Below are 144,179 nucleotides of genomic sequence, written 5' to 3' on the forward strand. Positions count from 1 at the left end.
GTTGGAACTATGATTGAATGATGGAAATTCTCTTCTCACAAGGAACTGAACCTGAGAACAGACACCACTTAATATTTTTAAGCAAAAAAATTATGTTTCTACAGGGTGGATAAGGAAGAAAAGCCCTTACATAGTCATTCACAAGGCTGATGACTATTCTTTGTTCTGGAATTTTCCTTTGCTTTGGACATTTCTTATCTCAGTACAATTAATAATAGTGTCTTTTCTTAAAATGTCTGATATAGACAGTAGTTTCTGTTGTCACATCAGTTTGATGGCAAATAACAGCAGCCCAACTTGAAGAGCAGCTGTCTCATTCTGGGTCTTTACATACAAGTCAAGAGGCTCAGAGTTCAAGTATCTCTAAGACGATGGGAAGCATTGACCTCTATGAAGGAGCAAGTGCATTATAACTCTGAAGGCTCCTATCTCTCAACATTAATAAGGAGAAACTGAGGCCTCCCATATGTGTTACTGGATATGTCTTTGCTCTTACTGTTGATATAAAGAAGAGCCAAACCCGTCATACTGATCATGGTTGACAATGGCCAAGATCAATGAAACAAATGACAACTCATACTGGTGAGGATGTGGAGCAAGACCAGCACATATCTATTGCTGGTGAGAGTGCAAACTTGTACAACTACTATGGGAATCAGTGTGGCAGTTCCTCAGGAAGATGGAATCCTTCTACCTCAAGGTCCAGCTACACCACTCTACGGTATATACCTAAAGGATGTTCCATCCCTATATAGAGATAATTGCTCAACCATGTTCATTACTGTTCTATCCATTATTCAAGAAATTGGAAACAGCCTAGATGTCTGTCAGTCAATGAATAGATAATGAAAATGCAAAACATTTACATGATGAAATAATATTCAGCTGTTAAAAATGAAATTGTGAAACTCACAAGTAAATTAATGGAGCTAGACAAAAATCATCCTGAGTGAGATCAGTGCCCCCTCAGCCATCATGAGAAGCTTCTTGCTGTAGATGGGAGCTAACACAGAGACCCACAACAGGACAATGTGCAGAGAGCGAGAGACTAGAGAATTCAGTCTAAAACGTATGTCCTCTTTTCATTGACCACCACCTCCTAGGGCTCAAGGATCTACGCAGAAGAGGAGGCAGAAAGATGGTCAGAGCCAGAGGTAATTGTTGACTCTAAGGAAACAGTGTCTTCCAGAAACAACAGGATTAAAGCACATTCGAACTTAGACTGACAGCATGTACTGGACCTGCAGAGGTTGCCAGTACTGAGAGGGGGAAATTTGAGGCCCTACCCCTTAAAAAGAAACTATCTGAAACTGACACTTGCTTGCAAAGGAAAAATTAAGTTTTATTTTCCTATGGAGTCTCACTGTGTGTTAACCACACTTCAGGCTCCATGCTGAGGAGTAGTTGGCCAAAACAGAACAAACTCAATGGTGTTTTTGTAGACTTTATGTCTCACGTTGTTTTGTGTGAGCATTGTCTCATTGATTTTTTTTTTTTTGCTTGTATATTTTGGTTTCTATTTTTGTGTTTGTGGGGTGTGTGTGTTCGTTTTTGTTTATTTGTTTGCTTTTGAGAGAGAGAGAGAGAGAGAGAGAGAGAGAGAGAGAGAGAGAGAGAGAGAGAAAGGGTGTAGAGTTGGGGAGCTTGGGAGGATCTGAGAGGAGCTGGAGAGAGAAAAAGCATGTTAAAAAATATAATGTATGAAAAAGTTCAGTTACAATTTTAAAAAAAATTAAAAAGGGAGAAAGAAGAATGAATGGGGCACACTTGGTGGCAGAGCAGAGTACAGAGGCTGAGTTTCTTCTGGCTGAGGCCCAGTTCACGATGCTCCTGGGGTATACAACACCATTACCTTACACTCATTATAAATGTATAGTTAAGTTCTCTCCCAGAAACTCCCATGATTTTAAGTCTTCAATGTCTTTGCCCAAGTTCGAATCCAAACTCAAAATTATCAGATTCAAATGTCTTTTGTGATTAGATCAGCAAATGGAGTTCATTCATCTTTTATAAAATGGAGTTTTATTCATCATAAATATTAATAGCTTAAAATGTATATAGGACAACGAAGGCTTCTGGGTACATAGTAAGCAAGATATGTATAGTTCTTAATCTCTGGAACTGTCAAATAGTAACTACAGAGGTCTTTCTATATTGCTTCAAAAGACTAATGAAATAGCTTTCTGGAATTTTTTTTTGAAAGATCACTTGTTTTAGGAATCCTGGGCATATCTGCTTGGGCATATCTGCTTTGGGGCAGTAGCCTGTGAAGAAGTCATTGAAATAAAAATTTTCTGCCCAAGAATGGTTTTCACTCTAAAAAGGCAGGTTTGGAAACTGGAGAGTATTAATGTTAACCAATGTTGTAAATTGTATTTGTGTGTTCATGTCCATGCATGATGTAAAGTTATTGTGAGGACAGAGTGGCTACTTTTAGAAAAAGTATACCTTAACTGTATGTAACTGTTACATCCTGAAGTGGACAAGTCATTGAGGAGAATTCCATGTGGTCTCTGGGTAAGCTCTCACAAAATACACACATCTATGATGTTAGGGAAACTTCCATGGAGATAGCATTTTCTTTCCTCAAAAGTTCAGGGAAATTATTGTTGCAAGCCCCAGGACAAATGGAGGTCTGTCTGTGGACATTTTCCCAGGTTAGTAACATTAATAAGGAACTAGACTAAAAATTTTAGCATTCTCTTCTTCAGAAAATAAAATATTGTGTTTTAGATGTTTATTTATTTGTCTTCACTAAGTACAATTTTGGTAACTTTAAGTGTAGTGGTCTAGAGGCTCCCTAAAGTGTGCACAGTGTCAATGTAAGGAGCATAGTGAGAGTAGAGTAGAGTAAGGAGCACCTCTCGGGTCCATGGGTCCCATGAAAACATCAGGATATAACAGCGGTCCTCAATCTCAGGCTCTCGATCCTCATGTCAATCACATATCAGATGTCCTGCATGCCAGATATTTGCATTACAATTCATAACATTAGCCAAATTACAGTTATGAATTAGAAGCAAAATAATTTTATGGTTGAGGGTCACCACAACATGAGGAACTGTATTAAAGGGTCCAAAAATTATGAAAGTTGAGAACTACTAAGATATAGATCAGAGCTTCTTAGGAATGTTAAGGGAAAATCAAGTTTGTCAAGGAGTTTTGGTAATTGTAACACAGTCTTGGTGGTTCTATATAATGTCATATTATGATATTAGCAAGTTTGTGTAGTGGGTAGCCATTTCAGCTTTGATCTGGAAGTTCCAACCTCCATTGAGGCCTCGGTAACTGTCACACCTACAAGGCAGGGCCAAGAGAGGGCCCTGAAGACCCGAGATCCAGATGCGCCATGCTCTCTTGGTTCCTGGACCCCGGACACTAGAGGTAGACCGAGCAGAGTTCTCCAGAGAACACCGCCGGACTGTGCTTCGTCTTCCCCAGACCCTGCAACCTACCTATCCCTTCATTTGTAAGTCACGCCACTAATAAACCTCCCTTTTAACTATGTGGAGTGGCCTTAATAATTTCACCAATAAGTTTGCTCTTTTATATTCTGTCCAGATAGAATCTTGATGGATCTATTCTACATCCTTTCCACCTTCAGACCCTTAGAAGACAAGACATAGCTTTCTGTATTTTCTCTGGAGTTGTCCTCAGAGACATGAGGTCTATGTATAAGCTGACTCGTCCTTGTTAATGACACAAAAAATCATCCTGGGAGTCTGTAGAGCTACACAGTTTTCTAGGACTATTCATATGTGGTTGTGTTTATTGAATTTTCACAGACACTTGAGACAGGAACTACTTCGTGTAATGATGAGGAAGCTAAAGCAAGGAAATCTCAAGGAACCTCTCTGGGGTTGTAGCCAGAATGAAGTTGGACTAGAACTGAAACTCCGAGCCACTTGCTTGGCAGCGAATGATCTCTGTACTGTTTCTGCCTTTCCTTGCTGGTAGTTGGCTGGTGGCAGTCAGGAAGGGTGGTCCAGAATATGCAGTCATTACACATCTACTGTCTGACTGAACTTGTCAGAGGTGCTCCTTGATTGGACAAAAGGCTAAGCCCAAGATGTACAGCCAGATCTGAGTATGTAGAGGGCTGGTCCTGCACATTCCCCTTCTGTTCATATCTATGGGAGTTGCAAGCCTGCTGGCTCTTGGGAAATGTTCTTCATCTCAGAACTAAAAAGCATATTTTGTTTTCCTTTCTGGGTCACATTGCCTCATTGACAATCACATATAAACTACCAACCCTCTCTGCATGAAAATGTGCACCCAGAATTTTTTTAAAAAAATTTTTCCCTTAATGTCCATGATTATTAAGGTCGGATGACCCTTCCAAGAACAACAACAGTAAATTTAGGATGGTGTCTCTCTCTGGACTTTGAAGGTTGGTACCATTCACTTTCAAGAAATTTATGTGAATGCTTGAATCGGAGAAAACTGTGTTCACATTTGACCGAGGTGTTTGCTTTTGCTTTGCTCCTGCAGGCGAGAGTGCCATGCCAATGTCACAGTTGGCTGTGGTCACTAGCCGGCTGCCTGGTAACGGCACAGTTTGTGCATTCCAGGGCCAGGCTCCAGAGAGGCAGAAACACCGCAGGGGAGAGGAAGTGCAAGCCCCAGGTTCCTGACATGAACGTTCTTGATGTTGCAGCTGAAAGACCTCATTATTGTCCCGGAAGATACTGTAAGAACAAAGGCACCATTTTCAGGATAGAGGGCTATGTGTTGTTGTTAATTAAATATTTTTTTGACTATGGTATTCAGTTCCAAGCATGACAGCAGGAGGCTTCGGGGCATGAGCTCATCTAGGCAGCTTCTTCTAATCCATGGGATAAGGAGTGTGCATCCCCACTTGCTCACAAGACTCCTTTATTTGAATTATGACAAATAACAGGCACAGACAGCATTGAGGGAATGCTTTCCTATTCATTTCAACAAAGGAGTGATAAAGTATATAGGGCAGTGACATGATTTTGTTGTTTCTTTTCACACTTAAGATTGTCTGTCAAAGAATAATATAATGTATAAGAAAATTAAAGGGCCATGAATTTGAAAGAGGAGCAAGGAGAGGTCTATAGAAGGGTTTGGAGGGACAAAAGGGACAGGGCAGGGGGGTAAGATAAGATAATGTAATTATATTATAATCTCAAAAACTAGAAGCAGTGATGAAAACGATGTGAAAGTAATATACAGAAAACCATGGGGTATTGCTTACAGGGTTTTGCTGCAGACTGGAAGTGTATCAAGGTAGCTTCAGTACCTCTGTGTGACGATTTCACATTTTATTTTCCTGGGTGTGGTGAGGGGAGGGGGAATGAGCAGGGAAACACGGGTGAAGAGATGAAGCTGGGCTCAGCTGCACTTCTGCCAGGAACCACTGATGTGGTCATTAGCAGGAATTCACTTCCCTTTCTCGTCCTTATCTGTAAGGAAGGCGAGCCACGCTGCAAAGCCATTGAGGCTCAGAAACAGCATTCTTTTTTTTTTTTTTTTAATGAAGAAATTTTCTATTCACTTTACATACCAAACACAGATCCCCCTCTCCTCCCTCATTCTGCCCCCTAAGCCTTCCCTCCCAGCCCCCCCCCATTCCCACCTCTTCCAAGGCAAAGTCTTCCATGGGGAGTCAGCAGAGCCTGGTACATTCTTCGGTTGAGGCAGGTCCAAGCCCCTTCTCCCTGCACCAAGGCTGTACACAGTGTCCCACCACAGGCACTGGGCTCCAAAAAGCTGGCTCATGCACCAGGGATGGGTCCTGATCCCACTGTCTGGGGGCCCCCTAAACAGTTCAAGATAAACAATTAACTGTCTTGCCTATTTAGAGAGCCTAGTCCAGTAGCATGGGGGTGCTGTGGGATGGTCTGTATGTCAAATTGCTCTGATTGATCAATAAATAAAACACTGATTGGCCAGTGGCCAGACAGGAAGTATAGGCGGGACTAACAGAGAGGAGAACTGAGAGAACAGGAAGGCAGAGGGAGACACTGCCAGCCGCTGCCATGACAAGCAGCATGTGAAGATGCCGGTAAGCCACGAGCCACGTGACAAGGTATAGATTTATGGAAATGGATTGATTTAAGCTATAAGAACAGTTAGCAAGAAGCCTGCCATGGCCATACAGTTTGTAAGCAATATAAGTTTCTGTGTTTTCTTGAATGGGTCTGAGCGGCTGTGGGACTGGCGGGTGATAGAGATTTGTCCTGACTGTAGGCAAGGCAGGAAAACTCTAGTTGCATGAGGGCTCCACAGCTATTGGTCCACAGTTCATGCATTTCCACTAGTTTGGCTGGCCATCTCTGTACGTTTTTCCCATGATGATCTTGATGTCCCTTGCTTATAGAATCCTTCCTCTCTCTCATCGATTAGACTCCTTGAGCTTGGCCTTGAACCCAGCCTGGATCTTTGTATCTGTTTCCATCAGTTACCAGATGAAGGCTCTATGAAGACAGTTAGGGTACTCACTAATCTGATTACTGGAATAGGCCAGTTCAGGCTCCCTCTTGGCTCTTGCTAGTAGTCTAAAGTGGGGTCATCCTTGTGGATTCCTGGGAACTTCCCTAGCACCCTGTTTCTCCCTATTCCCATGATACCTCCCTCTATCATGGTATCTCTTTCCTTGCTCTCCCACTCTGTCCATGTTCCAGCTTGAACCTCCTGGTCCCTGATGTTCTCATATCCCCTCCCTTGCCCTCCATTACCCACCCTTCACCCCCAGTTTGCTCATGTAGATCTCATCTATTTCTCCTTCACTGGGTGATCTATGCATCCTTCTCAGGGCCCTCCTTGTTAGCTAGCTTCTCTGGAGCTGTGGGTTGTAGTCTTGTTATCCTCTGCTTTACATCTAGTATCCACTTTTGAGTGAGTACATACTGTGTTTGTCCTTCTGAGTCTGGGTTACCTCACTCAGGATGATATAGAAACAGCATTCTTTATGAAAGGACAGACTTGCTTTCACCTTCTGTCATGTGGCTATGAGTTGCTTCAGGGTATTTTAATCTAATAGCTGAACATGAAAGAAATCTGTGGTCCATGCCCAGGATGTGGGGCTTCCAAAATACGTTACAATCTCCTCAATACAACATAGGGGTCATTGCACTGAGAAATACAGCCAGAGCTTTTTCTTACTTTCTTCAGATTTTTCTCTCCAGGTCTAGAGTGGTTCATTTTGGTTTTGTAGAAATTCACATGGTGAGTCAGATCCATGTTTGTGAGATGTATCCCTTAGATTCAGTCTATTACCTTATTTTATTATTATTATTTTTTAAATAATAACTTCTAGAAATTGTTGAGAAGCACTCTACCTGAGAAGTCCTGGGGCAATGCTTAGGCCTGTTCATCATGAGAGAGCCTAAGGAAGATCACCTCCTTTGGCTGAAATACTCACTCATCATACAGGAGATACCATTTCCATGATTTTAATTTTTATTGATGTCCCGTATCATGGCCCAGAGATACTCTTGGAAGCTGATGGCCAAAGTTCTGAATGAAATATTTTACAAAAAAAAAAGAGAGAGAGAGAGACAAATATATGTTTATTGATGTTTTCAAAGGCTTGAGGTAGGGGAGCTAAGGTATGCTGATGCAAATGTAAACAGGCTAGGGAGGAGTCTGTGATGTAAGTGTAATACTTGAACACTGATGTCAGTTGCTCCAACTTTTAACATATAAGGAGTAGATTCATTTGAAAACTATATTTCAGAAATGTTTCCTTTCTTTTATCAAATTGGGGACACCTTTGTCAAAATTGTCTTTTTATTTACAGTTTCTTTCACATTCTAGTCTCCTCTAGAGGTCGATTCATGAACTCTTGAATGGCCTGGTCCAAAGGAAGCCATTTTTTGATTGATGTTTTCAAAGCTGTAATCCAGCTGCAAGAGAAAGAAAAACAGAACAGATCATTAAACCTGTCAGGCCCTGGGGAGGTAAAATATGACAGAACTCTTTAATTTATTTTCTAATTGTTTCTCTTGGTTATTTAGTTTGGAATTAATGGGAAAAACATACTCTATAGATTTCAGGTTGAATGAGAAGGCAAAATGTGGAGATGGCTCAATAATAAAAGTAAGGGGCATAAGTAGAAGAGATGAAGATGTTCAGTATAGTGATCAATGGAGCCATATCATCTGAAAAATTGTTAATAGTATTTTGTTATTTTCATTTAACCTTAAGCGTTGTTGATCAAACATGAAATAAATATTGTTATATTGGTAAAAGTATTTCTTTGTTAAATTCCAGAAACCATACATACCCTCTAATTAATCCCCCTTTTCTTTCTCTTGATTTTATATTCTTGGACAATGTTTTATGAAACATTGTTTCTAATGGCAGGAGCTGCATTACTATCCAACAAAAAATAACAACCAGAAACAGTTACCCAAGAATATTTCCAACAGGCTATTTCAGAAACACTAACAAATGAATTTGTGGGTCTCTGGGTGTGGACTGTAACTTTATCACTTTCTAAACTTACTTTAGGGGTAAGTGGAATAACATGAGCTCTAAGTTCTATCCAGTTTTTGTCTTTACACTGTTACTCTTTGAAATATTCCTCCAATGGTTCAATATTTTTGTTTGCTTGTTTGTTTTTTACTGTAAAAGAGTGCCGTATGAATCTAGCAGTCAGCCCCAACTATTGAACCTGCTGGAACAGAGAAACTAGTAGGTTTTATCAGATGGGACTTAGATCAGTTTCAGTGATTCTTGCTCTGGTGTGCTGGTTGGAGCCTTATCATGTGTATCTGCTGGCCAGATGTCCAGAAGAGAGCCAAGGCAGCATGCCCAGCAGCGACACACCTGCCTCGGACTCCTGCACCTCCTTTAAAGGTGAGGCCCAAACAACATTTACATAGTGGGAAGAGACAGATGAGGTCCTTAATCTCTTGCCTAATTGGCTATTTGAGGGCGATCCCTAAAGTCCCACTTTTGTAATTTTATTTGTGTTTAAAACATGATTTCTTATAAATGTCCCTAGAAAAGTTATAGCAGGGTCATCTACTGGCTTCAGTAAGGAATTTATTTATGGGATCCTTGTAGTTGTAATAAAAGGCCTGGGACAGGTGGGAGATTATTGTGATGCAGGTGAGGGGAGGCACGGAGTACAGAGGGCATGGGCATCTTGGGGAGGCTGGAGAGGTGGAGGAGGATGCTGAGTAACTTTTTCTCTACAGTTTGTGTCTCGTGACTTCACCTCTCTTGTATTTCAGAATCATTTGATTTCAATGTTCATTTGTGAATGACAGCCTGAGATTGAATACACCACAAATTAAATTTGTTTTATTTCCTTCACTGGCTTACGATAAAACAATCAACCAAATATAAATGGACACATCCATGCAAGTTATGTGAAGAAGTCAAATGACAGATCTATGTTTTACACAATTAAGATGTGCTAATAAATAAATTTAAAAATCTATGGAGTATTTACAAATTGTAAATGGTGGTGGTGTGTTTGTTTCTTTGTTTTTTCCTTAATATTGAAGCCTGAGGTACCCACTGTCCTGGCAGGAATTCTGGTTACTCTATCTTCATTTGGGGAAAAAAGTATCTCTAGAGAAGTCACTGAAAAAGGGATGAAAGAAAAATAATCTTGGAGAATAGTCAGTATGAAACCTACAGAGAAAGGATGGATTTCCCTTAAGGAGTGGAATTGGAAAACGAGGGGGTGAGTTTACGAAGGAGACCTTGTCAAGGTTGACACAGAGGGAGGGTGGGGAGGTCTTGGCTGACCACTTGTGGAGACTAACACACACAGGGGAGGACAGGAGGTCTTGGCTGACCACTTTTGGAGACTAAGACACACAGAGGGAGGAAGGGGAGGTCTTGGCTGACCACTTGTGGGGACTAAGACACACAGAGGGAGGATGGCAGGTCTTGGCTTACCGCTGATTTTCTGTTTTATTTTCTGCACAGAAATAGAAAGTCCTGAACTCTTCTGATGGAGGTTTGAGTTCAATTACTGATTGTTCGAAGCCATGGGTCTGTTCAGTCACCCTATATCCTTGGAGATACAGGCCGCCTACACAGGGTGAAATCAAAGATGTGGGGTGGGGTGGGCAAGAGAGAACAGGGAAAGCAAGGATGAGAGAGCATCAGAAAAGGTGTTAAAATTCTGTGTATGAAAGGACTGCTTTTCTAGCTCTGTCATCACAGGTGAGGAAAGTAACTTCAAAAGAGGCCACACACTGAGTAGTGCCCAGTAGCAAGAGTGGCAGCAGAATTTGAACTTCTCGGTTCCATTTGCAAGTGATCGGTATTTATCTTTTCAAACTCTGTGCATGGATAAGCTTCTTTACCAGGAGGACATAGTTTTGAAATAAAGTTTCCACTGTCAAAGAGGAATAGCTGGAATGCCATATTAGAAGAAAATTAAATAGTATTTAAATAGTATTTCTTGGGGGCGGAGTCCTTAAAACATACTCCCTGAAGTGTGATAAAGGCTGCAGGCAGTTTCTACAACCAGCACAGATTCTCACCCTCTTTGTGCACTGCAAATCCCACCTAAAATATGTCTCCACAGGGTGATACTAAAATGCCAACTTGAATTGGCAATGAGAATAGATAGGTTTACTCACCAGTGATAAAAAGTAATTTTCCTCTCATGGTCATTTAAATCTAAGAGTATTCCTTGGTGTGAATTTTGTTCCCTTTTTGAGGTTTGTAAGGATCGTGGTCTAGGAGAAGATTCTGAAGGGTCAAAACTCTTGTCTGTTTCTTCTGCTCTGAGGTAGCCCAAATCTCTTGCAGAGACCCAGGCATTATTAGTAATAGTAATGCTAGGATGTTTAGAGATTCACCACTCCCATGTCACCTTGCTGTCATCCCCTAGCACCTCCAACAGTGACCACAGTGCACTTCATTACAAATGCAAACAAAAAAAATGCTACAGTCTACTTGATAGCCTCAGCCATGATGATGTGGAAGTATGAAAGTGGAGCTTGAGTAGGGTTGACTCTGGCTTCCTTTAAGTCACTCACTGTCAGCTTACTGTGCGAGGAAGACAGGCATTTTCATGTTACGCAGAATGAAGGGTTTTATACTTTAGAAGTTAGGAGGGGTTGCTTATTTTTATGGGGGATGCAAAAGGTGATATTAAATTCCCTTTTTAAATTTTCAGTTGAAAAGAGTCCATTTTGGAACTCTTGGTTTCTGCTCTAGCCACGTGTCAGTCTGCTCTTCCCAACCGTGATGGGTCATAACCCTCTGGAACCCAAAGCCCTAAACTCTTAGTTCTATGAGTGGCCTTGGTCATGCACTTTATCACAGAGCTAGAATAACAACAAATACATGGTTCCATCCTCTCATACCCTCCTCCCTGCACACCAACCTGTCCACTTTTCCTCCAAGTCTTGGGAAAACATTGACTTCAGAAGTGGATAGATATTTTCTTCTACCTTAGTTGACCTCAGGGGTATGGTGCTCACCCAATAGGGTGATACCATTCTCTGAGATAGGCTGAGAGATGAGGAGTAGACGGGATGGAAAAACTTATTGCAATATCACTGAGTCTTCATATGGAGGGTACAGATCAAAGGTCTTAGTTTACTTACAGCATTTGTATGATCATCAGCATAACTTTCCTCATGTCAGACAGAAACATCACCCATAAACAGTCACTCCTTATCTGAGGTGCCACCCCAGCTGTTGATAATCTCTACCTACTCTCCTCTCTACGTAGTTGCTCGTTTTCCTGCAGAACCGAATAGAAAAGCCATCTCACAGGACACACTCTTCTGTGTTTGCTTTCTTTCACTTAGCAGAGTGTTTCCAGGGTTCACCCGTGTTAGACATCAGTTCTTGATTTCATTGTAGCATGATGCTCCATTGTGTGGACATAGCACATCTTTTATCTCTGTGTTCACTAATTGTTGGCAGCTGAGACTTGCTCAGAGAGGTGAAGTCACTGTCTTCGGTGGTATAACTACTTGTGCTCCAGTGGATGGCTCCACACCTGGGCTGATGGGGACATCAGTGGGTCACCAAAACAAAAGACAGGAAAGTGTGACAGGGATTTGGAGGGAAGGTGGACAGGTTGGTGTGCAGGGAGGAGGGTATGAGAGGATGGAACCATGTATTTGTTGTTATTCTAGCTCTGTGATAAAGTGCATGACCAAGGCCACTCATAGAACTAAGAGTTTAGGGCTTTGGGTTCCAGAGGGTTATGACCCATCACGGTTGGGGAGAGCAGACTGACACGTGGCTAGAGCAGAAAGCTAAGAGCATATAGCTTGAACCACAAGCAGGAAACAAAGACAGCTCATTGGGAATGGCAGCAGCTTCTGGAACCTCAGTGCCCACCCCCAGTGATGTAATTCCTCTAGCAAGGCACACCTCCTAACTACACTCAAACAGAGCCAGTAACTAGAAACCGAGGATTCAAATTCCCGAGACACGGGGGAGATACCTCATCCAGACCACCACAAAGTGTATGACCAGAATGTATTATATTCATGTATGAAATAGTAAAAACCAATAGATATTAATAAATGAAAGAATTAAAAAAATTGTTGCTACAAACAACAAAGCCTTGCAGACGTCTTCCTAGTCACTTGCAGGGCTTACATGACGGTGAAGCTTGAGCTGTAAACCCCAGAAGCTCACTTAAGGACGTTTCTCTGGGTCTAAGCTGCTTCATTAGTAACAGTAATTATCAGTCCAGTCCCATGTTAGCCGAAAGAACTGTGTGAGCATGATTTGCCCTGTTTACTGTAACAGGGTAAAATAATCTTTCTGAGAACTGCACCCAGACCTTGATGTGATTTAGTGACAAACAACAGCCGACCGTCATGATTTGCTACTTCTAGCTCTTGCTGGAGAGAGATAAAAGGGAATGTGGGCACAGCTTTATGTGAAGGCCCTTGACGAAGGGACTTTTGAAATAGTCTTAATATTAGCAGGCACATGAGGGCCAGCAGTACATTTTGCTAAAGGACAAATAACTCTTTTGAGACTTAAGCAAAGAAAGCCTTCCGGGAACTGAATTCTCTCCAATTCACCCACTGTCCCCTAGAGGCATATATACCTAGCTGAAAGAGAAAATGTGGGTTTAGTGCCTAATATAGTTCTTACAGGAAGCCAGGGCTACACTGTTTTCCACAGCTCATTCCCTCCCCCCTCCTTTCTACTTTTATTTTTTTTCCTCTCACTTCTTATTATCCTCAGTATTTTCTCAGCACTACAGATAAAAAGAAATAGCATGCCAATATAACTACAGCTACATTCAGGAAGAGGTAGTATTATATGAGGTTTCCCAGCTCTGCAGAAGGGTCAGTGGACTAAAATGAAAACTATTTAGAATATAGAAAACAGTGAAGAAACTCAGAGGGACAGGATGTGACCACAGGAGTCTAGTGTCAATCTGGAAGCAACAAATGGCAGGTGCATTACAGTGAAATCCAAAAGCAATGACTAGCTTTATATTTCTTCTTCTAAGATTCTGACATAAAACTCACCATTGGAGCTCAGTGGTGGTGGTATACACACACACACACACACACACACACACACACACACACACACTTAATCCCAGCACTCAGGAGGCAGAGGCAGGTGGATCTCTGTGAGTTCGAGGCCAGCCTGGTCTACAGTGTGAGTACCAGGACAGGCTCCAAAGCTACACAAAGAAATCCTGTCTCGAAACAAACAAACAAACAAACAAACAAAAACATTACCCATTGGAGTAGGCATGTACTCAGAGACTAAAGGCTTTTGCGTATCAGTATTTTTCTAATTATTTTGGTTGTGATCCAAAGGTCTTACAAATGAATATTATTGTATGTTTTAATATAATTGACTAAAAGTCTTGAGAGGCACTACAATATACCATGTTTTTTTCATTTAAAAAGAATTTTATTTATTAATTAGTGTATGTGTGTGAGTATTTGTGTGTGTGTTTGTGTGTGTGTGAGAGAGAGAGAAAGAGATAGATAGACAGGAAAGAGAGAGAATACCAGGCATGTAAAGGTCAGAGGATAACTGTCACGAGTGTTTTCTCTTCTTCTATCAGGGTTTCTGGGGGTAGAACTCAGAGCATCAGGCTCCAGTCTTATTCACTGAGCCACCTCATTGGTGTGTCCCATGTTTCTAATTCAGTTGTTTTAAAAATAACCACAACTGACCACACTGTTTCTATGACTTAGAAACTGACCGAGAGCGCTCAGTGTGAGAAGCCCTGTAGTAAACAGTAATCAAGGTCTGGTTCAGGGTTACGACTGCCTGGGGAACGAAGATACAGAGAGTTGTAACTTGTATTAGAGCTATTCAGAGCTCTTTGTGAGCACAGCCAAAGCTAGAATTATAGATTAGAGCATGTCAAGTGTTACTTCTTTAGCATCTCTGGCAAGAATTAAAGATGAGTACTAGAACTCTGGTGTGTGTGTGTGTGTGTGTGTGTGTGTGTGTGTGTGTGTGTGTGTGTGTGTGTGTGAGAGAGAGAGAGAGAGAGAGAGAGAGAGAGAGAGAGAGAGAGAGAGAGAGAGAGAGAGAGAGTTCATATTGCCAACTTGAAGGACCCATTCATGAGCCAAGCCTTTGGGCATACCTGTGAAAGGTTATCTAGATTAGGTTAGGATTTTCTTAATTAGGGCTGAGCAGAGAAGACCCCTGCATATATGGGAGCCACTTTCTGGCAATAGCCCAGATATGAGTAAGCCCAAGGGAAGGTTTCTGCCTTTGTGTCTGCTTGCTGTCACCTCTTGGTGATGAGTTGTTGCTGCTGCTACTGCCGCTTCTGTGGCAGCCATCTTCATCGACATCGAAACACAGTTTCTTCAGCTTTCCAGTGTGGACTGAAGACTAGTGGCCTTCAGAAATCTTCCAGGCCTCCAGCAGCTGACCGGGGCTGAGAAGGGATCCAGTCTTGTTGCCTGAGCAGCTGCTGGGATCTCAGCCTCCCCAGTAAGAAACAGCCACCGTTGGACTCTTCAGACTCTACTGTGCAAGCCAGTCTAATAAATCCCTTTTGATATATATTCATTATATATATATATGAATGAATCGGTCCCCCAGGATAAGAAGCAAGACCTGCTGAAGTGCTTGCTGGGGGTGGAGGAAGTACGGAATGAGTAGTAGAAGAAGGTAATTATAAATGCCAGCCAATGCCATATGACCAAGTGAAGAAATGAAGACTATAACTGACATGAGTGTTTCTGTCATATTTTGTTAAGAATATGTTTGTACAAATATTTGTGTTTTCTTTCCTGTTTATATATTGTAACATCAATTATGAGAATATCAGTGGTTATTATATTTAAGTTTTGAGATACTAACAAAATGTCCCTCAAGGGAAATTTTCACCTAAAAAATTATAATTCATTCATTGATGAAAGGGCTGCTTCACCTATGATACCTTGACAATATGGCTGCCTAAATAGGACCTGCCTGGTGATAACACCTATAGACATGCTAACATGGAAGGGGGACTCTCACTGCTAGACAAAGAACTAGAGACTAAACAAAACTAAACTAAAACAACTAAAGACTCATGAGAGAGGGAGAATTAGTCTTCACCATTCAGTCTTCACCATGGATGAAATCCTAATTGGTTATTCAATACCAAGTGGTCAGCCCTGATATCACACACACACACACACACACACACACACACACACACACACACACACACACACACAAACAGAGAGAGAGAGAGAGAGAGAGGGAGATGAGCACTAGACAAGCTTAGCTTATACATGTGCTTATATCTATGTAAAAATAGCAATTAAAGAAAAAAAGGCCATTAGTTTGAGAGAACACAACAGGGTCATGGGAGAGGTTGAAGGAAAGAAAAGGAAGCAGGGGACTGATATAATTGAATTTCAATTAAAATTTTGAAATAAATAACTTAGATAATAATTTTTTAAAATGCGAGAGAGCTCTTTTGTAGATTTCAGGTATATTTATTTTATTATTCCCATGATATTTTTGTATCTATATCTTCTAAATACACATATTCTATATGTATATTCTATTTCAAATATGTGTATATGCTGTGGGATATTTGTACATTATGTGAGGGTGTATTGCTGTGATGGGAGTAATAAAAAGCTGAATGGCCAATAGCTAGGCAGAAGGTATAGGTGGAATTTCCAGGGAAAAAAAAGAGGAGGAGGAATCTAGGCATGCAAGAGATGCCAAGAGATTCAGAGAGGAAACAAGAAGTACAAGATAGGAGAGCGGTAATGACACGTGATATAATGCAGATTAGTATAAATGGGCTAATTTAAGTTATAAGAGCTAGTTAGCAAGAAGCCTAAGCTATAGGCTGAGCTTTCATAATTAATGAGAAGTCTCTTTGTCATTATTTGTAAGCTGGGGGCCCAAAGAAAAATCCAACTACATATTAACTTCATAAGAATGTAAAGTAATTCTATGATAAATGAATGTAATATATATGGGAATAGCTTTCTATATTCAGACCACTAAATGCAGAACTAATGCTATTTCAATAACAATGGCTCAGTCTTCACAGCATTCTTATACAATAGACAGCTGCTGTTTCCATTATTTCCATTTTATAAGTAAGGAAAGTAAGTTGTGGGAAGTTGAGCAAACTGACCACAAAAAACAAAAAACAAAAAACAACAACAAGAACAAAACACAACCACTAGACTGCCAGCATCCAAGTTAGGAATACTTTGGGGAAAAGATGATGTTTCTACCTAAAAAAAAATGACTAGCATTCCCTTTGAAGGTCATCAGTGACCAAAGGAATGAGGAGCTGGTCTTTTAACTTCTAAACATCAAACATGAGGCATTAAGGCTCCAGGCTCCAGGGCTAGCCTGGCTGTTAAGATCTCAGTAGATTGCTTACAGTAGCAGCGCAAGGGTGCCTCCTCTGTGGAGTATCGATGGGCTGTCTTAGGTGAAGCAGTTGTACTGGGCATTCCAAAGGTTCGTTAAAGCTAAGGTGTCCTTCTAAGTACTGTAATTACAATAATTTCAAGTGACGTTGATTCCTTACCCGATGTCTGAGTGGAGCGAATGCTAGCATAGAAGTACAAGCAGCCATCCTTCAGAATGCAGTAGTGCTGGAGCCACTCTCCTGTGCTTCTCTCCAGCTGGTGCAGAAGGCCCAGGCATTCAGGATTTTTGATAGCAAGAGGTGGGAGCCTACTGTTGTGCAGCGTAACATCTTCCCAGACATGGTTCTGCAGGCGTAGTACAGTGATACATAAGTAAGTCGTCTTGCACCAGATGCCTTTGACCCACAGAGCAGTGACCTGGGGAGAAGTCTATTTGACTTTAGGGAGCCACTGCTCTGAAAAATTCTATTGCTAATATAATCTCACTGCTTGAGTCACAGTTAAATTATCCTTTGCCTGTAGAGAACTCCCCCTTCTTTTTGGTTTCTATTGTATTCTAAAGAAATCAAGAGTATCCACCAAAACCAAAAACCAAACAAAACAACAACAACAACAACAACAAAAAACCAGGAGTTTGGGAATAGAGAGCCAATGGGGATAGGTACCTCAGCAAAGAGTTGCTGATGCTCCTGTTTGTAAAGCGCTGGCCTGATATGGGGCTTCTCACGCCACACTACCCTCCAAGGCTGGATCCTGGTATGTCCACTATGAATAATAGCAGCCCCCGGCTCATGCCTTTCTCTAGCTGAACCCCCACTTGTGCAAATTAAATGCTCCAGGCCAGCCCCAGCCTGGGGCTCTCACGGTCACTGATGTGGAAGGCTGATGATAAATGGAGGCCCTCTAACCTGGAGGGCAGCCCTCAGTCCACAGGCCTGGGAAACAGGCTCGTTCTGAGAACTCTGACCCGCGGCCAGGAGCCCTGCGCTTTATTTCTTCATCAGGACTGGCCTGCGCTTGCCAGTTTCTCTTTGTTCCGTTTTGGTTTTGCCCTTTAGTTTTATTTAGTAAGGCGGTGAAAAGATATCAGAATGCAGAGCTTGCTGTATTCTGTGCTGTGAAGTGGGAGCCTGCTGGGAGTTTGGCTGTTCATTTTTTTTCACTTGCTGCCGACACTCTGAGTGCATTAGCAGAATGGATAGCTCTTAAAAGTATTCAGGCTCATTAGGGTGGTGCACTGGAGAGATGGGTGAGTGTACTGAGTGCTGTGTTCCAGGTAAAAGGAAACAAAAGCCCTGCTGTTCATTATATGACAATGCTTATGATTGTTCTGAATGGACAGTTACAAGGCAAGGACATCCAAACTCCACCCTGAACTTCTGCCAGAGCATAAACTCCAAGTGCGTACAGACAGTACTAAGTGAATGCCATCTTATGAAGGAATGATCTTATTAAATGCAATTAATAACTTCGTTACAAACCATATCCATAGTGTAAAAATGAAACAGCTGGGCTTTAGGCAGTGGTCCACAAAATCATTATGGGACAAACTCAGAAAGAAGGGTACCCAGTGCTTTAGGCTCTCAAGTGATGACTTACCTGATGATGTAATTAAATCACTTGACATTTTGTAGGTATAAATATAACAGAATGACATTGTTCTAAAGTTGGAGACCATGGGTGTGGAAGAATAGTGCAAGGTGACCAACATGTCTATAGAACAGAGATGAACATGGCCCCACTGGCACTGAGAATCTGAATACAGTGCACACTCTCTCACAAGCTGCTCAGACAGCTGCAGCAGCCCAAGACATCCTGGAGATCTTGAGAGCACAAAGAACCAGCAGCACCGTGATGGACTACTACTGTAAGGCTCTGTGTGCCTCAGTAATTACACTTCACTTTGTGACTCCATCCTGATACTTCCTGCAAGGGATGTCATACAAACTTTAGAAAATGAAAAGAGCAGCAGGACGGAAAGCTCCCTTCTCGGATCTGAGCAGAACCCCTGTTGACTCCGAGTCCCTTCCCCAGCATTTAGAACAGACCTAAGATGTCCCAGAATGGGCAGCACAACATCTACCTTCCTCCCTTCTGTAAAGAAACACAAACTGGAAACAGAGACCAGGGCTGAGGAGGAAACCTTACCTGGCGGACAGGATGGGCTGCTTTGTGCATTGCTTCAAGCCACCTGAAAGACAGTAAGATGAGAGGGACTACCCATGGGGACTGTGTAGTGTCCCAAAGAGGAGCTTGTTCTTGCTTAACCTGTCCTTCAGGTAGAGCAGTCTGGAGCCTCTGAGCCTCTGATGTGTTTCCTCACTCCTGGGTGAAGGCAACATTCTTGCAAATGTAAGGTTACCTTGAGGCAAAGCCTTACACCGTTATGCATATCTAAAGCAAAATTCATGGTATCCCCCACTACTATCATTTAATCAGCGCCTAAGAGAGAATTCATTCACTATTTCTGAGGTTTGGAATTTATTTACAACAGCATAAATGTTAATAATTGCTGTACTAACCATAAGGCACAGCCTCCTAAAATATGGAAATACTGGTGAACGGCTAGTGCCTGCCGTCCTTTCTTAAGTGTTCTTCAAACATAGTGGCTTTGTTGGTATGCCTTAGTGGTGTTCCGTCTGGAGGTCTGAGCTCTTCCAGCCTTGCATCTTAACCTAGGATTGGCAGATGGACCCTACCCCACCTGCCAACCTTTTTCACTTTTGTTTCAAACTTTCCAACTTCCAATCAAAGCACATTGCTCGCTGATATCCCCACAGTCCAGTGTATTTCCCCGGACCCCCTCTGCTCCATGTCTCCTTCCGTATGTGCATCTCTTCCATAAATAACTCCTTCATTCCCACATTCACAAGCTCCTACTTCCTGTTCTCAGTGGGTATGTCATATATCTTCTCTTAGGATACTTCTCAACTTTTATTTTGTATCCCAAAGAACAAATGCCCTACCATTTTAGATCTGACTTGGCATTTTGTTTTGTTTATTTACTTTTTTTTCCCATTTTTGAGGTTACAATTTAATTACATTACAACATTTCTCCCTTTCCTTTCTTCCTGCCAAGCTCTCCTTTATACCACCCTCTGTTCTCTTTCAAATTCATGGCCTCTTTTTTTCCCACTAATTATTATTATAGGCACTATATATACATACATATATATTCCTAAATCTAACATGTTCAGGCCATATACTGTTACTTGTATGTGTGTTTTCAGCACTTACTGTTGGACACTGGATGACCAATGGGTGTGATCGTCCCTGGGGAAGACTATTTCCACCACTCTCGGCACTCCTTAGCTGCCTATAGTGTTTTTGGGTAGAGCTGAGACCTCTTGGTCCTTCCTCTGTCTGCTTTGGCATATCTATGATGTCTTCCCTGTTCAGCTTATGTTTAGGCAGTCACATTGGTGAGATTTCATGGGTGTAACCTCTGATGTTACTAGGAGACACAATCTCACAGCCAACTCCCTGATCTGCTGGCTCTGACAACCTTTCCACTTCTTCTTCCACAATTTTCCCCATTTATTTACTTTTGGGGCCAAGGATGGGCTCTTCATTATACAGATAATCCACAGAATCTTTAAAATGGGGTCTTAGGCATGTTTGGTGTGCACAAATACTGTGCACTCATTGAGATAGAACAAAGTTGTTATCGTATTATCCTGGTTGTCCTTTACCATATATTTATTCAAATATGCAATATTCCACAAATACGAACAAAATACTTTTGCCCAAGATGTTTCTGATCTAGTACCCCCTTTAACGTTGGAAGGAGGTATTTGTTAAGACTAGACACATTGATGCTATACTCTTCCCATTCACTTTCTGTTCTGTAGCCTGTTCACCCTTTACCTTAGCTTGTCAGTTCCTTCCTTACAGTTTTCACTTGGTTCACTGAAATGGCCAATGAGCTGCATTCCCTCAGGAGAATGGGTACATATCTAATGGCTAGAACTTTTGCCACATTTTTGAATTCCAAAACATTCTCTCTCTTTGTGGAATATATGTTTATACAATGTCAGTGGAGTCTCTATTTATTTACCTCATCTCACTCAACTGTATTGTTCCATATCATGCTTCATTATTTTTATACTGATAACTATCCATCTTATAGTGTATGCATCTAGTAATTTGTTAGGAATGAGAGATATAAACAGGGAGCTGCAGCATTATTGAGCTTTTGTCTTTTAAAGAAAATAAGGAGAGTTACAGTAGTAATGTTAACAGAGTATGCTCATGTTCTTTGGAAATTCTGTTTTAAAAAATGAAATAATGACATCCTAAACTTCTTGAATTTAATAAAACATATGCTACCATGTTTTGTTCTCTGTTTATTTCTGCTTCCAAGAATATGCAAGTCTACTACTCAGGAAATATTCTTCTGACTGAAAGTAAAACCGGAGAGCCAGGAGATTAATGTATTACCTTTTCATCTCTTGGTTTGAAGTTGCACAGAGGCAAAATATTCTACTTCCAGACTGAGGCATACAGTTAAACACAAATGGTTTTCCCAAGCTATTGTCAACATCAATTTCTGCTCCTTCTAATTTTATTATGTCTAGAGGTGGCCACTTCTCTTCATCCTGTAATTTATAAAGAAGATGTTCAGTTAGTGGAGAAAATGAAAAAATCAAGGAAGACTGTGATGATGATTTTTTTCCTTAACATGAAAGTAAAGTGAAACACACTTTGCAAATTATATTTTCCTTAGCATATATTACAATATTCCAAATTATGTTTGTAATTCTTAAATACCTTTGAATAGCTGTTATGAATATGAGCTTTATTTATGCTCATTTGGGAAAGTGTTATCAATGCCAGCTTTCCCATCACCAAAAAAGGCAACAAAAGACTTCTGTATCACGTGATATACATTGTAATGATGTGATACCTCTACACAGCACCTACACTATGAGTTCCATGCTTATTGTATGTCAGACCCCCTTCTAAATCATTTCCATCAACCAATTGGCTTGACAAATTTTCATAAGATTTATGAATCTCCAAGATCAAAGACAGTCATACAAAATAACAAAGAATATTTTTCCATAAAGGACAACATTTTAACATACAATGATATTCATATAAAAATAATCTTACAGGTAAATGGTCTTTATTTTGGTTTATTTTATAGTTATTTTTCAAAATTTCCACTTCATTATTAATATCTGTTGTTACCACCTCTGCATTGAGCTTACTTACTGCATTGAACTTACTTAGCATGAAGTCACTCACTGCACAGTTACATATCATTGATGTTTACTAAATTTATGGAGTTAAGACACTACCACTGCAATCTAGTTTGGGAATGTGTCCATTAACTTCTAAATTTACTCTGAGTACATTTACAGTCAATTGCTACCATTTCCCAAATCACAGATGAACAGGCGCATTTTTGTGTCCTTATGCATTTGGCATTCTTGGATGCTTAATATAGTGGAACCATATAACTTGTGGTCTCTTTACTTAGTGTGATGTCTTTAAACTTCTAAGTTGCAGCAGGAATTAGCACTTCATTCTTTTTTAAGACAGAGTGATATTCTATTGTAGGAGATGTGACAACTTGTTTCTCCACGTGTAAGCTGACAGACATTTTTTTTTTCTGGTGTAGTGCTATTTTGAGTAATACCTCTATGAATATTTGTGTACATGTCTTAGGCACATAGGTGAATGGAGGCAAGGAGATTCTTCAACTATAAGTAGTATCTTATATGTTTTCATGAACTATATCTTAATATTCACCTTTTTAGAGGAAGACTATTAGATCCAGTGGTGTGCTGCAGTGCCACACAGATGACACAGAAGCAGAACGTGAACCCTGTCTTCCAGAAGTGTCTTTTCACACTGCATCTATCAAATGTCGGGCTTCTTGGATCACTGGGATACAAGGACTGTTGGTTTTTGGAATCAGTGATAAATGCTTATGTTATTCAACATTTTGGTTACTTAGTTACATTTTCAGGGGCATCTTAAAGATGAATTAGAAATAGAAATAAAACCCAATGAACTTATTCCATTGGTAAGCAACTGATGTGTTCACTGAAAGCAAATACCCACTGAGTCTGCCTTGTGAGGGCCCATTATACAGATTAGGTGACGCTGGCCTGAGTGTCAGTACTGTTTGGTCACTCACGGAATGTCAGGGTCTTTCCACATTCTTGGGTGTAGGCGAATTCAGCAAAGTTTAGTCGTGGCACACTCTACAACCAGGAATAGGGCCTTTAGTCATTTAAGAGGCTCTTCCCTAAAGTTACGTGTGTGTGTGTGTGTGTGTGTGTGTGTGTGTGTGTGTATGAGAGAGAGAGAGAGAGAGAGAGAGAGAGAGAGAGAGAGAGAGAGAGAGAGAGAGAACAATGGGTTCAATTTAAAAGGGATACTTTCTCTTCCAAACTCTGCACCATGGCCAAGATGGTATTTTCACTAACCCCAGCTGCTGCCTCATGTTCCCCGATGACAAGCCTTCTGTGGCCCTAGTGGCAGCTGCAGTGACAGGTTGGTCACGGGGCATTGCAGCATGTGTGGATTCCCCTGCAGCTGTGCTTTCTGGTGTATTCTTTTATCTAGGTTTCCCTGGTACAAGGACCTTGGTGAGATCCAGATGTTGAAAAAAAAAGACTCCACTTGATCTCATCCTAATACTGCTGGCACTGTGGTGCCATGCTCATCAATCAATGTTTTCTAGAGATAAAGGACAATTAAAACCCAGCTTCTATTTACTGTCATGCCTTAAAAATAAAATAAAAAACAAAACAAAACAATAACAACAACAACAACAAAAAAAAAAACCCTACTTCCTTAAGAAAAATTCAGTTATTTAGCTTGGCAATGATCATAAAATTGGCTCTGTTTGATCCCTTCCCTAATGTGCTGCCAAAAGTCTTTCTTTGCTGTGATGGAACAATGAAAATTTCTTCAAGGCTGCATTCCCCACAACTTTATATTCTTTTGTCCAAGGCACAGAATTCCTCTGGCATTGCTGTCTATTCTGGAGCCAGTTCACAGGTCCAGCTGCTGCCTGTGTGCAGGACTGATTAACATAGCATGGATGCTGAGGGGATTGAACTAGGAATTGTTTCGTGCTGTCCAGAAGCTATAGACTGAGAATAAAGGAACCCGGGCTGCTTGTGCCGGAAGACCTTGGGTGAGGTTGGGGTTGTCTATCATGGAAACGATATTTTTTGCAGAATGAATTCCAAAGGTCAGAGTGTTCCGAGACGGGAAACATCAAGCAATAATGAGGACAAAAACCCAACCTAGAGTGAATGCACTTCTAAAATAGATTGTCTTTATGGAGAAGAAGAAAGACAAGGGCTTGTGTGTGTTTGTGAGGCTTTCCGTTAAAATAAAACTACCTATGGATGCCTTTGAATTTTTGCTTCAGTCAAAATTTTGGTTTGAACATGATAGAAATTTGTTGTTGCCACGTCTCCTAGTCTTTGAAAAGGAGAAAAAAAAACTGAGAACACTGTGTGTATGTTTCACTTTATCTGGGAGTACAACCCTGAAAATCCACAGACTTTTAAGGAGGCAGGGAAAGATATCTGTACCATGAGAAAGAGATCATTCTGAGTGAAGTAAAGCAGAGACAAGACAAATCTAGATAGAAAAAGACTGTCTTAAAGGGGAGCATCCCATGAAAAGATGAATACAATGCAGAACTGAGAAGCTATAAAAATGGGAGGGTTGGAGCAAAACTGAGAAGTGTCCATCAGAGCTTTGTTAATGACACTGGGCACCTTTTATCTCTAGGTAGCCGTTTGGGGCACCTTCTCCCTGCCAGCAACTAAAACCACCATTCTTTGGTGGTCATGAGAAGAAGCTTATGACTGACCATGCCCTAGGATCACAGGAGAAGTAAAGGGCATGGGTGAGAAGGAAGGAGAGAAGAGGAAGGCTTTCACTGCCTTGCCTTTTGCCCTCTTTGTATTGTGGAAAAATAGAAGTCATGACTCTTGAGGAACTACAAGCCCCTCCCTATATTATTTCATATTATTTATGTATGAATTTATTTATTTGTTTGTTTTTGTTTCATTTTTCTCCTACAAGCAGGCAAGATAGGATGAAAATGACAGAAAATAGAAAGTCAAATGAAGGCAAAAAATCACACCCTTGTTGATGAGTAATAATAGTTTCCCAGTTAAAGCTTTGTGATTTTTGACATTCCCTTTTACTTTGATAAAAAAAAAAGAGATGAAGACAATTTCATAAATTTCTAAATTTGCAACCACTCACCCTTCCAAGCAGGAGTACGCCTATAAGGTATTTCATCTTTCCATAGAGCTATGGCTCTTTCTTTGCTTTTATAAAAATCCCTGGCTACAGATGTGACATCAACAGAGGTAACTGGCTGCCAACTGAGAGTTTTGTGCTTTCTTTTTCAGTTTGCCTGAAGTGGGGAATCAGGTTTTCAGTGTGATAAATACAGGCTGACTCAATCATGTTGTTTCCTGGCAGCAGCAAGATTCCAGGCTCCAGGAGGCTCTGGGAGACCTTGCAGCTAAAGAAGCTTGTCTTCATGGGAGCCCTTGCAGCTAAAGGAGCTTGTTGTCATTGGACAAATCCTAATTTGCCAGACAAACAGGTATCTTCTTGAAAGTTAGCCAAGGGGAGGGTTTCCAATAGTATTTGAGTTTGGGCTACCCAACTCTACAGCTTTGAAGAGAAATTTATGTTCTCAATTGAATGGCTCAGTTGTTACATTTTTTTCCCTTGGCTTCTAACTTACTCTTAGATGTGTATGGACAACCATGCAATACTTATCATTACAAAAGGGGACTGAAGGACTAGATATGGTGCTATATGCCTTGAATAGCAGTACTCAGGGCATGAAGACAAGATTACCATGAGATGGAGGCCACTCTAGACTACACAGAGAGTAGAAGGAAAACCTGAGGTGTATAGCAAGACCTTGTCTCAACACTCACACTTATAGAAAAGAAAAAACTGTGAAGTAGTGAAACCGAGTTAACAGCCTGAAAGCTGTAAGTCCAACAAAGGCATTCTGTACCATGTGCCCTCTGACAAAATGCTTGTTTTAAAGTGTCCTGTCTAAATGCACAATAGGGCTCACATATCCTCAGAGGGTCTATTCCAAGGACTCCAGTGGATGTGTAAAAAGCAGAGAGTGCTGGACCCTGATTATAAACATTTTTCTTCATACCTTGAAATGTTGCCATAGTACAAGACTTGGTTGGTCCTTCTAGGTTTTGTGTCACTCATTTGGATCAATACTTCTATACATTATGAACATAATTAACTAAAGCAATAAGCACAAAACCCATGACACTAGGACAGGTGATCTGATAATCAAAAGGGCCAATAAGTGACAAATGGGGGGGGTAGTATATGGAGTGTAGATAGAATACAAAAAGTCATGCTTTATGTCAAGAGTGGGATGCAGTGGGATGATAAAATGTATCACATTACTCAGAAAGGCTTACAATACGAGATGAATTATTTGTTTCTGGACTTTTCCATTTAGATTTTTTTAAACACAGTTGACCACAGATAATGGAACCACTGAAACCTCAGAAGGTAAAATCATAGGAAAAAGGCACTACTATGTTCTCTCTCTCTCTCTCTCTCTCTCTCTCTCTCTCTCTCTCTATATATATATATATATATATATATATATATATATATATATATATATATATATATATATACATATATATTTGTAGAGGGACTCCACACCCAGAAAGGAGTTTGGATCCCCATTATACTACTTAGTGAGTCACTTAAATGATTTGCTATTGACATCATAATCACCCTGTGCCTCAATTTCTTTTCTGCAAAATAAGGTTGTTGTTTTTTTGTTTTGTTTGGTTTATTTTTTTATTTTTTATTTTTTTTTTTGGTTTTTCAAGACGATGTATCTCTGTGTAGTTTTGTGCCTTTCCTGGATCTTGCTCTGTAGATCAGGCTGGCCTTGAACTCACAAAGTTCCACCTGCCTCTGCCTCCCAAGTGCTGGAATTAAAGTTGTGTGCCACCACCGCCCACACAAAATAGGGTTGTTTTAAGAGTTAATCAGATGTAAAGTGTTTAAGATAATGCATGACATTGCATTCATGGTATATAAATGTTTGGGCTAAGATGTTTCTGCCACTCCTAGACAGGGGCCCACTCCACTACAGAGAACCAGGCTCTTATTGCTGAGTTGCCTAGAGGGGATACATTCTGGATCTTTGTCAAGCCCTGCCTCTCCCATCCCTGGGTTAACAACCTGAACATCGATGAGTTCCTTTGCCTTTTCCTTCTTCCACCATTCTGTGGTTCTTGTATCATTGGCTAGATGTTCCATTGGACATTCAAATCCTACCTAGAATCTGACTGGTTTTCTGATTAGACATCTCACTATTTTTTCTTTCTTTCTCACAATTTAGGAGACTGAACACAGGGCCTTGCAAAGGCTAGGCACGTTCTCTGCCACTGAGCTACAAGTCTTCTTACTCTCATCAACTCTTTGGCTCCTATGGTCATTTTCTCTGATGGTTGGATTTTTCCAGGTCTAATGTTTCAACTGTTTGTCGTCACTGGTTAAGCATGGTTCCCTTGCTGTGAAAGAAGTGCCTTAGTTGAGAGTTCTAGTTCACAATGGGTTCAGATTCTGTCTACAGACATGATGGCTTGCTTACCCTGCCTCCTCACGAATAGGACATATGGCTCCATGCCCTCTTTTCAGATTTTTCTCCTCCTTGTTCTGCTTTTGCTCTTTGTGACATGAGTTGATAAAGAGAAACTCTGCTTTTCTTTTGAAATCTTCACCTCAGTTTCATTATTTTCTCTTGACACTGAATTTGCTCAAATCCTTGACATTTGGTGCCAGTGTCTCAGATCATTCAGTGATTCGTGTTGACTCTTCTGCCTTTCAAAATATGAACTAATATTCCATACCCAATAGTCTCTACCACTATATCCTAGGGATCTTCATAAAGAAATCAACCACTTATATATGAAGACTGAGCTTCTCTGTGTCAGTCTATTGATAATTTAATGTAACAATCCTTCTGGATTTGGGTGTTCAAAAGAGCCTAAATAATGCTATTTCCTACTCTGGAGCCCTTGAGACTTTCTCTCTTGCTAAGTGCAGCTTGTCTAGGGCTTTCCCTGGTTCTCACCTTGGACAAAAATGACATAGTAGGGATTCCTAGGCCATTCAGACCGGGGACTAGTCCAGGTATCTGCCCTGTATGCTCTTCTGTCATCTGTGAGGATGGACATTTCAGGATCTGATTTTCCTTCACTAAGTGTTACTCAAAACACTGGACTCCTGAAGAAAAAGGTTTCACCAGCTGCCAGAGCAAATAGAACACCACCATCCCTCATATGCTTTACCGCACTGGACTTCTTCCTGTGCCCAAGCACCAGTCATGGCTTACTTAAGCGCTAAGAGTTCTGATGGCTGCCATGATGCAGGCCCCATGTTCTCCGGACTTCACACCTGCATCAGGTGTGATACCCTTCATACACCGGACCTGCTGCATTCCTGTTTAGCAGCCTTGGTTCACCTGAGCACTGTTAACTTTGCTTTTTGTTTCCTCAGAGACTATAGATTGGTTCTGACCGGGCACCTCAGCATCCAGTGAGCCCAAACAAACCTTTTCAGTGATTTCTGAACTCTCACCTCCAAACATATCCTTTTTGAGCACTTTTCTTCTGTCCTAAGATATCTTTTAGGGATCCCTGTTTACAGGTATAATTACTCTTTCATGTTCTTAGGCAACAATTTTCTGTATTAAATTTCCTGTTCATGTTACTTTGTCTGACAATTCATTTCTTTTCGTTAACTTTGTAAAAATTATTTGGTCAAACCATTCTAAATGTTCTAAGGAAGCCATCTTTCAGACAGGATTGATATTTGAATCAAGAGAATTTGAGTTAAGCAGCATAGCCTCAATAGTTTGGAAGAGTTTCATCCAGTCCATCAAAGGCCTCAAGAATACTAGAATACTGACATTCTAAAATGAAGAAATCAGTATTTTCAACCTTCCTTCCTTCCTTCCTTCCTTCCTTCCTTCCTTCCTTCCTTCCTTCCTTCCTTCCTTCCTTCCTTCCTTCCTTCTTCTTTCTTTTCTCCCTGTCTTCTGTGCCTGGAATCAGTTCCAGAGACTTGAGCATACTGCCCAACCACTAGCTACATACCAAATTCTACTATATACCATCTCTCTACTATATGAACTGATTGATATACTATGAGAACATCAGAAATATACACTTGAGGCTTTCTTGTGGTTTCCCAGCCATCCTTTTTATGAATGTCACCAATAGAAGAGTGGAGAAGTGTCACAGGATCACATCTCTCTGCCTCTTCTCAAGTTTCCCATCACTTTTTCATTTCCTATCTTCTATTCCAGTTCCAACCATCCTTCAAGGTCCCTGTTTAAATTTCTTTCTTCCTGAAATCTTGCCTTTGTAGCCCCCAGCAATCTCTGTCTTCTCACAAAGCATACCTGTGTCTCGTAACTCAGTGCTGAATTATGTAGGCTCTATGTGGATCTTCTTCCAAGGTGGGGGATACGTGGAGCTCTTATTGTAAGGATTCTGCTATGTACTTTTTTTTCATGGTGAATTTGAAGTAGGAAAAAATGATGCTGATAGTGCTAACAATAATTTCCCGAGTGTGAACTATTTGCCAGCCATTTTTACACAATCTTGTTTAATTCTGTGACTTGGTAAAATACTCTCCATATTTTATGTATGAAGAAAATGAAACACAATGTCTTGTCTGTGGGCATGAAGTTGAAAGGATCCCCAGTAGAACGAAAATTCAACTCAGGTCAGCCTGATGTTCCCTTTTCAGGAGGTCTGAACACAATCAACAGAAATGTGAAAAGTTTGTTGAGATGGACCAGTTGAGGGAGCAGAATTAAATTTTTAGTTTTAATTAATTAAGGACTATGGTAAAGATAGATATTACATAGAATTTACCACTTTAAATTTTTGAGTGAAGCTGTCACCGTCATTCTTCCTAGGAAATGCTCTTCATCCCTACAAGCTGAAGCTCTGAGTCGCCGTTACTGAGTCTCCATTTCTCATCCCATGTATTTTCTCTCTTCATGACCTTGACCACTTGAGCATCTTATGGAAGGGCAGCGTGCAATATTTGAACTTTTGTGACTAGCTTATTTCACTTAAAGCATAATGTCTTTAAGGTTCATTCATGTTACAGAAGGTGTTAGAATTCCCTTTCTTTTAAGAAAATGTGATAGGCACTATATATGTGGCTTGGCAGTAAACAGCACACATTGTTCTTTCAGAGGACCCATGCTTGCTTCTCAGCACCCATGTTAAGTGGCTCCCAACTGACTGAAATTCTAGCTCCAGGTGCAATCCAATATTCTATTCTGGCTTCCTGCACTCATGTGCATGCATGCTTACACATAGACACACATACACTTGCAAATAATTAAAAGGAAGATAAATATGTTAAAAATGTAATAATATTCTACTGAATATATATGTCACATCTATCTATCTATCATCTATCTATCTATCTATCTATCTATCTATCTATCTATCTATCTATCTATCTATCATCTATCTATCTATCTATCTATCTATCTTCTATTTATTTTACCTATCAGTCTGCCAATATATACTTAAGTTGCTTCTACCTCTTGGTAATTAAAAATAATGCTGATATATATATATGTAACTGTCTAAGTCCCTGTCCCTGATTTTATATCTTAGGCTATAATCCCAGAAGTGGAATGGCTGGGTCATATGGTAATTCTATATTTCATTGTTGAAGAACTGCAATACTTTCCCCATAGTCGTTATATCACATACCATTGACACCAGCAGGGTACAAAGGTCCCAATTACTCCTTATCCTTTCCAATACTCAATACTTGTTATTTCTTAGTTTTTAAATAATTGCTATTCTAATGGGCATGGAATTATCTATTGATCTGTTATTTATTTTTATTACTTTAATTATTAGAGATGAGACACTGAGTGCTTTCCCCCCATGCTTGTGGGCAATTTGTACATCTTTGGAGAAAATGCTACTAAATTTCTTTGATCATTTTTTAAAAATTAAGTTTTTATCAATTAATTTTAATAAGCATGTGCCACATATAAGGTATTACTATGAAAATATGTATTTATTGTAAAGTGGCTACACACACACACACACACACACACACACACACACACACACACAAACACTGTGGTGGTTTGAATAAGTATGGCCCCCATAGACTCTTGTGTTTGAATGCTTGGCCACAGGGAGGGACACTGTTGGGAGGTGTGGCCTTGTTGGAGTAGGCGTGGCCTCACTGGAGGAAGTATGTAACTGTGTGGGTGGGCTCTGAGATCTGATATGCTTAAGCTACACCCAGTAGAACACAGTTGCTTCTGATGCTTGCATATCAAGATATAGAACTCTCAGCTCCTTCTCCAGCTCTATGTCTGCCTGTATGCCACTGTGAAGATAATGGACTAAACCTCTGAAACTGTAAGCCAGCCCCAATTAAATGTTTTCCTTTATAAGAGTTGCTATGGTCAGGGTCTTTTCACAGCAATAGAAACCCTAACTAAGACACACACACACACACACACACACACACACACACACACACACACACACACACTACTTTCTGTGAAAAGAATATTTAAACTCTATTATCAGTGATTTTTATTGTTTAATCATCTCTTCTGAAACATTCTCCATCGTAACTCTATGATTGGGCCTGTGTACTCCCTTCACAACCACCATATAATTAAAGACTCTCATTTTCCCCTCTGAGGCATCAAATGAGATTAGCAAATTGGAAGTATATTTTATTGTTCTCAAGTAAGAAATCATAAGGTTAGGGTACCCCCTTATCAAAAGATAGACACATAAATATAAATAAGGCAAGAGAAAATAATTCATGCTAAATTTCTATGGGAAATCTTAGTGCATCTGAAAATTACAGTGGTCTGCGGATTGATTCAGTATCTCTAGTAATGACAGAAAATCCTTTCACAGATATCTCAGAAGAGAGATCCTATCTGTGACTTAGAGTAAAGCCCCTGTAGGGAAGTTAGAAAAAGGATCAGAGTACCTGTCTATCTTTACAGTGGTTGTTTTGTCATGGCCAAAGTCCTGGCTAGGAATTTCTACCAAATTCTTTTGTCTAATCTCAAGAAGTCACCTAAATGGCTAAGACACTATCAATTATGAAATTTTACTAGCCTGGTTATTAAAAATATTGCTAATGGTTTCTGCATGGTGTTTAGCTTTTTCACCAGTGAAAAATTAACTCTTTGGCCCAGAACCTTCTTCCTGAAATATTTGTCCTAATACTCCTTAATGATTTTGACAACATTATAAAGGAATATTATGAGCACCACATTAACTGTGTTCTACAAACAAAGAAACAGGCCAGTGGAGTTAAATCATTTGGCCAAGGAAATGCTGCTAATAGATGGAAAAATCAGGATGTGAACCAAAAATTTACTCAACCACTGTCTCCATGAAATGAGATTTCTTTTATAAATGCCTTACACGGTAAATGTCACATTCACATGAACCCTAGAGGCCAGAGATGGCATTGTCCTGATCTCTTAGCTGAGAGCACGGGTTGCATAAGCTCCTTAGGGACTCATGGCAGAGCTGGGGTTTATAGCTCAGTCTTGACAACCTAGCACTGGCTGCCTTAATCTCTTGTTAGACAACCTGCTTCTTCTGGGTCTTGTGGATCACATGTCCATGGACCCATCTGAATAGGATTGTGCTGCTCTCCCTGTACTGGAGCTAGGGCAGTGCTAGATCCTCAGGAAATGCTCCGTTAGCAATTGATGAACTGTGAAGGAGACTACACTCAAGAGACCCAGCATGCAGGTTTCTTATGAATAAGTACCTGGCTTCTTACCGTGTTACTTGGCAACAGTGTTTGTCACTCATGACAGAAATATATAGGTTTAATTCTGTTAATTTCACCTCTCCCTGAAGCTGGGTAAAGGGTACTTCTAGTAGTGCTGCCTCATTTTAATACTTAGGTCCCCAATAAGATGGAAGCTTAGCCTTGTAGGGCGTTCTGCTTAGGGCAGATTGTTGAGGATGGGAGACTTCAGAATTTGTGAAGATGTGGCAAGGGTGTTCCAATCACTGTGGGTAGACCAAGGCTTTGGGATATGTTAGAAATTTAGTGTGTATTTTGTTTAACATTTGCACAGAAGCAGAAGAATTGACTGGTTCTAATTTTCCCTTCAACGAAAAGCATATTGAACCCCAGAACTAAGTGATATTTTCTTACAAAAATATTTTTTAATTCTATGAGTTATACTTTTATTCTACTAGCAAAAAAAATTAAAAGAAAAAAATCAGGATTTCTGTGGCTGGTATCTGGGGGATATATATAGGATGGAAAAATGTGATCTGGTGAAAATACTATCAAACATATTAGCAATAAGAAGAGCTATTATTTAATTTTCTACCTATTTTCTCTCAAGAATTGTACTTTACATATGTGGACTTAGATTGTCCTAATACCTTTAGGACTCCATAGTCATCTTTTATCTCAATCTGAATTATGTAAATTTGGAACAGTATTATATAAACATCAGGTACAAAATTAGAAATTAGGTAAATAAATATTCACAAATTAGTTTTTAAAAAAATCAAGAAACTTACAAGAACTTTGTTCACTCTGTAGCCTCAGATATTATCACTTTAGTTATTTTAACTGAAGTACCTGCTATTCTTTGTGAAAATTAGTCTCAATTTTTTTTCAGCACTAAGGATTGTGTGCCATGCATAAAATGCTATCATCTCATGGAACATCAGAAGGCATGGGTAGGGCACTCCTTCTACAAGAGGGTAATAGGTAATTGATATATTTTGGTGGATGTGGACAGAGTAAAAGGAAGGGTGGCCAGGAGAAAGCTGACCAGTCATTTACTTTTGGCAAGTGCGCTCATTTGCTCTCCTTTCATTGCTTCACAGCTTCAGGACAAGGTCTCTACTTCCAGCTGAGGTCACATGATACCTCGTGATGTCCAAGTGAATACATCTGAGAGCTGTTAATTTTATCTTCTGATTCTTGCTCTTGGATTTTCTCCTTTCCTCTGTGCTTCCCTCCATCTTTTCTATCTTTTAAGAAGAATCATATATATATATATATATATATATATATAAATTATATATAACCTTAGGCTCACAGGAAGCTGGACAACACACAGTCACTCTCCATATCGGTAGAGTTATTTCATGGTCCACTTGTAGATAGAAAATTCAAAGATTATTAAGTCCATCAAAAATGATGTAGAACTTGCGTATAACTTACATAAACTCACCTGTATATTTCAAATCACCCTAAGATACCTAATACAGTGCACATGTTGTGTAGTAATCACTATGTTGTATTACTTAGGTAATAGTGAAAAGAAGAAAGTGTACAAAGTAAGTACAGACACATTTTTTTTTCAAATACTTCTGATCTTCATTGGCTCCAGACAGAGGTATGGAGGGCCAACTGTAATGTAGAGGAGCTCCAAATGTACACCCTCTACTCTGTCCCCCACAATGGTCACATTTTATTTATCTATAGCCTACTATGTTTTGGTACCTAGGAAAAAAGTCTAGACTGTGATGCAGTTTCTTTTCTTCTGACCTAAACACAAAGCCGGTGTCACGGTTTGCTAACAGTGCCACAGTACAAGGCCCAATATGCAGAATGATGCAGTCTGCCTCCTAAAATGTTTTGATAATTATAGTTTTGAGTTTGTGTTTTATAAGTAAGTTATTGTAGAGAGTAACTGGAGTGTGGTCCATTCCTATGGTCCATTACTCCATTAATGTGTGGTCCCAGCTCAAATCACCTTTCTTGCCTTTGTGGGACAGTCTTACCCTCTTGCTTCTTGGCCTCTGCCTAGTGCCAAGCTACTCTTTACTCTTGGCCATGGGTACAAGAGGGTTAAAGCATGGAGGAGGCAACAGGTATCCATGTAAGTGCAACACTAACTAATAAATATAGAACACAATAATACATCAAGACCGAGATAGTGGGTGGTAAAAAGAAAAAAGCTTTTAACCTTCACCTTAAATGGAGAGCCTGATATTTCTTATGTTGTACTAGATTGCAGAAAACATACTTTAAGCCAAACTTAGTTCTTTTATAGCCCATCTTCTTATATCAGAGTTAGACATGAAGATGGGTAGTTATCACTCAATAAGAATGCTCAGGGGCCTCCTTCTCAAAGACAGCAATAGTTCCCTCTATGGTCATGGAAATCTTCCTTAGGACTCTTTTATTTTTTTAAATAGGACTTGACAAAATTAAGTCGCAGACTGCTCTAAACGGCAGTGGTCTGTGCTTAGAGCCTGTAGCTAGCCAGAATCTGGCTTTAAGCTCCTCTCACCCCACATAAATAATATAGCCTCTGATTTTCAGGTTTCACAAGACTTTGATTCAACCTTCAGCTTTCTGCTTTGTTATTCATTCATTGTGGTTGAACTAGCATGTTGCTCATAAGACCCCTAGACTGTCACTTTGTGGCCTTCATAGTTTCTTCATTATTCTGTGTTGTTCTTTCTCTAGATTTGACTGGCTACAGCTGTCCCATCATTTATGGAGATGGTCTCTCTTCAGAGAGGTGTACCCAAATGGCTGTTCTTAGACAACATCCATCCAACACAATCCTGTTCCACTAACTGTGGTTATCTCTGTTAAAGTTAACATTCTATTTAACTTTCTACTGATGTAAAGATGATATTGCCCCATGAGAATGGGAAACTTCCTTTTCTTCATTACCTCTGTATCCTTGCTACCTTAAACTATGCCTAGCATACATTTGTTGAATTAAAGAAGACCCCTTTTTTTCTGGATGTCATGTTTTGCTCACATGCTTTCCTCTTTATTCATGCTTCCAACTTCTTGAATGAAGGATGATTCCCTTTCATCTCCCACAACATCTAGGAAGGACAGGCTTCCATAAGACTTTCTGGATGAATCTGTAATAGCAAATGGTACTGAGGCAGAAAACTCCTTTTCTTTTATAGAATAACTAGGCACAGCATTAAGCCAGATAAATAAAAATTAATAGCTGGAACAAAAATCACGTTACACTTAGCATTCACTTCATCTGAAATGTGACATCCCACATGACCTTCGTGTTCATCAGAGTCATTCCCTTTAGGCCTCTGTGGCCAATGGGATGAAGCAAACATCTCAAATTAGAAGCTAGTGATGAAGTTTTTTTTTAAGAATGATTTATCTTTAGTTTATGTATGTGTTTTGTCTGCATGTATGTAAGTGTATCATGTGAAAACAGTGCCTGAAGATGCCAAAAGAGGGAGCAGGACCCTGTAGAACTGGAGTTACCGATGGTCAGGAGCCACTATGTTGTTAGTGAGCTACCCTTCTATCCTCTAAATCCCGAGTCTCATCCCTAGCTCTGCAACATAACATCTGCTACAGCCTCCCATCCTCCCCTGCCCACATCTCCTGTGGATCCCACAGACCATCCCCTCCTAACATCCTTCCTCCCACTTAATGCTTTATGCCAGCCTCCAATGCCAGTAGGCACTCCCTACTAACCCACAGGCCACTCTTGAATTCTACCAGACTTTCAAAGAAGAGTTAATGCCAATACTCCTCAAATTATTCTACAAAATACAAACAGAAGGAATATTGCCCAAATCATTTTATGATGTCACAGCTTACCCTGATCCCCACACCATATAAACACTCAACAATGAAAGAGAATTATAGACCAATTTCCTTTATGAACATAGATGCAAAAATGCTCAATAAAATACTTACAAACTTAATTCAAGAGGCCCATGTAGCTTGCTGGTGCTGATAGAATTGGATGATACTACAAGGATGGGAACCTGGGGCACTTCAGGTAATCCTGTATGCAAGGTCCTCACAGGGCGTTTTAGGTGTAGTCTATCTGAGAAGTCCAGGTTTATTATATGGCTTGGCAGCACTGCTGGTCCCCTCTAGGGTTTCCCCTCTGTTTCTCTTCTATCTTCCAGTGGCGATTTTAAAAACAGCTGTAAGTCTCAGTGAGAGACATGTGGACAGAGACCACAGTCTGAAATCTTGCACACAGAAATGCCTCATTACACTTAGCCAGTGGCACAAAGCAAAGAATAGAACATAGTGTCTAGGGAGGTCTGAGAATTGGCACTGCATATGAAAATTATTGCTTTTCCTCTCTCTTCGACTATGAAGAATATCATGCTCACTTCATATAAAGAAGTTCTATGCACCTGGAGTTATTTGTTTTTTACCCATACAGGCATCCACATTTGTTCTAATTGCTATCCTTGGTCATGCTTTTCTACTTGTTAGGGAAGTGCAGTGCAAAGTGTGCTGTAGACTGGCAGGTTCTGGGCTATGAGCAATGTTTTTCCAGTGGCTAGATGTTTCTGGCTGGGTAAGTAAGTTTCTTATTTGTCAAATCAGTCACCTAGTAAAGCAGCACTCCCTGTTTGAAGACTGATGGCTGCAGTGTGCCAAATAGTACCCAGGGCTTCCTGCTTCTGCCAAAGCAAAGAGTGATGTAGGAGCTAAGGGGATCTGGCAAGTCCAACCAGCCTTGCTTCCAAAATCTATCTCTAAGCTGCTCTCCTTTCCTCAGTATGCATCACTGTTACTTCACAGAGGTCAACATTGTTAGGGTTGCTGGAGTCACACACCTACAGGCCTTTTAGTTTCTTTGATCCCTCTTCAAACCATCCTTACACTGGAATCTATAGGAATTTTATTAGTTTCCAGTTGCTGCTGTAATAAATATGCCACAAGACAATGGCATAAAATGACAAAGATGGATTCTCTTATGGTTCTGGAGGCAATGTCTGAAATTAGTTTTCAGTGGGCTAAAGTCAACGTACTGATGGGGGATAGTGTATCTTCTGGAGATTGTGTGGGAGAAACCACATCTTTACTTTTTCTAATGGTAGTGACTGCTTGAATGTCTAGGCTCCTGGGCTCATCAGTCAACCTCTGTGCCCCTTGTCACACTCATCTTTCAACTTCCCTCTCATAAGGACTCTTAAGGTGACATTGAGTTTGTCTGGGAAATCCAGGATAGAGTCTCCATCTTGACATTCGAAACTAAATTGATCATATTCACAGACTCCTTTTTGCCATAGTAGGTAACATACACACTCTCTAGACTAAGTTGTAGACATCCCTACTGGGCAGAGAACTGTTCTCCCATATAGACACCATATTTCTTGTTTGGTTATGATCCACTGTTGACTTACTACTGTAAAGCAAAACCCATAGTCTGTCCCATGCCTGATTCAGCCCACTTTTCCAGCAATTTCTCAAACCTGTCTTCTCCTGCCTTCCTATGCACATTTTCTTTGCTGAGGGCCTGCATCTCATGAAACCTCAGACACATTCTTGTTTAGGGTATTAAAGACAACTTCTTCCTCTGTTGAATCACTCCTCATGTGGTTGCCTGTTCACTTACTTTGGGTCTTTGGCCAAACTTCTAAAAGAACCTTCTTGAGAAATGCTGTATAAAGAAACCACTACATTGGTCATTTTAACTGCTCTGTCAGTAGGTTAGTTATGTATCTGTTATCTACTTCTCTAAAATGTAAGTTTGGTAAGTACAGGCACAATTTCTTTTATCAGTTGTATCCCCAATGCCTACCATGTTTAGAAAATACTTAGCGTCCATGAAATATCTGATTATTGAAACAGGTAGTGTTAGCATCTTAGGGAGAAGCTCAGTATAAAGCCTATTTCTCATCTTTCTATGTATTGACTTCTGCCATTCAAACCAGCTTGCCGAAGTCCTAAGTGCTAGATTAGCTGGTGAGAAACAGTGATGATTCCCAATATTTACTATAACAAATGAATCTTATGTTGGTTGAGTAGTAGCTCCTCCAATGATTCTCATAGTCAAAAAATCTGAATCCCTCTTAAAGAAGAAATCAAGGCTCACATTAACCAACTTTTCTAGATTGATGAGACTAGTGGAGTGAAATTCAAATGTAGATTTTCTGAAACCCAATCCAGTACTATTGTTTTTTTTTATAAGTCTCTACATGTAAGCCATAATACAGCCAAGAGGAAAGATCTAGGACAGTGTCTTAGACCTAAGTCCTGACCATGCCACTTAGCATTTGTGTAACTTTGAGTACTTCTATAGCACATATTATTCTTTTGAAGAACAATAAAATAAGCCAAGTGTCCAATACAATACCTCATGGTAAAGCAAATGCTTCTCATGTGTAGATCCAAGTAACCATTAATAGAAAACTATGACTCAATGGGGGGGGGGATATTTTTACTTCTTAGCTATCCTCTAATTTATAGAAAAAAATTGAGGGAGAAACTTGATAGGTATACTTGGCTAACGACTTATGATATTTTCATCATTACTTCTTGTTACATTTGTGCTCGAGCTCAAACTTACTGAAACAGGTTTCCTCATCAGTAATGAACATTTTACAACTCACTCAGAACTTACAGGAAGAGACCAAATTTACCAGCACCAAAATACTCTTGGGTAAACAGCTCATGAGGATGGCAAGGAAGGGAGGAAGGATGCTGGGGGCCTTTCTAGGAGAATGACAGGAAATTGCTTTTCATTTTCCTAAGACTGGCATCCTAGTGAGATACTTCCTTTTGGCTACACATTTTCTACCCACCTACGTCCAGAACAGTGAATGAAGCATACACCTCAGGCCCCCAGGCTAATAATGTCTTTCATGGCCAATAGTTCATGCTGCCTGGTTTAAGAGACAAATCTGTAAAAATGAGAAGCCCCAGAGTCTCCATGACTTTCAGAACAAATCTTAAACATAGTAGTGTTCCCTGACTCTCCATGCTTCCTTTCCAGCTGACCTTCAGAGCTCCATTTCTTTCTTTCTTTTTCTTTTTTTTTTTTTTTTCGGTTTTTCGAGACAGGCTTTCTCTGTGTAGCTTTGCGCCTTTCCTGGAACTCACTTGGTAGCCCAGGCTGGCCTCGAACTTACAAAGATCCTCCTGGCTCTGCCTCCCGAGTGCTGGGATTAAAGGCGTGCGCCACCACCGCCCAGCTCAGAGCTCCATTTCTTGCCTCTAGTTCCCAATTACTGTTCACTTGGTACACTTTGCTCTTCATGGAAAAGGTTCTGGTAGCAGAAATTAAGTGCACCTTACACAGAAACCTCTATGTTCACAAGAACTCCATGAACAAGAGATGTCCATTTCAGCAGGATAGAATTCTTGAGACCTAGATTCCACCAGCATATGGTATGGATCGATGGTCTATGAGTAGTAAATGCACCAGCATATGGTGTGGATTGATTATCTATGAATATTAAGAGCCTTTACAAACTGTTGGCAAGTCTAGACTCTATCTACAGAGTGTGCCAGAAAAATAAGAGAGACCTTGGCAAGTTATACTTAAAGTTTTTACTCATTAGTAAATTACCAAATACTCAAAGAAGTCTTTTTTTGTGGAAATTTCAATCATTTAAAATAGTTTTTATTTATTTTTTAAGAATTTCATATAAGATATTTTGTTTATAATTCCCCTCTTCTAACTCCTCCAAGGTCATCCCTCAACCCTATACAACCAACTTCATGTTCATTCCCTCTCTCTCTAAAACAAACAAACAAACAAACAAAACTAGAGCAAACTAAAGCACAAAGACATGGAGGAATTAAATAATTTCAATCATTTTAAAGCAGGAGTTTAAAAAAAAAATCTCAATTTCCTATGTAAAAACCATCCTGAGACCTGCCTAACTCCTGGGCGCTCACGACTCTTTCACAAACTTTCCTTTATCTAACATTTGCCAAACAACTACTGTTTGTGTAAGCATTTTCTTGAGGACAAAGGTATACAGACTAATGGGGTAGGACTAAATATGACCTGAAGATACTGAGATCTCAGGCAGGAGGCTGTGTTTTAACAACTTTAGAAACTGAAGTTGAGAAGTACCAGGCAGAAGGAAATGGCCAGGATTTTTGTGTGCTGGGGTAGCACCATATGCAGTGGATACAAATGAGAATAGAGACATGCCTAGGGCAGGTTTCAAGGTTAGGTTCAAACTGTGGACATTATAAACGCCAGATTGAAGAATTTGACTTTGTTTTATAGGTGAAAAGGTATTATTGAAACTTTTTAGGCAAAGATGTGATATAATTTTCTGTTATTTGTAAAAAATCACAGAGAGGAGCCAGTCACACCTTTAAGGTACAACAAACCACATTTATGCCCCTTAAAGACCATGTTTTAAATTTCTTTCTGAGAAGGCATTGCAAACTCAAATGAATGGGTTCCTGAGGAAATACGATTAAAGGTTTCTGCAAGGCAGAATTTTTTCTTTTGAATCTCATGGTCTAGAGCAGTGTCAATGGTTGTTCAAGATCAATTTTATGTGAGTCTGAAGAAGGGGCCAGCTGTCTTAAAGCCATAGTTGAGTTCTATTCACACAATGGGATTACAGTAATATCAACTGATTTGTAAACAGAGTGAATTCTGTATTGCATAGAGTAACAGGGCAGTCTGATTTTGCATCTAGATAGACAGAGTCTGGGTTCAGCTAAGAAGCACACAAGAGAGTGGGGGTACGACTCCCTTTCTAAGCCTTGTTGTTCCCCAAATGGGGGGACAATGTTAACTATCCTGGTAGTTATTAGAGTTAAATGTTTCTTAAATGCTTCCTGGGTTTCTATTCTGTGTATAATAAGCTCTTAACATGTTATTTTTACTATTGTATACCTCGCTCTTAATAAAATATGATGATGAAAGAAAAAAATCTTTTACATTTTTAGCTTTTTAATTTAGTACACAAAGATTCATAAGGAACAGTAGATGCTTGTTATCTAGGGATTCCATGTTTATGAATCTGCCTACTTTCTAAAACTCATTTGTAACTCTCCCAGATCAATACTCATGCCAATGTTATGGTGGCTTTGTTTCTTGTTTATTTTTTTCTGCATTTCTCTTTTTTTATTTTGTTGGCTTGATTGGTGGTTTTACTAATTTAAAATGGTCCCCAACTATGGTGCCAGTGTCCTGTCTAGTGTTCCCAAGCACAAAAAAGTAGCGCTGTTTATTATACACTGTCCATATGAGGCACGCTTGACTCAGCCGTGAGCTAGAGTACTGAAAGTTGGTGTGTTCAGTATAAGAAAACAACTACATATTTAAATGGGGGCATCTTTGAAATGACTGCCAAATAAGGCTGGATATCGATTTCATTGATGAAAAAATGTGATCAGTCCCTTGCAGGAACCCAACATTGTGCTTTCTTGAGAAGCAGTGATTCTATTTTCACAAACACTGGGTTCCTGACATTAGAGAAGCCAACTCCTGGAAAGAGTGAGAACATGGTATTTAAGACATTTTCCCTGGTCACAATGATTATAATATATGATACATCAGCATTGTAAAGAAACAAGCATTATTAAGGACATATATTTTTAGACATATAAGAACATTTCTTGAAATTTCTGGCATTTTTTTTTTTTTTTTACTTTATACAGTCCAATTACATTTATCTCATTTGATTTAGTTTGTCTGGCTATTTTTATTTAGAGGTTCCTATTTTTATACTATCAACTTCACGGTAAAAATCAAAACAAAATGTAAAAGGAGAGTGTTTTCAGTATGTCATTTCTTGTATGTTGCTTCAGACTGTTCATAAATGTCAGTAACAGTTAAATAATGCTTGTTTTTAAACTCAGTTGACTGAGTGATGATCATACACAGGCCAACAAAAAGAGGAGGCAATGGTGGCCTTGATAGCCGTCAAACCCTTGCATTTAATCAGGCCACGTAGGACTGTGTGTCTGACCCAGGAAGTGCTGTGGAGCAATTCCCCCTGTGGACACCCAGGACCCATAAGCTCGGGGCTGTGTCTTCAATGAGTCACCAGGAAAGCTGGCTCAACACTCTGTTGCAATGGTTGCTTTCTTTCATCTCCGGCAGCTAGGTATTTCAGAAAAAGATCTCTAAAAGAACTCCCCCACCCCACAACTTAACAATGCTCTCATAAAACCACAATTTTTTTTCTAGTCTTCAACTTTTGCTTTGTTTTCGATAGGATTGCAGAACTTAGGAACATACTGTCTATGAGAGTCACTGTGTCCAGGAAGAAAACTGAAAACACTAATAAATGGATCATGTCACTGACACCACTAGCCTTTAACAATCATTTAAATTTTTACACTACCCAGGTTAAGCCCACAGCATCCTTGTGATACATACCCCAAAGCCTGAGAGATAGGAAGAAAATAACACAACTTCCATTTTTTTTTACATCTAAAAGTATTTGCCTAAAACATAGTAATTCATTAAACTTTAGGAATATTTCATACATGGCCTGTCTGTGTTATCATTATATACTTTGTACTTCTGAGTCACAGTTAAATTACTGGGTGCCTGCAACTCTACTGACTGAGAGCAGGGTATGAGTTCCACAATGTGGAGGTGTGACTGTGTAGTCATAGGCAGATGTGTGCTCACTCTCCTCAGTACAGTGTTAAATTAGTTTGTGGTTAAGGATATGGATGAATTACATTTCCTTATTAAAAAAATACAATGCATTTTATGGTGTGGGGCCATGATCATAGCAATGTTTTATCTAACATAGAAGTGTTCTGTGGCATAACAGAAAGATTGTCAAACTTAAGGATGAAGCATCCATTTATCAGTTTCCTTATTAATGAGAAAAACTTAATAATAACCAATCCTCCATGTTTACTGATGCGTGTGTGTGTGTGTGTGTGTGTGTGTGTGTGTGTAATAAGTACTTATCAGTCATGTCGTACAATGAAGATATTTAGGGGAAAATGAAACTTGATCTGCCCATTGAAAGTAAAGAATATCTTTTAATTACAGATGAGAAAAGAATTGCTTTTGAAGGAAATTCATGTTATGAAGAAAATATTTTAATGTTAATTGCTAAGTTGGCTCATTCATGAAAAAAAAATTTCTGCATAATAGAGGCATTTGGATCTCTTAAAAAAGATGTTTTGTTCAAAATCATTCCAACTTCCTAGTAGTTTGTATGACATCAGGGAGGGTGGAAATTTACTACCTACATTTAACACAAAGACTATAAAACTTATGAATCATATGCATATCTCTTTCCTTACTGCTAATAAAAACACGTATAACCACCAGTCCTACACATTCCCTGATTGAGACTATAAGATGTGGACTATGATCTAGAGAAGCACTTCCTATGTTTGGATGTCTGCTACCTCTGTGAATGTTTGTTTTAGTCAAGACATTTAAACAATTATGTAGAAAAATAAACTAAACTTTGAATTTGACCTTTGAATTCCTATCTAACAAACAGTTAAGATGTTTAAAAACAATCAGGCACATTCAATAAAGTACTTTTAATTACAACATTTTAAGATGAGCAAGAACACAAGATACTTTAGTTGTGCTTTCTGGATGCTCAATAGCTACATTAGTCCTTTGAACTTCTGTCCTGTACAGATAATCATTTGTCCCTTTCCTCAGTATGAACCCCACACGTCTTCAAAGGCAAAAGTCATCGCAATGCTAACGCTATCTTAGGTGACCTGAAGCAACCTTCTATCTGTGGCTCTAATCTTCACATCAAACTTCTCTATGTATTTTCTTGGTCATGACCTATAATGGCATGTTACAGATTTTCAGAACAATGTCAGAACCAACAATGCAAGAGAATATTCAGGAAGTTTTGTGCGTAACTTTTAGCTATTTGTTCATTAGTTAGTTTATGTCTATATTTAAAAGAAAAGTAAAATGTCAAAGCAGTGAGTTCTCTAGTAAGTCCTAGAGTGTGCACAGCGTTTTCTGTCACCAATGTCATCTTACGTTTACAGGAAATGAAATTAAGATATGGGAACTTCATGAACAACAAGTCTGTTGAAATTATCTTAATTTTCAGCACAAAGTCAAAAAAGATTTATCAATTCTTTTCAATTTCTTTGGACTAAGCTGTGGCCTTTGGTAAGTTGCATAGCAGAGGCCACCAGTTTGTGTCCGTGTGTCCATATCTGCAACACACAGGTCACACAGTAGAGCAGTCAGTCTGAAAGGAAATCTGGCACAGTCCCTGCCCTTCCCCCCCGCAAACATCTTCTTCACACTTTTCTGTTATGCCCCTCTCTCTACACAGCCATCTTCTTCAATTCCTTATGAGGCCTTATTGCCAGCAGGAAATTGCCAGTTTCCACCCATAAGAAAGTCAATTAATGGGGACTTGGCATTCACCTTTGAGAGAGGTTAACTTCTGTCATGCAGCAACAACAAACGGACTTTGATCCAGGAAGAATGGAGCATATTATTTATTATGGAACAACTATCCAGAAGATAATTAGAAAGACATAGAGGTTAAGATTGCATTTAGCTACAAAGACAACAATATCCTCAACGCATTTCAAAGACATGTTCATAAAACAGGAAAACTCAAAGAAAAAAAAAAGAAGCAATGAAATTAGTAAATTGGTGGTAAGGGATACCTCTGTGGTGATGGGCAAAGGCAAGGCTGCATTCGGAAAGGGTGAGTGATGTCACAATGTTCTTCCACAAGTATAAACCTAGACATTGGTGATCTGGAATCTGAGTCCAGCCATTCCTCAAACCATGACCTAGACCCTTGAGGAACCTACAGAGTCCTGATCTTTCCCATCCTGGGGACTTCAGACACACATTCTAAAATGTGTGAGTCAAACGATGTAAGATTGCAATGCAAACCAATTGTACTGAAATACCATTATACAGACATTAGAGAGAATGTGGAAAATGATAGTATATCTACTTCATGGATAACGTACCATTGGAACTGGTTCCTTGTAGTAATCAAGGAACAATATCAGAGGGTATCTAAGTGCTAGAGATGGTTTATGACCGGAAAAAGGAACTAGAAAAGGAGGAAGAAGTTGGATGAACAGATACCTCATGAACATAAGCTTGAGTTCAGTCTTCTTGCCTGAGTTCTTAGTCCCACCACAGCAGTCAACCTCTTCTCTTTTGGATTATTTCTTGAATTCTCTTATTTGACTTAACTAGAGGGTCCCTAGATTACCCTACACCCAGGCACCCAGAGTCACTCCATAGCATTAAAGAATCACTTCACTTACGCTTCCAGAGTCACAGCCAGCACTCAAGCACAATGCAGCTCTTTAGTCTGCATTCAGCTTTGTCAGAACCTGGCTTTGGTCTGTCCACCATTATAATGTAACCAAAGGAATCCATTTATGCCTCTCTGGTTGGTCCCAATACATACCTGTCTAGCTTTTCCTCATTCTGTTCTATCTATTTATGTTTTTGTTTTTTTGGCCCATTTCCTGATACCGTTGCAAATCCTACTCACGTTAGAAGTTTAAGATCAAGTCCCACTGATTATGAGAGGACAAACTTTTATCTTATTTAACCTATTTCTAAAATAATGATTAGCTGTATCCTTCACAAATAAAAGATGACCAATAAGAACATTTAAAAAGTAATGAATGAGGAGATTAAACATGGTACTTTGGAGAAGACCTAATACCATAAATTAGTAAATTGAGGAAAGTTAAATATACTGTGTTTCAGCAGACTAAAACTCATTTTATAGGTTTGTATGTTCTTATTTATTAGCCCTTGTTACTATATCATAATTTTCCAGTTACCATTATCTCCTCACTCAGTGATGATATTCTGACAAAAAAAGAGCCAACATATTGGTCACAGTCAATTTCACAGTGGTAAAATGAATATCATTCCTTTTCATTTATATTTTTTATATTTTATTTATATATATTTTATTTCTATTTTTTAGAGTGAGGGCATTTTAAAGGTTATTACTACATAGTTTCAACTTGGGATTTTCTTTTCTAAAATATTGCCTACCTGTATCCGGCATGAGATTCTGGATTGGAATTCTCAGACTCACCAACTCTAGCTTGGCTGTTCCCATAGCACCCATTATAGAACAATGCAATCTCACGGCTGCTGATAGCATCAGATCTGATGAATTCACTGTTCCCCATAAATTATTCAAAAGCAATTTCAACTTAGCAGGAATGAATTTCCCTTTCCATGAAAAGGCAAGTTTAGGTCATTTTCACTTAAAAATAACCTAATGATATTGAAGACTAAATAGACAGCTACAGAATATTTATCAAGACATTTCTGCTTTGAAGGCTAAGCTGACCTACATTCATAACCCTTTGCCAGATTCAAATGCAACTTGATATCTAGATGAAAGAACTGGGGGAGAATTAATATTAAACTGACCTTGAGCTCCCTCTATTTCTGATAAAAAGTTTCAAATGACAGATGTTCTCCCTGTGGTTTCTGAATACAGTTTTCATGGCTAGATTAGGCACTACTTTCTGCAACCTTTTTATTTTAAGATTTCTTGAGTAGCATTTTGTGTTACTCATTCAATACTATAATTTCTCACAACATAATAAATTCATCTGACCGTCACACAAAATGGCAGAGTGTCCAAAGAGATTTAGGAGCCTCAGCCTGGTTTGCCTTGTCATTGTGTTTGGCCAAAGCAAACGAGAGATGGCAGACTGTGCCATTATGCAATATTTAGGACAAGGATGACTCAGTTGAAATGGAAATATTATCTTAGTTCTGAAGTAAAAGGGCAGATCTGCAAGCAGATACTCTTCATGTCAGCAATGAGGACAAAACCTATCCCAAAGGGGAAAACGCAAAGGACACTTGTACCTCATGGATAATTTATCTTAATAGTCCACTCCTGAATGTTTTCCCCAAGATTTTTTTTTTTTATGACAAATAAGGGCATTTCAATGGACTGATTTTCCTTCTGTTGAAGTAGCAAAAATTTTCCTCAGGTGAGAGGAGGGCATCCTCATAAGAAGTAGAGCCATAAAATACTTACTATCCTGATGACTTTTGGGGTTGAAACCTCTGAAGAAGTATGCATAGTGGTTTAATAGTCTTTGAAAAGTGGCTTTGGGGTGTCTGGACCAAGATTTGCAAAGGCACTACTGTGGCTGCTGTCAGTTATAAAACTCTAGAAAGTTCAGTCCAAGAAAGAAGCCAGGACCTTTCCCTTTATGCTTCTGAGGATATAGAAATGATAAAGAAAATAATCACAGAGTTTGTCTGATGACAACGTACGAAGCAGGCAGATAACCCTGACCTCTTCTTTGATTATTGGGGTTGGAAGGATTAGCAAACATCCCAACACTTAATTAAGAATAGGAGGTAGGTAAACAATCCAGATTTACTTTAGCTTATTTTGTTCAGAGCCCTCCTTCCAAGGCAAATATGAAGACACCAGGGCACATAGAGAATATAGCAATTTTCTTTATTGTCTTGAAAGCATCTGCTACGTCATCAGTGTTGACTACAGCCAAAGTGGACCATGCAGCTGTTCTATGCACTGTGTCACCGTCAGCAGCATCAGAACGTCTACCTCAGTGTGCCTCAAGAGCAGGCTGATGTGAGGACTCAATGCTCTGAAGATTAGGGCACGCTACATTACTGACCTCAAAGAGTGCCTAATACCCCAACCTTATTCAAGTACGGAAAGAAAACTACTCTTTTGCAGACTAGAAAACCACAAGTCACCAAGAACACCTGCCCTTTAAAACAGGAAAATTCAGTTTTTGAATTTTCTTAATATCACTGGTGTTTTTGAAGTTTTTCATGAATTTATCTCCTCTCTTCTCTCCCTCCCTCCCTCCCTCCATCTCTCACTCCCTCCTTCCCTCCCTTCCCCTCCCTCCCTCCCCACCTCTCTCTCAGAATTGTACTATGAGGAAGAAGGTGATTTTCTCTTTCCTTCTTTCCTTCCTTCCTTCCTTCCTTCCTTCCTTCCTTCCTTCCTTCCTTCCTTCCTTCCTTCCTCCCTCCCTCCCTTCCTTTTTCTTTCTTTCTTTCTTTCTTTCTTTCTTTCTTTCTTTCTTTCTTTCTTTCTTTCTTTCTTTCTTTCTTTCTTTCTTTCTTTCTTCCTTCCTTCCTTCCTTCCTTCCTTCCTTCCTTCCTTCCTTCCTTCCTTCCTTCCTTCCTTCCTTCTTTCTTTCTTTCTTTCTTTCTTTCTTTCTTTCTTTCTTTCTTTCTTTCTTTCTTTCAGCTGAAGGACTTGTAAAAACATAAGAATTCAATGGAGCTTCAGTAGTCTTTTGGCAGACCTGAAGTGACCCTTGAGATATCTGATAATCACCTGGTTGGGTCTACTTGTAACTTTCAACCAGTATTTCAAAAAATACTGAGGTAGAGAGGAGATGGAGCAGGCTGTTTTTGAAGGCTCTCTCACACATCTGAGCACCACAGTGGTTGTTGTTTTGGTGATGTCGCCCTTTCCTTCCAGTGCGTCATTATGTTTTGACACTACAAAGCTCATGTCAATTGCTTGCTTCTGCCACAGTTGGAAAAGAGATTTCGCTACTAGAGTTTCAGAAGGATGCTTCTCTCCACTTGATTTCTTTGGTTGTCTTTCTTTGCGCCAGGTGATATAACACTTGAGAAGTAACTTGATGAACTTTCAATACTTATTAAGAAAATAATGACTAAAATAGTTCCAGGTTCTACTAGTTTCTTCCAATTACATCTTTTTCTCAGATCTTTATCAGACTTACACATTCTCGTCTGAGCAGACGGCTTCTTTAATGCCTGTGGAAGCCCACTTCCAAGGTTATGCCCCACCCTCCCATGCTCTGTGTCGTATCTAATGTTCCCTTGTTTCTCTTCCGTATCCTCCTACAGAGATGGTTCGTGAGACCTGGCAGCCCTTTCTGTCATCTTTTCAGTTCTATCCCAGGTGTAAAGTAAGCTCTCGGTGAGTATTTGGTGCATAACCAAATAAATGTCAATTTCTTCAAAGAATAAATCTCTTAAATGTAAACAGGGAGTCGTGGGCTTGTTTTTGTTCCCGGAATTCCAGGCACTGGCCAGTTTGGGAAGAAAGTTGTTTGAGAAAATATCCTTCTTATAACTTTAAGCATACATTTTGTAAAAGAAATGCTGTAAAGGAAAAAGCAGAAGGTAGTGGAAGAATGTACTGAAGACCAAGAGGGAAGGTTTATTCCTAACCTGAAATGTCCCCTTGCAGGGAAGAGCCTTCTTAATATTGTATAAGTAGCTCTAAGCGAGCATCACCACAGATGTGTGCTTACCCCATCACCCACCACCTGACACCCTCTCATACCAGAACTGGCTGCCTGTGTCACTGCCAACAGGGGTATCATAGCAGAAGGTACCTGAAGCTATAAGCTAGTATCAGCTGGGAGTCTCAAACGAGCAACTGCCTAACTAACTTAATAGGTTTTTATGTAGTAAATCCTATTATCTTTAGTCTTCAGTTCCTTCGTTTGTTGGTAATTTCTCATTTTTCTTGCAGCATTTACTAGGTGTTTGTTTCTAACTGCTGTGTACTGGTAACTTCGAAAACTGTGAGTAAGCTACTCCACCTACTGGGCATCTCTTAAATTACATCAAAGGTTCTAAGGAAGGAGGATAGAGGCTTGGAGATGGTCTTTGAGATTCTGGAGCACACACATATGTCCAAATCCACTTGCTCCCTTCGTTCTGAATGCTGCAAGTTTTTCCTCCACTGTGTGTTTCTCTTGTTTATTACTGCGAGCTCAACTTTTACTTAGCAGTTTTCTAACTTCCCTTCTTGCAGCCTAACTTAAACTAACCGAAGGTGGGAACTGAAAAACCGAAGGCAGGAGGAGAAGGCTTCCAACTGCACAAAAACAAAACTTTGTAGGAAAATCAAGCATGGAATGCACCTGGGTGTCTCAAGTCGGGTCTGCCGCATCTGCAGCTTCATGGCGGTTTGGTTCTGAACATAGATGAGCACTTCGTTCTGCACATACTTTCAGGGCACCCAGTACAACGAACATTGCCCCAAACACGTTAGCCTCCGATTTGAGACTACTGTATATTTTGATGTGCAGTGTATTTACTATAAGCACAGAGTTTTCTGCTCTCACAGAAATAGAATGATTTAATTTAAAAAAATGTTATTTTTTTAACCAGGTAGAAAGTATCAAATGTTATCTTTTTATTGTGTTAGAAAGTCTGATCATTAAATTTTTTTATTTTAGTTACTGACTTGAATTTCATTTTTAAAATGTTAGCTCGGTGTTGGCTTATGATTAAGATAGAATTTCTAATAATTCTGAATGGTCCTAAATATACTTTAGCCATTTTGAACTTCTCATTTTTATGAAGCAACAACCTCTCCATTCATGATTATAAACTCAAAATATCAATCAACCCTGAAAAAAATTAAGGTGTTCTATACGCTGGAGCACCACACATTCAATTTTTCTCTCTCTCTCTCTTCCTTCCTTCCTTCCTTCCTTCCTTCCTTCCTTTCTTCCTCCCTCCTTCCTTCCCTCCCTCCCTTCCTTCCTCTTTTCTTCTTTCCTTCCCTCTTTCTTCTTTTTTTTTTTTCAGTCTCACTTTGTCAATCTGGTTGGCCTGGAACTCACAATTTAGAACAGGCTGGCTCTAACTCACAAAGATCCAGTTGCTTCTGCCTCCCAAGAGCTGAGATTAAAGGAGTGTATCACTGACCTCTGTACGATTGGAATTTTTGTGTAAAAATAAAGGATCACATCCATCTTATTGGTATTAAAATTTGCTTTCATCTTTAGTAAACAGTAAAACTATATGTATACAAGAAATGGTTTTAGAATTAATTTCTTTAAGATTTATTATCATTAAGTGTTTGGTTTGTGTATTTATTTTATATATTTCCAAATCCAGGGTCACACAAAAATTTTGGGGGGTAAAATTGAATCCTGATTGGAAAACGTTTACGAACCCCTGTTCTGAAGGATGCCGTCAGGATGTGAGAGCAGATGGGATAGGCAACCAGAGAAAGCTGAGGTCTGGACTGGAGGCATGCACAGAAGCAGGGGGATGGTAAAGCCTTGGAATGTGACCTTGGAGGGTTTCACGCCAGGGCTTGTAGTCTCCAACTACAATTTGTTTCCATGTAGGCACAAGATTGGAACAAAAGTTCTAGGCGGATGCTTGGCACTGTGAGAAGAGATTCCTAGGCCCTCTTAGAAAAGCAAATCTAAAGTTATTTCAAACTGGCATTTATTTGTGATAAAAACACAGGCCGTTTATTGAGAATGGAGTAAAATGGAAAGAGAAAATGAATTCTGGTATAGTATTTGAAATCATGCACCTCGCCCTGTAATAATTGGTTTACCTGTTAACTTAACCCACCTAGAACACTTTTCAGGTCAGTAGGATTTCCTGTTACATACGGATAGCTCACTGCTTTTCTTACTCTCCACTCTTTCTGGATAATTTGAGCATGCTGGTAACTTCAACAGCCGTCTGCCCTGCTCAAGTATTTGATTGCAGGTGTGGAAAGGCAGTAGGGAAAAAAGGTGTTAGATGGCTCTTTTGAAAGTTTTTGCCTTAGAAGAAAAGATAAATAGAAAACTAATTAATTATAAGAAATGTTTATTCAAGGGAATTTACTCCTTTCCTTGGGGGATGATAGAGATGACCATATTTTCAGACTGGAAGAAAAAAAAGAAAAAAAAAGAGAAGGCAAGGCAAGAAAAGGCCAGTTAGAAGGACAGATCCACCCCTGTGAGACACTAAGCTTGTCTCACAGACAGCTGGATCACAGCAGCGTTCTCTCTGCTGACCCGTGAACTCTAGATTGCTCCTGTTTCACTCAGAGTCTGCTGATGCAGCCTCCTCCCTTTGCCAGAGACTTCCAGCTGGGTGTGGTCTTTGGCTCTTTGCTTTGGTACCCCCCCCCCCCACACATTGTTTCTAGGTGACCTTGTGGCATATAACACCATCTACATGTTTACATGACTAACCCAACTGAATCTCTCTCTGAGCTCCATCTTCACTTTGTCACCAATGTCTAATAGTTGTATTTAAGGTGACACACAGAAAGCTTAGGTGTCTGTAGAAACCAGCTGTACTGACTCCTCCCACCGTCCAGTCAAGCCCATTATCTGGTACTGGTTTTCCTCTGATGAAATTCAGGATTGGGCCCAAGAGTTACATATTTTTCTGGTAACGGTTAATTAACCCGGTATTATGACACAAATTCTTCATTGTAAGATGGTGGGCTGCAAAGCTAGACTGACCTTTAGGGCCCACACTAATCTGTTTCTCTACTCTGCCCACGAGTAGTCTTCTAAGTTGATAGACTTGGAAAGTATCACACGGAAATGTAGTTTATGGACAGAGCACTTGCCTAGCAGACACAAGGCCCTGGATTGGATCCCCGGAACCGGAGCGATAAGCGAATTGTATCACTCCGTGATTCACTTTGCTGTGATAAAAGAAAGTACAAATGAATAACTCTTAGTTACAAGAGATATTTAAACTACACGAATGAACTGGTCCTATTTCACGATCTGAACTTTACTTCCTGTGCACAATAAACTCTCTTCTCCCTGTGTGCTGTGACACCACCCGACTACTCCGCCAACAGAGTGAATAGCACCGCTTCTGAAACATAGACCAGCATTTGAAGTAAAACAGTGCTTTTCTCTCTAAGCATCCGCAGAGCCTCATGTATGCCATGCCTCCCAGTCCTACACACACCCCCACATTCGGTTTTGCGCATAGAGATGCCTAAGACACAACAAACAGCGGCTTGTTCTGTGTAATGCGCAAGGAATGCCTCCTTTTGTTTTGAGCCTGTTTGAAAATTCAGTCATATCTTTTATGTAATCTAATCTTCTGCTGTCAGTGAGGGGCTAGCTACAACCCACTTTTTTGATAGATGGCAAATACATCTACTTGTTATCCCTCTTCTTTGGTACCTCCATTTTTTTTTTCCTCTGCTAGATTTCAGTACTCTCTGACAGCACTCCTATTTAAAGGAATATCTCACAATTTAAAACTTGTTACAAAAACAGCTCTGCCCTCATACCACCTCCCATCCCAGCTGTCACTCAAGTTCTCTTTCTAATTATGCCAGACTAGATGAAGTTCAGTTCGGCTGCTAGAAAAGAAACGTGGAAAAGCTTGAGTATATAAATACTCCTCAAATATCTCACAGAGTTAGGAAGACAATGAAGGCTAATGAAGCCAAAGTCTAGCAGGAATTAGCTTAATGTGAGGATTACTTCCATCTGAAAAGGCTAAGAAATGATTAGAACATTCAACAGACTCACAGAGTTGAGAGACTATCCAAGAGGTGGTCCTGCAGATCCTTCTACTTGGACAACACAAACAAGACTCCATGGGTTGGGGGGACTCAAAGGTGACTGGGTAGGAAGGTGAGGGGGGCTATGGGAAGACTGGATGTAAGGAGGACATTATGAAATTCTCAAAAGAATTAATACAAATATTTCTTAAAGGTAACTTTAAAAAGAGGTGGTCCTGGTAAACAAGGCTCTAATGAATGGCCCCGGAAGTAAGGGTACTGGGGCAAAGATCAATGCTCACAGGGACTGAAGGTTGACTTTTACATGCTTTCTTACTGATAAGACTGAGGGGGACAGGAATCACCAGTGCTCTTATCTGTTACAACTGGAGCAGATTTGTCAAGAATACAGAAGAAGATAGAAAGACTTCTGGAGACTCTAGATAAAGGAATGTTAGAAACAGACTTTAATATGACTATGATAAGTATGCTCAAAGAACTAAAAAGGCCAGATTGATAATTGCAGCATAAACAAGGGGCTGTAAAGGAGAATCAAATGGGGAGTGAAGTAAAAATGTAAGGTTTAAACTAAGAGCTTTGCGCAGCAAATTAGCTATTAACTATAGCTTGGAAGCAAGCCAAAGACACACAGCACATGGAGGAGGCTGCTCTTTTGGATTTCCTTGTTTCTATGGATGAGTTAGCTTCTTAGTGTCATAGAAAGAGACACATTCAAAATATTCTGGAAAGAAATAACTACCAAATCAAGGATCCTCTAACCATTCTAAAGATCAGATGGTACTAAGGAAAGATAAAGTAACTGATAGTTACTCACTAAATAGTGCTATATCAGAAGAAGAATGATCCAAGGTCAAATGTTTGATGATCCAGCAAAGAAGGAGTCATCATAGAATACAGTAAAAAAAATATAGTTAAAAATGAAGCACATATAGTGTTATAAAAGAATATTAGCAATGTCTCATAGGTTTACAATCTGTATAAAACTAAAATACATGACATTATGAACATATTACGTAAGATATGGTTAAATTAAATGCCAGAATACCCATAAAATACTATATGTAACCAGGCAGTGGTGGCACATGCCTTTAATCCCAGCACTCGGGAGGCAGAGGCAAGTGGATCACTGTGAATTCAAGGCCAGTTTGGTCTACAAAGCGAGTTCCAGGAAAGGCACAAAGCTACACAGAGAAACCCTGTCTCAGGAAAAAAAACAAAACAAAAAAATCTATATGTAGTATTACAAAACACACACACTATTTTTGTATCAGCTTTCATAGTTTAAACACTGTACAGCTATCTTTTAGATGGGCATTAAAATAATACAATGAAAACTAATTTGCTGAAAGGAAGAAAAGGAAGAGAAATACAGAGCAGAAGAGCAATATGGAAAGCAAAATGGTCATAGCATTACAAAATTCATTTGTATTGGTAATTACACTAACTGTAAATGGAATAAATATTCTCCAGTGACCCTATTATTCCTATCTCTTTCATTGTCAAAATTGTTCAAAAGTCTGGACTTTGAAGGTTGTTTTCAGCTTTTAACTCATGTTAATGAATTGCTTCCTTCCAAACTCACTTTATATTACCTAGACTACTTTTGGCAAAATGACCAATGTATGCTATGTTGTATAGTAAAATAGATGTTTTTAGATTTTCACCTAGTAGGGCCTCCTGGTAGACTGGGAACTCACCACTTTCCTTCCTAAAACTGTGATATTGTCTTATTTTAGGATACATTCCCTTTGGATTTTGCTTCTGCTTCTCTGGTTGCCTTGCCTACCCCCTTCTCTGCAGATTCTCAAAGCCCAAGTTAAAGAAATGCTACCTTAGGACCTTGATCAACTTCTATAGCTGAATATATTTATCATCTACTATATCATAGCATATTCATTGAATATATAAGTAATTTCTTCCTAGCTCTAACCTTAAATACCCTACAGAGACCTGCCAATCACAATAATACATTAATTTAAACTAAACTTCAGATCATATACTCATTCGATCTCCTGTTATTTCAGTGAATCATTAAAATTTTACCTTATCAATCATTTTTTACCAGGAAACTCCATACTACTTCACCTAGGCTATAAACTAAATACTTATGTTTCTGTATTCATATGCTAAAATCTATTCCTCAGTGCGCAGGAATTTGGAGGTAGGATTCTTGGAAGATTAGGTCACAAGAATGATCCTCAGGAAGGAGATCAGGACCTATTAAGCTACCAAGAATCTCTTTTCCCTTTCTCCATGTGAAGACACAGTAAAAAGATGGGACCCTAAAAATGCAGGAAGTGAGCCCTCACCAGCTGTTGAGTCTGTGGGTGATTTTCTCTAGGACTTAGTCCACCCCCACCCCAGCACTATGAGAAATACATGTCTTCTGCTTGTGAGATGCCCAGTTTGTGGTATTTGGTAAAATGACTTACCATATTCTGTCAATTGTAATCGGACATTTCTCTCCTTCCCACCAGTTCCCAAATACCCAGCAGCCACTTCCCAAATTACCACACAGAGGCTTAATATAAATTATAAATGCTTGGCCAATAGCTCAGGCTTATTACTAGCTCTTACATTTTAAGTTAACCTATATTTCTTATTTATGCACTGCCATGTAGCACTACCTTTATTAGCATGGTACATTCATGTCCTTCTCCCTCTGCATTTGGTTGACTCCGCCCTTCTTCCCATCATCCTTAGTTTGGTTACCCCACCTATTCTTCCTACTTGGCTACTGGCCAACCAGTGTTTAATTAAACCAATTCGAGTGACAAATCTTTACACTGCACAAGAGGATAATCCTACAGCAGTCAATGATATTGATTCTTGTCCTGAATGGAGAGCATTCTACCCAGCCAGGACCACTATAGCCTGTTGCCTCGGCTGCAGCCCTGGCTTTCTCAAAGCTGCTCCTGTCCGACTCTTGTCACCCTCTAATTCATTTTCAGCAAAATGGTCAGAATAAATTTTAGAAAATCCCGTGACCTAGGGTATTTTCTGTTTTAGTCAAAAGAACATCACAAAGCAGCTGTTTTTATCTCGGGCCCCTGTGAGGCTGCCTCCTGCTTCTTCTCCAGACAAACTTTCCTTCTCCATTCTCCCGCTTGGGCCACAGTAGATATTTTTAAGTTCCTTAAACACAATATTCCCTCCCTCCCTCCTCCCTCCCTCCCTCCCTCCCTTCCTTTCTCCCTTCTTGCTTCTTTCTTTCTTCAGCTTAGAGATTCCATATATCTTGCTTTCTTGGCCTGGATAATAACTGTTTATCCACATTTTCTGTCTAGCTCACTTCTACTAAATCTTTGGTCTCATTGAAATGTTATTATATTCTTACACACACACACACACACACACACACACACACACACACACACACACACACTCCATAGAATTAATTATATATTCACATCTCTTCCTAATTTATCCAAGCTTTTCACTCTTTTCCCAGGTGTCAACCTGGCACTCTCAGTGTGTCTCAGCTACTGATCACCCCTTACTGTCCGCTTTTGTTTCTTTTTGAATGAACTCATTTCTTGATCCAGGTCTGTAAGAGCATTGCGGTGCTAACATTTCTCAGCAGAGGGCGCTAGAGGAACACCGCAAGGGAAGGGAGGCGCTTGCTCTGCCCAGTTGCTGCAGGGTAGACCAGGAGTGTGGGTTTGTGATCAGCAGAAGGGGCTTTAATTCCGGCCATGGGCCCAGCACATGCTGTCGCTCTGTGACCCTGCTGCCTTAGCAGGGTCTGATGGTCACCTTTCTGTGACCCTTACCATATGGACAAACTGTGCGGGTCTCCGGTACACTCTGATGCCCTGCTTTTCCCCGGCTTACTTCCCTCTTACTTCCTGAGGTTTGTTTCCTACAGTTCTTCTGAAACTACTTCTTTTGACAGAGGCTTTGCGACCAGGACGTCTCATGCTCCAGGCCTTTCAGCAGCACACGCATCCTCTGCTATAACTCCGCACCAACCACCAACTGAAGGTTTCCTGCCTCGTGGGGCCCCAAAGGCTTGCTTCCTGTTTATTCCTGGACTGTAGACTCCTCGGGCCTGGGAAACCAATGAGCTGCAGGCCATCCAGTTGTTTAACCTCATCTTTCCCTTGAACTCCAGCTTTGGAAAGGGAACGGACCCCTTCTGAGTTTTTCCTTGCTGGAATATGCCTTCTTTGAAAAATACTGAGTCTTCTTATATCCTACAGTTACTCTTTTATCAAGGTTTAACAACTGGACAGCTGAGAGCGGTGTGATTGTGCTTGATTCAGGATGCTGTAACTATTCTCTCTAGATACACTTTCATTTGTGATACTAATTAAAGCTACTTGTGGGTTTACTTTCTTACATTTGTGTCCTACATGGAGCTAGAAGCACAAACAGGGCAGGCTCCATATTTGTTTGCCTTCTCTCTGGTGCTTATATAAGGCGTGGCGTAAAAAGTATCCAATAAGCATTTGTTGCATGAATGACTTCTGAATGGGTGAGTGCACTTCCTGCTAATTTATTCAGTTATGTTCTTTGTATGCCTCATTAGCTCTTCTCAGACGTTGCTATCTATTTTACAGATCAGACATGGTGGGTTCTGGAATTGGTAGCAGTAAAAGGCACCCGATTTGAGCTCTTTAAAAATGAAATAATGATATTTTATTACACTCTCCTACAGTTGCATCAAAAGCCGATGTAGCAATGATGGCCACAATTACATTCTTCATAACAGCTTTTTGTTACCTGTGTGCTGATCAGGAGGCCCAGATCCTCACCCCCAAAGAAGACTAGAGACAGATAAAAGTATTCTAAATTTAACTAAAATTACCAGTATAGTTTAAAAGCTGCCCATACCTTCCACACCACTCATACTTTCAAATGCCAAAAGTTTGGTAGGTGATAAAAATAAGTAGACGAGGCAATGAAGAATAGTGGGGATTGTGATAAAATGGGTTGCACATTCTTCATCTGAAGGCATTTAATTCAAAGATTCACAAAAACACCGCATGAACTAAATGCAGCACCAGTCCCTGACTGCCACCTAGCAGACCCTCAGTACCACCCACTGATGGCCACCTAGCAGACCCTCAGTACCACCCACTGATGGCCACCTAGCAAAGCCCCAGTACCAGCCCCTGACTGCCACCTAGCAAACCTGGCTGGACCTTCTGAATCTCAGCAATCAGAGATCTTAAAATAAGAGATGTTTGACTCAAGGATCTTTCTTATATTAGTTTGTTGAAGAAGAGCATTAAAAACTAACATCTGCTATGATCCCTATTTTATAAGAGGAAACAGAAATTTATTACCAATGCAGGGCAAGACAGACTACTTCAGGATTACAGTCTCCAGAGGACAGTATGTAAGGTCAGTTATTATTATTATTATTATTATTATTATTATTACTATTAACTTTAAGTTGGAATACACTTGACTGCAATATTTACTCAATTACAATTAGAATTATCTTAAAAAACTTAAAAAAAAAGTATCAAATTTCCAGGGCTACACTCAGGAGGTAAGGGGAAGGAGAACATGGGCATGGTTCTAGGACTCCTACAGGCTTCTGAAAATGAATGTTCATGTTTCCATCGGTTGGAAATTGGTGTCTAGTGTTTCCACAGTGCTTTCTAGATTGAAAACTTTTTGTCTGTTCCACTTTAACTCAGGAGAACAGAAACCAAGGACAGATAATAATGTCTTATCCTTTGTAGAGAAAATTATATTTTCCTGCACTGGAGGGAGACAGAGTTTCTCAATGGAGCTGTACGGTTCACTTTCCTATGAAAGGCAGAACAGTTCACAGAGCAAGTGGCTGACAATGTCGGAATAGAAAGTCCCCACAATAATTCAGTATTTCACAATGCACTCATTTCTTTACTAGATATTTTCAGGAAGAAATTAAGTTTGTTTATACATGTACCCAAGTGCCTAAACGTGCGCGCGCATACACACACACACACACACACACACACACACACACACACACACACACACACAAGGAATGTAAAATAAAGACAGAAGGAAAAAAAACAAGATTATGTCATGAATGAGGTAAATAGCCAAAATTCTTGTTTTGAACCCTGATTAGAGGTGGGTCACGAATGTCCCTGGAGGGAAGCCAGAAGATCACAAGGCTGTGGGACACAGTGCATCCTTTGTTGAGTGGGGGAGTGCATGTATTCTCTAGGACAGGGAGTCTGTTTGACTGCTGACAGCTGTTGAGAATATTTCATGAGAAATCGAAAAGTAGGGGTTCAATATGAAATCTCTGTGGTTATTTTTAAGCATGTTTGCAGTCACTTAACAGAATTAGACACCGGATTGCATCTGGCTGAAAAGACACACATTATAACAAAATGTGAACTGTGGTTTTATATTCATCTCAAGAAGGTCTCTCCAAGTGCATGGGCCCATCTCAGATTCACCCAGTCACAAACATCTGGGAGGAGGACTGCCTTAGCACACCTTTGGGGACATTCCCCATGTGCTCCAGCCTTCACCCAGAGTTAGAAATCACCATTCTCATGAAACCTGGAAAATGAAACAGGTATTCCAGGTGACTTGCTCAGTTCTCTGTCTCTGGAGCCTCAGCAACACTTTCTGCTGACCACAGTACACTGCCTGTTCTGTGGCCTGGAGAGCTACGCTTTTATGGGTCCATTTTGATTTACCCCGGTACTAGAAATTTATTTTTGGTTCCTATTTTCTTTACAGTGATAATGAAAAGAAATCTGCATAGAGGATTCCAGAAATCTGGAAACAGAAGTAAATGAGAAGAAACATGTGCCTCGATTTATGCAGCAGAAAAAACATACGTTACAATTCTTTGATTTTTGAAGGAAGAACAATTCCTGGGCAGTCAGAGGGGAAATGGCTGTTTCCAGAGTCCTGCCATATAATTCCTTGAACGACACCTCTTGGTCATGGAAGGTTTTAGTCTAAGGAGGTTTTACTTCCCAATGTTCTTTATTCTTACCCATATCAGCCATTACCTTTCTGTGTTTGTAATAGAGGAGATAGCCGTCATGCTTCAACACAAACCACCTCTTCCTCCAGCCCTTCACAAAGCCCGAGTGAGTCCTCTTATGCAGGTAGCCACGACAGGTGGGCCATGGGGTATTGGGACAGCGGCTGATGTCAGATCCCACCACTAGAGTCAAGATGTCTGGACCTAAGGTGTGAATTTAAGATATATATAGTTCAGTGGATTAACATTTTATAACCTTCTGGAGGTACTGTGACTATGCAGAAGTAATGGATGGAGAAACAGTTATAGTTTTTAAAACAGTGAAACAGAATCCTACCACTAGATTAAACCAAGTCTCTTCGGAATTCAAACCTATGTCTTTAGGAAGAACAGAAGAACTGGACCGTTATCTTGCTGTTGACTCACAGCTAAGCAGTTGAACTGATGTGGGATCCAAGTTCCCCGAACTGTATAACACTCCTTCATCATAGCCACCATGGTTCCGATGACACTCAAGTCTGCACAATGTCACTGTGTTGCTGGAGGGCTTCTCTCCAGGTTCCCCAAGTCCCACAGTCCCACAATCCACGTATAAAATAATCACTCAGACGCTTATATCACTTATAAACTGTATGGCCGTGGCAGGCTTCTTGTTAACTGTTCTTTTATCTTAAATTAACCCATTTCTATAAATCTATACCTTGCCACGTGGCTGGTGGCTTACCAGCATCTTCACATGCTGCTTGTCCTGGCAGTGGCTGCAGTGTCTCCCCCTCCTTCTTCCTGTTTCCCCAATTCTCCTCTCTCTTTGTCCCGCCTATACTTCCTGCCTGGTCACTGGCCATCAGTGTTTTATTTATATAGAGTGATATCCACAGCATCACTGGTTGTAGTATCAACCTAATTCCTTAAACATCTTGATATACTTCCTAGGAGGAGTGCATGTGGGGGTGTATGCCTCGAGATTTTCTACCTCACTTTTGTTTGCAATAATTAACCTCTTTGATCCGGTTTAGCCAGAGGGAGAGTCTGTATCACTAGTTAACTCTCTTGTTGAAACTGTAGCTTATCAAAACCCTCGAGTTTGGAAATAGCAGTGCTGGGAGGTCTTGGGTACTGACCTTTTACTGTTTCCAGGTTAAGTGTGACTTTGCCCTAAGCTCCCAGTTCCTATTTCTCTTGGAATGTCTTCTTGGCTGGTAACACAGGACTGGTATACAGTACAGCTTTGGGAAATTGTCTCTGTCCCTGTTAACATGAGGTCACTGCCTACCTACTGGGCTTTGTTGCTGCCAGCGTGGACACCACACACCTACCTTTTGATGCTTTAAGACAGCTCTCTGAATGCCATGCAGACAGACAGCAACCCTGACACACTTTGAAGCCTGCAAATGGGCTATGACTTCATTTACAATTCCTCTGGGAGGGAGGCCACATCCCCGAAGGAGGACATTTGGCCTTGGCAGCGCTGACTTCATCACGGTGGCTGACATTGAGATTACCGATCTGTTTAGAGCTGTCTATGGAAATGGGGGTCAGCAAGGAGACTCATCTTCTATAACTGACAAGCTCCAACCCAGGGGATCATTCCTGGCTGAGCCACATGGCCCTGAAAATAAAGATTTGTCCCAGAAAGGCTGACACAGTCTTAACTTTAGCAGCACGCGAAGCACCTTGGTAATTAAATAACTCTCAGTGTGTCAAGATAATTCTTCATTGCCATGTAAATACATTTTAATTTATTGAACTGCCCTTAAGCTCCTGTCAAAAACACATCCAGAAAAATTAAAAGAAATGTTCCAGATTGACCGGCAACCCACAAATGTCTTTGTCTTTGGACTGTAGTCCCCAAAGTACTGCACTCCTGGACTAATGTGCGTAGTTGACATATCTGCCAATTTATTTATGGACCGCTGCAGTGGGCTGCCCCTGAGGTCATTTTCCTCTTGCTTACACAGACTGCATGCGACTTTCTCTGATACCGATCAGACTAAGCTCGTGCTTCAGCCCGGTCAGAAACATAACTTGGTGCGCCATGAAAAATTCTCTCTGGGGCAAGGATGCAGCTGGCCCTGGTGCAGCATGGTTTCGTCGTGTGAGAAGGAAGTTTCTCATGCCCAGAGTGAGGACACGAGCCTCATGCCTGGGGAGTTCTCGGGCTCCAAGCAGCTGTCGGGAGAGGGTAGTTTTATACTCTTTACCACATGCTACTCGGGGCCCAGAGGACTTGGGCTTGACATTCACAGAAGAGCTTGAGTGAGAATTTAGAGTTTGATGTTATGTTTTGCTAAAAAAAAAAAAAAAAAAAAAAAAAAATCTGCTTCTGTAGTCATTGTAGTATGTGTACTAGAAGAACTAAAATTCTAAGTGTTAACATTTAAAACTTTTTGTGTTTATTAATTTACTAAGCCTAAAGTTAGGAAATGTCTTAATTTGGTGCTTAAAAAACCAACACACATCGGCCAGTGGTTCATTAAACACTGTGCCTTCATTCAGCAGGTTGGGCATGAGCCTTGACATTCTATGTTTGTAGCATGTTCGCAGATGATGTCCAAATACAATTTCAGTTTCAAGTCCCCCGCCCTTTTTTGTTTCCATGTGGCCCTGCTGCTTGGTTCTTGCCACCAACTACAATATTTCTTCATTTCTTCAACTATGATTTCATTTCTTTTGACCCAATTTATTTTTAACCCCAACATATCTCAGTTAAAAAAAAAAAGAAAAACAACTCTTAGTTTCCTCACCCCCATATTACTTTGGCTTATTAATTTCATGAGCCTGGGGATGGAAGTACACAACCTTCACCTTTATCTACCGGGCATCTTGCTCGCTTTGGGTGGTGGGTGGGATGAAGAACGCAGACAGGAGACTGTCCACAGCCTGAGATGAAAGAGTCAGGCCAATGGTCAGCTCCATGAGATAAAGAAGTTTTCAAACCCCATCTCTACCCACCCCAGTCCTTTAGTGACAAAGTCCTTCAAAACAAAAGCTCCCCAGAAAAAAAACAAACCTTCCCTCGCATGTTGGCCCATGTTTGGAAGTGTAGAATTCAGGGAGGTTATTTACAGCTGCAGGAAACAGAAAAAAAAAAGATTTCTTTTTCTAATTCACACTTTCTCCTTGGCTCACTGTCTTATTATGCCACCAATCTTAAACTGTGTCAGAGTCACACCTCTGCTGTCAGACAAGCTCTACCACCCTCACAAGTGCAGAAGAGAAATGTGCAAGATGTGTTCTGTCCCCCAGGGCTTGCGCCGTGTTGGCAGCTGAGAACCCGGCCTCCAGAGGCTCTTTTGTGTTTGATTTTGACTAAAGTCTGCACTTAGTGAAACAAAGTCCTGGCGGGGCAAAGACTCGCTGGCTCCTTGCGCTTTGGTGTGCTCCTTTACTTTTAACATGGGTGATTAAATCTCCTCTTTGAGTCAGCCGGGATCCAGCCCTATAAAATGCCGAAACCACTGTATCGGGGCAAGCTAAGTTAAATAAAGACTCAGCAGAGAGTGGTACTGTATACCTGTAATCCCGGCACAGGTGGCTGACAGTAAAACAAGAGGATCTCAAGTTGAGGGTCGCCCTGGGCCAAACAGTGAAAACTTGTCTCGAAAAGCAATCGAGCATACAAAGTCCCAAAGGTTGACATACAGATAGCCATTTTCAATAGGACACTGGATGCCTTTCAAAAATCAGTTCGGGTTTCTCATCAATGGAATAAAGCTCAGTTGTACAGGTGTGTGTAGTACTATGACTAATAATATCAATTACAAAGTAAGAGTTTTTGAATGGTGTCCCCCTTTTTCATGCTTCTCTGTTGAGGTAAGATTTAAAAAAAGTAAGACTTTCAGTCATAGGGCTGTAACTGTTTGGCTAAGTCTTTAAGATTCTGAGCTGAAGAAGAGGGTTCAGTGGGAGAAAGGGGGATGGAAACAGCAGGAGTCATTGTATACATGTATGAGACTGTCAAGAAACAAAAACAAAAATGGAAAGATGCTGGCTGTGTCCTGATGCCGGGCTGGTGGTGAACGATTCAACACAGAGAGTTGATCAAAACTACAGCTATGGAGGCATCACTAGACATCCCACTGAGTCCGGCACACAGCTAGACCTAGGACACAGTGTTCTCTGAAAAGTAATTGGATGTCCATAAATCTGAACCAGTGTCATGGTCAGGTATGATCTTACAGAACCAGTTTCTTGGTGACCCTGTTTGTTTTGCTCAGCTTTCCTTTACCATTATTGCTGACATATTTCAGAATGAGGTTCTAGCTGCATTTGCGTATGGTAGGATCCATTCAAGGGACATCGTTTGTTGCTGTTAAAGCAGGAACACAGTGCCCAAATTAACACTCAGATCATGCCACAGGATTGTCTTTAGAGTTGGAGTTCCTTGCTTTGTTTTTATTATTTCTTCAAGCACAACAATTTATTTTCTCTTTCACAACAGGGACTCACAAAATGGGCTCGATATAGGAATGTGACCATACTGTCTTGTGTATGTTTGTCTTCTTATGATACATGGATGATGTCATGCTGCTTTTCTGTATGCCTGCCTGATTCTCCCCCATCTCCCCTTTTGTTTATCCTTGTCTTTTCTTTTCTTTTCAACTTGAAACCATCTTTTAGAAATCTATTTATGATGCTTCAAAGTGAATAGAAATGCAGAGTATGTATGCATTACAACATAGGTTTACATATTCCCCTAGTGATGGTTACCCAGGCTGACTCTAATTCCTTTCTACCACATAAAATACTGCACAAATGCCCTTGTATTTGTCCCTTTTAAGTAGTTTTTGGGTTTATCTGTCCAGGAGTACAACTGTTAGGACATAAGATATATAGGTACTTCACTAGAAAGTGCAAATTGCTCACTGAGCATCCTATATCCCAGGAAGAGCACACGAAGATTCTCATTTTCTTACCATTATGCCCCTGTCAAAGCTGGCTATTATATGGCACTTTAAAAAAATATTATTGAATCTGAAACATCATCTTGTTGACAATTTACATTGTTTTGATTAGTGGCAAACTGGTCCATAATTTCTTTTACTGATATTGCTTTTAACTTTAAAATTGAGGTCTGATACAGATGAAGTCTACCTCTTTATATAGAATAATCTCTAAAGGACAATGTATGGCACCTTTGTCAAAGTTTGGATTTATGTTGGGGTATTTTTTTTTGAGCTTTCTAGTTCTTTGCAGATCACTAATCTCTTCTACATTCCTACAAAAGAACTCCATTCTTATCTGTTATTATGGGTTTGGAATATATCTTCAGAGCTGATATAAAATGTTCTTTTGCCATCATGTCCTATTTATCAATAGTGAATCCATTTAAAGACATTTACTCTTTTGTATGTTTGTAGGTAAGTTTTCCAAACTACCCAGACATTTAATAATTTTATTGTGATATCATTAAATTTTTATAGTGATTTTTGGAGAATTATATATATATACCTATGAATGCATAAGAACAGTGTTTATTTTCAGATCTCTAGTCCTCCTCCATCATACAGGATTGAACTCAAGGCCGTAAATGCAGCACACAGTACTCTATATTGAGCTGTATATCTATCCAGGTTCTTCTTTTACAGACCTTAAGAGAGTCATGTTTTTTCATAAGTTCTTTATTCTTTGATAGATTAGTTCTAAACATTTAGAATTTTTGTTGTTATTGTTAATCACATGTAATTTCTTCCTTTCTTTTTTCTTGTTGTTAGCATAAGTACATCCTGCTGAATTTTACAAAGTTATGTTATTTTTGAGATTATAATTACATCATTTTCCTCTTCCTTTTCACCCCTCAAAACCCTCCCATACACCCATCTTCATCTCTTTCAAATCCGTGGCATCTGTTTTCATTAATTGTCAGTACATATGTGTGAACATATACATCCCTAAACATAACCTGCTCAGCCTGCATAGTGTTATCATATATATGTTTTTAGGGTGGTCCGTATCATATTGGACAACCAATTTGTATAGAAGATCTTAGTTCAATAAGTCATTCTCTTTTAGTTGTAAGTTTCTGTCCCTTGTAATCTCATAATCTTCAGTAAGAATGGTAGCTTCTTTTTTTCTCAGAGTGTATACTACTGTTTCTCTTGCAGGTATTATATTGGCTTGGCCAGGCCTTTTGTTATTATGATGAGCAGGTCTGTTATAATCAGCATTATTCTTGTCAGTTGTCCAAGATTTCTCTGTTAACTATTTTTGTTCATATGTATATGCCTTTCTGTTTTAATGGTTGGGAGTTTGGTTATGTAATGGTTTAGAACTTAAATGTTCTTCAAATTCCTATATGCTCAGAGATTAGTTGTTGCTCTGTGCCACTGTTTGTAGATGGACAATCTTAGGAAGTAGGTCCCAGTGGAAGGAAGTTAGTTCATTGATGGTGGATCTTGAAACATTTACTGGGACTGCAGGCCTTTTTTCTCTCTGTGTGTTGCCTTCTGGCTATTACAGGGGGAGCATCCTCCTCTAGCACATGCTACTGACACAACTGATATCTCCACAATTCAAAGCATCAACATTAAATACCATGGAGTGAAAACATGGGTCATAGTAAAGCTTTCCTCCTTATGGGCTGGCTAACTACAATGTTTTGTCATGGCAATAAAAAGCTACATAGTTATAAGTAGACTTTATAAGAGATGAAAGGAAACTGATGATTTTCTCTTTATGTTTGGGACATTAAAATTATATGAATGCATTTAACTCTATTAAGTAATTATTTTGGTCAATGTAGGACCAAAAGGGTTAATAGGGAATTTTAAACTATTTTCTTGCACCTATTTTTCATGCTTAATATAAAGTTGTTGTGGTTTATATTTCTCCTTGGCAAAGTGTTTTATCTGAGATTCCTCGAGATAATCTTTCTAAAGTCATGAACGCCAATAACCCTTTGCCATATATACTTACATCAAATAATCCTTTAAGTGGACATTGCATTTGAGTTTCTTTAATATTTTGAGAATATTACTCTATACTATTCTAGAACTTGCTATTGTTACAAAGTCTGGTTGCATTTCAGTTCCTTTAAAGGCGATACAATGCCTCCCTCCTAAAGCTTAAATATCTTCTCTTTCTCTTTACTATTCTTAAATTTCACTATAGTCTGCTTGCCTAAGAGTTCTTATGCCCATCTATCTGATAACCTCTTTTCTGATTTCTTTTTCTTTCATTGATCCTTGAAACAGCTTGCTTTGTTCTGTTTCTAATACTTTTCTTGGTTGACGAGGGCAATAGCTTGGTTGGTAAAGTGCATGCTCAGCATAAGGACCTGAGTTGATCCCTAGAAACTGTATTTTAAAAGCCACACATGGTAACATGTGCTTATAATCCCAATGCTGGAGAAGCAGAGATGGGCAAGTATCTTGGGCTTATTGACTAGCCAGCCTCACAGGTCAGTGAGTTTCCTGCTACTAAAAGACCCTGTCTCACAAAACGAAGTGGAGAGCACTTGGAATGACAACTGACGTTGATCTCTGGCTTTCCCATACACAGTCACACAACTGTCCACATACATGTGCACCCCCACCACAAACACATGCATGGATGTACACACACATGCACTAATTTTTCTTTTTCACATATTTAAATTTTCTCTCTCAGGAATTCTTAATTAGGATAGTCTTATGTTATTCCTCTGGTTTTATCCTTTGTTTATAATTGTTTTTATGTCTGCCTGACTTTTATCTTCCTCCCTCCCTCCCTCCCTTCTTTCCCTTCTCCTCTCCTCTCCTCCCCTCCCCTCCTCTTCCCTTTTCTTTCCTTTATTCCTTTCTCTCCTTCTCCTTGACACTTTCTGTGACAGTTTATACACTAGTTTGGATCACCTTGGATCTTTCCATTGCATGTATTTTATTATTCAGGTCACATACTGTTTTTTTCCCCCCAACATTTGTCTTCTTTATACTTAGCACTGACAACTGGCTCTTCTTAACAACTGCTTTTCTGTTTCATATCCTATAAATGTCCTCCTTGACCAATTCAGTGATGTATATTGATCTTATTTTAAATTTTAAATGTCTGCTCTCTCAGATGTATTCATTTTACCTTGCTTCTTACAAATTATTCCTACACTGACATTCTCTCCTTGCACTGTTTCCCAAATTCTGTAGTATCTCGATGAGATAACATCTTCTGCTTGGGGATTGCTAAAAATATTTTGAGAAATATGCACTGGAACAAGTTTAAAGCTGCACCCCTCCCTGGTGTTCCTCCTGGTGAGTGAGGTGGTCATCTTCATGGCAGCACACCTCTTGGGCTGCTACCTTGGTCCGCCTGCTGTGTTTGTGTTGTTAGTTTTCATGGCAGGTGACCAAGAATCGCAGAGAATCTCTCAATTATTCTATCAGAGATTTCACTGTTTCTGAGCTCAAAGCTGTGCTATAGTCGGTTACCCCTAAGTATATGCAGGACTTCATCTGTGAATATGGAGAGATCTATGCCTCCATCCAGGTGGGCACATCTCATTGACTGTCTATAACAGGAGCTGTCAACTTCGTAGTATTCAATGATATTGAGGTAGAACAAGGCTTGCCAGGAGCACATGAATGACGAAGTCAATAATAAATATCCCACCCCAGCCTATTTCTCACACAAGATACTGAGTCCTCATCTGCTATTTAAGGTAATTCCCACTCTGTAATAAATACAAGCATGACATTATCCTTTTCGGTCTCTTTCTTTATTATTTTTTGATATCTTAGATCCACAGTTTACCTTCTGCTTTGAAGGTGTCTCTAGTGTAGAGTCTGAGGATTGGCAAAGACAAGGGGTTATGGGTTTGTTTGTTCTTTTCTTTTTTTGAGAGGAAAGTTAAGGTTGAACCAGGATTATAACAGAGTATAACCCACTCTTCCAAGTAACTCCCAGGAGCAATGAGCTCAAGCTGGGATGTATAAGTCACTTTTCTCCAACTGTCAATGTCACGTGACCATTTTATCAGGAGCCAGACACTCCGCTATTCAAGTTTCAGAGATGTTCTCTGTTTTCCTTTCATTTCCAGGAATGGTTAAGTATTATAAACAACATTAAGCTTTTTGGAACAAAATTAAAAAAAACCCACTAGGAATAAAAGCATTAGGAAAATATTATTTAACACAAAAACGTAAATTACAAGGAATTATCTATGAGAACAGCTAAGTACAAAAATAATGCATAACATTGCCTTACTCTCTTCCACTATCAACTTATTAGTGTAATTATAACAAAGCTGATTCCTAAGCCGTGCTTCAGAAAGGGTAACTTTTTAGGATAAGACCTTTGAGAGTTATTGCACATGCTACCTGATAATGACCTTGCATTCCTGGCAGACCTGGTACACATCTCACAGAGCAATAAAGCACCAAGCCAAATTCTACCTGAAAACAATTCGGAATAGTTAAGCAGAATGCATTTGTAGGTGGTTTTCAAATGTTAGCCTGTATGGGAGAACTCTTAGCTCTGGGTAACCCCAAAGCATGAAAGAAGTCTGTTGACACAAGCCAGGGCACCTGAGGCTTATTCCCAATGCACATTTTAAGTAATATCTCATTGTCTAACAATGATTCAGGAGCATCACAGCATCCATATAGCTTTCAGGAATAAGATACCACATCAGATAATCCTGTGACAGAACAAAGCATTTTCTAGTTGAATGTGTTTATCTATGAGACTTGAAGGACTTCTAACATGGTGATGAAGAAAATTGTTTTTCAGAGAGAACAAAGGCATAAATCTCTCCACAACTTTACTGTGAATGGACACCAGGGTGCAGGGGATGCACCACTACTGTGGTGGTTCCATGTGTGATGAAACTGCTTGACACACAGTCCTCAGTCTCTCAGGTGGTCCTAAGAGAATCTCTAAAAGCTTCAGTCCTGTGATGTCTGTCTGTCTGTCTGTCTGTCTGTCTGTCTGTCTCTCTCTCTCTCTCTCTCTCTCTCTCTCTCTCTCTCTCTCTCTCACACACACACACACACACACACACACACACACACACACACACCACAGTAAAAACCTGAGATTTTTACCTCTACAAACTTTCTTTGTTAAGAAAAAAAAGAAGGGAAGGAGCACATGTAAAAAGAACTGAAAATAAATAGTAAACAAATTCTTATGATGAAAATATCTTTGTTTCTTAATTAAAGAAATGTTTTGGTAGTAGAGTGTATTTTGCCTTCTGACAAAATATTTTATTGGCGATGACCAATACAAAGTGTGTATGACTTAGAAATGAGGTTTAATTACTAGGATAAAACATCATGTTGATCACAGCGCAGTAAAGACATCCCTCCACATCTGCCACCTTCTCACATTCAAACTTCCTTTGTATTGAGCGCTCAGCATTTTCGGTGAACTCTGGAGTCTGTAATTGGCCCACTTACCTTTCTTTGCAAGGTGCACAGCTTCTGCATGCTCAACACTGGTGACCTCAGTGCCATTGACAGACAGCACCACGTCTCCAATCTGGAGTCCAGCTTCCTCAGCAGCACTGTCTGTAAGGAGACAGATGACAACAGTCTCCTTGACAGAGGGTCCCAAATTGAGTATCCTGCTGTTTGTACTTTTTTTAGAAAAGACTCTTTTTCTACAGGGCCTTTCCACCCTCCCCAACTTTAGACAATTGCTTGTGTCATTAATGAGAAAGAAAATGCTCTCCTTGCGGCCTCCCTTTCATTTCTAGGACTTAGACATTCAGCCAGGCATTTGAGTGGCTCCTTTGCAATACAATAGCAAAGCGGCTCTGAAACTCAATCTATTCATCCCCGAGAAGGGTGAACTAGTGCTTCTCATTCCCCATTGCTGTGAGGTCTCTTTGTAACCCTGAGAAAATCACTTAACCTCAATATCTTCATCTATAAAAAGGGGGCTGGGGGCAGAGCCTCTCTGCAGGACCGTTCAGGGAACAAGTAATTGAAATACTTATGAAGTTGTGGCAAAAACAGATCTTGGAGTAGTTGGGAGGCGGGTGAGAAAAGAGCGAGCGAAAGGGCTGCTTTTACTTGCATTGTTTAGGCTCCTTCCTGAGTCTTTTCAGATAGGAAACAGAAAATAGTCTCAGCTTTATGGTCCTTAGCTGTAGAAGACTAAAGGCCCTGTCCAATGGATATTTTGTTCCTTGAATGTCTATCACGTTCATTTTGCAGTACACCCATAAAAAATCAATATGCTATTTTAAGGTTAATTTATTTTAAACAACATGGTCTCCTATAGATTTGGTCAAAATTCTTCTGACAGCAAGCAGTTGCATTCTGCTTTTTCTTTATTCATTCATTTTAAACTCCTTTTCTCTCTCTTTGATGTGCAAGCTGAGCAATAGCAAGTTTTAAATATGTAGAACATCACTGACCTCCTCAAAGAATATTCATTTTAAATGTTACTTTTCAAGTTTCATTTTATTTTACTATGCTTTATTTTATTTTGCTATGTTTTTATATATGTGGATGTTTTGCCTGCATGCATGTCTGTGCACCAAGTGGATGTTTGGTGCCTGCAGAGGCAGAAGAGAGTAACAGATCCCTGGAACTGGAGTTACAGATGGTTGTGAGCCAGCACGTGTATGCTGGGAATTGAACCAGCATCATCTGAAAGAGCAGCCAGTGTTCTTAAGCACTGATCCATCTCTCTAGCCCCAAAGAATGTTAATTTATTTTTTTTTTACTTTTTTTATATGTTGGTTCTTTAAGATGGGGTTTCTCTGTGTACCCCTAGCTGTCCCAGAACTCCCTCTGTAGATCAAGCTGGCCTTGAACTCACAGAGATCTGCCTGCCTCTGCCTCCGGAGTGCTGGGGTTAAAGGTATACATTGCAATGCCTGGCCAAGAATGTTATTTTTAAAATATGACTCAGTTGCTGAGGGCAACATGATGTAGAATATTTTCATTATTGACTACAGTTTTTCTGAATCTGTTTTAATGGTAGGGAAGTCTCTGACTTATAATCTATGGTTCCTTCAATTCAGAAAGCAATCTTTGACACTCCCTTTCATTTATATAGTATTCTGCTTGGAGTAATATTACATCTCATGGCATGCTTGAATCTATTGCAGTAAATACGTCTTAAAGGGCTTAGGGAGTCTGTTTATGGCATTGCAAATAACAACATAGATCCAGTGAAGTTTCTTATTATTTTCTATGTTCACCATAATACCAGCTACTATCTTACAGGTTAACAGTCATTCAACAAACACACATTGAATGAATAGACGAACCACTCCAAATCATATGCTATAGTTCTTTTCATCAAGGACCTTTAATTTTACTGGTAATGAAAAGAGAAACAGCACCAAAAAAGAAAACAACACTTGTAGTATAGCAAGGACAGATATAAAACACGTCACAAAGACAGTATGTGCTGGGATTGGGGGAAAAGGGATTCTTACTCCAAATTGGAGTATTTATAAAGTGTTTTCAGAAAAAGGAGAATCTGGTCTGATTTTAATGAATAAGTGAATTATGTTTCATGAGTATTAGGTAGGCCAGAGTGGTGAAAGCTACTAGGTTTACATAAGCCTAATTTCTCTGCTGTCTGGGCTCACAGTTGGCCAGTTTTTTTCCAGATTCCTTTGCAGTTGGGCATGCAATATGAAAAAGGCCTACCCACTGGGATGTGAACAGAAGTGGTGTTCCATTTCTAGGCCGAAACCCTAACTACACAGGAGGGCCACCCTTTCCTTCTCCTGTTTTCATCTGTATGGCAGGTGCCAGTGATTTTGGGGCTCCAGGGGTTGATAGATTCGTAAGAAAAATGGAACCCAGATCATGAAACATTGTGTGGGGTGAAACTATCTCCAACTAAGAACATCTACATTAGACTACTACCATGACTAATAACCTTGTATTTTGTTTGTCTTGATGAGGGCATATCTTTTTATTGCCAAAGTTAGCATCATTTCAAAATACCAACATACCCCAAACAGTAAGTATTCTGAGCAAAGGTATGCATAACTTTCCAAAAGTTAGTGACTCAAGTCAGCTAGTGTAGAGGCTGTAGGTCAGTGGGCATTGACCTTGGTGGTAATATAAGGGGTGTGGCCAAAGGAGAAAGGTTGTTTTAGGTGAAGATGCAGAATTGTACTGGATCCTCTGACATTAGAGAGATATGAAATATCATAAGCATAAAACAGGTAAATTGTTTTATACCGTAGGCTTTAGGAAGATTAATTTAGGATAGAGAGATTAAGTTAAACAGATCAGCATGGATATTACTACTAGAATTTGTACAAGCCTATAACATAACTCTAGAGATTAGTAGAAGCATAACAATCTTTCACATGACCCGAAATGATCTTTAGAATTCATTTGGATACCTGTCTATCTATCCTTAATGAAACATAAACATATCATCAGCAAGTAAAATTTCTCATTTGTTTATTATGGTATTTTCTATATTCAGAATAACTTCTAATATATGGAGGAAAAAAACACTGGTTAAATGTGTGTTTGCTTTTAGATACACTGAAATAACCATGGAGTAGATAATCTTAAATATGTATTGGGATGAATTAAAAATATTTTGGGGGATGGAGGGGAAACACAGTGGTAGACTGCTTGTCCAGCATCAGTGAACCTCAGGGTTCAGTCCAGGTAGAATAGAAAAGAGAGAGGATTTGAAGCATAAGTATTGAAGAAGCATAGATATTAAAATAGAACCAACAAGCAGATTCAACACCCAGACAATGTAAGGAGAGAAATATAGAGCACTAAAGATAAAAGTCAAAGAATAGTTACTATTAGTAAGAGAGAGAAAGGGGGCTGGACAAAGAAAAACAAAAACAAAAGCAGATAGATCTTAAAAAGTATAGTCAATAGAGATCACAATGAAGACAGGGATTGGCTGGTAAAATACAGACTGCAGACCTGACCTTGGATCCCCAGCATCTGCATAAAAACCTAGGCATGGCTATATACAGCTCTTAATCTCAGTGTCGGGGATAGATACACAGGAAGCATCTCAGGGGCTCCAAGCCTGTCAGTCTGTCCAAATCGGTGAACTCAAGGTTCAGTGAAAGACTTGTCTCAAAAAGTGAGGTAGAAAGCAAGTGAGGAAGACGTGTGATATTGATTCTGGCTTCTACATTCATGAGCACATATGGGCTTGCACAAATATACACATGCATGCCCATGGACACATATGGGTGCACAGAGAGAGGGAGGGAGGGAGGGAGGGGGAGAGAGAGATATAGAGACAAAGACAGAGAGACAGGGAGACAGAGAGAGACAGAGACAGAGGCAGAGTGACACAGAGAGAAGGAAAAAAATCTAAGATGAAGAGAATGTCAGCAGTTCTATATTGAGGCCATAAAGGTAACTCTAACATCATCATTAATCTTAGTCTGTTCAAGACATTAAAAAAATGAGGACTAACTAAAACTTATGGGAAAATAAGGGAAGTAGAATGAATTTGAGAATTTGTGCTAATCAATATGTTAAATGATTGACTAGATAAGTCATTAAACACTATAAAATCTAAATCCAAATACATGTTTAATAGGAAGTTTTCTAAGTAACATTTGCTTTAAAATATTTTTTTACTTAAAGACTCCATTACTATGAAGATTGCTCTATTCTGATTATACAATTTGAAGTTTTTACTGTATTTTTGCACGGGTATTCTGGATTCCTTTGTATTCTTGGCAGTATTGTTATTTGGCCTTTTATTATAATCATTCTTGTGAGAAAAATTAGTAAGTTTTCCTTTCTCTGGTGAGTACTGATGCTGAGCACTGTCAATTTGCTTATTGATTATTTGTTTATCTCATTCAGGTAAGTATCTATACAACTTCTCTGTTCATTTTAAATTGTGTTACCTCTATATTATTGGTTATGATACTGAGTTATAATAGTTGTTGGCAGGGGATTATGGTTTGCCACCCTTGTGGCTGATTTATAAAACTGCTTTTCATTTTGATTGTTTGTTTTTTGTTTTCAGTGTGTGGCTCTAAGTCAGAGTGCTTTTCATTTTGAATAGTGGGCACTGGTGGTGGTAGTCTGCACTGTCATACATCTTACAAGGTTCGCCTCTATCTACTAATGATGCTGGAGTGTAGTGGGTAGCCATTCCAGCTTTGACCTGGAAGTTCCAACCCCCATGGAGGCTTCGGTAACTGTCACGCCTACAAGGCGGGGCCAAGAGAGGACCCTGAAGACCCGCGATCCAGATGCACCCCTTTCATTTGGTGCCCGGACCCTGGACCCTGGAGGCAGACTGAGCAGAGTTCTCCAGAGAACACCGCTAGACTGTGCTACGTCTTTCCCAGACCCTGCAACCTACCTATCCCTTCACTTGTAAGTTACGCCACTAAATAAACCTCCCTTTTAACTACGTGGAGAGGCCTTAATAATTTCACCAATACTGGAGTAGTAGTACAAGGGCTTCATTGAGGCCAAAGATAGTTCAAGGTGACTTGGTAATACACCACACAAATGTTTGCCCTGTTTGACTTCGGTTTCGGTGCCGAAGTGTTCAACATAAATTGCTCAGGAAGGTGTGAAGTAGTAGGAAAACAAGAGTATGACTTTCTAAATTTGCAGTTCCCTCCAAATAGATACACTTCTAAGGTTATTAGAAAAAGCTTGATGGGAAGATGCTGTCATGCATATTTACATATAATGTAGATTCTGAAAGCCTCGTACTTAAAAAAAAAAAAGAGCTTGTATTTTTCACTTTTAAATTTGTACTCTAACAGTAGCACTTTCAATTCTGGAGCTTCAGAAACATGGGCCTCCTCATCACTTCCTCCCTTGCTTATCCTGTCTTAAATGTATAGTTTTCTTTCTGAGTTTGCTTGCTATCAAAGTTGAAACATCTGTTTCTTTTGTTTATGCCAACAGATCTCACAGGCACTTAGGCTTTCAAGAAACCATTCATGCAGATGCCAGCCGGGTGTGGGCAATTAGTTGCATAAGTGCCAAGCGAGCTCACACTCTGTATACTTATGGATAATCATTTCCACCCCACCTACAGGTCTCTTCTCTTTATCTTTTTTATCTTCAGTGTGTAATTAAGCCTCTCTACTGCATCCAGAACAATGTTTTATAGTATGAATAAGATTCTCAGAAGGGCTGAAAATATGTGTAATTTTAAACTCCCTCAACCCCTCATTTAGTAGATTTGAGTAGACAATGGATTTCAGAGGGATTCTCAGCACTGAGAAATACATTTAAGAAAAAAATGAGAGAGCTACACTCAGCAGCTAGGTGAATCCCTGCCAGGGCAGTACTTTCTGATGTTGAATAAAATCCTGGGTTAACTATGCATTGTCTGTCAAATCTCTGTGACAGAAAAGACACTTCAGTCTTCTTATTGCAAAATACCTTAGGGCCCCCTGATTTAGAAGTTTCCCACAGAGCACATGGAGTTATTTGTTTTATATTAGAACAACAAGGATACAGTTAACCATTACAATTGAATAGTTACAAAGATATCAGAACTTGTGATGGTGAATGTTCATGATGAAATTGACTGGATTTACCAAGGAGACACAGTGCTGGGGTTTAGATGAATGTGTGCAGTACAATTCTGTCCATTGGTTTGGGTCTCAGATTGAATAAAGTGGAGAAGCAGGGAGGAGGGAGAGAGAGAAGGAAGGAAGGGAGGGAGGGAGGGGAGTGAGAGGGACAGAGGCAGACAGAGATAGACAGACACAGAAAGAGTCAGACAGAGAGACATGTCAAGCAGCTAAGCATCAACTCTTACCCTTCATTGCTTACTGGTCTTCCCAGACATGAGGAGTCTTAGTCCCATACTCCTGCCTCTGTGGCCTATATCAAAAACTTCCTAGCCATCACAACCACTATCATGCCTTCCCAGCTACCTTGGCCTGTATCATGGCCTTCTCTGCCCCCATGGACTGTACCATGCCTTCCCTGCCCCCATGGACTGTATCAAGCCTTCCCAGCTACTATGGCCTGTGTATTGGTCAGAATTCTCTAGGGGAATAGAATATGCAGAAAGAATATGGGGTTTAGATGAATGTGTGAGTACTAGTCCATCCATTGGCTTGGGTCTCAAATTGAGTAAAAAGAGAAGGGGGAGGGAGGGAGAGAAGGAATGAGGGAAGGAGAGAGAGAGAGAGAGAGAGAGAGAGAGAGAGAGAGAGAGAGAGAGAGAGAGATATTAAGCAGCTAAACATCAACTCTCATCTGTTATTGCTTTCTGATCTGCCCAGATACTAGAAGACCTAGGCCTACTCCCAAACACATATATGTACATTTATATGGCTATGTGTGTGTTCATTTATTATATATAACATATGCACTCATTCATGTATATTTATATATATATATATTTATTATATATTAATTTTCTTTTTACTTGACATCTTCAGGTTGTCACTCTTCTCACTTGCCAGAGAATGTGTTTTGTTCAACAGCTGTTCTAGCATCTAGAGAATATCATTTATTTTGAGATGAATAATTTTGCCCTGAGATTCATTAAACTCTAGCTCTTTCTATGTAATAACATATATGGTAGAGAGAGCACAAGCAGGCAAAAAGAGCAAGATTCCTTCTTCTGTTTCCTTTATATACATTGTTAGGAGAAGATTGCAAGTAGATCTTCCTACCTCAAAAGATCCAGATTAAAAGTGATTTTTCCCCACTTCAAATGATTTAGTTAGGAAAAAAAACTTTCACAGGTATATCCAGCTATCTGGGTTTTAATTAATTCCAGATGTAGTCAAATTGACAACCAAAAATAGCCATCACAATTCCACCCCTTGTCAACTTTACACACAGTCATATCTTCTGATGTCATGCATGCTTAATTTCCAAATGAAACCAATAAACAGGTCATAATTATGTCGAACAGGATATAAGTATCCCTTGTATAAAACACAAACACACTATAAATTCTAGAATAGGTGGCAATGCCCTGTGAGGGACATTCTTTTAGTATCTCAAACTTAAATATAATAACCATTAATACTCTCTTAACTGGTGTTATATTGTATGATAAAGATTCAAGGATAGAAAACATAAATATCTGTGCAAAACATATTCTCAACTAAATATAAAAGAAACACTCATGTTAATTATGATCTTTTTGCAGCTGGTCACATGGACAGCTGGTATTTATAGCTACCTTCTTCTGCTACCCATTCTGTATTTCTCCCACCCTCAGCAAGCACTTCAGCTGGTCTTGGTTCTTTTCTTGGAGGAATGACCCATACCTTCAATCCTGAAAGGTCTATAACATTGCCATTCTGGATTAGGCTGTTGTAGTTTCTCAACGATTTCAATCAAAGGACATGACAACACAAAGAGATGCCCTAAAGAATTTCCTCTACCCCAGTCATACTCTTTCTTACAACAATTGTGGAGCAGAAATCCAATTTCATCTTGGTAATATGGATCAATCACACACTCTGTTATTCCTTTCCTGGCCTGTTGGTTTGTGGGCATCAGAAGCCCAAAGTGGTCAGGGGGAAGTGTGAGTTTCCAGTTCAATGGATGTTTGCTGTGTTTCCTGGCAGGAGTACTTCCTCCCTCTGGAACCAAAACTTCTAGGTCAGCAGAGCTTAAGGTCACAGAAACAGACAGTAAAAACTTGGTAGTGGGTCATTGGGAGTGATCATGAGTGGAACTATTCCCCTTTCCACTCCTTGGCCAGTGGATCCTGGCTGTGGAGAAATTGTACCATATCTTCGAAGCTGATTCAAAGAATATACCACCTTCTGGAGAACCCTACCCCGTCCCTCCAGGCTGCTGCCACCCAATCAGCATTGTAACTGTGTCACTGTGTCTCATAAAGGCCACTACATTTTTATACCATGGCAGCTCCTTCAGGAGGATGGGCAACATGGTAAGACCAGTGGATTCTGTAAATCATGGGGCTACTAAATTACTTTTCTGTCTGTGAAGTGAGTTCCCTGGTCAGAAGCAGTAGTGTATGGAATACCATGATGGTGTATAAAGCATTCTATAAGTCCACAGATGGTGGTTTTGGCATAAGCAGTATATGCAAGAAAGGCAAACCTATACCCAGACTAATGTATCTACTCCAGTAAGGACAAAGTATTGTCATTTCCATGGACAAAGTGGTCCCATGTAGTCAACTTGTCACCATATCACTGGCTGGTCATTAGGAGAAATGGTGCCATATCTGGGGCTCAATGTTGGCCTGATGTAGTGGGTAGCCATTCCAGCTTTGACCTGGAAGTTCCAACCCCCATTGAGTCTTCAGTAATGGTCATGCCTACAAGGTGGGGCTGAGAGAAGACACTGAAAACTCGAGATCCGGATGCGCAGGCTTTCTTGGTTCCTGGCCCCTGGATGCTGGTGGTAGACCGAGCAGAGTTCTCCAGAGAACACCACTGGACTGTGCTACACCTTTCCCAGACCCTGCAAACTATCCCTTCACTTGTAAGTTACCCCGCAAAATAAACCTCCCTTTTAACTATGTGGAGTGGCCATTATAATTTCACCAATAGCCTCTGATGTTAGTAGATCTGGCACTCAGCAGCTGTAGCCATATCAACCTTGGTAGCAGTACATTTTGTTAAACCCATGGCTCAATCTCTGTTACCATTGCCACTTTGCTCATAAGCCCATTGGGGTGAGCAATGGTAGGGATAGCTGGGAAAAAAGGTTGATTGTTCACAGAACAGGTCATCCTATCTATATGATTACTGAACTCCTCTTCTGCTGAAGCCACCTTTTGATGATCATTTACATGGGACATAAAAATCTTCCCATCCTTTGCCCATTTGGAGAGATCAGATCTAGCCACATACTTCTTACCAAGATGCATTTCTTACCAATTTTCCAATAATGCTCTTTCAAAGTCCCTGACTATCCAGCCAATCCAGTGGTTACAGTCCATGAATTAGTGGACAATCTCACATCTGGCCATTTCTCCTTCCAAAGAAAATGTATGATCATGTAAATTGCCTGAAGGTCTGCCCACTGTGAAGATATCCATGTGCTGGTGTCTTTCAGGGTTTTCCCAGAAAGGAGTTGTAATTCTGTAGCTTTCCACTTTTGGGTGGAGACTGATTAATATGCAGAACCATAAGTAAACCCATCCCTATCTTTTCTTCTTTAGTCAAAAGGTCACCGGGAATACTCCAAGAAGCTATAGATGTATGCTTCACAGCAGATGACATTGTAATGGGAGTAGAAACCATAGGCATTTGGGCAATGTCAAGTAACTTGTTTATGCCTTCAAGATATGCTTGGACCTGATCATATATAAAACAATTCTGTTTGCTAATGGACTGCTGCTGTGCCCAATCTATTTTGTGACTTGGTGGGTCAGAAAACACCCAGCTCATGATGAGCATCTCAGGCTGTTTGGTAACTTGGAGGCTCATTGTCATACAATCAGTTTCCACTAAGACCGATACCAAACCAAGAGCTGTCTCTCAAAGTGGGAATAGTGGTCTGCAGATGACGATGGAGTCCTTCTCTAAAATCCAAAGTCTCTTCTGTGATTCACCAAATGGCCTTCCAAAGGCTCCAAGCAGCATCCCTAGTTGCCATTGCCACTTCAAGTACCATTGGATCTGCTGGATCATATGAGTTAAGTAGTACAGCCTTCTGTTGTTCCTAGGACCCACTCAAAGCTAGCAGCTTTCTGAATAATTTGGGGCCAGGGGCAATAACTTATCCTTCACGTTAGAAGGAATATCTCTGCATGTCCACATCACTGGACTCCTAAAAATTCCACTGAGGTAGAAGGTTCCTGAAATTTGGCTAGATTTATTTGCCATCCTCTGATGCACATATGTGTTACCAACAAGTTATCAAAGTGTTTGTTCCTGCTCACTTCACCCAGTTAGTAAAATGCCATTAATATAGTTCATTAATGTGATATTTTATGGAAGAACAGATGATCAAGATCCCTTTGAACTAAGCTATGACACAGGGATAGAGTTAATATATCCTTGATGTAACAGTGTGAAGGTACACTGCTAGCCTTGCTAACTGAAAGCAAACTGCTTCTGCCAGTCCTTGTGGACAGGTACCAAGAAAAAGGCTTTTGCTAAATCAATAGCTGCATACCAGGCACCAGGAGATATGTTAATCTGCTCAAGTAAGGACACCACATCTGATATAGCAGCTGCAATCAGAGTCACTACTTGATTGAGCTTTTGATAGTCATCTGTCATTCTCCACAATCCATCTGTCATCTGCACTAGCCAGGTAGTAGAGTTAAAGGGAGATGTGGTGGACACCATCACCCTTGCATCTTTCAAGTCCGTCAATAGTGATGCTAATTTCTGCAGTTCCTCCAGGAATACTACACTGTTTCTGATTCACTATTTTCCCTGGCAGCAGCAACTCTAAAGGTGTCCATGTAGCCTTTCCAACCATAACAGCCCTCACTCCACAGGTCAGGGAATCAATGTGAGAACTCTACCAACTTCTAAATATATCTACATCAATTATGCATTCTAGAGCTGGGGAAATAACCATAGGATGAGTTTGGGGACACACTCAATCTACTGTGAGTCAGATGTGAGCTAAAACTCCATGAATCACCTAACCTCCATAAGCCCCTGCTTTAGCTGGAGGGCCACAATGTTTCTTGGGGTCTCTGAGAATCTGCATCAAGTCAGAACCAGTATCCAATAGACCACAGGAAATATGATTGTTTCCTTTCTACCAGTGTACATTTACCTTTGTCAAAGGTCATGGGTCCCTCTGGGGAGCATTGGAAAAAGGCTAACAGTAAAACTCTTAGTTTGTCAAGGTCCATTCTCAGGGGAATCTAGCCCTCCTTTTATTCAGGGTATTCTGGTTTGCAAATTAGCTCAAGCCTGGAACCTGGCCCACAGGCTAAGATTCCCTTTTGCTACAATCCAGTATAGGCTTTCTTCCATTTGTTTGAGATTTTTTCTGCTTATACATATCAAACCAAAATACAGCATGAAAACATGCTCATGCCTGGACACACCATGATTGATTATCTAGTACCAAAGGTGCATATGAGTCATGCCACCATTAAATTTGTTGTGCCTGTGTTAACCATGATAGGTTAGGCCATTATAGACATTGCTTTGTTCACACTGTCCACTACAATAACTAGGACTGCCTTGCCTTTGTGATTCAGTGCTGCCACCTAGTCTCTGCTACTTTGGTGGCTCAATTAAACCCATTGCACTTAATTCATTCAACTGAGCAGGAGCATCTCCAACCCTAAGGTCTAGCTGTACAAGGAAAGGGAAGGCAACAAAGCTCTTCAGATGTGCTGGTGCCCCTCTCACCATTTTGTGTTTTATAGGATTAATGAAGGGCGTGCCTTCTGGCCTATTACAGATTTTACTTAGTGTACTCACTCCACCATTGCAATTCCCTGAGCCTTAAAATCTCATCATCAACACTAAGTCAAGGGAAATCAGGTATCTCCAACTCCTTTTCAGTAGGCCATCTTTTGACAAAGGCTTTAGACAACCATTCAAATATATTTTGACCCATTTATTTTAAACTATGAGCTTCTATATTAAACCTAGATTCTTCACTCTGTGGGCTCATATCAATAAACTCAGTCTGATCCACATTTATGTTTCCTTCATCATTATCCCACACCCTTAAAGTCCATTCTCCAGACTGCTGCTTGAATGAATGAGCAAACTCATTAAGCTTTTAACTGTAACATACCTCCTCATTGACTACACTTTATATCTTCCCTCTAGAAGCCTGTTTAGCCTTAAGTATGGTTATAGGTCTAGAGGCAATGACTGTCGGTCCTTGAAGGACATCAGCATTGTCTTGCTTGGCATTTCCTTCAGAGAAAGTCACTGCTGGTTTAGCAGACAATGAAGGATTAATTTTCTCAGTCAAAGGCAGAAAACACACCTGCTGAGTATGTTTTCTTTTAGAAAGAGTATTTCTTCAAGTGAGATAAGCCCTTGAGAATCTCAGGGTTCAAAGTTCTCACTTTCAATAGGGTCCTCTAAGTTATACAAGCCCATTCTTTACCAATTAATGACTTTAATCACTGATACCCTTCAAGTCAGGGACTTGAATTTTCACTGTATGTTAGCAAAACTTAGGATGAGGGGCTTCAGTTTGATTCTCCACAACTTGAGCTCTGTGGCTGCTGGAAAGAATATTCCCTTTTAGGGTACACTTAGAAACCTTTAGACTGTTTATGAGCATCTGGAGCTGGACAATTTTATCATTGAGTTTACTGTTGTCCTTCACTGTATTCTGAGATGCTAGAAGTTGGTTAATTTTATCATGGAGTTCATTATTTTCCTTTGTCAATTGATCCAGAGATGCTGGGAACAACTAACCACCATCATCATTTTCCTTATTTTTCCACAAATTGTCAAAAGTTTTATATACAGACTTGGCAACTCCATTGCTTTTTACCATTGGTGAATCAAGATAATCAAATGCATTTTTGTCTCCTTAAGTTTGCAAAATAGTTTACACCATGGATTTTCGGTATTCTCTGATCTGCTAGGAGAGACTTTAGTAACTGAAGAGGCTTTGGTGGCTGTAGATGTTGGCAAATTGGAAAGCCTACTGAAAATTCTTAAGAAATCCATGCTTATACTGCCACTCTTGATACTAAAATCTTTATAAGTCAGGGTTCTCAAGATCAACAGAACTTATACAATGTATCTATCATCTATCTATCTATTTCTCTATCTGTCATCTGTTTATCTATCATCTATCTATTATCTCTCTATCATTATTATTGTTATTATTATTATTATCTAGAACATAATAGGGACTTATTGGAATGGCTTACAGGTCTAGCTAGTCCAACAATGACTGTCTACCAATGGAAGCTCCAGGAATACAGTAGTTGTTTGTTTAGTCCATGATGCTGGATATTTCAACTGGTCACTAGTATATACCAGAGTTCTGAAAAAGTAGGTTCTAATGCCAGTGGAGGGATGGACTTCCCAGTGAGAGCATTTAGGCAAAAAGAGCAAGCTTCCTTTGTCCACATCCAGAAGTAAGTGTGGCCCAGATTAAAGATGAATCTTCCCACCTCAAAAGATCCACACTAAATTTGTATCTTCTCACCTCTAACAATCTGGGTTAAAAATGGGTCTTACCACTTCAAATGATTTAATTAAGAAAATTCACTCACTGTTATACCTAGACACTTTGGTTTTAGTTAGTTTCAGAAGTAGTGAAGTTGACAACCAAGAATGGCCATCACAGCCATTATCAGCATGCCTTCCCAGCCACCATGGTCTGTATCATTCCCTTCCTGCTACCGTGGCCTGTATGTCATGACCTTCCTTGTCATGAAGATTATATGCCTATAACCCATGAGCTAGAATAAACTCTTTCTTTTGATTTGTCTGGCATTCAGCCACAGCAAAAATAACAATAGCAAATGCAGAAAGTGATGCTAACAAATGAGTTCATTGCTGTGAGCAACCTGTATCTGCCTTGTCTGCAACTCTAATGTCACATATACTTATTTTCTTGATAAACTGCCTATCATGTATGTCCTGGGGCTCCACCTGCTTCTCTCTCATTCTATGTAAAGCCTGGAAGATAAACTGCCTATCTTGTGTCTTCTGGGGCGCCACCTGCTTCTTGCTCTGTGTGTAAAGCCTGGGAAAGAAGCACGTGAAGTGACCATGCAACAAGCTGGAAACTATGGTTTCTTCATATTTTCCATTACTTTTGAATTTGGCCTCACTTGAATTCCTAGGACCCTTCACATTCCTCACTCAGGCCATGCTCTATATGATTGCTTCAGAGAGTAAATGAACTTGGTGGAATTGACAGAATCAGGCTATTGACCACCAATGCAGGATTCCTCAATGGATGCTCAGTTCTGGCCAATATTTGGTTACTATTAGCCTGTTTCAGGGTTTGTCAGTATTACCCTAAGTTAGAGGCTTCTCCAATCCAGTCCTGCTCTTTTTCCTCTCTCAGCTCTTGGGCTTACATCACGGGCTGGAGCCTCTCAGCTTACTCACCCTCTTCTTTTGGTCAGGCACAACAACTGCCTCCAAACTATTGGATGTTTGATTTCACTCTATTCTCAGGTGATAGGATTCGGGTAAAAGGAACTTCCTTTATTATTTTAAAGATTTTCTGTTTTTTACTTATTAATACTTTGTAAATAAAGAGAAGGGGAGAGAAAATAGACCAAGGCCACAGGTGAAAAGACTGTCCTTAAATTGGAGGAGACAGGAGGAAAAGGTACAATTTGGAGGTGTCCATAAATAGAAATTAGAAACAGAGAAAATGGGAAGACGGCATATGTTTGCATGCCTAAGCCAGTCTAAAGCTGAAAGCTGAAGTGGGGGAAAGGAAACTGGAAAGGAATTCTGAAATATCTGTGACTATATTAAATTGATTTGTAGTTCTAGGGTTATGAGTTTAGTCTGGATTTTTAATCGAAAAACAGAGGAACAATGTCATTTATTGCCTAAGAGAGAAGACAAAAATTTAGATTCATTTTAGACCTCACAGGGTGGGAAAATATGTTGGTAAAGTAAATTGGGTAAAGAATATAAAGGAAAGTTATTTTATAATAAACAGATTGATCTATGTTAATTCCATAAGAATTTATATATTAGAGACATTGTTAATATTTCTGTATGGCTAGAAACAGATGATGTAATGCTTAATGTGCTTATTACTCCCAATAGCTGAAAATAAATTAGGTCAATATCTAGCCAAGAAAGATTCAAAGGTAGTTAATTATTTAATAATAGGATTATTGTTTGTTTGAAATATTGGTCATATATAGTCCAAGTCAGCCTTGAACTTGAACTTTTCCTGCCTCATTCTCCAGAGTGCTGGGATTACAGAAATGTACCATTATGCCTTGGATACAATAATTTGTTTCTTCAAAATGAAAATGATCACATGCCAAATACTAGCATGTCAAGAAGAGGCAAAACCTTGAGTTTGAATAAACTGTGTGATGCTGTTTGGGTGATTGTTTTTGACAACTTATTGGGTACCGAGTGCCCCTGTGCTAGAATGTCACGAACTGCAACTTACATTTCACAAGACCACCTCTTTCTGTTTTCTAGTCTGTGGAAACTTGTTCAAGGTGAAGGGCATCACTCCATCTTCTGGTCCATGAAGGACTTGGATCTCTAATAATTCATTCCAAACAATCTCATTTGACCCAACTGAACCAGTTCAGTGTGGTCCCCCAGGGGTTATTTGAGGTTTCAAGCTTGTCCTCTTCCTCTGACTCTGTAATTGGTGGTAAGAAAGCCAGAGTTGCTGAGATTATTCAGGTTTGGGTGGAAACTTGCAACAGCAATGGAAAGAATAGAACAAGTCATGCTTCGGATGAAATGACTGCATCATCGAAACAAACCCAACATCTGCACTATCTCAGACCTCCAGCTTTGTGAGTCAGCTTGTCTGTTCTGTTGTGTAAACCACTTTGGGTCAGGTGTTTGATTGTGTCCTAACTGAAGAAACTCTGCTTCAGTAGCTTGAAATTCTAAGATTTGAATCCTGGTGCTTATAGACATAAAAACTTAAAAAAGTTGTCCAGTGACATTGATCATTCATATAACCATTTGAAAATGATCATGGAATATCAAGTTTTAAGTTTATATATATATATATATATATATATATATATATATATATATATATATATATACACATATATGGAGAACAAATATAAATTACTTTGTTCAGAATAGTTATCTATAATGATTTCTTTCATCCCTGGTATACAACATAGTTTTTATACATAAATGCCAATTAATCAATTTATACTCTGAAATCATGAGAAATTTAAATTATTTTTTTCTAAAACAATCATGAACATGAATGGAATCTATATACAAATACATGTCACCCCCTTAGGTTTATAATAAGGATACTTGTGGTCTTCAGTCCAGCTGATACTTTTACAACATGACTCCTACATACAAGGCTCAGGAAACATTGAAGAAGGGAGGGAAAAACTGTAAGTTTTGTAAGACAAGGAAGTCTACTGTGAGAGTGTGTCTTCTAGATATGACAAGTAAGTTATGACATTATGGTTGCCTCAAAAAGATCTGGAAAATTCCAGCACCACTAGACATCACAGCATGGATGGAAGAACTCTCACAAGGCTTCCACCCATAGATGAAAAGCTATAGACAATTAATGACTGTTGAAAAATAGAGAGTTAATCTTCTGCAGAAATGAGCCCCTGAATTCATTATCCAATGCAAATGGCTACTCCTGAAAGCATGTGTAAAAACAACACAAAGTGGAATCAGCAGATTGTATTTACATATGTATTAACACATTTAATAATAATAATAATAATAATAATAATAATAAACCAGGAATTAGAGAGGGAGTTGGGGGAGGGCCTGGGAGGAGTTCAATGAAGGAAAGGGATGATCTAGTACTTAAATTAAGAAGAGGCATAATGGAAACAATTCAGTGCAAATAGATCTCCCAGAATCCTTTGCATACTGACAAACAGTCAGCATCTCTGTGTTTATCAGAAGAGTGCATTTTATAATAAAGCCTGGACTTTAAAATAATACGTGGTTATGGTACAAGCACTTCTCAATATTGTTTGGTAACCACTCTTAGAAGTTGCTTCTCCTGCTCATGTGTATGTTACAAGATGGAGACAGGGTTGGTTATCTCGTACGTGCTGATAGGGTTGAGAGGACTGCTCTGGCATGAATTAAACTTGTTATGAGAGCACTTACTGGTGTCCACTTCCGTCACCACGATTGGTTTGGAGAACTGAATCCGGAATCCCCAGGGGTAATCTCCAGTTCCTTTGAATAGTCTCACAGTGCGCTCACGAACTGCAAGGAAAGCAAAGAACACAATGCTCTGAGTTGACATTCAGTACTATACACTGTTACAGTACTGTAAAAGTGGCGTGTTTGCTCGTTGAGATTACATGTCAGGCCTAATAGAAAGGTTCCAAGCAATACTATGCAATCGAATGCACTAATTATACAAAATTCTGGGTTTCATTGTTATATTTTTATACAATGTGGTCTAATTGCATCTTTACAACAGATCATGATGATGATGATTAGTATTTAGAGAAGAGAATATTGAGATGTAGAGGTTAAGTACTCATGTCAAGAAAATAAAGCTTACTACTGTTAGGCAGCACGATACCTTAGGATTCATCCTTAACCACTCTGTCATAGCTACTCAAGCAGCATACAGATCTTGTAACCCTGAGTTGCTTAGATCTGTAAATAAGAGAAATTTATTACAATATTATTTGTTGGAGCATATTTGGGCTTTACCCAGCAGGTCTGCATAGAGAGAATGATTAGGACCACGGGCCTGAGTGCAGGTGTCTGAGATGATCTGCCCTTGGCTGTGCTGGGGGGAGGTCTTTTGCTCCACCCCTTGGCATTCCTTTAAATACCCTAGGGCAGTGACAGTTGAAACCCGATGGATTAGGATCCAGGCCCTCCCAAGTCTGTCCTATGTTTTCTGTGTTTTTCTCTCTCTTCTTCATTTCTAACTAAGTCTTTTATCCCTCATTCCTTAATAGTCCCTGGGGTAAATAAATATGGGGGCTGGTCCTTCACAATTATTCATGGAAATAAGAAAACTGAAACACATTCCACAAACTGAGGTTTTACAAGAAGCCAAGAAAAGTAACAGACCTGGCTCACTCAGAAAAATACCAGATCAATTAGTTTTGAAGAGGTTGGAACTGTTAGGTTTGGCTGTACTGTCACTGGAGAGTCCTAAGATCTTCACAGTTAGGGTGCACAGAGTTTGCAGTCATCAAGATAACTTCAATTACTGCAGCCCAGTTATTAATCCACTTTCCATCCTGCTACCTTCAGACCTTCTTTTCTGAATCATACTCTCTGCAGTGTGTGTGTGTGTGTGTGTGTGTGTGTGTGTGTGTGTGTGTGTGTGTGTGTGTGCTCCTCACAATTACCGCTTGTTAATCAGCTGAACTTATTCACAACATTACTCAATTCATTGACCCTTTTTACTCTTCTCTACCTCAAGGCACTTGTCCCTCTATGCCCACTATGAAGAACAGCCTCATAGATCACAATCTTCTCTGTTCAGAACGATTAAGGGTTGTTACTCCTCAGAGATGGGGGGAAAAGCACGATTCCAGATTGTGAACATCATGGGCATTTTGCCTTGGAGACTTGTAAACAGTAAGCAAAGAGTAAGTGATAATAAAGTATGATTGGTAACATTCCTGAGCTTCAGAAGTAGGTTCTAAGTAGCAGTTTGGCTTCCAAGTACTTGTGAAAATGCTAAGCAATTATAAGATAAGGATTTCAAGCTATTAAAAAGAATAGGGTAACCTAACACCTTAAAAATGGAAATTTAATAGGCTTCCCTTTCATAAAAAGTATAAATGCGTTAGAATTTCTGGGTAATAGATTTTGCTGCTTTTCTTCAACCTGCTGCTTCCTTTTCTTCTGTGGATGTTAAGCACATAGGTAGCCAAGGGAACTCATGAGACCTTGAAGTAATAGACAACAATGCTCTCTAAGGTGGTATAAGACCTTAGTTTTTAGCCTTTCACTTGCTGTGGAGTCTCTTCCTCAATATGGCTGACAGATGGCATTAGCCAAAATAATCATTATTATAAATTTATCTTACTTTGCAGAGCTTGTAAGATGATTTACTTGATTTTTCTCTCGGATATTTTGAGGTGAATGATTATATCTCACACTAAATTTCTTATGAGAAACAGCAAATATAGCAGAAAGCAAAGTATTCTGCCCAGGCACGCTCCATTGTGGACACCTGTTTGGTCAGATAAGGAAGCCAAGCATCTTACAGAAACAAGGAGACATCCATCCTTTTTCACAGGTTCATTGCAGTCCAAAGAAGGAGTTGTTAATTTACAAACACTCGCTGCACCCTGCCTTTCTCACAGGCAGTATCTTGTGCAATAGGACTGTACTAGAAAAGTCAAAGAAGCATCCTTTCCTTTGGATGCTTACGTGCTTGATACTTGTTGCCTAGACTGGCACTGCTCATGGGGGCGGGGGATGGAAGGATACAGTTTCTTCATATGGATTACAGAAGGGATGTTTGCTTTTGTAAAATGCCCGAAGAAAACATGTTCTTCTTCTTCAAATGAAGAAAAGCAAAGTAATATGTAGTGGGTAGCCGTTCCAGCTTTGATCTGGAAGTACCACCCCCTTTGAGGCTTCGGTAACTGTCACACCTACAAGGCGGGGCCGAGAGAGGACCCTGAAGACCTGAGATCCAGATGGGGGGCTCTCTTGTTTCCTGGACCCTGGATGCAGGAGGTAGACCGAGCAGAGTTCTCCAGAGAACACCACCGGACTGCACTACACCTTTCCCAGACCCTGAAACCTACCTATCCCTTCACTTGTCAGTTACCCCACAAAATAAACCTTCCTTTTAACTACGTGGAGTGGCCTTAATATTTCAACCAATAGTAATATTGCTGAAAAGGTGTTCAGTGGATTCTAGCCCTAAAGTTCTATGGTCTGCAAAGCTCTGTGCCTCTGGGAAAGTTTGTTACTCATTAAGGGAATTCTCTCTTGGCATAACTATTTGGAAAGTGTCTTACTGGATCTCATAATTTAAGAGGCAGAAGTGGGAAATTCAAGGACTTAGGAATTAATATTTCAACACTCTGAGATAAGCTGGTAGCTAATCAGGATGAAAAGGGAAAGCAGAAATCCATTTCTGACTGCTGTAACAATAATTTCTAACATCTCTACTTTTCAAGGTTTCTTGTTCCCTCTAGGTTACTCTCATGGTGCTATCTTCTGCTTTTGACAGATCGATTTACCCAACACATATTTGATTAATGGAAGATTTTTATGTGTTGAATCAAATCAAATCACATTTGTTGTTTTGTTTTTATATTTCATGAGACTATTAAAATAGCTATTGCTTTCAAGGCCATGTTTCTGTGGTTTTGATTTTTCAATCAAGCAAATTGAATGTCAACAACATGTATGAAAGAATAAACATTTCAATAAAGTCTTTAAATGGTGAGCTCAGCTGTAGAACTCTCCTGTGGGAGAACACAGTCAACATGTTTGTAACGTGTTCCTCCCCCATTCTGAAGACAATTTTCTCATATTTTAAGATTTATAGCCTTACTTTCCCATGGCACTGTCTAGTGAATAATCTATAAGTGCCACGCAGCTGCTGAGAAGCCACAAACGAATGTCATTGTTGTTTCACAGAATGTGGATGCATCATCAAGTAATTTATCCCTCTAGATGACACTTCCTTAGCATCATATTGTTGGTTGTAAAAATCCAAATAAAGGTCAAATATTTCCATAAAAATAACAAACCCACACACCAAAACACTCTACATTTTAATGTAGCTATAGCAATGAAGCTTTGCAGGGAGAGATCCCTTTGTTTGACTATTTTCCAACTCAGAATGTCTAGGAAAACAAGGGTTGAGTTTTGTTTTATAAGTATAAAATTTATTTATCATAAAATACATTGTAACACATGTAAATTAGCATTACAGTATTTTGGAAGTATTATTAGGTTACTAATATATTTTAGTTAAAATTTGTCCATTTGTCTGTGGCCCACTTTCCTAATGTCTACATTCACTTCTTTCTTTTCTTTTTTTTTTGGTTTTTCAAGACAGGGTTTCTCTGTGTAGCTTTGCACCTTTCCTGGAACTCACTCTGTAGCCCAGGCTGGCCTTGAACTCACAGAGATCCGCCTGGCTCTGCCTCCTGAGTGCTGGGATTAAAGGCGTGTGCCACCACTGCCCTCCTTTCATTCATTTCTTGCTCTTTCAGTGCTACTCAGTCAAGAAGACATGCATCCCAGCACAAGTAACAGTTGAAATCTCAGTAACAACAAGAGAAGTAGGACAGTTTCAGATGGAGGTTCAGTTTGAGAAAAGGCCTCCTGGTGCTCACTTGTAGAATGTGAACAGATTTCATGCACATTCATATATGCACATAAATACAAGCCTATATATTCATGTGCATGTGTGTATAAGAAGATATATATATAATATTGTATATATTATAATATATAATTATAGCATACAATACATAATATATAATGTAATGTCTAATATATATATATATATATATATATATATATATATATATATATATATATGAAAGCAGTTCAATTCTTTCTTTTACCAATACAAAAAAATTGTACATTAAGGAAAACTCTTGTTTTTTGATGACTGGGAACACAGTAAACATTACAGTATTTGCACTTTTCTTTCAGACCTTATATATCATGGTTAACACCACACATATGAGAGGAGTAGTTGGGTTTTATTTGTTGTTATGTAGCAGATTCCAGGGGAAAAAAAGATAGTCAAAAATATTTGTTCATTTAGTAAGTGTATTACGTAATTAAATTGTGTGTAATTTACACATGAATATACAAATATATTTATGTGAATATATTTGTTATTCTGCACAAAACAAAGTGAGAGATAGAAACAGCCAAGATGTATAAAAATAGCTCATTTTAATTTTCATGTCTATAATTTCAAGTTTCATAATGCTATAAACCAGGGAGAAAAATATTAATGAGTATCTTTTATACATTAACATGGCTGGTGAGTTACTCAGTACTCACTCAGCAGTACTTTTAACTTACTCTACTTAAAGTCTTTTATTTATTTATTCAAAAACATGAATTGCTTTTCTAAGATGAGACAGGTCCATTGTAGGTGCCTGGAATCCATCAGTGAGTTTGTCCGATTTCTGGTCCCGAGGTTCCTACCTTAAGTCTGGGGTTCTCCCATTATGCCACAACTCAAATAAAAGTTATACATAAAGACTATTGTGTTTTTAAGATTACTTTTGGATCTTCATCATTGATCTTGTAATTTTTTTTAAAAAAAATTTCTGATTTGTTTCATTTCCTTCTTGTAAGAAAACTTACTTTAAGATTTGTCACATTTAATGTTCTTTTGTGAAGCAGGTTTTACACACCCCAGGCTGAGCTTACACTCTTGTAATCCAGGCTGACTTTGGATTCTTTTTAATAAAAATTATTTTTACTATTTATAATCATGGGGTATACCTGTGTATTTGGGTGGGGTGTGTGCATGTGTACGTAGGTGCCTACGGAGGTCACCTGCATCTGGAGTTACATGGGAGCCATCTGACCTGGCTGCTGGCATCCCAGCTCCAGTCCTCTGAAGGAACATTATGCACTCTCCTGAGTCATTTCTCTGCCCACAACCCTGCTTCCACTTGCTGCAAGCAGGATTTCAGGTTTCCCCCGCTTATACTAATTTTTACTCCATATCTGGAATCACCATTCCGAAGCACTAGCTCTTTTTTTTTCCCGAGAATTGTATATGCTATATATTTACATAATTTCCCCTCTCCCTCTCCTCCAACTTGTGCCCATTCCCCTAACTCCCTTTCAAATTCAAGGCCTTTAATTATTATTCTTTAATTATTATTTTTACACACATACCAATTTATAAATACAATCTGCTAGATTCTTTCATTTAGTGCTGCTCATATGTATGAATGTTTAGGTCTATTTGGAATTATATGACCTCTCAGTGGGCTTGTCCCTGAAGAAGATTGATTCTCCCTCTCCCAGCAGCCATTAATTACCTGTAATTCTTCATCGGGGGTGGGGGCCCTGTGAGACCTCCCCAATCCACATTGGCATGTTAACCCTTCGTGTCTTAGTTAGGGTTTCTATTGCTGTGATAATATATCATGACCATAAAGCAAGTTGGGGAGGAAAGGGCTTATTCAGTTTATACTTCCACATTGCTATTCACCACTGAAGGAAGTCAGGGTAGGATCCTGGAGACACAAGCTGATGCTGAGGCCTTGCAGGTGTGCTGCTTACTAGCTTGCTCTCCAGCCTGCTTTCTTATAGAACCCATGACCACAAGCTCAGGGATGGCACCACCCACCATAGTATGCATCCTCCCCCATTGATCTGGTTATCATGGAGGCATTTCCTCCTGTGAGGCTCCTTCCTCTCTGATGACTCTAGCTTGTGTCAAGCTGACACATAAAACCAGCCAGTACAACTGAGTCTTCTGTCTTCGTTAGGATTCCTATTGCCATGAGGATATACCATGACCATGGCAACTCTTATGAAAGAAAACACTTAATTGAGGTGGTGGCTTACAGTTTGAGAGGTTTAGTCCATTATCATCATGGTGAGATGTGGTGTCATACAGGCAGACATGGTGCTGGAAAAGTAGCTGAGTGCTCTAGATCTTGCAGGCAAAAATAAGTGAAGTGAGACACTGGGAATGGCCTGAGCATATATGAGACCCCAAAGCCTGCCTCCACAGTGACACACTTCCTCCAACAAGGCCACACACACTTCAACAAAGCCACACCTCCTAATAGTGCCACTCCTTTTGGGGGCCATTTTCTTTCAAACTACCACACCTGGTATCACTTTTTGTTCCCCCAGGAATAACTCTTAAAATAGTTTTCATTTTAATAATTCCAGATTCTTTTTTTTTTTTTTTTTTTTTTTTTTTTGGTTTTTGGAGACAGGGTTTCTCTATGCAGCTTTGCGCCTTTCCTGGGACTCACTTGGTAGCTCAGGCTGGCCTCGAACTCACAGAGATCCGCCTGCCTCTGCCTCCCGAGTGCTGGGATTAAAGGCGTGCGCCACCACCGCCCGGCTTAATTCCAGATTCTTAAACTCATGTCATCTACCCATATTTTTCAGTATTCAGGGCTGGCAACTTCAGAGCTCTAGCTATGAGTTTTCTAAGGCATATGCATCTTGCTGTAATTTGAAAGTCCTTACCAGCTACTGGTCTTGGCTTTTTACTAAGACATCTGGGGCTGTCTTCAGGATTTCCATCATCACCTCGGAAAACCCATGCTGTTGAATGAAAATTCTCGGTGTAGAATCCCTTCTCTTCAATATCAACTCGAAAGCCAAAATCTGGAGAATAAGCATCATCCGAGGTAACTGAGGAACAGAAAAGGTGAGAAATTAAGTTACATTCTGGCAAGAAAGAAGATCCAGTGCTCTTGTGGTCAAGGTGAGAAAGCTTCCAGATATGAAGAGGTGAGTTCCCTCTGAATAAAGAACATTATCCTTAAATATAAGTAGCTAAGTTTGCTGTGCATTTTTCTTGGGAATAATTTATATATTTTTAAAATATCATAATCAAAACAAATATTCCCAGGACTGTAGAAAAGGGTCAGCAATTAAAAGTGCTTACTGCTCATCCAGAGGACCCAAGTTCAGTCCCCAGCACCTACTTCTAGTGGCTCAAAGCTGCTTGCAACTTTAGCTCCTAGAGATCTTTTGCCCTCTTATGGCCTTCACAGGCACTGCACCGATGTGCAGACATACAGACACACATGAATAAAAATAAAATGAATTTTAAAAAACAAAAACAAATATTGCTTCAGGATCTGGGTTGTGGGAGTCTGGGCACAGGACAAAGTATGGAAATATTTCAGTTAAAGAAAAATGTTTGCTTTGAAAAACAATATATTACTATTTAGAGGTCAAGTTGAAACCAGGTAAGATTAGGAATTAGCTTTCAGAATCCATTTCAAAATACCAAGTACAAAGAAAAAGATTATCAAATACAAAATCATGTCACTGTCTTTGTGCTTGAAGGAGGCACTAGAAAGTGTATTTCTAGAAATCTCACCGTGGGCTTACATGAAGAGACAAGGAGATGTGTATATTTTCATCTACCAGTTCTTCTATAGAAGTTTGGTGTTTTCTCTGTGTGTACAAGTGTCTTAGACCCTGTGGAAAGATGTGTCCATATAAGAAATGAGCTTGTCTTCCCACACTATCTTCCATGTTTCTTTGTGCCCTGGTTAGAGAGTTCAAACTAAAATAAAATCCTCCTCCAAGCCTTTCAGTCTTTCATGCAGGCAGAGTTGAAAAATCACACTTTAGCATCAAAAGTTATTTTCAAGAAAACTCCATCATTTATTTGCATTTCTTAAATAGCATCAGGAATGGGGGGATATAAAGAACACAATGATTCTCTCTGTTTTGCAAAATAGCAAAGCACAAGCTAACTTCCCAATGTCCTGATCATCCTGTCTCATCTCCCCAAGTCCTGGGACTAAGTCCTGGGATTATAGGTAAATACCTCAACAATACTTAAAACACAATAGAACATCGTATTTCTCTCTCTGATTCTCCTCGGACACTGTAGTTGTTCCTATGCCTTTCTCAGAAAGTCTCTAGGTGAAATCTCTTATTCCCATCCTCACCCAACACAGCAAGGCAGACTTCTGCTGTGGGTTAGGTCTACAAATATTCCATTCCACTCCCCCAACCCCCATCCCCCGCACCAGCCGAGGATTGGTCTTCTCTCTGAGTTTTCTCTGGAGAATCACTCTTAATGGTTCTTTTTCATTTCCACTTTCGCTTTCTTAGTACTAGACTGAGAAGAATAATTATTAATCATTGTCCTGACACAGAGACAAATGAACAATAGATTTCCAACTTCTCCATTTGTGTAACTTATGTGAGACTGCACCAGACATTTGACGGCTTGGGTGGTTTCAGGTCCATTCATTCACTCGCTGAATTGATTTGAAATAAATGCTCTTCTTCCCTGAACCAGGTGCAGTTTTATGGACGTTGGGGGTAGAATGATGAGCAAGACAGGAGTCGTGGTGCAGTGTGAGAGTTCAGAGAAAGGGCAGCTAGCTGTCAACAGAGGCACGTCTAGGAAGTCTATCACTCTAAATCCATTCAGTGCATTCCATGGGGCAGGGGAGGTGGATACACAGCGAGGAGGGGGGCACTCCTATTATAAAAATTTAAATCTAAAAATGACAAACCCGACCCCTTTTGAGTGTTAATGTAACACCCAAAGTATGAAAATACCGCATCAGAGAGGTCCCAGCCGGAATGTAGGTGCACTACACATGGTGTATAAAATTATCTACAGGTTAAATAGGTATCTAGCCTAAAAGAATTTTGCTTTTACATTTGGACCCTATCTCCAGATACCTTATAATGTCTGTACCAATATGATAAAGCCCCATAAAATCCGAAATCTGAAATACTTGTGGCTATAAGCATTCCAGCAAAGGAATAGTCTATCTATACTTCCATAGGTGGTGTTGATTGAATAGTACTACTATGGTACATTTGGGTGTAAAAACAGATGACATATGGCAATATAATACAGTTATAAAGCTGGAATATAAATGATATGAGAACTTGATGGGGCATGATTCTTATTAGATTAAAATTATGAAAAGTTTAGGACAGAATAATATAAATAGTATAAATCAGAATTTGATACTTTCTTTCACATAGCATATTCCAAACACTTCAAGATTGTTTTAAGTAAATCTAGGTGTGACATTTGATTGCCATAGGAAAAGTAAACCAAAAATTTTAGAATAATTTATTGAAGTGCCTTTCTGAGCTTTAAAGGTTTTTTTTGTTGTTGTTTTGTTTTTTGTTTTTTTGCTATAATAGGGCTTTCTAAAGTTTTAGGTTCATTTTCTACATTGTTTACCTTAAAATTCAGTTGTTAAATGTTTATTGATGTAGGCCACAGAGATTTCTGGGACAACTGGTTTATCGTATAATATCTTTTCTTCAGCAGTCAATGCCTGTACTGGATATGCGGTGGGTCTGAGGGCAGGTCTTTATGTGGGTCTTTGCTTTTATCAATATGTATGAGGCTGGTCTAACAGCTCACTTATTTACCAACAGATGTGATTCTGTGGATGAATGGCTCTGTATTCATTCAGTTAGTAAGACAGAGCTAATGAACATACCCTTACATAAGCTGAGACATAAAATTTGTGTTAAACTCCAATGAAGCAGCAAGCCACACACCTGCTGAAAATTTATAGCTGCTAGAGGTCTCAGCATCTGCTCCACGTTGAACCTTGATATAAGCAGGCAAGTCCAAATAACTCTTTGTCAGAAAAAGTTTGCTACCAAATTAGGTTTGCTAGCTTAAACACGTCATAAATGAGCATTTCAAACATGAGCTATTAAATGTTTTGATATTACTGAAATCACATTTCAAATCGTTCTTTCTCAAAAAATACTGGCATGTTCTTTTCCTTTTCATTTGTGGCTTTGGTCTCATAATAATAATACTAATGATAAACAATAATAGTAATAATAGTTTTTAAAAAGGACTAGGACATGCACAAGTTAGCTCTGAGTACCTTGGGTATCCTTACACTTCTTTCATCTTAGTGTATCATTTGAAGAAAATGAAGAGATAGTATGCAAAGATGCAAGGCCCTGTTTGGTTGTCCCAGAAAGACCAGGGTTTTAGTTGAGTTCAAACAGATCCAGTAATTTTCCATTTTATGAGTGTGTGTTCCAGTTAGACTGTCCGTAGTCGAAACTCAGCTCTAAGACTAATTATATATAACTGAATGACTTTGGACCCATCACTTATCCTCTGATGAGCAAAATGAGTTTGGAAAAAGTAACATAACTCATAATTCTACTAGGAATATCAACAAGAAAACACATTACAAGAGGTTTAGCATAGAATCTGGCATCAAGTAGGCACATCACAATCCTTACGTCTTACTATGAAATTTTATATAGATATAGATATAGATATGGATAGATATAGATATAGATATAGATATAGATATAGATATAGATATAGATATAGATATAATTAGATAGATTTTTATTTCACTTTATGTGCATGAGCATTTTTCATGCATTTTGTCTGTGCACTATGTGTATGCCTGGTGCCCACAGAAATAGAAGAGGGCAGAGGATCCCAGAGGAGTTTCAGATGTTTGTGAAACAACTTGTGGGTGCTTGGAACTAAACCTGGGTCCCTTGAACTGACTCTTAACCTCTCAGCTACTCTTCAGTCCACTTAGCTCTTATTAGGAATTACAATTAATTCCCTTGCTTCCTCTCTTCCCTGTCCTTTCCTCCCTCCCTTTTTATTTCCTTCCTTCCTTCCTTCCTTCCTTCCTTCCTTCCTTCCTTCCTTCCTTCCTTCCTTCCTTCCTTCCTTCCTTCCTTCCTCCCTCCTTCTCTCCCCCTCTCCTCCCCTCCCCCTCTCTCCCTCTTTCATTCATTCTTTCTTTCCTTCTATCTTTCTTTCTCAATGGCAACTAATATTTCAAAAGTACAGTTCCATAATAATTTTATTTACTGAGTGAAATATGAGAAATGCTATGAGTTATTCTTACATGATTAAACCCAAATTCCTGCTACATCTGTTTGTGATACAGGGGCCATTTAAGATTATAAAATTCAGAGCCTCCTTTTGCAGTCCCTTCCGACGCCCATCCCTAGCCTTCAGGTTATTTACGGAGTATACCTTAGTCAGCATGGCCCACACTCAGATGGATTGATCAACTGTGTCAACACACATAAACATGTCATTCTTAATGTCTTTTCCAGTTATTACATAGGAAGTCAGAGATGAGTGAGATTAACAGAGTGAAAACGCTAGCTGTAATGATGGTCTATAAAGCTGTCAGGTTTTACGTCATATATTAGTAGCATGTGCTGACTCCATCAATGAGAAAAAAATTCCAACCACACATTAAACAATACCAGCCCAAGCAACTCTGAGTGAATTGTAGGCTCTACTTAAAAGAGTTTCTCCAGAAATAGAGTGTGCGTTCAATGTGTCTGTGGCTGGATAAGCTGAAAGAGAAGCGGCAGACACTTGTTCTTATGTCTAACATGGACAAAATTGTTAGGATAAGTTTTCATTCAAAACAAAGTTTGCCTCAAAGAAAGCACAGTCATTGTTAAATTAAAATTATTATGCTTGGACACTAAATTTGAATTTACATTGAAATTACAGCTGATCTTGTGTTATTTCAAGTGAAGTATTGGTAAATGTTTTACATAGCTTTCCAAATTGGAAAAAAAAAATCTCTGATTTGCTGGGCTAGGCCGTTTTCATTGCATAAAGATTTCCAACACGGCCAGTATAAAGCTAACAGCCTCTATCACTGAGCTGCGGTGTAGAAAACACGCATAGCCGGCTTTGTGAACTACCATGAGCTGGCTCCAACACATGTGATTGCTTCTTATTTCAAGAAGTGCAAGGCAGACATGAATGTCTAAGAGCAGTAGGATGGAAGGATTTGCCATTACAATGAAAGAAAAAGAGACTTGCTATGATTTCAAGTCACAGGAAGACACAATGAACTAGAAAGAATTAGACCCAATCTCTATGGCACTTGGAGGGCATTTTCAGTTAATGAAACCAGCGAAGTTCCCACTAGGTTTGTTTGATACATAGATGGTTGATTACAGAGAAGGATTGCCTGTCTTATAAAGCAAGAAAAAAAGGATTTTGAATATTTTCATTTTAAAGAATTCATAAACTCTTGAGGAGATAGATAAGCTCAACTTGATTTAAAAAATATATCACCATTGGAATTTAAAAATATATTTTATGTCAACTTTAGAGTAAATTTAACTGAAGGTTTTTCCATATGCAGTAGAAGCTTTACTATATGTAATCAGCTTATTACAGTTAGTTACTGCATGTAAATTTTTGCCTCTTCTTTTCACAATTATAATAAAATTATTCCTCCCCGTACTTTATTAAGACGGATAGATGCTGGCTACCGTCTTGGTGAACCAATGGAGAACTTGATGGGTTTTTTTTATACAGGTTGCAGGTACAAATTGAAGATGAATGTTGCTGACACACACACCCCCAGGACACACACACAATTTATTTCAAGGTCCAAGAAAAGCCTCAGAAAGAAGAAAACAGCAATAAATAAGTTATGGGTTTTACAAGGGAAGCCCTGCTGTAGATGGGATGCTTCTGATGGCTACAAGGCAACCACGGGTGCCTCATAAAGTTCACAAGTAAATGATGGAACTAGAAAAAATTATCATGACTGAGGTATCTCAGACCTAGAATGACAAATAGAGTACGTATTTACTTACATGTGGGTATTAGCTGTTAAGTCAATGGCATCCCAACTACAATCTGTAGAGCCACAGTGGTTAGATATAGAGCAAGGTCCTATGAGGGTGCATATAGATCTTCTTAAGAAAAAGAAATTGGATAGATAATTATGAACAGATAGTGGTGGGGCTGGAATGGGAGGATCAAGTAGGGAGTGGGAAGGAAGAGGGAGATGAGGGAGGAATAGGAGGAGAGAGAGCCAAAATTAAGGGTCATTTGATGGGTAGTATGGAGATTTTATATAGTAGAAACTTCCTAAAATACATGCATATACGAAGGAGACCTCAGCAAAATTATGGGATTGACAGAGCCCTAACTGGACATCTTTTGTCACCAAATGAAGCTTTCCGTCCCAGGACTGGGTTATATTTAATTGAGTTGTTAGCCATAGGAGTCCTCGGAAATCCCCAAACAATTCAGGCTATTGTTAAGACTATAGGTTCATCTCCACAAACTAATGGCAAGGGCCCATGGCTGAAGACAACATCAGTACAATTCCTTGAACATGAGGAAGCCAAGCTGGTGTCTATATGGTGCCTTTACCCCTGTGTTCTAGCATTTTGGTACAGGAACGTGCCCTCTATTCTACCAAAAGAGAAACATAAAACCAAGCCACCCACAAAACCTTTGATCCACAATGGTGTCCTGCCTACAAAATATGTTAGAGTTATGGTGGCACAAAGTTCCTGGGAGTAACCAACCAATATCCGATTTGACTTAAGAACCACTTTCACACAGGCTGGGCCTGTATTGACTACCCAAGGGAGGCCTTATTCTCTATGAGAAGGGGATACAGGTGGGATAGGGATAGGTGGGGGGAGTGGGGGAAGAGGGGAGGGGGAATGGGTTGCAAAAGGAAATGGAAAATGTAAAAAAAAAATATTCATGAGTTCCCACTAGTTTGGTTTGTTGTCTCCTCTTTAGGTTTCCCCATCATGATCTTGATGCCCCTTGTTTATAGAATCCCTTCTCTCTCTCTCTCTCTCTCTCTCTCTCTCTCTCTCTCTCTCTCTCTCTCTCTCTCTCTGACTGGACTCCTGGAGCTCAGCCCAGTGCTTGGCTCAACCTATTTGTTTTCTAATGAGAGACAAAGGCAGTGAATCTGGATGGGAGGGGTCGTAGGGAAGAACTGAGAGGAGGAGAGGGAGAGGAAACTGTAATCAAGGTACATTATGTGAAGGGAAAAAAACTATTTCTAGAAGAAGAAGGAGAAGAAGAAGAAGAAGAAGAAGAAGAAGAAGAAGAAGAAGAAGAAGAAGAAGAAGAAGAAGAAGAAGAAGAAGGAGAAGAAGGAGAAGAAAGTTTCTTATTTGATCTGAAAATAATCCCTCCAAGAACTGAAAACCACCTAATCAAAACCCTAATACAAGGCATGTGTGGTCATCTTTTAAGTTGTTGGTTAAGTTCGTCCAAGATAATACCCAAACATTATGGATGACTGCTATTAACCTTGGTTGCCTCCTAGGGGTGGCAGGTAAATCCCTAGTGCTTTAGAGACAGGTCCCAGAACTAGAACTGATTTGAATGCCTCCTCCCTGATAAATGGCTTTCATGGTTCCAGAAAGTACCATGAATGCTTCCAAAGGAAGGAAGCAACAAATAATCTTTCCGAGATGTGATACCTATGAACCACAACAATGATCTGCATGCCATGACAATTTAAGATACATAGGTGGCACATATACCTTGATGATATCCAACAGGTCTCTAATCATACTTTAAACTCACCTGAGAGGAACAAACTTTGCCTGGTACTAGAAACCTATCAAACTACTCAGAGGTAGTGAAGTCATGGATCTTGGAAGAGAACCTATAGTCACCACTTGACTAAACCCAAATAATCCCAACTACATTCTTAATATTTGTACTTATATTTATAGTCCTCACCCTTCATCAAGGAAACTTCTCCTTTATTTACAGATAGAGACCACTACAGAAGACCATGACCAGTCAAATGTAGAGTTGTGGAGCCCAGTCCCAAATGAGTACATCTATAAAAAAACTCCTGCACCCAAAAAGGCTCAGGGAATATTGCAGAAGACAGGATGAGAAGATTGTAAGAGTCAGAAAAATGAGGAAGCTTTCTGTGAGATTGTGTATTCTAGGAGTGTCAGGAGTTACATTCACAAAGTCGAACCAACATGACCACCTAAACATGAGCTGAAGACAACAACAGACATGCTATGGTGGATGGAGGAGAGCTCAGGAGGACTCAACCCTTCACAAAGAACGACAGACAACTAAAATAGTGCTGAATGGGGAAGAGCATACCAATTGGTTATTCCATTACAAACAGCCAGTCCTGAAAACATACACAGAAATAACATTAACATAGTGTAAGCAAGTTGTATAGGAAGAATATACATGAATAGAAATAGGTAAATATGCATGTAACAACAATCAATGAAAAAAAAGCCATGCATTTGAAAGAGAGCATGGAGGAATATATCAGTGGGTTTGGAGGGAACAAAGGTAAAGAGGGAAATGATGTTACTATATTATAATCTCAAAAATAAGAGAAATCATCAAAAAATAAAAAACAGAACAAACTAACAAAAACCAAACCAACAAAACTAAATAAACTAAAACAGCCTAACAATTCCTCAAGAGAAACCAACAGCAGACAATATATTCCTTTAGACTTTTTTACCTTTAAAATCCTTCAGAGATCTATTCAGAGGGCCTGATCCAGTTGTGGGGCCCTCAGCCTTTGGTTCATAGTTCATGTGTTTCCATTCGTTTGGCTATTTGTCCCTGTGCTTTATCCAACCTTGGTTTCAACAATTCTCGCTCATATAAACCTTCCTCTTTCTCGCTAATTGGACTCCTGGAGTTCCACCTGGGGCCTGGCCGTGGATCTGTGCATCTGTTTCCCTCAGTCATTGGATGGGGTTTCTAGCATGACTATTAGGATGTTTGGCCATCCCATCACCAGAATAGGTCAGTTCCGGCTGTCTCTTGACCATTGCCAGCAGTCTATTGTGGGGGGTATCTTTGTGGATTTCTGTAGGCCTCTCTAGCACTTTGTTTCTTCCTTTTCTTGTGTGGTTTTCATTTACCATGGTCTCCTATTCCTTGTTCTCCCTCTCTGTTCTTGGTCCAGTTGGCATCTCCTGCTCCCACAGGCTCTCTTTCTCTCGACCCTCGCCCTTCATTGCTCCCACTCATGTCCAGGTTGCTCATGGCTCCATCATTGGGTGATCCTTGTGTCTTTCTTGGGGTCCTGTTTTCCAGGTAGCCTCCTTGGTGATGTGAGTAGCAGTCCAGTCATCCTTGTTCCACATCTGGTATCCTCCTATGAGTGAGTACATACCATATTTGTCTTTCTGAGTCTGGGTTACCTCACTCAGGATGATTTTTTTCTAGATCCATCCATTTGCCTGCAAACCTCATGATGTCTGGATCAGGTCCTCTGAATAGATCTCTGAAGTATTCGAAGGCCAACTGGCCAAACATCCTAATTGTTATGCTAAAAACCCCATCCAATGACTGAGGGAACTGGATGCAGAGATCCACAGTCAGGCCCCAGGTGGAGCTCCAGGAGTCCAATTGGTGAGAAAGAGGAGGGTTTATATGAGCGAGAATTGTTGAGACCAAGGTTGGAAAAAGCACAGGGACAAATACACAAACGAAAGGAAACACATGAACTATGAACCAATAGCTGAGGAGCCCCCAACTGGATCAGGCCCTCCGGATAAATAAGACAGTTGATTAGCTTGATCTGCTTGGGAGGCATCCAGACAGTTGGACTGGGTCCTGTCCTCAGTGCATGAACTGGCAGTTTGGAACCTGGGGCTTATACAGGGACACTTGGCTCAGCCTGGGAGGAGGGGACTGGACCTGCCTGGACTAAATCTACCAGGTTGAACTCAATCCTCGGGGAAGTCTTTGCCCTGGAGGCGATGGAAATGGGGGGTGGGCTGGGGGGGAAGGCAGGGAAGGTGTGGGTGGGAGCGGGGAGAACAAGGGAATCCATGGCTGATATGTAAAATTAAATTTAATAAATAAATTTTAAAAATGGAAAAAAAAATCCTTACACTGGCATTCCTGTTGCTTCTAAAATGTTAAAACATAACTCTTCCCCATTATAACTAAGATCTCATACTGAAATTTTTTAAATCAAATTTCAATAATTTTCAGCTTTTTCCTTCTACTTCTGAGTAACTATAGAAGTTAGGTTGAGAGGGGAAATTCCTTATTCTTATAGGCATAATGAACCAGGACTGGCTGACTCACAGGTGACTAACAACAGCATCAGGAGGGAAAGTGCTTGTACACTGTAGGATTATGACACACAAAACAATAGTTTCCTCTAATGGGTAACTTAAAGATAATTAATAAGGACACTAGTAACACAGTTTGGACAGGCTTTAAGAAAACAAAGTATGCTGGATTCAAATTGAGAATAGCTTATCTAAGGACAAAAGGAAGTGGGCGCCATCCGTCCCAAGAACTTTGCATCATAGAAAGCAGTATGGCGTGGGTCACTGTGTGGGACTGTGCCCAGAGACACAGCCAGCCCTTGGCTTCCCACACAGAAGGACCAGGAGCAATATTATTTAGACCTTGTTCCCATCATCAGTCTCTTGATATTACTACCAACCAAACCTAATAAAAATCCAGAGAGCCCTTGACATAGGCCAAAGAGGAGAGACTCTTGGGCTAGAGAAAAGGAGTTAGAAGGGTAGAAAGGGAATCCAGAGGGGCAAATGAAAGACATTTTCAGAGAGCGGAAATAAGCACAGACTATAGCCTCTCATTTTGATAGAAACATTATAAAACATGAATGAAATTATGTTCTAATTTCTGCAGGGTTTATATTAGACACACTGGTATGTTCAATTCTATATATTTAGAAGCAGGATTTGCATCTGAACTTTATGCATCATAAAAGACTGAGGTGTTTCAAAGTCCAGATAAATATTAGAGAAAGGATAAACTGCCCTCTCTCCCCCCACTCGTGTGTGTGTGTGTGTGTGTGTGTGTGTGTGTGTGTGTGTGTGTGTGATAAGATGTATAGATGAGTTTATGACAGGAAAAGAATTCACATTATGCCATGAGCTATGTGATGCCTGAAACCCAGATGTAGCACATAAACCATGATGTGAAACCACAGCATAGAATATATTTGAGAGTTCTGATACAGGAGTATAAGAAGATCACCAAGAATGTTGAAAGTATGAAAAGACAAGAGAGACCCAAGATACAAACAAGGCAGTGATAATTGGGTATCATCAGAAACTGCAAGGTAATTTATGCTTACACTATCCCCACTTCAAAGTCCACCATGATCCAAGCAGCAGCAATAACCCCTACGCTGGAAATGCAAAATGGTTGATATTGAGGACAGGAGACACTGGATGGGATATAGCATCTCCTGGATCAGAGCTAAGCCAGTGGCTGCAACAGAAGAATCATTGTCATGGATAAAGCAGAATCAATCCAGGATGTTTCACTACCTGCCCACATAGTTTGTCAATTGGAGGCAGACACGGAATGAGCCAAATAATTAATACCCAACTGAAACCCAAAGAAAGACACTCGGCCAATGTGAATGTGCATTAGCAGAAGTAGTTTAGTATTTTATCAATAATCAGCTTAAAACGTCATATAAATCAGTTAATATTCTCAAAGGCATAAAAATGAGAATCATCCAAAAAGTAGTTAGTCTATAAAAATTGAAAATGGAATTGTGGCAGGAGGATCTCTGCGAGTTCTAGGCCAGGCTGGTATACACAGAGAGACCCTGTCTCAGAAGACTAACCAGCCTATCAAATAATTAAAAAAAAAATCGAGTTGTGAAAAAGGAGACATTTTAAAACAATAGGCTAAAAAACTATTAAGAAGGATGTAAATGCGGGCTGAATTGCTAAGGTAACAGAACATTGGAATTGTCAGTTTCTTCCATGCTTTGAATATAGAATTTTATACCAAATTGTCACTGAAAATTAAGAGGGCAATAACACCTTAAGATATATAATAAATCAATTTTTCTTTTACGTGACTTTTCCTGAAAAAGTTATTAGGCTTTTACTAAAGAAAGAAAACTAGTAAATCCTGTTAGAAGTAAAAATGATAAGGAAGAGCTTTGAAACATATTAAACATTAGCATTATATTTTTAAAACGTGTTTAAGATTGTATAAAATGTAAATAAAACAGTTGATAAAGTAAAAATGGAACAGAAGGTGGAAGAAAATAAATATTAGAACAAATTAGTGATGCATTAGGATCAGAGATTTGGGAGTCTAATAAGAGATGTGCATTCTCGGGTAGGTATTTCAAGTGTATACGAACAATAACAGGGAACAGAAAGCTCAAACACAGCAGTATATGCAGAGTATAAGTGCTGCAATTCTAATTTTAGTTCCTTCCTGCCCAACACAAAGAAAGACCTGGAGAATTAGGCACAGATCAAAGGATGAGAATAAAAACTCTCATCACAAAATAAAACATCTAAGATTTCGTCCTTTGTGGTCACATGAATATGAAGATTTGTGCTGGAAATAACATAGTATTTGATTTTTTACATTACTTGTAATCTTTTCCCACAGGTGTATGGCTTCATTCAACCCTTAGACTTTGTCAGGCTTCTGTTTCGTTCTGGGAAATGAATGACAGCTACCTATGCTGACATGGGGGTCATTCCATCCGTTTCTGTACAGGGCACAACCCACTGTTCCCACTACTGTCTTTTCATAACAACATTTGCTGTAGCACAACAATGCACCTTTTTATTTTCTTTCTTTTAGAAAAATCAATCATAGCTCCCTGAAATTTTGGTACGAATTTTGTTTTCTCAAAAGCACTTTGCTTTTGTAAATAATTTGCAAGTAGCACATACCTACTAGTTAGCCAAGCCTCCTTTAATATCGACCGTTGCAATCTCAGATCCATATTAGTTGTAGTAGCAACAAAATGTACTAACCCCCCATGTATTAATTCATGTTTTACTCTAGTCAGTTTTCATCAGTAATAGCTTATCATCCTTTCTCAGCTGCCATTGTTTGTGAGGCTGAGGTACAATGCTGCTTAAGTAACACACTATAGCCTGAAGAAACTCTGTCTCACAAAAATATAGATCTGTTAGAAGACATTTCATTTATGAAATGTTAAAACGAGAAGACATTTTTCACTTATAATCAACAATATTGATCTTATCATTTTATGTTATGTATATTTCATATACAAATGTAGATTTTTTTAAAAAGGTAAAGCACAAATTTAACTCTATAAACAGCCCCAGAAGCTAGCTATTTTAGTGTTTAAGGAGAAAGGAAGCCTTAGCAGGCTGCTGCAAGTGTGTTTTCAGAAGGCCATTTACCAAGCAGAAATTCCTTAATGTGTAACAAAGAGTTGATTATTTTAAGAAATATCTTTCATAAATTAAAACCATATAACTGCCACATCAACCATGTTCAAACAATCAGGATGTATGTCCTAGAGACGAAGGGAAAGGAATTTAATTAAGACAGTGAGCGGCTGCCTTGGCGGTTGCTTAGGAACACAGGGTGCCACTCACCGGAGCCTTCAGTGAAGTTGCTGATGACAGAGCTGCCCCCAGCTGAGCTGCATCTCTTGCCGTCCCTGAACTGCTGCCTCCTTCTGGCCCACTGCTCTATGGCTTCTTCCTGGGAACCGTCACTGGCTCTTTCACCTCTTTGAGCCAATTCCTGCGATAGTTTGCGGGGGTTACTGTTTTCCAAATTCTGGTCTGGATTAAAATATGTTAAATATCAAAGTGAGACACCGCTCCAAGATAGGACATGAAATAGTCTTTGAGGCGCAGAGAGAGAAAAACCTTCATTCAGATCCTCCATGGTCCACTTGCTAAGTTGGATATATATGTTTATATCATCCCAGAGTATTGCTTTCTGTCATTGCAAGCAAAGTAATTAAATAATTAGATGAACAATATTACCAGTAAAATATCACAATGCAATTAAACTGAAATTTTTTTTTAAAAAAAAACCTGAAGTATATAAACATAAAACATAAAATCTAGAAAGTAATTTCATTTGTTTAGAGTGGTTTAAAATTTTACTTTTTGATACTATACAAAAGGGAAGCAACATAGACTTGAAAACTTGATTTTTTATTTATTCTGCTCCTAGGAAAAATTAGTTTTTATAATTTTGTTTTTGCTTCCATTTAGAATCTCCTCACATATTAAAATTGGTAGAATTTGCACTAAATATGCTTTGGTATATATATATATATATGGAAGTATTGAATTCCACCATTTATAAAGCTTTACACCTGTTCTGTTGCTCCATGTTGGTATTCTTAGATTTGGAAAAGACATAGAGGAAATCTGGCCCAACTTCACTGTACACAACTAGAGTCACATTGGAAGAGAGGACATCACCTGAGGCATTGCCTCCATTAGACTGGACTGCAGATGTCTGCGGGGTATTTTCTTGATTAATGATTGATGTGGGAGAGCTCAGTCCCCTGTAGGCAGTATGACCCCTAGTTGGTCCTGGGTTGTTAAGAGGGAAGCTGAGAAAGCCATGAGAACAAGCCAGTAAGCAGGGTTCCTCCACCATCTCCACCTAAGTTGATGCATCCAGGTGTGTCTTGAGTCCCTGCCCTGATTTCCTCAGTGATTGCCTATGACATATAAGCCACACAAACCATTTACAGCCCAAGTTGGTTTTAGTCAGTACTTACTGCAGCAATAGGGAAGCAGAAAAACCAGGACAATAATTAAATCACTTGTACTATGTTGAGCAGAACTGTCATTTAATCTGAGTTTAAATATAAAATACCTTCTGAGATTCAAATGTACTACTGGCAATCCTAATATACCCCGACTCAATAGATAGTTTGGGCATGGTGTTTTTTAATCTAGGTCACAATAATTTCTATCCACAAGTGAGCCTCTCTCCATTCCATGATTATCCAGGATATGCCATTGAGCTTTTCTCTGAATCAGGCGATGGGCTGGAGCTGGGATGCAGACAAAGAAAGTTCCTGGAGGCTGGCAGTGGTGGCGCACGCCTTTAATCCCAGCACTCAGGAGGCAGAGTCAGGGGGATCTCTGTGAGTTCGAAGCCAGCCTGGTCTATAGAGTGAGATCCAGGACAGGCACCAAAACTACACAGAGAAACAGGAACCCTGTCTCAAACAAACAAACAAACAAACAAACAAAACAAACAAACAAACAGTTTCTGGAGGACCTTTGTCAAAATACCTATTCTCATTTTAGCAGAACAATGTATTAATTCATGAAACACAGAGGTTTTAACCAATGTTAAAGTTTGAACGTATGTGTCCCTTGGAAATTTGTATTTTGGAAACCAAGACCTAATGTAATCATATTGAGAAGTAGAGACTTTAGCAAGTAACAAAATCTTGCCTGCTTTACTCTCATGAATAGGATAATGTCCCTTATAATTCTTGAAGAAGACTAGCTGGGCCACTTTGCCCTTCCATCTTACACAGCATACACAGCAGGAGTCAACATCTTAGTAGTAGGAAGAAGGCACACCACTGTATTGAATGCAATTCCTTGACTCAGACTTTTCCAGCCTTCACCTACTTGTTCTTTCAAAATGATCTCATTACTGATATTTTGATAAAGAGCTGTGTGACTGGATGGGGACCCTAAGAATGGGTGTGAAAGTGGTCCCCTTGAGAGTATGGGGGATCCAGGAAGTGAAGGAGGAGAAAAGATGCAGATCTGGAGAAGCACCTTTGGAGGAAAGCACAGAGTTTCAGTGGAAACTGGGACAGGCTGGGCCTGTGCACATCAGCAGACATGTTAATAATCACATGTGTAGGAAGTCCCAGCTTCAACATAAGTCACGTTGTTGGAAGTTATCTCAGTAGCTGTTGCTTTGTACAAAAGAATGGATGTCTTCTTGTTCATCTTTCCATTCCCAGCTATTGGTAAATAGCTTGGATCTCAACCTTTCTCAAATCTCTAGTTTTTGCCAGGTCTCTTAGAATCACTCATTTTTTTAGAGCTATGGGAAACTAAACTATTGTATATACTGTATGTAAATTTTGTGTCATATTACATATAAGTCACTGTATAATTGTGAACATGTCTATAGCATATAAGACATCACTGAATTCTTATTGTCTGTTGTTTTCTTAGGTTGACCTGGTTTTAGTTTTATCATAAATGTTTTTATGATGTAGACTTTCTGGTTCTTGGAATAGATCTTATACATATATTTCAGATAATTTTTAGCTGAAGAAATTCTACCCCAAGAACACTAAGACTTATCTGATAAAGAACTTAGTATTTTATTCTTAGAGGGGTAAGGCTCATACCCTTCCTTTACATTGCCCTAACTCTCTTACTTCTAGACACACTCAGTCTTAGGGCAAAGTTTCTTAATTTCATGTGCATTGACAGACTTTGAGTGGGGAAGGATCACTTGCAAAATGCAAATACCAGTTTGTGCTTACAAAGACTTTTTTTTCACTTCAGGTGAAACAACCTAAGTCTTTCAAAGCACTTCATACCCTGAACTTTTGTGCAATCTTGGCCTGAGATGCCAAGACAATAATGTTGATAAATTATAAAAGTATTCCTAGTTCTAAGAAAATCAAAATCATGAAGACATTTATAAATTTAAATATAGTATCTGTAACTATTTTAATTGCTGAACTCTTTTCTGTATATAAGTACATGGGTATGCGAACAAGACATTTCACAGAGCAACCTGGTATGACTTCCCCGCATTTGATCAACAAATACTCATTGAGTCTTTATTCTAAAGGGCAGGTAATATATAATGCTGTAGAAACATAAATTATCAGAGAAGAAAAATAAACCTTCACAAAATCTACATTTTAGCAAAGAAAGAGAACATAAATAAACAAGTGAAATATGTAACATTGAAAGAAAAAAAGTTATACATGAGAGTAAAAAGAGGAAAAACGATGAACTTGGGCTGGAACAAGGACAACTCAGATTAGAGTTTTAAATTTCTGAGACGTTCTTACTGTGATTACTACGTGCTGAAGATAACGTAAAGAGACAAGGTAAGAATGACCCTGTTGAGATATGTAGAAAGACTGGTCCAAATAGTAGAAGCAGCCCATGTGAAGGGCCTGAAAAAGCATGGTGGGGCAAGGGTTTAGAAGTTCACACAGGTCAAAAGTGCCTGGAACTGATTTACCCAGGGGGAAAGAAGCAAAAGATTGTAGGACAGACATTTGATGAGCCGCAGAAAGAAAGGCAGGGAACAGTGGTTGCAGTTGTTTTCCAAGTGAGGACAATTTCAGGTTATTTATTGAGAGTAATCTCATTTGTGGTTGGATTCTTATTTGGATTTTTAATTGTATACAGTGTTGGGCGAGGCAGTATGCAACATACTTCTGGGGATGGGAAAGGCAGTTTGTGGGGGACATTCATCCAGATGAGCATTTACCCCCCCACCCCAGGAGGCATTAGTGCTTGTACTATAGGTTCCCTTACAGTTCTAAAACACTGTATATTGACACAAATCTTGGAATTTATGTGACTGGCCTGGTATCTGGAGCTGCATGGGTCCTAGCAAGCAGTCACTGGGATGAGCAGATTTTCAATTAGGGTTTTCATACAAAGTAGGGGATTGTACAGTTTATATAATTTTTTAGAGGATTAATTTTCCATGCATCAAATTTCACATTTTATGGCAGCACTTATGTAATAGATTATGCTTCTTGTGTTATAGTTCTACTCCTAAAATTTCAAAAACTTAGAGTAATTAATTTTGCTCCTGCTTTAAAATTTTTCCATTAAAACCTTAGGGAGAAGTTTCTTCATTCTCAGTCTCATTTCTGAGCGTATTCGGTATACTATCTGGAATGCTGGAGGCAGCTTTTACTTAGTCAAGATGTATTTTAATTTATACTATGGAATAATGCTAACATGAAGTATCAAATAATTTGGACTCATTGAGAAACACAAAGACCTTTAATGAAGTAACCAGGACGATGTTTTACGGTGCCAGGATTGAAACCAGACAGACAGCATTATGTACTTAGGAAAGAGCTTCCACCTTAGCCCTTCTTGAGGTCTCAAGAGTGCCTGGGTTCTATCAGTTGTTTGAGTAAGACCAGGCAAGACAACACGGAGGTCAGAGGGCTGTGGGCGTTAAAGGTCCTAAGGATGGTTCAGTGAGGATTAGTTAAGGGTGTCTCTGCTTTTTGTCCTTTGCCTTAATAACTATTCCACATGGCCTAGAGATATGAATGACCCTGCCCATGCAACCCTACAGCAAGGTTTGAGAACACATTTTATTACAAGCATATTTTTCCTATTCTTTTGAACATGCTTACCTTGCAAGATTAGAAGAAATAGTAGATTATTTATGAGTGGCACAGGCTAATGTTTCAACAAAATTGATTTGCCAATATATGGATTTTTTAAAGAGAAAAATTTGATTTTATACTAAAGCTGCAGCTGTGGCGATTTTTCTACATACTACTTATGGGTAGAGTTGGTTCTAATGCAAAGAGACAGGCTGCTAGATATAGTCTTGTTCATTTTTGTCTAAGTTTGAAATACTCAACACATCTTGCCAATAAGGAGAAAAAAATCCCAAGCAGTAAAAAGTACTTAACCCAAGACTGTTCAAGGCTCACACACATAACGATAATAAAAGCTTAAAACTCTGTTTAACCCTCTGTACCTTTCAGAGCCTTCTGGCTCTGCGGCGACAGCAATATGTCCACAGGGTGACAGGGAGTTTCTGTGGGGTCACTTTTGTTCTCACGTTCTTCAGGGTGTCCCCTTGATACAGTCCTTTGGTACTCTGCTGCTTCCTGTTTGAAGTTGTTCAGTCCAAGACTTTTGTCACCTTCACTACTATTTGGATCTGTGTCACCGGTTAGTGTCTTATCCATAAGAAACAGCTTTTCTGTAGCATGTCCTGTACAGGCAGACCCAGTGGAGTCTGGTGGAAAGTCCATTTGAGAACAGATTTCATTCTGATTCTCACCAGTTAGGTCTTCAAAATCTCCGTGGCACATACCATTCACCACTGGTATTTCGACATTTTCCTGATAGCCTGTTGACTCTCTAGGGTTTCTTATTGCCGTGGGGCAGTTAGAATCAACTGTGTCTTCTCTGCAATTCTGAGTAGCAACTCTCTGCTCGAACTCATCAGTTATGGAGGCCAGAACTGGCGCTTCTGTCTCTACATGATTTGCAGGGTCCTCTGTTTGATCACATCCCACAGAGCTGTGTATATCACCATGAAGTGGGCTCTTCGAAGCTAGGCTGCTGCAGGGTGCAAGCCCGACAGTTGCAGTCTGTGTGTTTGCAGGAGAGTCACTGTGTAACATAGGCTCATTAATGTCTCTGTAAGTCACATCACCATGTACTTTCTCCTGCTCTGTCTCAATCCCAATATATTGGCTAAAGGAAAATGTGTTCTCAGAAGTCTCGACAAGTTCTGAATGTCTTGTGCCCTTGTGAGATGGACTGAGCAAAGGAGAAGGCTTCAGAACATGTTCACTGACAGGGGAAGAAGAACTTGACTTGTCACAGTCTTCTGCTGGTAGAGTTCTGTTGCCGCGGCAGCTGGTGTTGCCTGCTTTTTCTCCCAAGAGTTGCATGGTTAGAAAAGACAAAGGACAAAATTCAGAGTCTGAGGCATCTTGGATGGGAATTACACCACCCATAGTACTTAGGGGACCATTTGTTCCTGCTGTGCATGGCCGTACTTGAGAATCCAAGATGATATTTTCCTTGACATGAGAGCTGTTTTTTCTCTCTTTATCCACATCCCTAGAATCCTCAAAAGACATTTTATTTAAATCCATGTTATTTAAACTTGTGGTCCTTAAGGTTTCAGATGAGGTAGGAAGACAAGAGTCAGCTGTGAAGAAATGTTGCTTTGGGGGATTGTCTTGAATAATTTGAAGGACCTTCTGCTGAGATGTGGCAGAATCTTTCTCTTCTGAATCATCTGAGGCAGAAGGCAGTATATTGGGTTTCTTTGTCTCCCTCCTGAGAGGTGAGCTTAGAGAAACCACAATTTTGTCTGAATCCTCTTTCTGGACAATATTCACACTACAGGGAGCGTCATGCAAACCATTTGAACTCTGGTTTTCAAGGCTCCAGTTTTCAGGGAGATTTATAGCAGGCTGTGAAGGAGACTGACAAGGTTCTTTCGTGGTTTGATTCAAGGAACTTTTTCTTTGTTTTGTCGATTTTCCTATGCTTTTAGGATGAGATACATTGATGAATATGTTCTGTTTTTTACTTGCATATTCAACCATTATTTCTTTTCCTGCAATGTTTATGTTTATTGAAGGGATCTCACTTCTAGAAACCTCTCCTTTGCATGCAGATGGTACCTTGGGCTTGAAATCTTCTGCTAATACAGATCTGTATTTAGGGAAGTGGCCCCGAGCTGTGGAGCCTCTCTGTGCTTGCTGGACAGAATAATGCTGGTGACATGTTGGGCATCGCTTTTTCACTGGAAACTGAGCTCCTGTTTTATACAAAACACTTTTTGTGGTTTCCACGTGTACATTGAAAGCTCCACATTTGACTTCTGTAATAAATTTGCCTTTTGTTGGCTTTAAGGCTTCTACTGTGTTTGGGAAATTCAGTGTTGTAATTTTCTCCGATAACGATTTTTCACAGTCATTAAACATGGCCACTGGTAAGATTTCCTCTAGTGGATAAGAGATGGCCGAAGGAGGGTCATCATTCTCCATCCTCTTGTGTATTTTGCTGTCACATGGAGGTTGTTTCTCATCTTTGGGGAGAAAAGAGGAATTCTGTTTTCCATTTATAGAAATAGATACACACTCATCTCCATTTTCCTTCAATTTCTCTAATGCCCCGGTCTGATGAAACACAGCCTCTGAAGTGTGTCCCTTTATGTCCTTTTCAAAATCTTTCACATTTTTTTGACATGCTTGACCAGATGGCTGAGACGTACCTAAAAAGGAAGGAGAAAGGGAGGAAAAATGTTTTATGTCCACTTAAAGAGCAGATGTTACAAATCATAGGATGAATATAGGAAGTAAGTATTTTGGGTAACACAGTTTTCATGAAAATCCATTTCAAATGAATCTTATTTTAAATTAAGTATCCTTGGATACATAAAATAACACTTGTAATTTAGAAAATAAACTTAATTAAGATTTATTTAAAGACAACTTCTGAATTGGAGAGAAATTCATGCTTTAAAAAATGTATGCCACTAAAATTTTAATGCAACTTCCTAATAAGAAACAAATTGACATGTCCTGAAGTTTTACTCTAATATTAATCTACAGGCTATGTCAAACTCCATAAATTATTTTCATAGGTTTAAAAATACTGGTAAAGAGCTTGGAAGAGAACTCAGTATGACCTATAGAATGTCTTTCAAACACATCATATAGATTCTATTACCTTATACTTTTTAAAGGGTATCTTCACAAATGCAAACTCCTGTGGTATCCAGGCAATCTTTACAAATAAAATAGGCTTGGTACACATAGTTAGTTCTAGCCAAAAGTTGCTGTGGGGGAAAGAGATTGCTTACTGCCACATTCTCATTTTCTAAGAAAGTACTAGAATCTCTGTTCGTATTTTTCAGAGTCACTTAATTCTTGAGGATTGGCTCACACTACTAAAAATTTCTCTAAAGTTTGAGGCCAATGCATAAAGAGACCACATATAATCCAGGGAATGTCAACTGGTAACTTGTGTTCTTCTATTTCAAAGTGCTATTTTACTTTTACTCTATAAAGTTTGTTGACATGGACATGAGGCATCTGCCCTTATACAAACTACCATGGACAAAATATGAAGATACCATATTGTGTTTCAAATAATACATGAGGAGATTGTTAAAGAAAACAGAAGAATGACAATAGCCACTAGTGCCTTGAAAATCAAAGAAACAGATGTTCACAGGGATAGCTTAAATGTATTTTGTCGTTGATTGATTGATTGATCATATATATGTGTGTGTGTGTGTGTGTGTGTGTGTGTGTGTGTGTGTGTGTGTGTGTGTGTGCTGTGACATGCATATGGAAATCAGAGGTCAACTTGAGGGAATCAGTTTGACACAGAGATTAATCTCAAGTCACAAAGTTTGGTGGCAAACATACTAAACCATCTCACTGGTTCCTCAAAAGGGATATTTTTTAACAAGCTGATTAAGTTAAAAATTAGTAAGTTTTAAAAATAAATTTGTCTTAAACATTACAGATTTAAACATAGTATACATATGTTTACATAGCATATACAATATGCATTGTTACATAAATCCCTACACGGAGAGGAAATACCCTTTCCCAGGAAAGGGAGAAAAAGAATACTCCAGGACTTGAGGAATCTGACCACTTCATTTGGCACTCTTCAGTCCTGAAGGAAGGACTTCACTCTTAGCAGTTACCAGTACAATTTCCATGAATCCACTTAAGTTTGAAGACTGTAATGTGGGTGCCATGGGAGAGGAGACAGAGAGAAAAGTCTCTCTAAGCCCATTTACAATCAATCATGGACATGGTAACAGTTTATAAACTGACAGATTACCTTTCAGACCTGAAGATTATGAATAAGTCTCAAAATAATGCATTATACCAAGAGCAATTTGGTATATAACCCTTACCACTTGATAATTTTACACTTCCAGTAATTTTTGGGTGGCCCCATTTCTATGTTGAGCCTGCAGAAGACTAATTGGGAAAGTTATACAGCAATGCTTTAACAGCAGATTTTAATAATGAGGTGGGAGTTTAACTGACTATTTCTAAATAAGTAAATATTCTACTTAAATCTTTTTAGGCTATAATAAAAATGAATAATAATGTATAAATGCATTTATAAAGGTCAAAGCCTGTGGTAGTTTGAATAAGAATGAACCTTATAAACTCATGTGTTTGAATGCTTTGTCATAGGGAGTGGCACTATTAAGATGTATAGCTTTGCAGTAGGTATGGCCTTGCTGGAGGAAGTGTGTCACTCGGGGTGGGCTTTGGCCTTTCAAATTTCATTCTAGGCCCAGTGGGCCACTGTCTCTTCTTGTTGCCTGTGAATCCAGGTGTAGAGCTCTTAGATACTTCTCCAGCACCATGTCTGCCTGAATGCCACCATGCTTCCTGCCATGATGATAATAGACTAAACCTCTGAACTGTAAGCCAGCTACAATTAAATATTTTCCTTTATAAGAGTTATTGATGTCACGGTGTCTCTTTAAAGCAATAAAACTCTAACTAAGACAAAAGTTGGTACCAGGAGTGGTGTATTGCTGTGACAGGCCAGACCACGTTTTTGTTTGCAGGAATGTGGACTTTTGGAGTTCAGGTTAGAAAAGCAGTTGAATGCTTTAAGTGGAGCTTCAGGGGCCATCCTAGTAGGAGCATGAGGAGCACAGTGGTGCTGAGGGTCACATTGTCTCTTCACAGCAATAAAACCCTAACTAAGACAAAGCCATTAAACTATTTTATAGCATTTCTTAATACATATCTTCCCCTTCTTACCAATATCTCCGATAACGAACAAAGTATATACAGATGCAGTTAATTTTGTACATACCCTTTACCAAAGCATCAAATTGCACTTACATACTGTAGTATTCAAGAGTTTCCATTTCCTATAGGCCTTTCTTCTTTTCCTTCTCATTTTTGGGAGATGTATATCTCTTCATTTATCTGTACCTTTTGAAAGTACCAAACTTGAAATTATTTTCGGTCAGAATTTAGATTTCATCAAATTGTGAATTAACTCAATTTATCAACTTGCTACCATTCTATCTTTGTCTGGCTTCTCTGTAGTATTCTACTTTGACTATATGTTATTGTCCTAAGAATATTTTATCTTCCTATTTAGTTATATCACAACAATTTATTGAAATAAGACATAATGTGAAAATTCAAGCATATCTAACATATACACATACAAGCACAAACACAGGATTTTAGGTATTTAGGATGCAAATTGTAAAGTTACACTGTTTAATGAGTTTAATTATTTTTTTATTTTATGAGTAGAAGTGTTTGTCTGCATGTGTGTATATGCACCCCATAAATGGCTAGTGTCTGCTGTGGCAACAAAGGTTGTCAGATCTCCTGGAACTAGATCTATGGACTGTTATTAGTTTCCAAGTGGGTGCTGGGAACCAAACCTGGGTCCTCTGCAAGAGGATAATTCACTTTTCCCTCCACTTTTTTAATTGATTAGTTTTGTATTACATTTTTCTTATACTAATAGAAGACTCTAACTTTTGTGATTTTTACCTAAGTTTAAAGTCATTAGATTTTTAGCCTCATTGAATTAAGTGGCGAGAGGGAGTTGTTTTGCCTCCATTATGCTATTGTCCTACATACTATATTGAAATATCATGAGACTGGACACACACATTAGCAGAGTTGGCCTTTCTTCATAGCAGACAAAATTCTTTAACTCTGTTGTAAAACAAAGGATTTTATTCGCTGTTGATGATGTCTTCAGTAACAGCAAACATTGGAAAGAGGAATTTAGGAGAAGGTGGTCTCCTAACTACTCAGGTAGCGCTGTTGGCAGGCATCTGTCTTTGTGTACAGCTACGTCTGATTTTCATTGCCTTTGTGCTTGACAATTAAGTGATCTATCTGCACAATCCAAGGGAGGCAGCTTGCTTGGATAGGAACAGGGCAGTTTTATGTGCAGGTTTGAGCAAGCTCTGTCTATGGATCAATCAGCCAAGATGCTCATTACTCCAAATTAAATGGGGCTGGCTGATGGCTAGTTTTAGTAAAAATGTACTTAGATTCCCCTCAACTTGTTTTTCTCCTCATCCTTCACATCATGGTATCTATTGATTCTGAATCTTCCATATTCAAAAAAGTATAGCAGTGTTATAACTTTCTGCTTTCTAACTTTTTTCTTCCTTAGAGCACTTTTAATTCTCTGGAAAAATTGACATTCATTGGCACTTCCAGCTGTCTTTTCTATTCTCTCTCCCCCTATGAGCATGAATAGGTTCTTATAGCTGATAGAATAAGCAATATTTTCTCCTTAGAAAGACAATGTGGGAATTTAATTTGTTATCATTGTCATATATGTATATTGGGTTTTTAGACTTTGAAAATGCTTCAAAAGAAATATAAATTATTTCTTTATGGTTCTATACAGTGGGAGCAGAAAATGAAGTGGTCCCACTACATTCAGCGGAGAACCCTTTGGATGTAGACTCAGGAGATCTGAGTTTGTCATCTGGCTCAAATGCCTATTCAACACTTCTTACAATCTCTGTGAAGCTGTTTTCTTTACCTCTGAAATAGAAATGAAAATATGTTCTTCTTGAAGGGGTTGTCTTGGAAAAAACACAATAGAAAATGTTATAAATCATTCTGGTCAAATGACTCCAGTTATTCTTTATTTCATACTGTATGTGCACATTTCATAAATTACATTTAAAACTAGTACTGTACAGTGACTTCAAGGTCCTCTCATACAAAACTGTCCTTTTGAAGATGAGAAACCTAGACTCAGATGAACTGGATCTAGACCCAGCTTATTAGGAATTAGCTGAACTTTCTTTTTGAGCAAACACACATGGTTTAGATGCCGTGGATTGCTTCCACTAATACAGTGAAATTTTACAGTTGATTTGTGTTTTAGCTGTGAGAACGCACGACTTTGTTACAGAAAATTTGATGGGCTGTTCAGTGTGTACCCAGTGTTTGGCATAGTGCTTGGCACGTAAATATGCATGCATATATGAATTTGATGGTCTGTGCCAACATGCGCCTAATTACGTTTGACTACAGTGCCCTTTCTTGCGTCTAAATGTATTTGATTTGCTGTCAGCTAATGAAAGTTGTAGTTTTATAACACAAATTGTTGAAAATTTCCCCTACACAAATCTCCCCTTTTTTTCTACTTCTACAAGAGGCACCAAAGTTAGCTCATGGCCGTGCCCAGGATAATTGGCTTATAGGAGTCACATGAGCAGACTGAAGGGTATAATTAATCCTACAGTATTGGAAGCAAAGTGTATCTCTATTTGCCTGTTAGCACAGTATGCTGCAACCACATTGTCTATTGAACCTTAATAAAATGAGGGGTTGGAGGAGCTAGCTGTTCCCTAGTATCCCTGACTCTTGTTTCTATATTTTTGTCCCATGTGACCCCCTTCTTCAAGACTTTCAATTATTTGAATGCTTTCTCTATTCTCTCTACTTTCTTTAGAATAAAAAAAAAAACCTAACAAATCTATCTTTGAGTCCTCAAAGAAAATAACTAAGGGAGAGGAAGAATGTTTTTACAACCTTAAAGAATTCTACATTTTTGAAAAAGATTTAGAGTTGTTATCATTAGAAAAATCATAATAAAATCCTCATACAAATCATAATAAAATTTTTTAACTTCATACAGAGATGCTATAGTCATCCCAAAGATTCCCTACAAAAATTAATAACACTTTCTTATTTCCTCTCTCTTAATCAAGAGTTTTTATTTTTTCCTCAGCCTCCTACCACCCTTTTTCCTACATGTGGGAGGATGAACTTACCACTTAGTTTATGCTAAAACGAAGCTGACCGCGAGTCTCTCTGCTTTCCAATCAACATGACAAATTTCTTTGAATTGGTATCATACTCTATTAAATTTCTTATTTTGTAGATGATGTAAGCATTTCCTGATGATGTAAGTATCTCTGGACCATTTTCTTTGCAATTATTATCTCCTTTGCCTAAGTGTCAATGTCTCTCTTCAGCTTGACCTCTCCATCAGCTGTCATGTACCTAGACAACAACACATATTGAACAATTTGACTATTTTCTGACTCAACACTCTTCGCCTTTCATCTTTTTCTCAAGTTCCCTTCAAACAGCTTATTATCTCCTTGGACTCCAATGACAGGACTCTTGTCTAGGTTACAACTGATACCCAGATTGCTAAAACTCAGTCACTTCTTGGTTCTCAGTCCATTCATACACTATCATTTCACACAGAAAAGAAGCACTTCATTCCTCTTGTATGTATTCCTATGGGATTTCAGCTTCATGAAGCCACACCACCCTGACACTGTAATGGTCCATTAGTTCCTCTTCTGAAAAATTGGCTGATTATCCCTTGCGTAGTCTAATCTTTGACATTCCTTTTATTTCTTCACCAACTCTCTTCCTGAGAAATTTTTCCATGTCTTTGTAGACAAATTTCTAAAATGGTCTTATTAAATAAAAAACACACGGAGTCAAATATAGGGGCGAAAGCCTTAGAGAGATCAGGGAAATAGCCACCTTACCTCACCAACTCTGCAGCTTCCAAATGTGAGTTACTGCCTGTCTGCCCACATCTATACGCCTTGTGTTCTGCCATCTGATTTGCTCTCTCCGTTCAGCTATATCACTTCCTCTTCCTACACAGCTCTGTCACTTCCTGTCTGTTTGTACAGACCTCCGCACCTCCATGGTTAACTAGTTTTGGAATTGGACCTCCATGGTTAACTAGTTTTGGAATTTATGGCGTGTGTCACCACACCCGGCTCTGTTTCCAGTGGGGCCTTGAACACACAGAGATCCTGCCTGCCAAGTGATAGGATTAAGGGCGTGCCTACCCTTGTTGCCTGACTTCTTTGTTTACTTAAAATGGTTTTCTATTTCCTCTGATCTCCAGGCACAGATTAAAATATCACATTTCACCACAAATAAAATATCACCACATGTCTTTAACATCATTGTTTCAAATCTGAAGTTTATAACTTCACTCCTGAATTTCTTAATCTCATATGGTAAGAAGGGACACACAGTTAAGTATATGTGTCCTCCTAAAAATGAAGCTGGAATTTTACCCAAACTAATGTCCCCCGCCCCAGAGTCCTTGGTGACCTATGCATCAATTTTCCCCTATGAAGCTGTCTAGTCTCCGTCAGTGGCATCCCCATCCACTCAGATATAATCAAACTTCTGTGCGTCGTCTTAGATCCTTCTCCTTAACCTGCTCTTCCTCTTCACCAGCAAGTTTGTCTTATTCTGTCTCCAAGGGCACACATAGCACATATATACTACATAAACAAATATTTAAAATCTGGATTGTTGCAACAGCTTTTTCAATGCTTTTCTTCTAAATTCATACCCTTTTATGATTTACAGAGAAGCCAGTTGATTTTTTTTAAACAAAAACTAAATCACACCACTTCCCTGTTTAATGATCTTTAAGGACTCCCCTTTCATATTTAAGAAGTTCTAAACACTTTATTTTTTTTTAATATGGATTTAGTTCTATCAACAAATAAAGTGTATCACTACTAGGCCTTAGGATATACATTGAGGAATCTATTCCATTACAGATTTCCTGGGTTTCTATTTTTCATGAATATTTATTTGTTGTGTTGTAAGAATCAGTGGTAGAGCTCAGAAAAGTTGCAGTGACTGCTGTTGTATAAGCTGAGTCCTATCATATCTGGTGTGTTGTATTTTATAAGCTTCTTTCCCAATGGACTTTGCCTCATTATGTTAATACACAGAAAAATAAGGAAGAGTGTAAACAGGAAATGCTAGTACTGTGTTTCTACTGCAGAACTGAGACATGGTATCATTATGCTCAGAAAACAGAAAGGCATTCTTAAAATTTTTTACTGGTATAGCAGTTCTGACAAATTTCTTAAAAATTCTTCTATTTTATTGCTAAGGTGAATCGTTTTCTTGAAACATTGAAATATAATATTATATTACCAATAAAAGAAGAAATATTCACAAAGGGTAGATAATTACCATTATTAAAATTCTAGGAGGCTAATTATGGAATAAATTCATATGTTAAAAGCTCAAATTCTAAGGCAGGATATCATCCAGTCCCCTTTGTGAAGCACACTAGCTATAGTTTTCTACAAAATCAGTAAGGAATCAATGTTTTTTTTAATAATAATTTCTAGATCTTAGCACACAGACTATAAGTGCTTGTGTTTCTCTGTGCACATGCATACACACACACACACCACACACACACACACACACACACACACACACACACACACACGTATAGGCCAGTGGTAGATGTTATGTGTCTTCCTCAATTTCTGTCTATGCTGTCCAGTTTTATATCGACTTGACACAAGCTTGAGTCATTTTGGAAGAGGGAATCTCAGTTGAAAAATATTTCCACCAGAGGACCATGGGTAAGCCTGTGGTCCATTTTCTTGATTGATGATTGATGTGGGAGGGTCCAGTTCTCTATGGGTGGTGCCATTTCTGTGCTGGTGGCCCTGGGTGCTTCAACAAAGCAGACTGAGCAAGCCATGGAGAACAAGACAGTAAGCAGCCCTTCTCTGTGGCTTCTGCTTCAGTTCCTGAATCCAGGTTCCTGATCACTACGAGGCTTAGATGATGAACTACAATCTGTAAGAGCAAAGTAACCCTTTTCTTCCCAAATTGCTTATGAGCACAGTGTTTGATCACAGCAATAGAAACCCTAAGTCATGCTCCATCTTAATGTCTTGAAAAACCCAGAGCACATTGATCTGGGTAGGCTGGAAGTATCTTGAAGAACCTGGAACTCCTTGATCTGCCTCGGCTGGAAAGCCAAAGGGTTCCAAGAACCCCTGACTCCGTTTTCCCAGCACTGGAATAAAAGACACATGCTGTCTGTCACTCCTGGGATTTGGGCAACTCAAGCTCAGGTTCTCAGGATTTTGTGAAAAGCACTTTACTGACTGAGCTATTTTTCCAGGAAACTGTACTTTTTTTTTTTTAAAAAACCCATACATGTAAAACAAATTCTGCAAAGTCCAATTTGAATGTATTTGAGCTGAGCAACATAATAAATATGTAGATTTGCAGCCCTGTCTTCAAGATTTAGGATCCAAGCATATGCATTTTTAATAAACACCCATTCTTCTGCTCCACATGTACCAAGTGCTTTTGATTCCAGGGTTTTGAGTTGGCCCACCCCAACATCTACTCCATCTATGACCTGCTGCAGTATGTGAAGGGACCGGACCATAGCCACAGGATCTCCATGACTCAGGGCCACACACAGCAGGCTATCTGAGAGGAGATTTGGTGAGGGTCCAGTATTGATCATGAAGCAGAAGCTTTGAACCAGACCAACAACTCATTTCAATGGACATTTGTAAGTGCAGCTGCTTGGGCAGAAGGGCGTCCTGAGTGACACACTGCAGCTTCCAATGCCTCTATGACAAATGAGTATGTGGTGGAGAGGTGGGTAAGGTGGAGGAGCAGAACTTCTGTTTGTTTCTGTTTCTTTTGTCAGGGGGGCTGCTACAAGGGTGGAGAGCAGACACGGAAGGACTGGGGAATGAGTGGGATTGGGGTACATGATGTGAAATTCCCAAAGAATCAATAAAAAAATTGTGAGATTAAAAAATAAAAGATATCATTGGACCGGGTGAGGGGAACTCCATCCAGAGAATCTTGGCAGCGTTCAGATGTCAGCGGCGTCTGGAAGCCCTGAGGATACCAGCTGTGGATTCAGCTTTGATGTGTTCCACCCTTTGTCCCTTCTGCCTATCCTTGCACACTAAAGCTTATATATTTTTCAATGTTGTTTTGGTTTAACAGCAGACTCTATTTCTTCCTGTATCAACAAGTTTCTAGGAAGAAGACTCAGTGACAGATAATTAAATTCCCCCCACAGTAGTCCCGTGGATGTTCACAGGCTGTACCCAAACCCTGTTCTAATCTCAGGTGTTACCTCCCCAATATCCTTTCACCTCCTGCTAACCATGACTTGTGACAAAAATCTAGCAAGTCAAATTAGCAGGCCAGGGCGGCTGGAGTTAAGAAGACAAATCATGTTGACTTTTTGATTGCTTGCATTTCCTGTGACACTGTGTTGACATTCAGCTTCACAGAGTCAAGGGTTCCTGTGCTTTAAACCTAACTGCCTGCAGGAGCTGAAATTGTTGGTGAGTACATGGGAGATTACAACACAGTGGAAGTGTTTGGATTGCTCAGTGCAAAACCCTGCAGCATCTTCTTTTATTCCTGCCTGAGACTCAAGGAATGCTGATTTATAACCACACTGATCAATTCTAAACAGTAATAAAAATCTCACAGACTATTATTAAGTACCAAGCTATCTTCACAAGGCCCTGCTTTGCTTATTGGAAGCTAAGAAGTGTCTGTGACTTAATATTACATATTCAAGTCTTTTTGATGAACACGATGAATTATTATTTAAAATGCTTTAATGGCAATAATATTGCCTGGTACTTATTGAGCCCAATATTGTAAACAATATTTAAATAACTGTGAGCAATATCATACCTCATTGGTTGTTCATAATTTTAATGTTAGGTACCTTGAAATTATTTCTCACACCAAAATAAATATTTTGGTAAGAGTATTAATGTAAGAAATATAAAAGTACCCCAAAAAGGCTTGAACTAAAAGTCCTAATAGAGAAATTTCTGGTAAATTTAGAATTACCACTTAAAATGTTTTCTATGTTTATTTGTCCATTAATAATGTTGTGCAGTATAATCCAAACTAATATATTTGTTTATAAGCAAGAAAAAGGTGTTTTTAAAAAGTCATATGCTTGGTACTTTGTGCATACCTTTTTTGTCTTTTTGTTTGCAAATTGACCGGCAGGAAGGCTCAGTGTGTAAAGGGCTTCTGCAGAGCCTCATGACCTGAGTTTGAGCCCTGAACCCACGTGGTGGAATAAGAGAACAGACTTCTATACATTTTCTGACCTCCATATACTGCTACGGGGTGTGTGTAAGTGCACACATACACACGCACACGAACACTAAATTAATAGAGTTTGAAAACTGCAATCTGGCCAATGGTGAAGGGAAATAAAAAGTTGCTTAGGATTGATTAATTTGCTGGGTTACTTGATTACTTGATTAATTTAGGGCCGTTTTTGTTAGACAAATAATCAGTGCTAACATTCCACCCCAGATTCACTGAAGTCTGGCCATTCTCATACGAATATCAGTGCACATTTGACAACACATACGCATTTCACAAATCACATTCAGAACTTTTATTCTGCACTTTGCAAAAATAATCAAAAACCAGACTGCAAAAGAAGTCTATTTTATGAAAGAGCTTAGAAGCCATCCACCAAAGTTACATGCTTATTGTATCAAATCTGCACACTTAGTAATTGAACAACTCTTTCCCCAAAGAGAAAGAAGCCAAGACTATTTTATGAGCATCCTAATTGTAAGTTCATTCCCAGGTTACTAAAAACTTACTGAATAGTTAAAAGGCTTTCTATTAAAATTAATATAAAGGTCAACTGCTAGAAAGAAGGACAAAAAAGGGCAGATGGTAGAGATTTATTTTTTAGCTTAATTTCCAAATAAAAGGATCTAGTCTACTTATTTGGTATTATAAACTTATACTGGCAGAAATGAGGTTAAAATTCTTGAGAGGAAATGGAGATTAAAAATTATCTGATAGTTAAATTCTTTTTTGTTTTGTTTTTGTTTTTTGAGACAAGGCTTCTCTGTGTAGCTCTGGCTGTCCTGGAACTCACTCTGTAGACCAGGCTGGCCTCGAACTCACAGAGATCCATCTGCCCATACCTTGTTCTCAGACTAAAGATATGTATCACCATTGCCTGGATTAATAGTTAAATTCTTATTGAGAAAATGAGGATCTCTCTGAATCCTAAGTGATGAAAGAAACCTTGCAGAGAAAATGCATATTGTCATAAAACTCTTGGGGCACATCAGATCATCTGGCAGCAACATTAGTTTATTTTTATAATGTCTGATTAGAGATTATTTACTCCACATACAATGGCCAGAATATTCTGCTATAAAATGACATGAATCATATAACACTTGAGATTAGTATTAAAAATGTTATGTCCTTAACTTTTTCTTTCTTGAGCTCAGGTTAATATTTTAGATAATACAAGGCACAAATGAACACTCAAGGAGTATTAACAATACAATGAAGACACATTCTATAGACACAGGAAATCATTTTGATTCTCCTTAGTAAGTTTAATTTTGCAGTAGAAACAAGGCAGAACATAGGAATTCCAAACAAGGTCTACAGCTTCAAAATGGCACTGACCCTTTCTGCATTTAGAGTGAATTTCAATTATGCTTAGACACTTTGCCTGTCATATGCATTTTCCTTGCTTTTCAAACACACAATTTATTTGGAATAACCAAATTAGGATATGGATAATACCTCTTCAAATGAACATGTAATGTCTTTCTTAGCATAAATAAAGGCGGCTTACATACATTGTTTAGGCTAATTTACTGGAAGACTCCATCTTCTTTGTTCAGGGAGTAGATAACAAACACTGTTGGATAGTGTGCCATTGGAAGGAAACATTGTTAAATTTGTCTTCATATAAAGCATTCAAGTCATTTTCCTTGGCTATTATCCTTTGTCAAACCAACATTTCAGACCAGCAAATATTAAAATAGACACTATTTCAATTCTGAAATATACACATACATATAATCATACATACATATCATAATATGCTTACCTGGGCAAGACCTACACATTGATAAAATTCAAGTATGTAGTTTGAAAGGCAAGACAATGAAGTAGGATTTGAGTGGTGAGTCTTATTCTATTTTGGTTTTATCTGGGTTTTCTAGGTCCCAAATCTGATTAGCATATTTAATCTTATGCAGTGTCAGGAATGGTTTACTATCCCTTAATCAGTCTATTATTAGCTGTCTTAATTGTTCCTAATAGCTTATTTTTAAACACACCTTTAGTATACATAATGCACTGAGGGTTTTTGTGGTTTAGAATTTTGGTAGGGGTGTATGAGAAACATTGGAATGGTATGCACGTGGTACATACAAAGAAACCTAAACCAACATGAAAATTTAAATGATCTAATATAGTTGGTTGTTTTACTCTTTGCTCTTTTGGGGGGCCTACCACCCAGCTCCCAAATAATCACACATGGAAACTTAATTCTTTCTTATGAATGCCCAGTCTTAGCTTGGCTTGATTTTTGCCAGCTTTTCTTAAATTATCCCATCTACCTTTGGCCTCTGGGCTTTTACCTTTCTCTACATCTTTTTTTTTTTTTTTTGTTCTTCCTATTCTGTGTCTAGATGTGTGTCTAGTGGCTGTCCCCGGGTGTCCTCTCCTTTTCTTTTTCTATTTATTCTTTCTGCTTGCCAGCCCTTCCTATCCTTCCTTCTGCCTTACTATTAGCTGTTCAACTCTTTATTAGACCAATCAGATGTTTAGACAGGCCCAGTAACACAGCTTCACAGAGTTAAACAAATGAAACGTAAAAGAATGCAACGCATCTTTGCATTATTAAACCAATGTTTCATACCATAAACAAATAAACACATCTTAAAATAATATTCTACAACAGTCCAGTTCATTGTTTATATGAGTTGGGTTAATTGATAAGAAGTTGTCATGTCTTTGTGTTGCTGTCAGGGATGGAAGCCGCATATGGCATAATGGTAATAGCTGATAGAGAATTTTATCTGGAAGGCTAGAACTGCAGTCCCATTTCCACATCCTATGATTCAGAATTTCTGAAATTCCATGAAAGGTGTGGTGTAGTTTAGGATATTCGAACGAACAAGAAGAATGATTGCTATTTGTACTGTTATGGAAGGGAAGACGGAATGGAATTGGAAGAGGAGACACATTTCCCAGAGACATCTTAAAACTTCCAAGCACCAACACTTCAGCAACCCTCAAAGTGAAGCCTGGTGTCCTAGACTGGCCACAAAACTGAAGGCGAAATTGGTGACAACAGACACATGAGCTTTTCCTTTGTGTTCCAAAGCTAAGGAAAGCTAAATGGTGAACTCAGGTAATAACTGTGGTTAACCAATCCTGCCAAACACCCATCCTGAGTTTGGGGCTGCATGCCACAGCCTTTAATTGAAGGCAATGTTAAAACTAATAGAAATGGAATGTGGTTAGTTATTTCTCTGTTAGCTGGGAGTGGAATGTAGTTTTTGTGTCTCAGGTTCTTGTTGTTCTGGGCAAGCACAGAGTTCATTCCCATTCCTGTAATAGCCTGTGCAAAGCTCTGGGGCTCATGACTCTGTGTTCTCTCTCTTGTGCTCATCTGACCTTCCATGCAGAATGACCCCACTTAGACCTTTAAAAGCTACCTTGGCCTGTCCTCTGTACTTGTGTTCATTCTTTAGTAAGACGTCATTAAGGGCAGATGTTCTTAACCTTAGATGTCTCACCCAAGCACCAAGGCTATGCTCCAGTTCTCCAGGAATAGTAGCATATGATGTTGGACATAATTATTAAGGTTATTTTTATCTTTCTGGAAAAAAATTTGAGACAAGGAGAGAAAGTCTCACTGTGTAGCCCAGGCTTGTCTTAAACTCAAGACACATGAAGCAGTTTCAGCCACCCAAAGGCTAGGATTACAGCATGCAACACCATACTGGGTCCCTAAGATTATCTTTATAAGTGTTATTAATGTATAAAAATTAGCAATATCTATGATTCTTTTCAAGATATTTTTCAAGATTTTCAATATATAAGTTTCAAAAAGAAGTGCTGAGTTGAAATTGGGGAGCTAAGTTATGCTAATAAATAGGGCTTTTCCTTTTCCCCAAAGAGGCTTCCTTTAGAAGTGTTGTTGTTGTTGTTTTGGTATTTATTTTATTTTTATTTTGAGCATGTTCATGTGGTTGTGGGATGAGTATGTGGATACAGGAGCCTGCAAGAGGCCAGAGGAGGGCACTGAATCCCCTGAGCTGGAGTTACAGACAGGTATGGTCCTTGACCTGGGTGCTGGGAAATGAGTTTGGGTCCTCTAAAAGATACACTTTTAACCACTGAGCCTCTCCCAGTCCCTTGAAGTTTTCAGTAAGGCTGAAGAATGAGATGAATTCTCTAGAGGACATTTTTGTGTGTATGATAAAGAATGGATTTGGAATAAAACTGTATGCTGTGAGATGAATTTTGGAAGCAGATGTAGAAAACAGATGAGCCATGGGAAAAGGACAGTAGCAGTGAAGGGAGAGCAAAAGAGAGGAGTGAGGGAAGGGGGAGAGGTAGAGGATAGAGGAGAGGGAGGAGGGAAAGGAAGAGTGGAGGAGGAGGAGGAAGGAAGGGAAAAGAGGAGGAGGGGGAGGAGGAGGAAGAAAGTATGGCCGAGCAGGAGAGGTAGATATGGAGATTCAAGCATTAAGGGTGAAACAGTGCAGTGTTGTGAGGGATTTAAGCGAGGAAGCTGAAGACCATGACATTTAAACTCCCATGTTGGAAAAGACTGCTGACAAAGGACTACAGAAACAGGAGCCTGCTGGGGAGAAGGGACACAGAGGCACAACATGGGGAGGCTGGCTCAGTGACACCTGAGTTGGTGTGTCGGACGTGGAAGACAGGCTTGGAAAACAATAAATAGTAAGGAACCAGGAGAAACATGTAGAATAACAGAGGTAGACGACCCAAACTTTAGAGACGTAAAGAGGAAGTGAAACTGAAAATACCTTGTTCTCTGCACTAATATAAGAAATTTTGAGATACCTCTGCAAAGCACTAACTTATTAACTAACTAACTAACTAACTAACTAACTAACTAACTAACTAACTAACCTGTAATTTTGTTTTATCTTTAACTCTTTGGGGACCCACCATCCAGCTACCAAATAAATACATAGAGACTTATTTTTACTTATGAATGCCTGGTCTTAGCTTGGCTTTTTTCTAGCCAGCTTTTCTAACTTAAATTATCCTGTTTCTATTTAATTACATTTTGCCTCTGGGCTTTTTACCTTTCATTATTTTATATACCTTTATTTCCTTCTTACTTCGTGGCTGGCTGCTGACGTCCTCTTCTTCTCCTTTTTTTGCTCCTCCCTTAAGCCTAGATTTCTCCTTCTATTTATTCTCTCTGCCTGGCACCCCTGCCTATCCCTCTCTTTCCTAGCTATTGGTCACTGAGCTCATTATTAGACCAATCAGGTGTTTTAGGCAGGCAAAGTAACACAGTTTTACAAAGCTAAACAAATGCAACATAAAAGAATGTAAGGCATCTTTGCATCATTAAAACAAATGTTCCACAACATAAACGAATGTAACACATCTTAAACTAATTTCACAACACTAGCCAACCAACTAGCTAACTAAAGTTGGAGTAGAATACTTGGCCTCAAGCTCTGCTTCACCTATTATAGGGAATGTGCCTTCAGGAATGGAATTCTCTGTTTAGACCATTGTTAAATTTGGGATAATATCAACAAGCATTTCATAAGGTAGTTGTGAAGTCCAAGCTCCAAAGCCAAGAAAGAAGATGCAGGAATCGTAAGCAAATGAGGTACACTTTATGCACTAGGGGTAATGGCTACTCTAGATGCCAATAGGCATACAGGCAGACACAAGGCAGTGGGCTGCACACAGGTGGGTAAAGTCTCCAATGCAGACTTGCACATACATGACAAGTAGATATGCGTAGGCAAAGGCAGAGGCAAAGGCAAAGTCACTTGTTTTGGACCTCAAGGGCATGTTTCCAAAATCTCATGAAGTAACATTCTGCTAGAAATGCTTATTTAATAGGTTACATGACAATTTGCTTCAGGTTCCCTGGGTGTCCAGTGTCAGCCATGTTTTTACTGATTTGTACTGGGTATCCATAAAAATGTCATAGTCTCAGCTTCAACAGACCCTTGTGGCCTTCTGTTCTCTACAGTTATACCCTTGCTATTTTTCACATTACTGTAACACAGGACCTGACAAAGGCCACATTAGGAAGGGTATATTTATTTTATCTCAGTGCATCACTGTAGGGAAGGCGTGGCAGTAGGAGGGGAGACTTCTTGTCGCTTTGCCTTCACAATCAGGAGGCAGAGCCACCCAAGGTGGCACTCCACTTGCTCCTCCTCCTGGTCTGGAATTTCAGCCCATAGAGTGGGGTCGCCCTTGTGTAGGATGGGTCTTTGCACTTCCAATGAGGACTCGTCCAGAGGCCTGTCTTGTAGGGGATTCTAGATCCTGTCTAGCTGACAGTAATAACCACAGCAGGTTATTTAAAGGATAAAACTATTAGAACATTGGTTACATAATATCCTGTGTAAGTCTTACTATGAGAATAAGATAACCAGAGAGCTTGGTCCTTAGTAGCTGGCTATAAATAGGGACCTGCTGTTGTCTGAGGTGAGAAGTTACCTACAGGTTCACGTGTCTAAACACTTGGTCTCTACATGACGGTGTTATTTGGGAAGTGCACGGACCATTAGGAGGGAGAGCCTTGCTAGGGGAAGTGTGTCGCTAGGGAGAGATCATGAAGTTTTCTGGCTGCGCCTCTCTTCCTGCTTCCTGACTGTGGATCAAATGAGACTACCATCCCCCCATTTGGGCCTCCATGTCTCCTGTGCTATGATGGATGGTAGCCTCTTGAGTTAGAAGACAGAGTAAACCTTTCCTCCCTTACCTTGCTTCTAATCAGGTATTTCATCAAAGCAATGAGAAAGCAACTGATAGAAGAGCCATAATGTAACACGCAGAAGCAACATGGAAAGAAAGGTGAAAATCACCTATAGAGCCCAGAAGAGTGTGAAGAAAATGCACACTCTATCTATTAATATCAAAATGTTAGTGATAGCCAAAGTGGCTGGGACCTTAAGAGATTAGTATGGCAAGCCTAGCAATAGGTACAAAACAAATTAAAGGTCTCTCTGGAAGTGGTTATTAGATACCACTAGAGCCACAGTAACGTTGAGGCTTTCAGACATGTATTTTCTCAACACTGCACAGCACACAGAATTCCCACTGGCTTCACAATTACCGTTATACTTCCAGCGGAGCCCTTACCCAGGATGCAGAGGGGATGGCAGTGGTCAGGACCAACCAAGCCCCTGGGGTTTCAATTTGCACATGACTTTGGGGCATCTTTTTAAAATGATGCTTACAATTTTTCAAAAAAACAAAAACCAAAAACCAAAAAATACTCCAAATGAAACAACAAAGAAATGAATTAGCACCGACTAGAATTTTCAATCCTGTTCTACAGACACAAGGAAATCTAACTAAGAAACTGCAGTAAGCTGCTGGGTAAATGGCATTTAAATCACTGTTGTCTCCACTGACAGAGACGACTCCTGCCCTCTGCCACCTGAGTAAATAAATATTTATAAGGCTCTCTACTAAGTCTGCAGGACACCACACTGCTCCCATAGACGACAATTTCAGGCTAGAGTGAAATAGGCCGGTTTAAAAAAAAAAAACAAAAACAACAAAAAAACCTACTGCCTTCCATCAGTTGTTCATTCTCTTCTCTAATACAGGGAAGAGTACCATTTTCAATTTCTACTGCTGGGTGGAAAGTCATCCTGAAATTGAAGCCACTTCCCAGGCTAAGTGGTTGGAAGAAAGTTAATCTGTCAGGACTGAGACAGTAAGTTGGACAAGTATAGTTCCCTTGAGCCACCAGGGGAAGCCAGGGCAGTTTTTTATTCCTTCAGCTGCAGTTTTTCTATCAGACTTCCAGTTAGAAGAAAAAAAAATTCATTAGCAGATAGGTTTATTTTTTCAACTTAAATTTTATGATAAAATTTCATAGCCGCCCCCAATATTCTGGAGAGCATTACTGTCTTGGGACTTGTGAAAAGGAGAAATGTCCATTGATGGTTGCTTTGGGTTTGTTCAGCAGTAAAATGGGAAACATGGTCTGGAAGGAAGGGAAAAAAGTTCACACGGCTCCTCCTACCAATGAAAAGCTGTATATTCCTTCAGTTGTATGCGTGACTAGAACAAGCAACTTCCATGCTGGTCCAGTTAACGTGTCTAGATGTGTACTCAGCAGCTTAAAGTAAATGCTTTCCAAACTTTTCAGGCTGCTGATTGCACATTTTCTTATGTCGTCTTTGACCATTTGTATTTAAACAACAGCAAAGAATGACCTGAAAATCTCTTATGTGTGACAAAAGTCTGTACAAAATTTAGTCAACACTCCAGCGGAGATGGGAATGGGCCAGGAGGCCTCACCTCTCCTGGAGGGGCTACTGGCAGTTACCGTCAGCTGGGGGCGGGGTTGGTGGGTAGGGGGAAGGGAGTGTCATTTTCTTCTGTGGTGTCCTCACGGATATGGTGCCCATTTGCTCTTTAACCCCCTACTCAAGATCATAAGAGCAACTCTAACTACCTCATGGGTCACATGCGGGGCAGCTACCCACCAACCCCACAGTTCCCCAGAGTTTTCTTGAGTTCAAGCAGCAGGAAATATTAGACAGAAGGATTTAGATTGTGGAGATAAACAGATAGAAAATACAGGATATCAGCTTGTTCCAAGGGGTCCTGACTGTCTCTGGCCCAGGGTATTTATAGAAACGCCAAGGGGTGGAGCAAAAGACCTACCCCCCAGCTCAGCCAAGTGCAGACCGTCTCAGACACCTGCACTCAGGCCCGTGGTCCAGTCATCCTCTCTATCTGGACCCACTGGGTAAAGCCACTGGGAAACCTGAAAATGGGCTCCCACAGTCACACACAAACAGAATATGAAAGGAGGAGAAGGATTTGTTGCAAAGATGGGGGTGGTGAAGGAGAGGAACGGGGACAGAAAACAGCCAAAATCCAGTAGAGACACACATGTATGAAACCATCACAAGATTTTAAAACAAAACCAAACAAATCCATGTTCACTTTAGAAGCTGTTGTGATTTCTACCTTAGTATTTGGAGAAGAAGAATACCAAGAATGGTATAGGAGAGGAAAGGTTGCTTTTGGTATTTGTTTTCACAATTACTTCCTGCGGTTCCTGCCTACCCAACAACTTCTGGAAAATACAGGCATTTACTGGCACTGCACAGAACCTCTGCCTCCTCACAGCAGCCTGGCTCTCATATGTCCTTGTAGCATCACAGCTTATACTTTTCCATCTCCTGGGCTCCCCTTTTCCATTCTGTCTTCTCTTCACCGCCAGCTCTAGCTGTATCTTTAGCAGGCTGGCTGATTTTCACAGCAATGCAAGCAGTTACTGCTCTCTGTGTGTCCTGTTACTGTGAACTGAGGCACAGGCTCAGAGGGCGTCCTACCATTGAGTGATAGCCTCACCACTTTCCTTATTTCTCATTTTGAGACAGGGTTTCACTAAGGTGTCCAGCATGCTTTCAAATTCACTCTGTGGTACAGGCGGGTCTTGAATTTGCAATCCTCCAGCCTCAGGCCTGATTGTCAGGAATTATAGGCTTGCTTTGCTGGGTCAGGCTCTGAGCTTCGATTCAGCACCAACTATAAATATGCAAAAACTTAAAAAATGCAAATATTGACCATAGTGGACAAGTAATTAAGATCGACTGTGCTACAAAAACAGCTTCAAATCTGAAGATTTTAGTAACCAATGACTTAAGTACATGCAAGCCCACCTGTTGGTACATTATACCACAAACTATAAAACTTAAGATTCAAACAGAATTTTTTGTTTTTTAAATGCTTGTGTTCAAACCCAGTGCCTTGGAGGCATTACACAAGTATATTACCACTGGGCAACAACCCTGCACCAAATCAAAATTTTAATTCTTTCATTAGGTAAAATTAGAAACACCCGTAATCCAAGAACTCTATAGTTGAAGAACTCAAGACTGTAATTTTGAGTCTTTCTTGAGATATAATGAAACTGCAGCTCAAAAAAAAAAAAAAAAAAAAAGAAAGAAAAAGAAAAGGAAAAAACAATCTTCCACATACATGATACAGGCTAAAATTTCTATTTGTGTCAAAGAAATTCATCAAAACATTAAAAACACATAATACACAAAGAGAATATATTTAAATTCATTATTACATTGATTTCCATTGGAATACCTGTGTGACATTCGCCCCTCTAGAACTGGTTAAGATAGCAATCACTACTATTTACATCTATCTTCATCTCCCCAAGGTCACAACTTAGGAATGACTATTAAAAACAATCATTTATTCACTGATTTTCCACAAGTACAGAAAGAAACTGAAACTAAAATCTATACATTTTGACGTTTGTATTTTACTTTGCTTTTTAACACTAAGGGTATTGGAGTCCACAGGTACTAAAAAGCACATTTGGAACAAAAAATGAGCTTCAGTCGATCATATTTCATAATAATCAAAGTATATTATTTTAATATAGTTATATAGCTCCAACATACCATGTATGTCAATGTCCTGTATAGGCTTTGGTTTGATCTAAGGTTCTGATTCTAAGAAGCTTTCATTAACTCGGCAATAGTACTCATTAGTGAAATCAATTCTCTGAGAAAGTTATATTTAGGTTAAAAAATTTTTAAGTACTATACCTAAAATTTGAATTAACAGCATTTGATAGCTAAGTTAATTCTTCCTATTTTCCCTCCTTTTAACCTATTCACTGTGTGTGTGTAGGCCAGAGGTGGAAATAAGATGTCTTCTTCATTCACTCTATTTATGCGTCTCTGTCTTATGGAAACATGCATGCAGGTGCCTGAGGATCCAGAAGATGGTGCTGGATGCTGTGGAGTTGGAAGTGGTTGTGACCTGCCTGAGGAGGATCATGGAACCAAACTCTGGTCCTTTCCAAGAGTGGAAAGTGCTCTTCATCACTGAACCATCTCCAGCCTTCCGCCTTGTGTTTTGAGACAAGGTCTCTCAGTGAGTTTACTGATTCGTTAGACTGACTGGACAAACCCCCAGACACTCATGCCTCTGCCTCTTTAAACCGGGGACTCGATATTTATGTCTCTGAAGGCACTTTCTTAAATGGGTGCAGAGGACCTGAACGGAAGTCTGCATGCTCGCATAGCAAACACCTTAATGCCTGAGCCATTTTTCTAGCCCCCCATTTCACAGATGCTTTGGGTAATGGCTTCTGTTTCTTATTCCAGGGAAAATCTAGTTCTTAGGTGCATACTATAAACTGCTGCGATTATTATGTTCAATATTTATTGTGCCTAAAGTCTCTTCAACTTTGAATAGACCAGCAAAGAGGTAAAATACATACATTTATGTAGTTAAAGCAACTGCAGAACATACATTTATATAGTTAAAACAACTGCAGAACAGCCAAGTAAAATATATGTGTCTATATGGTAAAACTGGGAAATACTGCAATTACTTTCTCTAGGGTCTAAGCAATTCAATTCTAAAGAATACTAATTAAGGGTGCTTAGGATGCGATGAAATTAGGTCAAAGCCAAGATATCATATTTCAGTGTAATGAATACTGATGGTAATTATTATATATTCTTTGCCAAAAAATACATAATACATCCCTCATCACAAAATTAAATAAAGCTAATGCTTTATTTAATATGCAAATATACTTGAGATTTAGTTTCTGACCTTCATAAAATGTTAATGTCCAGTAGAAAATTGTGTGGTGATATTTTATCTGTGTCCCCCAATAAAGTTTATCTGAGGCTCAGAGGAAAAAGCCAGCCACTATAGTAAACATAGAAGTCAGGCAGTGGGTAGCATACGCCTTTAATCCTATCACTCAGGAGGCACAGATTCCCTCTGGATCTCTGTGAGTTCAAGGCCACCCTGGGAACAGAGGCAGGCATGGTGGCACACACCTTAATTCCAACACTAGTTAACCATATAGGTCTGGAGGTCTGTACAGACAGGCAGGAAGTGACAGAACCGGGCAGGAAGAGGAAGTGATATAGCTAGGTAAAGAGGAAATGAGATGGCAGAACAGAAAGGCACATAGGCATGGGCATACAGGAAGTAGGTCTCTTTGGCAGAGGATCTCCAAGCGGGTAAGAACATGGCTTCTTTCTGCTTTTCTGATCTTTCAGCTTTTCACCCCAATATCTGGCTTTGGGGTTTTTATTTAATAAGACCTTTTAAGATTCACGTTACAATATTGGAGAAACTTCATTTGACTTAATAACAGCTTTAAGTATACATAAAACAGACAGATGTAGCAGTTAGCTTTGGATTTAACAGTGAGGTCCCAGAGACAATGGCGTGCATGTGTTCTTTAGTTCTCTACCCCTGACTGTTGTAGTCTGAGATCAGTGATGGGTAAGTTGGTAAAAGGATATCATTCTTAACACTAGTCAGATTAAACTCAAAGTGACACTCTACAGTACCACCAATAGCACAAGAGGCCAGGAGAACAGTAGTGAGACAACAAAATATAGGCTGAAGCCCAACATTCATTAACGTTATTTTGACACATTTCTCCAATACTGAATCTAGTCTTTACAAGAGATGGATTCATGTTCATCCCATTTCTGGAGCACACTTCATTCCAACATGATCTGTTTTGGTAGAAATATAGTTAGTCTCATGAGATAAAATTGTGAAGCACAACAAAAATGTTCACAGGCTGACTCTAAATTTAAGAAAATCTAAGCCACCATTCTAATTTATAAAATATGAATTTTGTAGTTAATAATGGAAAGAACACTTAAAATATTTTTGAGGTCCCCAAATTTTATGTTATAAGATTTAAAGATCAACAAATATATCTAATCTTACTTGAGAAATAAGTAGCATTACAATTAAATAATACTCCAACAGATGCTAGCATTTTTCATTAGAGATTGGGGTTCATTCTAACCCAGTGTTTGATTAACTGATGTGCAATTGCTCGGCTCGGTGGTACAAAGAATGCTTGCTGCTTCCCTTTGGTAAGAACATCCATAACCTAAAACATAATCAGAAGACAACGCATTAGTAGAGCAGCTAATGCTGCATCTCCAATTGCTTTGGTGAATCAGTGTTTCGGTTGTCAAACGTTCCAGGAAGGCATGTCAAAACAAGGCCATGAATAAAAGCAAAATATATCTTCTGCATTTAACTTCAAGGTGAAGTTAACTTTTTGGTATTGATTCCTTTTCCACAATTCCTATAAAATACTACATTGTGTCCTTTTTTTTTTTTTTCTATACAAAATTTGGGCTTTGTAAAACAAAACAAAACAACAACAAAAACAAAAAGGAGTCCCAAACCAGTCCATTAATTTATCTCTTTTACTTAGGGATGTAATTTTGAAAAGTTCTCATGAATATATAGTATAACATATTTATGCATTTAATAACATCTATGTCTTTCTTGCCCTTCAGTATATTTCTTTCTTCCTTTACTTTCTACTTATTTTCATATATATATATATATATATATATATATATATATATATATATTTAAAGATGGAGTCTCACTATACAGTCCAGGCTGGCCTGGGACTCATTATATATTGTACTCAGACTCTTGGCTATCCATACGCTTTGGCATCATCTTTATACATACATAAGAACTTCAAAAACTTCAAGCATTTTTACTGATTTTTGAGAGCTATTTGCTTTAATGTAAATATCTGAGATTAATATTTGTTATGTCTGAACTAATATAAATACTTTGAGCTCACTAACAGAAATTATCCTTCATTCACCAGCCAGTATAAAATGTGAAAATTGGAATGGCACGGATTCGTCATTCTAGGAGAATCTCTCAGAATGAGTCAAACAGGACACATCAGCAACACACATTTTTTATATGAAATCATCAATTACATTATAATCCATTCATAACGAAAGGGCTGCAGCCACTCATTCAACTTGCTGGAATATGCTTCCTTGCTGCATGCCCAAACCAATACTATCAGGGAGCAATCGATATAATAAGGAAATGAGATTGAACTTTACCTGTTCTCTGGTGAACCATCGGGCATCTTCTATTTCATTCTTGTCAACTTTAATTTCTGTAGACACTGCCACAGCTAAACAACCAATCATTAAGGAGGAGGGCATTGGCCATGGCTGACAAGAGACATACTGAACATGGCCAACTTTGACTCCACTTTCCTCCTCCACTTCTCTCCGCACGGCATCTTCTATTGTCTCCCCTAATCAGAAGAGGCAAAAGAACAGCAGCAGCTCAACATGACTTGGACACTGGGAGCTCCAAACAGGGCAGACATTTGGAAACCGCTCTGGAGAGAGCCCCCATTCAGTGAATGCTAATTCTAGACTGGAAGTGGAAAAAAGCCTTACATTTGGAAGTCTGTGGCCACAAATAGAATAGCAAAATGCCAACAATCAACTTCCGTTTCTTAAAAGCCCCAATTTGGCAGTTCTGTAAAAAAAATAATTACAAAATCTGCAACTATCTATCACATACTCCTGACTAAACATTATTAAAGATGTTATTACCTCATGCATCACTATTCATGAGCATTTTTTCGTGAGTTTGATAAATGGTTAGTTTTGCCCTCCAATAAAAATCATCTTTTATTTTATTCTGAGATGGGGTCTTATGAAGCTCATGTTGGCTTTGAACTTGCTATGTAGCTGAGGTTCTCCTTCATCCATAGATTCTAGAGCCTCCACTTCACAAGAGTTGGGGTTGCAGACAAGTATGTACTATGACACCCAGCTTCCATCAAAACCTTGAAATTCAAATCACAATGGATTCTTTCTAAATATTGTTTTATTTGTGAATAAATGTTCTGGGTTTGTCGCAGCTTCAAATAATAAAAAGATATTAAGTAGAATTAATTTGGATGTTTAGAAGTTTTAAAATTTAGAAGTATTTAATGAAACATATTTTTAAATACAGCTCCCCCCAATTGGGTTTCTCTGTGTAGTTTTGTTGCCTATTCTGGATCTTTCTCTGTAGACCAGGATGGCCTCGAACTCACAGAGATCCGCCTGCCTCTGCCTCCTGAGAGCTGGGATTAAAGGCGTGCGCCACCGCCGCCTGGCTTAAATACAGCTTTTATTTCAAATAAGTTGATGCATTCTCTATACGTAAGTTCTTGTATTTATTACACAAAATACACAGTTAAAATAAGCCATAGACTAGTTGAAAAGATTTGCCAGACCTTAAATGCCTAAAATCAATTTTAACTAAGGCTAAGAAACGGAAACAAAATTGACAAAGAATACAACCATCTACACAGAAAAGAAAAGGAATACTGGATATGAAATACACATTTGACAATGATGTTCCATCAGCAGAGCAATGGCCACCCACGAGGAATGACACACCACTTCTTACCTCTCTGAAGGACAATCTATAATTTGAAACCCCAGGCTGGGCCTGGTAGCACTTGCCTATAATCCCAGGATGTGGTAAGCCAAGGCAAGAGGATAAATTGGAAGTTTAACTGAGCAATAGAGCAAACACTCTTTCAAAGTGTGAAAATTCCAAATTGTGAAAAGTCCACAATTTGGTGGTAAAGATGTGGACTAATGTAACATTCACGTATTGTTGGTTGGGGGTGTGAGTTATCAGGGAAAACTTAGAGGCGCTTGGCAACATTTCGTAAAGTTTAATATGTTAATATATGCAGTGACAGTTCTACTCTATATATACACCTGAAATAGCTCTTGCAAACGTACATAAAGAGAGGAACAAAAATACTACATACAGTAATGTTTTCAATAGTCAAAATCCTGAAATAAATTAAATATCCACAGAACAGATGAATATACACCAGAAAGTTAATGTGTGAAATACTACTTAGTAGTTTAAAATGGCTTACACTTTAAAAAAATATTCACTTTTTCATTATGTTTTGGTTATATTCTTTCTTCTTCCCCATTCTTACCAGATCCTCATCATCTACTTATCCACCTAATTTCATGTCCTCCCTCTCTTGAAAAAACAAAAAACAAAACAACAACAAAAAATAAAAACAGACGAACTAAGGAGGGGGAAGAAGAAAAAAAGCAGGAGGAGGAGGAGGAGCAGGAGAAGGAGGAGCAGGAGGAGGAGGAGCAGGAGGAGGAGGAGGAGGAGGAGGAGGAGCAGGAGGAGGAGGAGGAGGAGGAGGAGAAAAGAAATACCAAAACAAAACAAAAACACATGGAGTCAGTTTTGTGTTGGCCAATTATCCCTGGGAATGGGACTTGTCCTAGAGTGTGGTTGATAGTCTGTGACACTCCATTGGAGAAAACTGATTTTCCCTTTCACAGAAGGTATCTATTGCAAATAATGTTCTTTATGTCCACACCCACTTCTTGGTGCAACATGGTGATTAGGAGCAAGGACTCGGAAGTGGAATCGCCTGGGTTTGAATCCCTTCTCTAGCACTGTGATTTGGGACAAGTCACACAGTCCTTGTGCCATAGTGCCCTCACCTGTGAAAGCCTTGTAAAAGGATCACAAGATTTAATGTGGGCAAGCTTCCCGCTGAGTGCCATGCTTACTATTATAATTACCCAACAGTGCAAACTAACACTGTATGTTGAGATTAAACTTTGCTAATCCAGATATCCATTCACTTACTCTGGGATACCTAATAAAATCCTATTACATGTGAGGCATTGGCTCTGACTGTTTGATGTGTAAAAACGGATGAAAGAGAACATTTTATCTCACAGAACTGATGTGCTACTAAAGTCGATAATCTATACAGTATATATGTATTATAAGGTGGTGTTGATCATTGTAGGGAAAAGTCAGGCCAGATGCCTAGGATTGTGACTGCAGGTATGGGGGCTAAGGACAATGACACAACCCTTAGAAAGGATGGCACTTACATCTAGCACTGAAGAGAGGTTTAAGCCACCTGTTTTGCTGGTCAAAAAGTAATATGTGACAAAGCATATACTAAATTAAAAAAGATACCTTACTTGTAAAAATTTGAAAAGATACAATGCTTAAATTTTGTGATTAAAATATTATTTAAAACATTTTGGGGTTGGCCAGATGGTTTAGCAGGCAAAGGCATTTGCCACCGAGCTGGACAACTTAAACACACATGGGCCACACATGGTTAAGAAAGAGAAAACTGACAGAGTTGCTGTCTGTCTTTAACAGTGCACACCCTCATATATGCATACATACGTGCATACACTAAAGACAACGTAGTAAACATTT

The 144,179-nt window shown here is 39.3% G+C and overlaps 2 protein-coding genes across 5 annotated transcripts in view; both read right to left on the reverse strand.

Moving 5' to 3' along the window:
* Nucleotides 1–7,523: 7,523 nt before the first annotated feature.
* LOC102906326 (uncharacterized) lies at nucleotides 7,524–119,176 on the reverse strand. The gene is made up of 12 exons (XM_016004167.3): nucleotides 119,082–119,176; nucleotides 114,197–116,461; nucleotides 109,084–109,275; nucleotides 95,431–95,598; nucleotides 88,399–88,500; nucleotides 71,168–71,278; nucleotides 60,826–61,004; nucleotides 21,243–21,400; nucleotides 18,951–18,993; nucleotides 16,961–17,147; nucleotides 9,886–10,021; nucleotides 7,524–7,874 (listed from the first exon to the last, which is right to left on the reverse strand). The coding sequence occupies exons 1-12, from the start codon at nucleotides 119,137–119,139 to the stop codon at nucleotides 7,775–7,777; spliced, it is 3,699 nt and encodes a 1,232-aa protein (XP_015859653.1). The 5' UTR covers nucleotides 119,140–119,176; the 3' UTR covers nucleotides 7,524–7,774.
* Nucleotides 119,177–137,141: 17,965 nt separating this feature from the next.
* The window catches only part of Nudt12 (nudix hydrolase 12), a 14,045-nt gene continuing 7,007 nt past the window's right edge, over nucleotides 137,142–144,179 (reverse strand). For 2 of the 4 annotated variants that reach the window (XM_076549743.1, XM_016004171.3), the window contains exons 6-8: nucleotides 140,999–141,198; nucleotides 139,915–140,001; nucleotides 137,142–139,612 (exon numbers count right to left, since the gene is read on the reverse strand). In XM_076549743.1, coding sequence (XP_076405858.1) covers nucleotides 139,598–139,612; nucleotides 139,915–140,001; nucleotides 140,999–141,198 — 302 coding nt within the window. In that variant the 3' untranslated portion in view covers nucleotides 137,142–139,597. Of the gene's footprint in view, nucleotides 139,613–139,748; nucleotides 140,002–140,998; nucleotides 141,199–144,179 lie in introns of those variants that run through there. The other 2 variants (XM_006985726.4, XM_042259939.2) reach the window with 1 other exon arrangement.

This window comes from Peromyscus maniculatus, chromosome 13 (genome assembly GCF_049852395.1).
Source record: "Peromyscus maniculatus bairdii isolate BWxNUB_F1_BW_parent chromosome 13, HU_Pman_BW_mat_3.1, whole genome shotgun sequence".
NCBI classification, from domain to species: domain Eukaryota; kingdom Metazoa; phylum Chordata; class Mammalia; order Rodentia; family Cricetidae; genus Peromyscus; species Peromyscus maniculatus.

Bases quoted from the DNA above. Each gene is read 5' to 3' on its own strand.
- LOC102906326 (XM_016004167.3), bottom strand. From the start codon at position 119,139: ATGAGAAGGAAAAGAAGAAAGGCCTATAGGAAATGGAAACTCTTGAAT. The intron at 88,501-95,430 runs GTAAGGACTTTC...CTTTCCTTGCAG, and splicing joins AAAGCCAAGACCAGTAGCTG to TTCGTGAGCGCACTGTGAGA. The intron at 61,005-71,167 runs GTAAGTGGGCCA...TTCACACCTTAG, and splicing joins TGTGCACCTTGCAAAGAAAG to GTCCAGACATCTTGACTCTA.